Source organism: Dendropsophus ebraccatus, chromosome 10 (genome assembly GCF_027789765.1).
Source record: "Dendropsophus ebraccatus isolate aDenEbr1 chromosome 10, aDenEbr1.pat, whole genome shotgun sequence".
NCBI classification, from domain to species: domain Eukaryota; kingdom Metazoa; phylum Chordata; class Amphibia; order Anura; family Hylidae; genus Dendropsophus; species Dendropsophus ebraccatus.
In genome coordinates this window covers 10,349,512-10,493,690 of record NC_091463.1, presented here as the reverse complement: position 1 = coordinate 10,493,690, position 144,179 = coordinate 10,349,512, and the positions used below count along the sequence as shown (strand labels likewise).

Genomic DNA, 144,179 nt, shown 5'->3' with positions numbered 1-144,179 from the left:
CACAGTGGTGAGTTAGCGTAGGGACCAGGGGACCTGCACGTGGTTCATGGGGCAATATGGTTTGATAAAATTATATACCAACATTCTGGCGTTGGTTTTTAAATGTAGCCGGGCGGCAATAGTGTCAGTCATAGGTGTGAGGTGCAGCGCTCCTTTCTCTCCTTGTCCGGATATAACTACTATAATACTGCTCCTATATACAAGAATATAACTACTATAATACTGCTCCTATATACAAGAATATAACTACTATAATACTGCCCCTATATACAGGAATATAACTACTATATTACTGCTCCTATATACAAGAATATAACTACTATAATACTGTTCCTATATACAAGAATATTACTACTATAATACTGCCTCCTATATACAGGAATATAACTACTATAATACTGCTCCTATATACAAGAATATAACTACTATAATACTGCCCCTATATACAGGAATATAACTACTATAATACTGCTCCTATATACAAGAATATAACTACTATAATACTGTTCCTATATACAAGAATATTACTACTATAATACTGCCTCCTATATACAGGAATATAACTACTATAATACTGCTCATATATACAGGAATATAACTACTATAATACTGCTCCTATATACAAGAATATAACTACTATAATACTGCTCCTATATACAAGAATATAACTACTATAATACTGCTCCTATATACAGGAATATAACTACTATAATACTGCCTCCTATATATACAGGAATATAACTACTATAATACTGCTCCTATATACAGGGATATAACTACTATAATACACGAACTGGAGAGAATGGAACGGCTGCACATCCCATCTATGGCTGATACTAATGCCGCTAGGCCTATATTAAAAATCAACACCAGAGTGTCTGTATATGAATTGATCAAGCCATATTGCCCCGTGTACCACCGCGCAGGTCCTCTGGTCCACACGGGTCCCTACGCTAACTCCACACCGTGTCGGTCAGCGACCGCCAACCCCGCAAAGCGTGCACGTGCAGGGAAGGGAGGCCATGGAATGGCCCTGCAACCCCAATGTCACAGGACCAGACCCAAAAAGCCCCACCAAAACCCGGCCAGCACCACCGGCGGGGAAGGCTGCTACCAAACGACACAAGTATGGATATGGTATTACACTTACCATTGCTGCTCTCACAGAATGGGGAAGACATAGGGTCCAGACATGTGAGCACAGGCATATCCTGCTAATTTTGGTCATGTGGGTCTTATAAAGGAGTGCTAGCTGTTCAGAGAGGGAGAACTGTAAAACACGAACTGGAGAGAATGGAACGGCTGCACATCCCATCTATGGCTGATACTAATGCCGCTAGGCCTATATTAAAAATCAACACTCTGGTGGACATGCCTGTGCTCACATGGCCGGACCTTATGTCTTCCCCATTCTGTGAGAGCAGCAATGGTAAGTGTAATACCATATCCATACTTGTGTCGTTTGGGGGCAGCCTTCCCCGCCAGTGGTGCTGGCTGGGTTTTGGTGGGGCTTTTTGGGTCTGGTCCTGTGACATTGGAGTTGCAGGGCCGTTCCATGGCCTCCCTTCCCTGCATGTGCACGCTTTGCGGGGTTGGCGGTCGCTGACCGACACGGTGCGGAGTTAGCGTAGGGACCCGTGTGGACCAGAGGACCTGCGCGGTGGTACACGGGGCAATATGGCTTGATCAATTCATATACAGACACTCTGGTGTTGATTTTTAATATAGGCCTAGCGGCATTAGTATCAGCCATAGATGGGATGTGCAGCCGTTCCTTTCACTCCAGTTTCCATAACTACTATAATACTGCTCCTATATACAGGAATATAACTACTATAATGTATAAAATAGAAAATAAGTCCAAGCACTCACCGGATGAAGGGATTTCTTTGTGCGTTTATTCAAGACATCACAGAGAGTGCTTGGACTTATTTTCTATTTTATACACCGTACTGCCCTTGTCTCTGTTCGAGCACCGCGGCTACTTACCAGTGCAGTTTATTAGCCCTTAATCCGACTCCAGCGCACAGCTACTGATTGAGCAGTATTCAGACAGTGCCGGCACCTGTATCTTCCTGAAGCATAACTACTATAATACTGCTCCCTATATACAAGAATATAACTACTATAACACAAGCTACAAAGAGATGTCGGCACTATCGCATTCAGTGGTAAGCAATGCGTTCACAAATGTGTTATAAGTGTAGGAAGTGTCACTTATGGTGTCTCGGGTAACGGGATTGTTTAGACCCGATAGAGTTGCCTTTATGTGGTGCTCAGACAGGTATGCAGAGGTAAGTTAATCCAATATAATGCACAAGCCAAGTAGTGAAGCAGCAGAAAGATGACCCGTAGCACTCACCAGTCTTCAGGCAGTCTGTATCTTTATTTCAGGGTGACATCAAACAGGTTGGTGTGGGGCAGGGGGAGACAGATCCAGCAGATGCTGTGCCCTCGGGCCCGAGGGCACAGCATCTGCTGGATCTGTCTCCCCCTGCCCCACACCAACCTGTTTGATGTCACCCTGAAATAAAGATACGGACTGCCTGAAGACTGGTGAGTGCTACGGGTCATCTTTCTGCTGCTTCACTACTTGGCTTGTGCATTATATAACTACTATAATACTGCTCCTATATACAAGAATATAACTACTATAATACTGCTCCTTTATACAAGAATATAACTACTATAATACTGCTCCTATATACAAGAATATAACTACTATTAAACTGCCCCATATATACAAGAATATAACCAGGGGACCTGCACATGGTACACGGGGGTATTATGGTTTGATCAAATTATATTCCGACACCCTGACGTTTTTTAAAATAGGCCTAGCAGCACTAGTGTCAGCCATATGTGGGATGTGCGGCCGCTCCTCTGTCTCCATGTCGCGTTTTACAGTTCTCCCTTTTCTGAGCAGCTGGCACTCCCCCTTAAGACCCACGTGACCCAGATTGGCAGGATATACCTGTGCTCACATGTCAGTACCTTATATTTTTCCCATTCTGTTTGCAGCAGCGTTGGTGAGTGCAATACCACATTCATACTTGTGTTGTTTGGGGGCAGCCTTCCCCGCCGGTGGTGCCGGCCAGGTTTTGGGGAAGCACTTTGGGTTTGGTCCTGTGACATTGGGGTTGCAGGGCCATTCCATGGCCTCCCTTCCCTGCATGTGCACGCTTTGCGGGGGCGGCGGTCACTGACCGACACAGTGGTGAGTTAGCGTAGGGACCCGTGTGAACCAGGGGACCTACACGTGGTACACGAGGCTATTATGGATTGATCAAATTATATACCGACACCCTGACGGTTTTTAAAATAGGCCTAGCGGCACTAGTGTCGGCCATATGTGGGATGTGCGTCCGCTCCTCTCTCTCCATGTCGTGGATAACTACTATAATACTACTCCTATATGCAAGAATAGAACTACTATAATACTGCTCCTATATACAAGAATATAACTACAAGAATACTGCTCCTATAGACAAGAATATCACTACTATAATACTGCTCCCTATATACAGGGATATAACTGCTATAATAATGCTCCCTATATACAGGGATATAACTACTATAGCTCCTTTCTCTCCATGTCGTATTTTACTTTTCTCCCTTTTCTGAGCAGTTGGCACTCCTCCTTGTAAGACCCACAGGACCCAAATTAACGGGAAGCACCTGTGCACCATGTCAAGTACCTTCTATCTTTCCCAGTCTACCTGCAGGAGCTATGGTGAGTACAGTTTGGCGGTAGCTTTCTCTGCCGGTTGTGCCTGCTGGGTTATGGGGGGGCCCTTTGGGTTTGGTCCTGTGACATTGGGGTTGCAGGACCATTCTATGGCCTCCCTTCCCTGCTTGTGCATGCTTTGCGGGGTTGGCGGTCGCTGACCGACACAGTGTGGAGTGTAGGGACCTATGCGAACCAGGAGACCGGCACGTGGTACATGGGGCAATATGGTTTGATCAAATTGTATACCAACATCCTGGCGTTGGTTTTTAGATGTGGCCGAGTGGCATTAGTGTCAGCCATAGATGGGATGTGCAACAGCACCTTTCTCTCCTCATATTTCTCGTATTATAGTAGTTATATTCCTGTATATAGGGGTCAGTATTATAGTAGTTATATTCTTGTATATAGGAGCAGTATTATAGTAGTTATATTCTTGTATATAGGAGGCAGTATTATAGTAGTTATATTCCTGTATATAGGGGGCAGTATTATAGTAGTTATATTCCTGTATATAGGGGGCAGTATTATAGTAGTTATATTCCTGTATATAGGGGCAGTATTATAGTAGTTATATTCCTGTATATAGGGGGCAGTATTATAGTAGTTATATTCTTGTATATACAGTAGGAGCAGTATTATAGTAGTTATATTCTTGTATATAGGAGGCAGTATTATAGTAGTTATATTCCTGTATATAGGGGGCAGTATTATAGTAGTTATGGAACAGGGTAGAAAGAGAGAGGCGGTCACTCACCATTGATTGCCGAAAACATTCATTTATTCATCCGGGCATGAACAAAGCAGGGAAGGGGGAAGGTGGAGGAGCAGGTGCAATCAGACGAACGTTTTCACGCTATCGCGCTTCGTCAGGTCTGGCGTGATTATAGTAGTTATATTCTTGTATATACAGTAGGAGCAGTGTTATAGTAGTTATATTCTTGTATATAGGAGGCAGTATTATAGTAGTTATATTCCTGTATATAGGGGGCAGTATTATAGTAGTTATATTCTTGTATATACAGTAGGAGCAGTGTTATAGTAGTTATCTGTGTATAGGGTAGACAAAGACAGCACTCACCCTGTATCTTCAAACAGCTCACTTTATTCCATAGACCGCGGATAGCAGGGAGGGAGAGGTAAGGACGCGCACTGGGACGGCCGTTTCGGGGACACGCTTCCTTTGTCGACCAGGTAATGACATCATGTGAGAGGAGGTGTGCTCTATAAGCTACGAGGACAGGTGGTATCGACAGGAGATCGGCACAGCCATGGGCACGCCGGTCTCCTGTACTTATGCCAACCTGTTCCTCGCAAAGCTGGAACACGATGTTGTTTTTTCCACAGAAAATCCATATATTAAGTTCATTAGGTCATACCACCGTTTTGTAGATGACGTTTTTGTTGTTTGGCAGGGCACAGAGGCACAGTTTTCCAATTTCATTCATTTTCTTAATACACATAATCACGTCAATATGTTTTTCACATCTAAGTTCGGTGGCCATTCACTGGAATTCCTGGATGTTCAAGTAAATATCCGCAACAATGAGATTCATACCTCGGTGTACAGAAAACCTACCTCTTGTAACTCCCTTCTCCATTTCGGCAGCTCGCACCCTGCGCACGTCAAGAAAGCAATTCCATATGGTCAGATGCTGCGCCTGCACAGGGTGAATTCTACTGATGATTCTTTCAATAAACAGGCTGCCGAGATGGAGAAGAGATTTGCCGAAAGAGGATACCCTGATACCCTAGTTAGGGAAGCACGTCATAGGGCCAGTATACAAAACAGGAACACTCTTCTGTCATCCGCAGCTAAACACAAATCCCAAGATAGGAGATTCAATTTCATATTTCAGAACTCCCCTAACAATTCAGCAGTACAGGAGGCCATCAAAAAACACTGGCATCTTTTAGAGTCAGACCCCGACCTCAGAGAGATTGCAGAGAGGAAACCATGTATCTCCTATAGGAAAAACAAAACAATAGCTGATCACTTAAACACTCCCAGTCCACTAACTAAAAATACTGATTGGTTGTCTCGGACACTGCCTCAAGGCAACAGAAAATGTGGCCAATGCAAGTATTGTACCCAACTGTTAAATGTCTCCTTCATTCGCTTAGGAGGACATGAATGTATGATTAGGGATTTTATTACTTGCAAATCTTCATTTGTAGTATATGCATTAGTCTGCAGCTGTGGGGCGTTCTATGTGGGGAAAACAAAAAGACCACTGTGGGTAAGGTTTAAAGAGCATGCTTACTCTGTAAGGACAGGCAAAGGCGTCCCACGCCTTATAGAGCATATACGGACTGCCCATCAAGGCGATACAAGGAATCTGAAGTTCCTCGGACTGGAAAGAGTCAACTCTGTGCCAGAGGGAGTAGATAAACATCAAATACTTTTAAGAAAAGAGTCTCTCTGGATCTCCCGACTTAACGCTACTGGTCCGCTCGGCCTTAATGAGCGGAATGATCTCAGTGTATTTGTGTAAGAAGTTTTATATATGTTGACATTTTTTCTTTTTGATCACGTGCACGTTACCTGTATATAGAGCACACCTCCTCTCACATGATGTCATTACCTGGTCGACAAAGGGGGCGTGTTCCCGAAACGGCCGTCCCAGTGCGCGTCCTTACCTCTCCCTCCCTGCTATCCGCGGTCTATGGAATAAAGTGAGCTGTTTGAAGATACCGGGTGAGTGCTGTCTTTGTCTACCCTATACACAGTGTACTCCTGTTCTACCGTCTTGCACCCCCGGTGCTCAGCCGAACCTACCGCGGTGTATCCTGCATACTCATACCCGTGGGCCCATTGATACTGGATCATTGTCTGGCGGTGCGGGTCAGCTGTATCTTCCCCTCGCATTATAGTAGTTATATTCCTGTATATAGGGGGCAGTATTATAGTAGTTATATTCTTGTATATACAGTAGGAGCAGTATTATGGTAGTTATAACCCCTCTAAATAGACTCTTTATACTCGTGCTGATCTGAGCCTCTTGGTATCTCATGTCACTGCTTCTATAACCACAGTTGTACTTCCTGTTGCTGCCTTTGGGGCTCTGATTTTAAGACATTGTGAAACCCTTCACTGTTTTTTGAGTTCTATTCTGAACCATGGATGTACATTTATGTCTTTCCTCACTAGGGGAGGTCTGGGACCCACCTTCCCTAATTTTAGAGCCTCTGCTCAGGGATGAGTGTTTTCTCTTGGTATGTGGAGTCTATTCTTCACCCCCAGCAGTGACATTAGGAATAGGGAGGCTTAAGATGCTTTTATGACACGTCTGTTCTCCTTGCATGGCAAGCTATGGAAATCCTCCAAGAGTCTTGTGTTATAAAAGCCAACAGCTGAACCCAAGATAGATTCCTTGTGACCTTCATGGCTCCCAGCTGGGTAACGTCATGCTCCTTGTTTAGATCTCACTACTTTCCTGTGTGTTTTTGCTGCTTAGATCTATTGACTTCTTATTATTTACTTAATAAACTGTTCCTTGAATTGTTTCCATGGAATAAGTTTTACCTGAAGGACTTACCACCTGCTTCCATCAATGCCCTACCAGAAATGGAAACTCAAATAAGCTGTGTTGTGTTCTTGCTGTCACCCTAAGGATGGACAAGAACAAGGATTAAATGTCAGTAGAGGAGTCCCCCAGCACAACCAATCAGCTTGCAGCATGTATCCTCTTACATACTCTATATGAAGGAATGAGAGCTGAAATCTGATTGGTTGCAGTGGGATCACATGACCAATAATCCTAATGCCAGCAACATATTTATCCACTTATCACACCATTTTGGCCTCCTGACAAGATATAAATCTCACTATACATTTGACACCCATGATCCATTAAGTCTTCACTGTCAGCGTGGTGATCTCTTCTTGGCAGCGACTCTCTTCACTTCTCAGCAGATATTCTGGTGGCCGTAAGGACGTGCTAATACGACATCAGACCCGTCACATATAAAACCTGCTGGGGAAATTACACTGTGATGTAAAAGTGTGAAGATATCGTATTCATAAAGATTATCTGGTGCAAATCTCCCAAAGGTCAAAGTTGTTATGGAGGCCACCGAGGTAATAATTGTGTGTAGTGAAGTGTCAGGAGGGCACGCTCAGTACTACAGACATCTTGCACAAGGTGATAAATGTGTGTAGGGAAGTGTCAGAGGGCACACTCATCAGTACAGACCCTCTGCACAAGGTGATAAATGTGTGTAGGGAAGTGTCAGAGGGCACACTCATCAGTACAGACCCTCTGCACAAGGTGATAAATGTGTGTAGAGAAGTGTCAGAGGGCACGCTTGTGGTGTCCCACCACAGGTGTTTATTTTGTCATACCTGTCGCGAATGCCCTTTTACTCAAAGCCCTGTGATGATGAAGGTAGTTTTTTATTTTGCCACTAGATGTCAGTGTTTTCTATGTATGCTCTTATAGATTGCACAGCTGACGCTAACAAAGGATTACTGTCTCTTATGTATTATGTGCTTTTATTAACCAACGGAGATACTTCTCTTTTCTAGCCTATCCTTTCTCTTCTTTCCTTTGCACACGTTCCTCTCCACCACTCACAGGGTCCCTTACACACCCCTGTAGGAAGTAGTTACTTCATGGGAGGAAGTGTAGCATCAGTCAGTCAGTCTCACTCAGATTCTCGTGGGAGGAGGACACACAGAGCAGATGTTCCTGCTCTAGCCAAGCCAGGGCCTAGCTTTGCCAGGACCCCTGTCCGGGTCAGTCCAGTTGTGTTAGTGAATCTGAGACATGTGTATGTACCAGCCAGAGACACTCAGTTTTTTCAGCCTATCAACTATTTCTATTATGCAGTGCTAGACACTACAGAAGGAGGACAAGTCAGGGATTAACCCAGCCCACGCCGAGAATCCCTCTACAAAGTGCAGGGCAGTATCCTACAACATAGAGGAACTAGCCTGGATAGAACAAAGATACCAGAAGGTCTACGTATTCTATCTTGCAGTACAGGTGACACTGGGACACCCTCGCTCTTGGCTTCACCCAGGTAACCACGGCTGGGGCTTGTGTCACCCTATTAGGTAACTCGACACTGTAGAGCAGAAGGTGGTCAGACACAGTCTAAACACAGGCACAGGTAAAGTTCTCACTCTCAAGTCTCAAGTATTCTTCTCAAGTTCCGGCAGAGCACAATACTACTTTGGGTTGGGACTCCCTTGACAAACTTCTCTCCTCTACACTGTTCCACTCTAAACTCTCAGCTATACAAGCACCGCTACAACTGCCTCTATTGTATTAAGCACTTACAAGTATCTCCCCAACACAGATCCAAGTTAAGCACTTAAATTTGTACCAAGATTATATAATGTCAAAGTGTTTATATTTTTCAGAGACTGTACAGTAAAGCTGTTCTATTTATTTCACTGGGACTCAGTCATCCTTTTATCAGCACCAGCACCAGCACCTATACACATCCGCTACACACCTGTTCTATTTATTTTACTGGGACTCAGTCATCCTTTCATCAGCACCAGCACCTATACACATCCGCTACACACCTTGGGTCATTTTCTCCTTTCTGTGGGTGGCGGTACCGATAGTTCGGGTGGGTCATTTGCCACTCAGGACTACTGTGATAGGAGCTTGAGGGATCCAGCACAGCCTGGCAGGTCACCAACCCTTGGGGAACAGTACAGCCAGCCACCACATAAAAAAGCAGGTACCAACATCACATCTCTGTGCTGGACTAGCATTGGCATCATCCCTGGCTGAGCTGTACAAAACCGACCAACCACCACAGAAGTGGCGTCACCAGTAACACCTTAGCAAGTGACCGGTCAAGTGTCTGGAGGGCACACTCATCACTGCAGACCACAGCCCTCTGCGCAAGGCTATAAATGTGTGAAGTGAAGTGTTAGTAGGTCATGGTCATATCATTGTAGACCCTCAACCCTTTGCACAAGGTTATTAATGTGTGTAGTGAAGTGTCAGGAGGGCACACTCATATCACTGTAGACCTCTCAGTCCTCTGTACAATGTAATGAATGTGTGTAGTGGTGTCAGGAGGACACACTTATCACTACAGACCCTCAGTCCTCTGCACAAGGTGATGGGAGCCTATATGTAAGCAGTCATTGAGGCATGGTGAAACACAGCCGAGCTGGTAATTAACTTTTCATTTACTTTGTAATTGTTATAAAATGTATCCATCTGGAATCCTCCTTCAATAACATTTGTAGTTCTTGTCGTCCAGCTTACCTACAAAGAGAAATAATGTCACTTACATTGCCCGGGCCTGAGGAACGGTACAATCCTGTTTTTTCCAAGAATCGCTAAGGCTTGCACATTTCGGCTCCACAACTGACTGTATGTCGGGCTTACAGCAACCTTCTTTTTTTCATGGGTTCCCGATGTGTAATCTGGTGTGGGGCTGAAAACGTGATGTAAACCTAGCTTAAGACTTGCATTTGTACAAATTAATAAACTGAATAAATAACATTGCGAGTAATGCCAGGTTTGCCTGAGATCACCAGGATGTTGTACAGGGATTCTGGGAATAAGTTCTATTTACAGATGTGATGAAAGTAGAAATTTTTAGCTTAGATCCACAATGCTGTCTGGAAGAAAAGAACATCCCAACAGTGAACAGCCAAGTTACCGTCCTGTCCGCAATACAATACTTTAATAAAAATTTCACTGGACTTCTCCTTTAACACTGTGGCGCTCCTGTGCTGAAGAGGGCGCTGCACACAAGGCTCCCCGGAAACATGGATAAACTAAGATTTGCAGGGAGGAATGGTCATTAGTTAGTGAAGGTGATGGCTGCTAAAAATGGATCTACGTGTCATTCTTTTCAAGGATCCATTTACGTTTTCTCTCTGCACTGTAAACGTTTACTTGAAGGGGAACTCCAATGACCCCACAAAAAAAAAAAAGCTCAAAAAACATATAGATGCACTCACCGATCCCCCACCAACTGACCATTCCCGCTTGCCTACACTGCTCCTAGCCCCAAATTCAAGCTTTTACAAATGATCCCAGTTTTACATCATAAGAGAAACACATCGCTGATCTCAGGGAGACCAGCCAAATGACAACACCGCCGGCTGCTAGTGAAAGCGCTCAAAGCAGTGAAGTCCTAGGTGCATTGCCCCCTGGGAAACATGAATATGCAAAAGAAGAGCCTGTGGAGCCTCATCAAAGAGTCTCAAAACACAGGACTAGCCAGATATCCCTCCGGGAAGGACCCAGCCAAGGGGTGGCTCCTGTAAGGAAACCACCATATTAAGTGGCCCTATAAGTCAATGTAATGACAAGGGAAAAACCAAGGCCAGGTAATATCCACATACAGCTGTTTCGGGATGTTGCCCCTCATCAGTGTGGAGTAGGAGTAATAGGCTACTAAGCATTGCTCCCACCTAGCCAGAATCCTGCTCCACACTGATGAGGGGCAACACCCCGAAACAGCTGTATGTGGATGGTTACCTGGCCTTGGTTTTTCCCTTGTCATTATATTGACTTATAGGGCCACTAAATATGGTGGTTTCCTTACAGGAGCCACCCCTTGGCTGGGTCCTTCCCGGAGGGATATCTGGCTAGTCCTGTGTTTTGAGACTCTTTGATGAGGCTCCACAGGCTCTTCTATTGCAGTTTTACATCATAGCACGCAGCTGGGAAATGACAGAGTTGTAGTATCTGCCCACCACTAACTCAATCTGCTTCTCCTTTGCACTGTAAACACAGTATATATTGATCCTTCTGTCTATCTATTCATCTACATAGATAGATGAGAGAGAGCGATTAAACAACAGTGTTTCCTTTCCCCCATGCTACTGAGGCTGTTGCCTGGGTAGGTGATCACTGTGTGATGGGCGGGATTACAGATGAGGTGTTCCACGGTCCGCACAGAACACGGACATGGAATGCCTGTAACGGACTCTTCCGTTAGATGCTGAGAGTGGGGGAACTGTACTGATATGCGCTGCACTGTAATGACAGCGCCGCGTGGCTGATTCTTTACAGCGCAGCGCTTTAAGCATCTAATTACAGATGCCGCCCGGGCGGGGGGGAAAAGTCCGTTACAGGCCGTTGAGAATCTGTGTATTTTTCGTGCTATACACAGGGGACCAAGTTTGATACATGTCCACCAATGTGTTAATCCAGAGAACAATGACATTGTTTTATTAATGCAGAAATCGATGGAATTCTAAAGGGTTCACTTACATTTACAGGAAAGAAGTAACAAAATGTAAGGAAATAAAAAGGAAACATTTGTAACTGTAATAAGTAAAGAAATATATACTGCAAATGATATAAATCTGTACTGTACAGAGAGAGAGTATGCCCATATCCAATATAAGCCCTTCAGTATTAAAGGTGTTATTACATTGTGTGGGCTATGAGTGTTGTAGTGCAGACAGTATCCTCGGCCCAGCTGTGCTGTGGGGTCCTTTTATATTCATACAGCATTGGATGATTGCCGTCTCGTACAGCGCTGTGCCCGGGGAGTTCTGGGCCGGATATCATTTACTATGAACTATGTTCATTTGCTCCTGACAAGCGATCTGTGCCCTGCAGATAAGAGCAGAGATTGTTGCGTGATTGCTCCGGTCATCTCCCAGCGGGCGCCGTACACACCACTATATTTAGACGTGTCCCGCGGGCAGAAGAAATCAGATTTAAAACAAAGTTCCTGCTATTTCAATTGTTTTGCCCCCATGTGCTGGAAGTGCACAGTAGGCAGCCGGTGAGCCAGGCCCGAGCGCTGTAGATCAGTGCATCGATTCTGCTGACGTCAGTGTATAAAAATACATACAATGAGGCCTGAGCTTCATTACAGGAACATGGGGAGATAGCACGGCCGGCTTTATTTGCTTTTCCTGGATTTTATTGCTAGGGTGGAGAGGCTGTGCTGTAATATAACAGTGCTGTGCTACCTGTGGAGCTCCAGAACTACAGCCCCCACAAAGCTAGGAAAGGGAATGCTGGGAGTTGTAGTTTTGTTATAGAGTCCAGACCAATGTGTTGTAAGGTCAAGATAGTGTGTATATTAATACTGGGGTCATTCACTATTAACCCTTGAATTACAGGTTTATTTCTAAATGACCCTAGCTTTCTTGTGATATTGGAAACAAACCCATAACTGCCCAGAGGAGCAGATTAATGCCAGCAATGTGGAAAAGTCAGTCCTGACATTGCAACAGTGTCTTCCATAAATTATTGTTATATTATTATTATTTTTAACATTCCGCCACTTTGGACTTCTGATTGGGATAGGACAATATATAGCACCATCCTCCAGATAATGCAATGGTGAAAGGTTCTAAAATGTAGAAGGACAAGATAATATAATGTATAATGATCAGTGTGCAGTGCTGCAGTGTACAGCAGGACTCCTGAATGCCTGATCATCATCATCAGTGTGCAGTGCTGCAGTGTACAGCAGGACTCCTGAATGCCTGATCATCATCATCATCAGTGTGCAGTGCTGCAGTGTACAGCAGGACTCCTGAATGCCTGATCATCATCATCAGTAGTGTGCAGTGCTGCAGTGTACAGCAGGACTCCTGAATGCCTGATCATCATCATCAGTAGTGTGCAGTGCTGCAGTGTACAGCAGGACCCCTGAATGCCTGATCATTATCATCATCAGTGCTGCAGTGTACAGCAGGACTCCTGAATGCCTGATCATTATCATCATCAGTGCTGCAGTGTACAGCAGGACTCCTGAATGCCTGATCATCATCATCATCATCATCATCATCATCATCAGTGTGCAGTGCTGCAGTGTACAGCATGACTCCTGAATGCCTGATCATCATCATCATCAGTGTGCAGTGCTGCAGTGTACAGCATGACTCCTGAATGCCTGATCATCATCATCATCATCAGTGTGCAGTGCTGCAGTGTACAGCAGGACCCCTGAATGCCTCATCATCATCATCGTGCAGTGCTGCAGTGTACAGCAGGACCCCTGAATGCCTCATCATCATCATCATCATCATCATCAGTGTGCAGTGCTGCAGTGTACAGCAGGACTCCTGAATGCCTGATCATCATCATCATCATCATCAGTGTGCAGTGCTGCAGTGTACAGCAGGACCCCTGAATGCCTCATCATCATCATCATCATCATTGTGCAGTGCTGCAGTGTACAGCAGGACTCCTGAATGCCTGATCATCATCATCAGTGTGCAGTGCTGCAGTGTACAGCAGGACCCCTGAATGCCTCATCATCATCATCATCATCAGTGTGCAGTGCTGCAGTGTACAGCAGGACTCCTGAATGCCTGATCATCATCATCAGTGTGCAGTGCTGCAGTGTACAGCAGGACTCCTGAATGCCTGATCATTATCATCATCAGTGCTGCAGTGTACAGCAGGACTCCTGAATGCCTGATTATCATCATCATCATCATCAGTGTGCAGTGCTGCAGTGTACAGCATGACTCCTGAATGCCTGATCATCATCATCATCATCATCATCAGTGTGCAGTGCTGCAGTGTACAGCAGGACTCCTGAATGCCTGATCATTATCATCATCAGTGAGCAGTGCTGCGGTGTACAGCAGGACTTCTGAATGTCTGATCATCATAAGAGAGCAGTGCTGCAGTGTACAGAAGGACTCCTGGATGTCTGATCATCATTATTATTATTATTATTATCATCATCATCATCAATGGGTAGTGCTGCAGTGTACAGAAGGACTCCTGAATGCCTGATCATCATCATCATCATCATCATCATCATCTAGTGCTGCAGTGTACAGAAGGACTCCTGAATGCCTGATCATCATCAGTGAGCAGTGCTGCAATGTACAGCAGGACTCCTGAATGCCTGATCATCAGTGAGCAGTGCTCTAGTGTACAGCAGGACTCCTGAAACTTGTGTCCCCAATTGAGAGAGAAAAATAAGCTGCTGTACGATATCTCCAAAAAAAAAAACATAACAAGGCATAGAAATACAACAAGTCCAAGTGTCCTTCCCCTTACACATAAGATAGTTGGCTGGTCCCACAGAAATCCATGGGAACTTTAAAGTAAATCTGTTAGCACCCAGTGTGCTGTAGTTGGAAGTCTCCTAGTGAGCATGTTGCCTTTTGGTAATGTGTCTGTGGAATGGATTATGCACAAACTTGTGTCTCCTACTGTACTGAAGAGTCAATGAGAAGCTGTGCCTCAGCATTTGTGCTGCTCTCTAGTACACCTCAGCACTCCTTCCTCCTGCCTTTTCTTCATGCCCAGCATCCTTCTCGCTCAGCTGTCAGTCAGTATCTGCCAACAGAGCAATGATCTGCAATCAGAGATAGTTGAACCTCCTCGCCTGTGTTGCAGCTGTGGTTTAGGGGTAAATCCCCTGTCTAGAGACCAGAACCAGTTTTTTTTTCTTTGGTTGGATTCCTCAGATGGATATGAAATATATTTATTTTTTCTTTTTCTCATTATTGTATCATTTATAAAAGTGCAAAGATTTCCCAATCCAGTCTAAATTAGTTTATTTTTTTTAATACAATCATGAGAAAAATAAATAAATATTATAATAAATATTTATTTTTTATTTTTTCTCAGCATTGTATAAAAAGAAAAGAAATTTAAAAACTAATTTGGACCTGACTGGGAATTCTTTGCACATTTAAAAATTATACAACAATGAGAGAAAAATAAATAACTATATTTCATTTTCATCAGGGGAATTTAACAAAAAAAAAAAATGGTCTGGTCTCTAAACAAGTGATATACCCCTAGACCACAACTCTTACACAGGCTAGGAGGTTCATCTATATATGATTGCAGATCAGTCCTCTGTTGCCAGATACTGACTAATAGCTGAGCAAGCAGGAGGCCGGGCAGAATTGATTATTCATGAAGAAGAAGGAGGAGGAAGCAGTGGTGAGTGCTGCACAAACACTGAGCCACAGCTCCTCTTTGACTCTTCATTACAGTAGGAGACATGAGATTGTGCATAATCCACTCCACAGACAAATTGCCAAAAGGTACCATGGTCACTATGGGACTGCCAGCTACAGCACACTGTCAGCACCTCAGGTAGGGCTTAGGTGCTGACAGATTCCCTTTAAGGGTACGTTCACACGTACAGGATCTGTAGCAGATCTGCAGCAGATTTGGTGGTCCAGAGTTACTTAGCATTGAATCTGCAACTTCAAATCTGTGCCATCAAATCTGCTATATATTCTGTGTGTGAACTTCTGTGTGTGAACGCACCCTAAGGCTGGGTACACACTACGTATATTTGAGGCTGTATATTTCAGGCCTTATAGCAACCAAAACCAGGAGTGGATTGAAAACACAGAAAGGATCTGTTCACACAATGTTGTAATTGAGTGGATGGCCGCCATATAATGGCAAATATTTGCTGTTATTTTAAAACAACGGCTGTAATATTGAAATAATGGACGTTATTTACTGTTATATGGCGGCCATCCACTCAATTTCAACATTGTGTGAACATAGCCTTTCTGTGTTTTCAATCCACTCCTGGTTTTGGTTGCTATGAGGACCTGACTTGCGGACCAAATACTGCCTGAAATGTACGTAGTGTGAACATAGCCTAAGGGTGCGTTCACACGTACAGGATCCGCAGCAGATTTGATGGTGCAGATTTGATGCTGTGTTCAGTTATTTAGATGAAATCTGCTGCGGATCTGGTATGTGTGAACCTACCCCAAGGGTGCGTTCACACGTACAGGATCTGCAGCAGATTTGATGACGCAGATTTGAAGCTGCAGATTCAAAGCAAATCAATTCTGCGCCATCAAATCTGCTGCAGATCCTGTACGTGTGAACGCAGACTAAAGGATTTTTCTGGGATAAAGCGATCGATTGCCTATTCTCACTATAGCCAATCAATCACTGGGGTGTGAACAAAGATTGAGCTACAATTATATGGCGCTATCAATATACATGTGGTGCCCCCACTCACTGTGTAGTATGGGGTGAGGATAAGCATCATTCTGAGCCCTAAAATCCATAGACAAGTTATATCTACCCAAACGGGTACTCTTTGCTTCCCGCTCTATTCTTCATATATCACTCTCCTTATAAGAGGGTGCAGTCAGATAATAAAAAAGGACAATGATAGAGGAATGGCTCTGGATTCCCTATGGTTTCCCTGCTCTTTTATTAGAATGCTGCAGTGCACATACCAGTTTTATGGCAGGAAACATCTCTATATGCCTTTCCCCAGTAAATGTGTATATACCTTTTCATCCGCGGTACAGTAAATGATGTTTATCCATGATATTGTCCACATTAATTCAGGGTACGCAAGTTTTCATGCTGTTTATTATTTCAGGTCACTTAGAATCTCAAAATACAACTACTAGAAAGAGGAAAGAAGCAACATAAAGACTGTGAAAATATTTGGTTACATGATGTGACACATCCTACAACATGAAAGCGGGGAAATACCTAAAAATATCCCATCTTTGTACTTTAATCACATTGTCTATCGGCAGGAAACAGCAGCGAAAACACGAGATGACCTGGTAGGCGGAGGACGGCCGTGTACGGCTGGTAAGATCTGAGGAAGATGAAGACATGATCAGAGGAGGCCCGGATACACTACTAGTGAGGTTCAGCTTCTGTGCCCCTATAGTCAGTATGCAATGTCTCACTGTGTCAGTATTAAATCTGCCTGATTACAAGATTTTCTACTAGAGGCCTATAGATTCTGCACTGCCTATATACGGGATTTAGTCCGCCCTTCTCTCCCTCCAAAATCATCTGTTGGGGAAGAAGCAACTTAAAGGGGTATTCCAGCAAAAAAAAAAAAATCTTTCAAATAAACTGGTTTACTTATATTTAAATATCTCCAGTCTTCCAGTACTTATCAGCTGCTGTATATCCTGCATGAAGTTGTGTATTCTTTCCAGTTTGTCCATGTCAGGAACTGTCCAGAGCAGGAAAGGTTTTCTATGGGGATCTTCTACTGGTCTGGACAGTTCCAGACATGGACAGAAGTGGCAGCAGAGAGCACTGTGTGAGACTGGAAAAAGACACTACTTCCTGCAGGACATACAGCAGCTGATGAGTACTGGAAGACTGGGGATTTTTAAATAGAAGTAATTTACAAATCTATATAACTGATGTTTAATGCTGGGGGCTTTCTGATCTCAGTCTTCTCTTTGCGGAGTATCAGACAGTATATGGGATTTGTCAGAATATTCATATCAGGTTAGTGGACTCTTTCTATGAATAATAACACAATGAGAGCCAGGAGAGACAGAAATGGCTGCACATCGCACCCATGGCTGACACAAAAGCTTGTTCAGCTATATTAAAAACCAACATCAGAAGTTAGTATATAATTTGATCAAACCATATTGCCTCATGTACCTAACCAAACAACACTGTGCCGGTCAGCGAACACAAACCCCGCAAAGTGTGCGCAAGCAGGGAAGGGGGGCCACGGAATGGCCCTGCAGCCCCATTGTCACAGGACCAAACCCCAAGCCCCCCCCCAAATTACATACATATGGTAAGTACCCCCTTTTTTCTCCCATTCTACCTGCAGGAGCAATGGTGAGAGGTAACAGCTTGTTCACACTTGTGTTGCTTGGTGATAGCTTTTTCTGCTGGTGGTTTTGGGGGGCCCTAGGAGTTTGGTCCTGGGACAATGGGGTTGCAGGGCCATTCTATGGCCTCCCTTCCCTGCTTGCACTTCATTGGTGGATTTTTGCATCCGCTGACCGGCACAGTGATGTTTTTTGATAAGGGACTCATGTGTATCAGAAGACCTGCACGTGGTACATGAGGCAATATGGTTTGATCAAATTATATACTAACTTCTGATGTTGGTTTTTAATGTAGCTGAATAAGCTTTCGTGTCAACCATGGGTGCGATGTGCAGCCATTTCTGTCCTTTAGGCTTGTGCATATTTTATATCACAATGAGAATTATATGATTTGTGTCTAGTCTGACACCTAGTTCTTAACCTATGACCTCTAAGAAAACACGGATCACCCGGGCTGTCATGACGAAAGGTAATAAATTGTCTTCAGAGCCGCCAAAAGTGAGGAAAAGCTCATCACCCCCAGAATGAACTTTGCTCTGAGGTTGTCATACAAGACTCTGTGTTGTGATGACCCGCACCGGAGAGTCCTGTAAAGAAAAAACAGAATGTGACATCTGTCACAAAGCAAGAGACATCTACTCAGAAGAGCGACCCAGCAGCTGCCCTGGCAGACACACATGGCCGGCTGCAGCCTCTCAGTTTTACATGTGTATTTATGGATCCCTCTTCACTCGCAGAGAGTGTGAACACAGTCAGAGTATATGACAGGTCCCTACAGACAGTGTGAACACAGTCAGAGTACATGACAGGTCCCCACACAGAGAGCATGAACAGAGTCAGAGTACATGACAGGTCTCCACAGAGAGTGTGAACAGAGTCAGAGTATATGACAGGTCCCTACAGACAGTGTGAACACAGTCAGAGTACATGACAGGTCCCTACAGAGAGTGTGAACACAGTCAGAGTATATGACGGGTCCCTACAGACAGTGTGAACACAGTCAGAGTACATGACAGGTCCCCACACAGAGAGCATGAACACAGTCAGAGTACATGACAGGTCCCCACACAGAGAGCATGAACAGAGTCAGAGTACATGACAGGTCCCCACACAGAGAGCATGAACAGAGTCAGAGTACATGACAGGTCTCCACACAGAGTGTGAACACAGTCAGAGTACATGACAGGTCCCCACAGAGAGTGTTAATGAAGAGACAGGACTGAGCATGGACACGGAGTATCGAACTACATGCGTCTGTAAACGCAAAAATCACTGGTGGCCAGATGTTAGCTCGAAGTCAATGGAAGTTTATGTTTAAGTCTGGGGTTTTCTGCGCCGGGCGTAAAAATGTCCCCTCAGCGCCGACAGTACGGAGATTTATGTAGAGGCGCACTGCTTGTAGTGTGGGGGTTGTAGTGTCCTGTGTATTGTGGTGATGTTGGGTGTAGTTCTGTATGTATACAGCATCTTAGAATGATGCTGTCCCCTGGTTGTGTCATATGTATAGAGAATAATAGACTTGCTTTATGGTGATGTTGGGAGTTGTAGTGCTCTGTGCATATATTGCAGTACTTACCTCTGAAGGTCGGGCAGCCCTTGGGGTAGATCTGTATATTTTAGCAGTGTGCAATGCCAGGCGGTACCACTCTCAGTAATGACTTGTGCACCCTGTGATTTCCGCAGAACCAGACGGCTGGACTCTGGCAGAAGCTCCAGTTCTGTTCTTCATCCTGAAGATATTAAATTCTAATTAAGAGAAATGAATTACCTTGGCTGCAGGATCTGCTGTTTTCTTACCCATTACAGGTACCAGATGTTGCTCATCCTTCTTGGCTCCTTGAACATAGCCGTGAAGAGCGCCCCTGGTCTCTGCGCGAGTCTCCTGCTGGCTGGGAAACACGGCATAAATTTCACATGTGATTAATTTTAAGATGGTGTCTAATAAGAGGAGACGGGCTGAGAAGGAAGCAAAGTATTTTCCTTAATTCTCTGCCAGCCTTGCCAAGCCTAGAATAGAGGCCAGATGTCATTGGGGATGGTGGGTATCAGGTATCAGCCGAAGATTGTTTGCGTTCACTTAGTGTGAAAGCCGGGAGGGGAAGGAGCCCACAAGTTACAGATTGAATTTCAAGGAGATCTAAAACTGGGCATATCTGTCACGTCCAAGGACAAAGCCACTTCATAGGAAGTCTTCAGTTTCATGGCAAGAATTTCATTATAGCTCCTGTGTATACTATCATTATATGGAGCCATGATGCCAACAGGCTGAAAACATGGGGTCTAACCTCAGGATGACTACTGTCCAAGGAGGGATACAAGATACTTATGTGCTGGTGCGAGTAATGGCAGCTGAGTGCCAGATAAAGCCGACAAGTTCCACAGGAGGTGACATATCCAGTCAGTGATGATGATACTTGTAATGGAGTCGCTCTATGGACTCACAAATCCTGACAGAATGCAGTAGTATAGCACTGATATAGTATTGTTGGCAAAATAGAATTTACTATCTTATTACGGTACTGGTACTGTGACGTCTCCTTAATATTCACATCTACAGTAAGTGATCATATGTGGGATATGATGTTATTTGCATTCAGTAGCCGGTGTATTTTCAAATGTGCTGCCAACATAGGTCATCTAGGTGCCAGTCATACATAGGTGCTAGTTATACATCAGCATTTCATGGCACAGACTTATGTGTTGACAGTCATGGGCAGATACTGTGGATTCCCTGCAGTTAGGGTGAGTTCACACTAAGGAATAGGCAAGGAATTGAAGAGGAATCCTCTCTTAGGATATGTGCAAAGTAAGGAATCTGGGGGGATTACCTGCAGCTCACCCCCGCTTGTGGCTGCGCGCACCTCTGGCCGTGCCATAGACTCCATTCTATGGGACCGGCAGAGATGTACATGGCCGCGAGCGGGGGCGAGCTGCGGTGATCTGCCCGGATTACTTAGTGTGCACATATCCTAAATTTCTGCTTGAAATTCCTCCCGTAAAATATGACAGAGCAATGTCCCATTGTGTTCAATGGAATTTCTGCTCTGTTGTTCACACTGCAGAATTTCTGAGCAGAATTTTCTGCCGTAGATCCGCTTTCCGCCCAAAGAATTGACATGTAAGTAATAGCTGTTATATAGTAAGTATAGCTGTTATATAGCTGCCTTCAGGAGACTGGACCTGGATACAGTAAGTATAGCTGTTATATAGCAGCCTTCAGGAGACTGGACCTGGATACAGTAAGTATAGCTGTTATATAGCTGCCTTCAGGAGACTGGACCTGGATACAGTAAGTATAGCTGTTATATAGCTGCCTTCAGGAGACTGGACCTGGATACAGTAAGTATAGCTGCCTTCAGGAGACTGGACCTGGATACAGTAAGTATAGCTGTTATATAGCTTCCTTCAGGAGACTGGACCTGGATACAGTAAGTATAGCTGTTATATAGCAGCCTTCAGGAGACTGGACCTGGATACAGTAAGTATAGCTGTTATATAGCTGCCTTCAGGAGACTGGACCTGGATACAGTAAGTATAGCTGTTATATAGCTGCCTTCAGGAGACTGGACCTGGATACAGTAAGTATAGCTGTTATATAGCTGCCTTCAGGAGACTGGACCTGGATACAGTAAGTATAGCTGTTATATAGCAGCCTTCAGGAGACTGGGCCTGGATACAGTAAGTATAGCTGTTATATAGCTTCCTTCAGGAGACTGGACCTGGATACAGTAAGTATAGCTGTTATATAGCAGCCTTCAGGAGACTGGACCTGGATACAGTAAGTATAGCTGTTATATAGCTGCCTTCAGGAGACTGGACCTGGATACAGTAAGTATAGCTGTTATATAGCTGCCTTCAGGAGACTGGACCTGGATACAGTAAGTATAGCTGTTATATAGCTGCCTTCAGGAGACTGGACCTGGATACAGTAAGTATAGCTGTTATATAGCAGCCTTCAGGAGACTGGACCTGGATACAGTAAGCATAGCTGTTATATAGCTGCCTTCAGGAGACTGGACCTGGATACAGTAAGTATAGCTGCCTTCAGGAGACTGGACCTAGATACAGTAAGTATAGCTGTTATATAGCTGCCTTCAGGACACTGGACCTGGATACAGTAAGTATAGCTGTTATATAGCTGCCTTCAGGAGACTGGACCTGGATACAGTAAGTATAGCTGTTATATAGCTGCCTTCAGGAGACTGGACCTGGATACAGTAAGTATAGCTGTTATATAGCTGCCTTCAGGAGTCTGGACCTGGATACAGTAAATATAGCTGTTATATAGCAGCCTTCAAGAGACTGGACCTGGATACAGTAAGTATAGCTGCCTTCAGGAGACTGGAGCTGGATACAGTAAGTATAGCTGTTATATAGCTGCCTTCAGGAGACTGGACCTGGATACAGTAAGTATAGCCGTTATATAGCAGCCTTCAGGAGACTGGACCTGGATACAGTAAGTATAGCTGTTATATAGCAGCCTTCAGGAGACTGGACCTGGATACAGTAAGTATAGCTGTTATATAGCTGCCTTCAGGAGACTGGGCCTGGATACAGTAAGTATAGCTGTTATATAGCAGCCTTCAGGAGACTGGACCTGGATACAGTTAGTATAGCTGTTATATAGCTGCCTTCAGGAGACTGGACCTGGATACAGTAAGTATAGCTGTTATATAGCAGCCTTCAGGAGACTGGACCTGGATACAGTAAGTATAGCTGTTATATAGCTGCCTTCAGGAGACTGGGCCTGGATACAGTAAGTATAGCTGTTATATAGCAGCCTTCAGGAGACTGGACCTGGATACAGTAAGTATAGCTGTTATATAGCTGCCTTCTGGAGACTGGACCTGGATTTCTGGTAAGTTCGGCTTTGATTTACAGCATGATAATAATAAAAAAATATAGGGTATATAAAATATAGGTTTAGATTTTGAAAGTTGTAACAACAGGCACACTTTAAATTCTGCTCCTATTCTGCCAGAGCTGAATAGGGGAGGAATTTCAAACAGAAAACTTTCCTCTTCCATTCCTCGGCTATTCCTCAGTGTGAACGCACCAATATATCTGCTCCCGGTGTAAGGATTTCAGATCATTTACTGGGGCCAGTGTAAAGGTCCATTTACACAGAAAGATTATCTGCCAAAGATTTGAAGCCAAAACCAGAAACAGACTATAAACAAAGATCAGGTCATAAAGAAAAACCTGACATGTTTCCTGTTTTAAAATCCATTCCTGGCTTTGGCTTCAAATTTTTGGTAGATAATCTGTCAGATAATCTTTCTGTGTAAATGGACCCTAATGGTGTGTTTACACAGAGAGATTTATCTGACAGATTTTGGAAGCCAAAGCCAGGAATGGAGAAAGAGGAGAAATCTCTGACCCTTTCTCTGTTTATAGTCTGTTCCTGGCTTTGGCTTCAAAGATCTGTTAGATAAATCTGTCTGTGTAAACGCAGCATAACATTTGTATATGCATTAGGCTGGCACACCCTCTCTGTCCTTCCTCTCCACCCTCCTCATTATTAGGAATGATCCAGGAACATTTACTGCTGTTTGAGCTTTGCACAGGTGTATTAACGATCCAGCCCATGTTCATTATACACACAGGTGGGGAATAGGAAGCAATCTGCCTGGAGCTCCCCTCTTCAGCCAATCAGTGCTGCCGTGCATTGATTGGCTGAAGGGGAGCCGGGAATTTCAAACGGCTCCCATTCAGCCAATCAGTGCTGCCTTGCATTGATTGGCTGAAGAGATGAGCCGGGAATTTCAAACGGCTCCCCTTCAGCCAATCAGTGCTGAATAGGAGCACTGATTGGCTGAAGAGGAGCTGTTTGAAATTCCCGGCTCATCTCTTCAGCCAATCTGTGCACTGAAGAGGGGAGCCGGGGATCTCGAAGACCTGCTGCTCGGACCAGGTAACGTATGCTCTTGGCCGCGGCGGTGGGGGTGATCGGAGCGGCGGCGGGGGGGGCGATCGGAGCGATGGCGGGGGGGCGATCGGAGCGATGGCGGGGGGGCAATCGGAGCGGCGGGGGTGGCGATCGGAGCGGTGGGGGTGGCGATCGGAGCAGGGGTGGCTATCAGGGCGGCGGGGGTGGCGATCGGAGCGGCGGGGGTGGCGATCGGAGCGGCGGAGGGGTGTTGATCAGAGCGGCGGCAGGGGGTGGCGATCGAGCCGGCGCAGGGGGCTGCGGATGAGCAGGGGGGGGGGGGGGCGGGTGGCGTTCGAGGCTGCGAGCGGGGGATGGCGGGCGGCCGGACTATCGCGCAACGACTGTTTACACGGAACGATCAGCAAATTTTTTGCGATCGGCGAACGACGATTTATGAACATGTTAAAAGATCAAAATGAACGATTTTTCGATCGTTCGCCGCGTTTACACATACGATTATCGTTCGAATTCGATCGTTATCGCGAAAATTCGCCCGATAATCGCTCCGTGTAAACTTAGCTTAAGCCCCGGCCATTAGACACAACGCTGCAGGATTAAAAGTTGTTTTTATAACAATAACTGCATCACCTGCCGAACGGACCCCAGGACAGATCTTGGATTAAAAGCAGCTATCCGAAGGTACAAGTGGTTTGGGGGGGTCAGATTGTGGGTACAGAGTGGCTTTAATACTTAACTTACATTGTGCTGGAGCTAGAGGGAATCCTGGCCAGAGTGTATACCTAGCTAGCCGCTGCACAAAAACTGACATGTATTCATTGACTAGCGGCCGCAGAGAACCTGTTGGTTCAGACAATGGAGCATGTGGCTCCAGCCGCATGCTCTATTGTGTGCAGCGGTGAATTCGGATGCCTGCATCCGAATTCAGCAGAAAGGAAGCTTATCCTGCCGGTACTGCAGTATCGGCCGGGATGATCTCCAGTAACATCGGCCATTCTGTGATCCGGCTGGGTCACAGAACGGCTGATGTTATACATAATGTGCACATGGCCCAAATATGTAAAGAACTAAATAAGGTTCAAGAGGGCAGTGTTTTTAATTTAGAAAAACTTAGCACAAGAACAAGGGGACACTACTTAGTTGGGGGAAAGATCAGAAGCAACACATGAAAATATTACTTTACCGAAAGAGTAGTAGCTGCTTGGAACATACTTCCAGGGCAGCAGCTGTGGTTAGCAGTGGTAAGCACTGTAGCCTTGCAGCGTTGGGGTCTGAGGTTCAAATCCCACTAGGGACATCATCTGCAAGGAGTTTGTGTGGGGTTTCTCCAGATACTCCAGTTTTCCTCCACGCCCAAAAAACATACAGATCGTCTGATTTCGATTGTGAGCCCCAATGGGGCAGGCTACACAACGTATGTAACATGCTGCGGAATCAGTTGGCGCTATATAAATAAAGAATTATAGAGGTGGTTGGTAAATCTACAATAACTGAATGTAAACCTGCCTGGGATAAACATGTATCTATCCTAAGATAATAAGAGAGGAAATAAAATAAGGGCAGGCTAGATGGACCAGAGGTCTTTTTCTGCCGACAGTCTTATACGTTTCTAAGAAAACAACCCTTCATGGAGGGACGGATGACTCCCTGTCTTCCATGAACTCAGTCAGCTATCTCTGTACTTCTTGATGGCACTACAGCTTACAGCATCTGCTGGAAGTAAATCTGCACGTCTGTCACCCAGGGCAGCCATCCTTTTACTCACCGCTGACCTCTGTCTCTCACTTGACCCAGTTGTGGCTGTCAGACTCCTAACACTTTCTCTCTTACCGCTCGCTGTCTTTCCTCCGAATGATAGCTCTCTGATAGTGGCTCCTCTGCTCTCTGCCTCTATCTACAGTCCCTGCACACTCCTCAGTAGGTGCTCAGGCTTTGCAGTCCCCTATAGCACTTCTACCTGCTACTTTACCCTAAAACAAGAGGCTTCCTGTAGGGACAGGCTCCTACTACAGAGGCCTAGTTTTAGCTCATGTCTCCTGTGGCACAAAATTTAGCTGTACTGGATGTATCTTTTCCACTGCACCCACACTGCCTTTGTGTTGGTCTACACAAACTCCTTCCCCCATGTGGCTGCCATTATGCCTGGTACGCACTGGAGATGATCAGCATGGCAATACCAGCATCCACTCAGAAACTACACTCCCTCACTACATCCTTTGCCCCTTGCACAGTACCAGCAGAACCTAAAAGGACAATGACATTCTGCACTTTGTAAGAAGCTGTGCCACCCCCATGTGAATAATTAAAGGGGTTGTCCAGCGAAAATCTTTTTCTTTCAAATCAACTAGTGTCAGAAAGTTATATAGATTTGTAATTTACTTCTATTAAAAAATCTCAAGTGTTCCCATACTTATCAGCTGCTGTATGTCATGCAGGAAATGTTTTATTTTCAGTCTTAATGCTCTCTGCTGACATCTCTGGCCGAGACAGGAAGTCTGTTTCGGTTTTCTATGAATTCCCATAGAAAACCTCTGCTGCCCTGGACATTTCCTGTCTCGGTCAGTGATGTCAGCTGAGAGCACTGTGTCAGACTGAAAATAAAACAACATTTCCTGCAGGACATACAGCAGGTGATATGTAGGAAAAGACTTGAGATTTTTTTAATAGAAGTAAATTATAAATCTATATAACTTTCTGACATCAGTTTATTTGAAAGAAAACATTTTTCGCTGGACAACCCCGTTAATGTAAGGCTTTTCAGAGTAAAAACTGTCAGCACAGATATGCATATATGCATCCTACATTCTATTTGCACTTTATTTCAGTGTATGACTTGGTTATGTATCTTTATGTTATCCAATACCTTAGTATATAATTGTCTATTTATGTGTTTATTGGTTATTTTTGCTCAGATGATGGTTATAATATTATTTGTATGCAGCCCCCTGTAGGTTATATACCCAATATTATTTTGTCTTAGGTTAACCGTGGATTTGTTGTTCCTCATTGGGAGGTTTTAAGTGTTTTAATCATGTTTCTTGGTGTTTTTCCTTTCTTTGTCTTTTGATATTTATTATAATAAAATTATCTTTCTAGTTATTCAGTATTATTTTGTGCAGTGCACTCTATTTTTGTGTCTTGTCTTCTCTTATGAATAATTGGTTGTGTCCATTGGACATAGTGGCACCCCATTATGAGATTGGTTATATATACAGGTTGAGCCCCCTAAAACTATCGTAGCCATCCGGCCCCTACTTGTCACTCTTCTTCCTACCTAACACGGACTTGTCTCAGCAGTGAGGGCCTGCTCAGCCAACCAGTGTTCCCTCCAAGCTTCAGCCACTGCTGAGCGTAATGGCAAGTGAGCTGAGCAATGTTCAAGCAAAGTTGGCAAGTCAAAAACCTAACACAGGAACGTCGGTACCTTAGTCTAATGTAAGATAGCAAATTAACTCTACTGGAACAGTCAGTGTACATTCACATGAATATTGGTTACAGATGTGATGCAATAGTTAGAAATTTAGATATATTGGTTTAAACAGCATCAGATCAGTGCAGTTACATCCAGTGACTTATGTGGGGCGTGTTCTCTGATCAGTCGCTCATTTTTCCTATCCAAACAGGCCGGATTGTCTTGAAGACTTCTCCTGGCCACAAATCCTCCAGAATCTGTGAGAGAAACATTTCAGGTTCCTTGCTCCAGCACATATAGTAGTTAAGCCCCTTTGTGCCCCTGTATAGTTTTAAGGCCCCGTCTAGGATGCCCTTAGGATTGTAGTTAACCCCTCCCCCATCTAGGATTTCCCTACTAATGTATATAACCTATGTCCCCTCATGGATTCCCCCAGTATAACTCTCCCCTCTCCCTCTTGGATTCTCCCAGTATAACTCTTCCCCTCCCCCTTGGATGCTTCGAGTATAACTCTCCCCCTCCCCCTTGGATGCCCCCAATATAACTACCCCCCCCCCCTCCTCCTTGGATGCCCCCATTATAACTCATCTCTTCCCCTTGGTTGCCACCAGTATAACTCTCCCCCCTCCCTCATGGATGCCCCCAGTATAACTCTCCCCCCTTCCTCATGGATGCCCCCAGTATAGCTCCCCCCTTCCCCTTTGATGTATATTAAACGACCCCCCCCCCCCCCCCCATGCAAAGTCTAAGTTTAAAAAAACTATGTTCCAATGCTGCTCAGCCTCATTCTCCTGTAGTCTATGCGGCTTGCAGGTCTTCTACAGGCGGCGTGTGATGAAATGATGTCATCACGCACGACCCGCAGGAGAGGAGGTGCGCCGTTCTTCTGTACAGGAGCAGGGAGTCCCTGCTTCTGGACGCACATTACGTAGTAAGCTACGAAATGTACATACAGGAGCAGGGATTTCCCTCCTCCTGTACTGTAGTGAGTGGCAATGCGTACATAGTATGCATTGCCACTTACTTAAGAAAGTTTTGAGCTGCTGAGCGGGCGGTCGGCGGCAGTGAACAGTGACCCCTCTCAGCTGCGCGCACCGCGCAGCTTAAAGGGGTCACTGTAGCCAACCACTGCAGCAGTGACATATTATCCTTAAGCACTTTCATATTGCAGTGTATTATGTCTCTGGCAGAGTTTAGTAGGAGTACACTAAGGGTACAACCTCTACTAGACAACATTTAAAGGGCTTAAGTGGCTGAGATCTGAGTTATCTCCAGCAGAATGCTGTCTAGTTACAGTTAGCAGCTGCTGTTCAGAGTAAATGAAGATTACCACAAAATTACAACTGGAAAATGGTAAAAAATTATAATAACCAGAAAACCTGGTAACAACAATCTGAGAGGTCACGGTACAGAAGCAGCCATGTAATAACTTTCCGCTAATGTACGGCTTATGGCTTTATGTACAGCCCATAACAGAAAGGACATAGTGCAATCCAATAAAATAGACCTACGACAATTTCACGCTACACGCACTTCATCAGGCTCAACATTAGCCTGTTGAAGTGCATGTAGCATGAAACAGTTGTAGCTCTATTTCATTGGATTGCTCTATGTCCTGTCTGCTACGTTACCTGAAATAAAAATGTCTATTCCAAGTGGATGAGCGCCACTGCTGTTATCTATGTGCTACAAGTATTTATATGTTTATGGCTGAGCACCGCTTATTGGACTGTGAGCTGTACTGGCCCAGGGGCAGAGTCCTCGGCTGAAAAATAGACTGGAGTGCCCTACAAGTGTTCTTCAGTTGATGTTTTATATATTATTATGCTGCAGATTTGTCCCAATACATGGCTGAATTTGGGATAGCCTTTCCCATTCCATGGACATACATCTTTTTAAAGGGAACTGGACCCAGTACCTTATAGCTGCCTCCCACAGCTCTCCGACGCTGTGCCGACAGTCTCCAGTGGAGTGGCAGTTAAAAAAACACTCTTAAATTGTCATTCCTGGCACCCCATAATAAGGCATTGGGGAGGAGCCACAGCAGCAAAGAGTCACGCTGTCTCCGCCCTTTTCCCAGCCACTAACTTGATTGGCAGTCTGAGCGCTGGGAATTTAAAGGGGTTGGCCACTTTATAGTAAAACAGTCCAGTGTACAGTATTAGTGAGTGAAAGGTGTGAGGTACAGCGCTCCTTTCTCTCCTTGTCTGTATTTTACGTTTCTCTCTTTTCTGAGTGTTTGCACTCTTCCTGGAAGACCCACATGACCGCAGTCAGCAGAAGGCACCTATGCACACATGACTAGTACCTCCTATCTTTCCCATTCTACCTGCAGGAGCAACGGTGAGTGACAAGACCATGCTCACACTTGTGTTGCTTGGTGGCAGCTTTCTCCACCGGCAGTGCCTGCTGGGTTTTGGGGATTGATCCTGTGACATTGGGGTTGCAGGGCCGTTCTATGGCTTCCCTTCCCTGTTTTTGCTTGCTTTGCAAGGTTAGCGGTCGCTGACTGACACAGTGGTGAGTTAGTGTAGGGATTCATGTGAACCAGGGGACCTGCACGTGGTACATGAGGCAATATGGTTTGATCAAATTATATACCAACATCCTGGCGTTGGCTTTTAAATGTAGCCGAGAGGCATTAGTGTCAGCCATAGGTTTGAGGTGCAGCGCTACTTTCTCACCTTGTCAGTATTAGTAAGTGTACTGTATATACCGACAGCAGCTCCCTGTGTACCCCATAGAGCTGCCCTTGTGTACCTCCAGGCTGTGCTGCCCTGCTCTGTGGTGAGTGTAAGATGGCCGACATGGAGGAGCATGTGACCATGCTCTGCCGCCAGTGTCCTCCATAGACATATACAGGCTCAGTGGTGGACACTGAGAGGCGGAGCATGGTCACATGCTCCTCCATGTTGGCCATCTTAAAGGACAACTCCGACCAAAACAATTTTTTTATATTTTATTACTTATGGAAAGTTAGGCAAATTTCAAATGTACATTAATTATGGGAAATGCACATATAGGGCTATTTCCCCTAATTTAGTAGATCAGGGAGATTTCAGATTCTCTAAAAAAAAAAAGTGACGTCACCAAAGTATTCCATAAATGTAATCAATCAGTACATCACAGGCAACTACCGAACGCCCGCCGCCGCTTTGGACTACACTCAACTACTACTCTCATCCCCTGGCTCATAGCATGAGCAGGTGATGGAAGGTAGTAGCTGGGTTATATGGCTGAGATTGCCGCCGCCGATGCTGCCGCACAGGGGAGCCGCTCATCACTGTGCAGCAGCTATCATCCCCCTCCGCTCCCCCCTCCTGCTTCTTCCGGGTTTCGGGCAAACTTTACACTATCTGATGGCTGACTCCCCACCCGGCCGCCGCTCTCCGATCACACGTGCCGACGGCCGGGCAGGGAGTCAGCCATCAGATAGTGTAAAGTTTGCCCGGTCGGTAGGTAGCGGCGGGCGGCGGCGGTTCGGCGGGCTTACTGTGATGTACTGTTTGATTACATTTATGAAATACTTTGGGGAGCAAGAACACTTGCTCCTCAAAGTATTTCATAAATGTATTCAATCAAAAACACTGTATATTACATTTACATACACATCCATTGTAATTACAATGGAGTGTCCAGCAGGGGCGCACTATATATAGAAGGCAATGGTACTCATTGACTTCTATATATAGTGAGCCCCTGCTGGACACTCCATTGGAATTACACCCCCGATTTGTGACGTCACGGTTTTTTAGAGAATCTGAAGTCTTCCTGATCTACTAAATTAAGGGAAATTTCCCATAATTAATTTGTCTAACTTTCCATAAGTAATAACATATTAAAAAATAGTTTGGCCGGACTTCTCCTTTAAGGACAGACTCACCACAGAGCAGGGCACCATAGCCTGGAGGAGGGGAGTCTGATATTAGCTGTATAAGGTACACAAGGAGCTGCTGTTGGTATATACAGTGACTACACTTACTAATACTGTACACTGAACTATTTTACTGTAAAGTTGCCAACCCCTTTAATGCAAAGGCCTGCTCTAAGAAGAGTGCAGCGTGACTACATGCTACTGCAGCTTGGCCCCAATGACTAGTTACTGGGTGTCGGGAGCGACAGTTAAGGCATGTTTTTTTAAATTACCACCCTACCGGAGACTGTCGGACACATTGTTGGAGAGCTGCATCTATAAGGTACTGGGGTCAGTTCACACTCCATCAGGAAGCGGACCAGTTCCTTTAAAGCGAATGTACCATAAGGTACATTTGCTTTAAGTGTAGCATATCAATAGAACGGCGCCGGCACGGGGAAACTGGTTCTGCAGTCCTTTTTTTTGAATCGTGCTGTCGGTTTCCACACACAGTGCCAGTCTATTACTGGGCACCGGCCGGGACTAAAGCACTGGAGGTGGACCGACCTGCCCGAGTGGGAGGAAACCCCTGCCCCCTCCGTGATGCGAGTCCATTGATTCTAATGGAGCCATGTCAAAGAGTGGTTTCCTGCCAATAGGGCGGGCCGGTCCGCCTCCAGTGCTTTAGCGCTGGGTGGTGCCTGGTAATAGACCGACACTGTGCGTGGGAACCGTTGCCGCGGTTCAAAAAAAGGATCGCGGCGCCGTTCTATTGACATGCTACACTTAAAGTGAATGTACCTGATAGTACATTCGCTTTAACTATGTGCAAAATTTTTTTTCCTTCATAAAGCAGCTAATCTTATATTATCTATAGAAGCGAGTCAATATAGATGTTTTTTTTAGATAACTCCATGTAGACAGACAGTACTTGTAATTTTGATATTTGTGTATCTCCTTGAGATGTCCCATGAAAGGCTTCAACCATATCTGACAGCACTCTTCTAAGAACGTGACTGAGCTATCCCAAATGTTTTGTAAGTGGTTGCATCGTCTTAGAAAGTCAAGTTATATTTAGCAATTAAACAAAAGTAAAATGACATTCCATTTAAATCCTAATGCACCGCCTCAACTTGCACTTGCCATACATAGCAGAACAGCTGGCTGGTCCTCACCCACACATGGATATAAAAGAGGGCTGGCTGGCTCCATGCAGGGCAAGGTGGTCTTCCTCTAGGTAAGTTCTACTGTGGATAACCCTGCTGACTTCTTTTTATTAATTATGTTTTATTTTTGCATGATTTTTTTTATTTCTGCTGCTAACCCCAGTAGGTCAATTTCTCTTCTTGCAAAGTGGAAACAAGTACAGGTCTTTCCTATGCTTTATTAGCAGATCCCAATATTAATCGCATCAATCTACCTATTACCTATACTTACAGAACTAGTTTTTTTTTCTAACCAATAAAAAACTTGATTGCAAAAATTGTTGGCCAGGCTCAGTTTCTTTCTGCATAGACCACTATCTATTGTTGGATGCTGTATATGGAGCTTCCATGTAGCGGGTATTGAGGATACCATTCCCTCATTTATGAGAAAAGAGGAAGATTACATCCTCGCACTGAGATTTTTTGTTAGTAAATCATTGTGTGCAGCAGCTGGTGTCCCCCAATACACATTTCGGTGGACGTCCTAGCATTGCATTGGGTGATTTATGGGTTTGTTTGGAGGAATTGAGCATTCAGCTCAGTATTCTTCAGTTTGTGGCTATCCAGCTGTTGCTGTCTGATTTGGGGACCTCTTATTTGGACGGTGCCTTCTTTATGTCTGATATCTTGGGACCTGTTGAGAATTTCGCTTAGGCTAGGGTGACACTACTACCAGGGCTCTATTTTGGGAGCTCTGTTGCAAGCTCCATTTATTTTGTGGGATCTGAGTGAACATAAAATACTGCAAGCAATAATTTTTTGGTCTGCTCAAATCCTGCAAAATAAACAGACACCAAAAAGAAACCCAACAGACACCATTGCAGTTAATGGGATCTCTCGCCTATTCCTCTGCCTTTGTGTCTGTTCTTAAACGACCATCCAGCTCCATTCTGTGGTGTCAAAATAAAAGGATAGAGTCATCAGAAAATGACTTATTGTATAAATTATGTTTTTATGTTAAACATATTTTTTAAGAATTTTTTTCTCATTTTCCATTTTACTATCTATATTATAAAATAATCCTGATATCTTGCAGTTTTCATTCTGACCACTGGGGCTAAAATTAAGCTGAGACTTCCTGTTGTGTCTGTTTTGATAAGAGGAGGCTGCTGTAAAGTGACCTGTATAGCATTACAGCATCATGTGACACCAGTAGAGGAGACAATAGCAGCTCCCTGTGGAATGACCTCTACTAAGGTTACAGAGAGCACTCAGTGATGTTTTACATTCATCTCAAGGGGACAGAGTCTGACTATTGTCTATGTCCATGAGTCTTGCTGTAAAGCATGTTACTTAATGCTGTTAAGGACAGCCCAGGCAGCATGGCAGCCCCCATAACAATGTACAAATAAGTAAAAGAGCAAGGTTTAGTATCTGACTTCTTTAACTCTGATACAGATCCCTTTAAAAGTATGTATGCATTTGGAAGTTCGTAAGAGACCAAATGCATTAGGGCTCTTGGAAAACAACACATCCTGCTTTGTTATGGGTCCTGCCCTTGAGACCTGCATGTGTGGCCTACATTCACTGCAGCATTTACACTCCAGACCAGGAAGGCGGCAACATGGCTGCCACTTTCCTGTGCAGAAGTGAGGACATCTTGTTAAAAACTTCTTTTTTTTTTTACCTCTTTGTAGACAATAACCAGAAAAAACTCACGTTATCTGTTTCTTACTTCTCTTTTGTCTATTTCAGCCGGGCTTGAAATTTTATTGTTTGAAGATCACCGGAGAAAAAGGTTAGAAAGCAGCTTGTGTGAATTCTTCTCATTCATTTGGTTTTGCCGCTAGGAAGTAGGGATGGGACCTATGGGATATAGATAATAAATCTGATGAGCAGAATCATAACAAAATCTGAGCAAGCTCACACCTCTCTAGCATTCTTGAGTTGATAAGTCATTTTATAAATTCTTATTTTGGATGCTATGTCTAAAATACGGCCTTCTTTTGGTATCAAAATGACGGCCTTTCGAAAAGATGGCTTCAAAATGACGTTATGTAAATATTACCTTAAAGTGGGTGACCAAAATGAGAGTCGTATCTTGTTGCTTCTGGGCCCCAATGCAAAATCTGTAACACGTGCCTGTGTCTACCATGCACCACAGAGACCCTTCAGTTATGCCACTCTTTCTATGTATAATTTTCCTATATTAAATAACATAAGGTAACAAATATTGATTTTACATTTGGTATAAGCCAGAGCTTGTATAAGGGTGGGTTACATTATAATATATTATACAGCAGGATGAGATGTGCACAATCTGTAACTAATTAACATAACAGCTGATTTTGAGCTTAGGAGTCCAGTGGGCGGAGTGATTTACCATTAAAGGAGAAGTCCAGTGATTTATAAAATCCAGCAGGGACAGGTGCGAAATGGATTACGTATTAACTTACCTCTTTCCATGCCTACGGTGAGCAGTGGGACTGGCCACAGGACCCCCGCCTGGCTCCGGAATCTCTGGCGATGAGATGTTGCGACCCGGCTGATGGCCTGGCTGCTCAGCCAGTCAGTAACTGGGGCGAGACGCCGCTTCAGTCACTAACTGGTTGAGCGGCCAATTCATCAGCCGGGACAGGCCTTTTCCCCCTAGTCGTAATGTCATCACAATTTGGGGGAAAATGCTTTCTGGCAAAGGATCCCGGGCTGCTCCCGCCGCTCACTGATGGCAAGGGGAGAGGTAAGTTTGTACTTGTAATCAGTTTCTCCCCTGCCTCTGCTGCCTGCCAGATTTAACAGCCTTTAACAGCCTTCTCCTTTAACAGCCTTCCCTGTATGAGCATGCCTTTAGAGATGGCGGATACAGAGAAGGACCACCTGATGGACTCCTCAACCCAGAATGAGCACAAATAACTCAGTATATATAACAAGATGGTGGCAGATCAGCTTGCATGTTTAATCTGATGTGATGCTGATAAAGTCCTCTGCTCCATTATCTTACATTTCTTATCACTTATTCTGTCAGAAAAATGGCACCTTCCACTATAAGGCAATGTTCACACATGGTATAACACTGGCCGTTCTGTTACCTTGCTGAGTCACAGAATGGCCGGTATTACTGAAGATCATACCGGCCGGATTATCTTAATTTCTGGTGAATTGGGATGCAGGCGCACCCGTGTGCGCCCGCATCCCAAATAACCACTGCACACAATGGAACGTGCGTCCGGAGACGCATGCTCCATTGTATAAAATGACATGTTATGTGCGGCCGCTATTCAATGTCAGTTTTTCATGCGGCCGGATGGAATACTGTGTGTATAAGCTCCAGACGGGATTCCATTCATTCCAATACAAGATATGTTTAGCATAAATCATTGCAACAACAGCCATGATTTATGCTAAACATACGTTATGGCCTAAAGAGATTTTCTCATCTTCTATACCTGTCTGTAAATATCTTTTGAAATGGACACAATTCTTATTCATTCCCTTTGTCTTTTATTTATTTATTTTTTTTTTAATAAAGAGCAACCATGAGTAGCGATGCAGAAATGGCGGTCTTTGGGGAGGCCGCCCCCTATCTGCGGAAATCTGAAAAAGAAAGATTAGAAGCTCAAAACAAGCCATTTGATGCCAAGAATTCATGCTTTGTGCATGATGACAAAGAACTGTATGTGAAGGGGTTAATCGTTTCACGTGAAAGTGGCAAAGTCACAGTAGACAGAGAAGATGGAAAAGTAAGTTGTTAAGATGTATTACTTTTCTAGTTATCAGGAGTCCCGGAAAAGCGGCTGCTGAATGACATCTCTTCTTCTTTCAGTCTGTAACAGTTAAGGAAGACCTAGTCAACCCTCAGAACCCTCCCAAGTTTGATAAAATTGAAGACATGGCGATGCTGACCCATCTGAATGAGGCGTCTGTGCTGTATAACCTCAAGGAGCGTTACGCAGCCTGGATGATTTATGTAAGTAAAGCAGACTTTACTGGAAGAAAAAATGGCCCAAATGCTACTGACTTACGGTATGTTCACACTGAGCAAATAAGGCGGAATTCCGCAGTACTCAGTGTCCCACTGTAAGTGAATAAAAGGGTGCGCGCTCCTCCGCTGCCGCCGCTCTCCGCTCAGAAGGGCGACATGTCATTTCTTTGAGCTGAGAGCGGCGGCTGAAGAGGAGCGCGCGCTCTTCCATTGGGATAATATGACACACTGAGGCAGGCGTAATTCCGCGGCGGGAAAAAATAAAATTGACTGCAGCATTATGGGGTTAGAGTTTAACCCGACACCAGACCTCAGTCTCACAAAGGTCTAATATAGTAATAGCACTATGATTTACTATTATGTCATGGTGACTGCATGGTAATTGCCACTGTGCTCATTCCTTCAATGATTGCAAGAGAGGGTGATTGATAAAACCTAAAAGTTATAAAATAGTTTTTCCATGTGGAGCAACTGTAGGATGGGCCTCAGAGTCTGTTCCATGGGTGGGCCCTAGAATCTATTTCATAGGTGGGCCCTAGAATCTATTCCATAGGTGGGCCCTAGAATCTATTCCATAGGTGGGCCCTAGAATCTATTCCATAGGTGGGCCCTAGAATCTATTCCATAGGTGGGCTCTAGAATCTATGATTGATGAATGACAACCACCTATCCCCTCACCCCAGTCCGAGGTCCAGGGAGGGGGGTTGCTATTGATCTCTGCTGAACTTAATGAGTGGGGGGGCTTGGGCTGTGCTATTGATTGCTGCTGACTGGGGTGGCACAGTGTGTGTATTATAACATAAAGTGATGTTGCTTAGCCTTTTTTACCTCAGGATACCCCTACCAAATGCAAAAAAAAGTCATTCAGTCACTCACAGGTAACTTCTTCTTTGATCTGAGGCATAACTTTCCTTTTCTTCTCCATGTGGCCCTGACCTCCATTATGATTTCTTCCAGCTACAATCCCTTAAGAACCATCTTTTCATCTCTTCCTGCAACTTCCTTCACTTTTCCCCACATAATAGTCCCAAATAGTAGTAATTTTATGTCATGTGCAGTAAAGTGAGTAATAATGACCCCTGCTGTGCCCTCCATATAGTTATAATGCTCCCTGCTGTGCCCTTCATATGGTAATGTCTCCTGTTGTGTCCCTCCATATAGTAATAATGCCTCCTGCTGCACCCTCCATAAAGTTATATTGCCCCCTGCCCTGCTGTGCCCCCAAAGAAACTATTCCCTGTCCTGCTGTGCTTATATAGTAACTGCCACCTGCCCTCTGCCCCCATAGTTTTAATACCCACTCCCCTGCTGTGCCCCCATAGTAATAATGGGCCCGTCCCTGCTTTGCTCCCAATGTATCGGTTGCCTAGAATCTATTCCATGGGTGGGCCCTAAAATTTATTCCATGGGTGGGCTCTAGAATCTATCCCACAGGTGAGCCCTCAGCACCCTAGTCCAACACTGAGTTCAAGTAGATGAAGGGCAGGAAAGTAGTTTGCACTTTTGAATATCTTGTGTATTGAATGCCACAGATTAACTGTACATCAATACATATTACAGACCTACTCCGGCCTTTTCTGCGTTACTGTCAATCCCTACAAGTGGCTGCCAGTGTATAACCCTGAAGTTGTTGCCGGCTACAGAGGAAAGAAGCGTATGGAAGCCCCACCACACATCTTCTCCATCTCTGATAACGCCTATCAGTTCATGTTAACAGGTAATGTTGCATTGTCCACATGCTAATTGAACCATTACTTTCTTCATGATAAGGCCTCATGCACACATCAATTTTTACTGGGAGGAAATTCTCATCAGGAATTGCTTTGGTCCCCTTCACATGTCAGGAAGTTCTGTCTGGATTTTTTATCAGGAAATCCAGATAGATTTCCTGATCCATAGGATTCTTTTGAGCATGGCCACCCTTCAGGAACCCATCAAAAACCTATGGGGGTATCCAGAATCACGCATGCACTGCATGCTATCCCAGGCCAGCGCCAGCATCCGGGCAAGTCCCACCAGGTGCTGACGCTGGCCCTTTAAGTGTACGTGTTCCTAATCAAAACTGTATACACTTATTGCAGCACTGTGTTTGAAAGGGTCGGGAGCCATTGGCCTGGCAAAGACTCTTTTATCTAGGGACAATATTATGCTTTCGGCCACAAGAGGCCACTCCCCACCACCGCCAGCACCAATAGCTTTGTGGAAGATGAGTGACCTCACTTGTGAGCCAAGCAAAGCCAGAAGACAGAGGGAGAAACTGGAAAACATGGTTTTCTTTTCTCCTTTATTTTAATTGTCAAGAAACACTGATGTCTTCCTGAAGCCCCCTGAAAGGCTTTCCTCAGCGTAAAAAATGATTACGGATGTGGGGTCATGAGGCTTCAGGAAACCATCAGTATTTTGTGATCACAGAGCTGCATTTAACTGTATGAGCTCCTAGTGAAGAACACATACAGTTGAAGGGCCAGGCGCAGCACCTGGCGATACTTCCTCAGGTGCTAGAGTATATTCAGGGTGCCTAGACCTCTATTGGGGCATCCATGCCGAAACTCCGGGTGAAAATAGGATAGGATCTATAATTTCCTGAAAAATCATGAAGGGTGTCTGTGCCTAAGACAAATCTATAGGTCCAGATGTATCCAGAAATCCGGCTAAATTTACTAAAAGTGTACATGAGGCCTAAATGAGCGGTTAGAAAGAATTTATAGAAAAAACAGTAGTACACGTACACATATAGATAGAACTGACAGTAGTAAAGGAACACATATAGATAGAACTGACAGTAGTAAAGGAACACATATAGATGCCTCCACATATGATTAATGTGTCTTTTTTCCTCCATTTCAGACCGTGAAAACCAGTCCATCCTGATCACGTATGTTATACTGTGTGCTAGATTAGACAGTCATTAAAGTATAAACATCTCAGTGCCTAAACCTTTGCTTCCAAGGGAGGGAGGGAAAGATATATAAACCACCCAAGAGGTGTCTGCAAGGGAAAGATGGCTTATTCCCCTCTCCCTATTGAGAAATCATGCATGCTAAACCAAACTGTGTGTGCATGTCTATAGGGAAGTTGTGAGGAATTGTCAAGTCTATAAGTATTTGTCGACACTTATTGAAGATGTATGGCCACCTTAAAGGCATGGGAGCAGCCAAACTGCTTATTTAATCTCATTTACTTTTTTGGCCTGAAATCTAACCTTTGTGGGCAAACTCAATGCCTATATTTACATGCACTAACCAGAGACCTGTATGTTCCTCCGTAGTGGAGAATCTGGTGCTGGAAAGACTGTCAACACCAAGCGTGTCATCCAGTACTTTGCAACCATTGCAGCTATTGGTGATTCAGGAAAGAAGAAGGAGATGAGCAACAAACTGCAGGTAAACAATGAAAAATGGAGAAGTGTTATAACAATACAGAAGCCTGTCTATTGTTTGTGATAACCTCCTCACATGGTGATAAGATTGTAAACACGTTATTGTAGGGAACACTGGAAGATCAAATCATCCAGACCAACCCTCTGCTAGAAGCCTTTGGCAATGCCAAAACTGTGAGGAATGACAACTCCTCTCGCTTTGTAAGTATTAAAAATCTTACTAGTTTCATCCACAATTTACAACAGCGTGCATTCTAATGAAAGTGCCGTATCACAATCCTTAGGGTAAATTTATCAGAATCCATTTCGGAACAACAGGAAAACTCTCATCTGCTGATATTGAGGCCTGTGAGTCTTAGACTTTATTTCACTCTCGGTATTTGTCTTCTTCCCGTCAATGACCTGTCTTATTTCTCATCCACAGATCTGCTGGAAAAGTCCAGAGTAACATTCCAGCTTTCAGCGGAGAGGAGCTACCACATCTTCTACCAGATCCTGACAAACAAGAGACCAGAAGTTGTTGGTGAGTTAAAGCCATATTACATGGCTGGATAGAAAGTGCCAATCTGCAAGATCAGCGTTCGCTTACTGAGCCAATTAGACGTCTCAACAGACTTTCAGCTGTATATGTACAGTGGTAGCATACAAAAATACAAAAATGGATGTCAGCTCACCTGTCCTAGTCCCGGACCTTTTATTGAATGTGGAGGGGGTGCACGGATCCCGGGTAGCCGGCCCGCTAACTCAAAGAGCTTCCAAAGAAAAAAAGTGAATGGATCCAGCACTTCCAAAAGAAAAATAAATCCATCCACTTTTTTTCTATGTACAGTGGTACCTTGGTTTAAGAGTTCACAGTTTTTAAAAATTGTGACTTGGTTTAAGAGCATTGCTTTGGTTTAAGAGCTCCCTGTACTGGGTGGGAGCACAAGTGGAGGAGGGGCATGGTCTGCATAGCGGGGTCTACAGCACTGTACTCTGACCCAGGAAGTCTCTCTAACCTTCCAAATCATAGCAGATCCACTTCAGGCTGGGGCTCATATCAGGGGACAGGACTGTGGAGGTATATACTGTGCCCACATCTGCCCTGCTCATTACGTCATACTCCCTGCAGTCTCTGTCAGTCCTGATTGGTCCATGATGAACACACCCTCTTCCCCATTGCTGTCATGTGACCACACAGATCTCTGGCAGCAGCTCTGCTCCTCTATTCTAGCCTGTTCTACTACACTACTGCATTATGGGGATCCTCAGTCCCATCCTGTATCTACAAACTGCTGCTGTGTTATCAGGGTTATGCACTTACTATACATTATACACCACATGCTGATTGCTATACTGTACAGTAACTTATATATCACATATCCAGCTGCTGCTGTGTTATCAGGGTTATACAGTTACTATACATTATACACCACATGCTGCTATACTGTACAGTAACTTATATATCACATATCCAGCTGCTGTGTTATCAGGGTTATATAGTTACTATACATTATACACCACATGCTGCTATACTGTACAGTAACTTATATATCACATATCCAGCTGCTGTGTTATCAGGGTTATACAGTTACTATACATTATATACCACATGCTGATTGATATACTGTACAGTAACTTATATATCACATATCCAGCTGCTGTGTTATCAGGGTTATACAGTTACTATACATTATACTCCACATGCTGCTATACTGTACAGTAACTTATATATCACATATCCAGCTGCTGCTGTGTTATCAGGGTTATACAGTTACTATACATCATACACCACATGCTGATTTCTATACTGTACAGTAACTTATATATCACATATCCAGCTGCTGTGTTATCAGGGTTATACAGTTACTATACATTATACACCACATGCTGCTATACTGTATAGTAACTTATATATCACATATCCAGCTGCTGTGTTATCAAGGTTATACAGTTACTATACATGATATACCACATGCTGATTGCTATACTGTACAGTAACTTATATATCACATATCCAGCTGCTGCTGTGTTATCAGGGTTATACAGTTACTATACATTATACACCACATGCTGCTATACTGTACAGTAACTTATATATCACATATCCAGCTGCTGTGTTATCAGGGTTATACAGTTACTATACATTATACACCACATGCTGCTATACTGTACAGTAACTTATATATCACATATCCAGCTGCTGTGTTATCAGGGTTATACAGTTACTATACATTATATACCACATGCTGATTGATATACTGTACAGTAACTTATAATATGATATGATATATTTAGCTGTTTATAAATGTTTGTTTCATTTGTCGTACCTGTTATTCAGAATATAAAATCATTATTTTTGGGGTGTGGAACCAATTGTTTGCATTTCAATGATTTCTTATGGGAAAAATTTGCTTTGGTTAAAGAGTGGATTTGGGTTACAAGCACAGTCCCAGAATGAATTATGCTCGTAATCCAAGGCACCACTGTATATTGTTAGCAATGTCCATACAGCCTTTGCCTTAAGTGTAAAATAATAAACGTTATAGATACCTCTCCATGCTCCCGGTGTTCTTCTAGCTTATGCCCATTCCCCACAGCTGGAACTACTGGAACTTCTGAGCCAGACTCTGAAGCGACGGGATGCTCAGCCAATCACTGGCCATGGCACTGTCCCATCTCGCCCAGTGATTAGCTGATCGCCCTGTCACTTCAGAGACGGGTCTAGAAGTGTCAGAAGTGGCTGCAGGTAGAGGGCAGAAGCAAGAAGAACACTGGGGCGCATGGAGAGGTAACATTTATTATTTATTTTTTACAAATCCTTAAGCAGTCATCGGCGCAGCGCTATTACACATGGCGTTGCGCAGTCGGTGGCCAATGATTTTTAGACAGGATGAAACAACACAATTAGCTGTTCGGTCTCATCGACTGATTATTGTCTTTAGTACATGAAGCGATAATCTGCTAAATCGGCCTTATTCGGCAGATTATTGTCCATGTAGTAGGGCCCTTAGTGTAGATATATTTGGAGGTTGATAGTGACATGTACTGTAGACTTTTAACAAACTATTTTTCTGGTTCCTAGAAATGCTTCTTCTTACTACAAACCCATATGACTACCCATTTATCAGCCAAGGTGAAATTTCTGTGAAGAGTATTGATGATGAAGAGGAGCTGATGGCCACAGACGTAAGTCATATTCTGAAAATCTTTTTGTATTACTAAACGGGCAGTAATCTAAATTATCTATTGAGATCTAAGCAAATATTGATACATATACATATGCAGAGTGCCATCGATATCCTTGGCTTCACACCAGATGAAAAGAATGGCATCTACAAGATGACCGGAGCAGTCATGCACCATGGTAACATGAAATTCAAGCAAAAACAAAGAGAAGAGCAGGCGGAACCTGAAGGCACTGAAGGTAAGCTAACATTTTCCTTATATCTACACATTTATCCTCCTTAGTATGTATGTCACAATTGCATGCTAGTTGACTGCTTGCCCAGAGAATGATTGACCTTGTCTTTATTTTGTAGTTGCTGATAAAATTGGCTACTTGACGGGTCTGAACTCTGCCGATCTTCTGAAGGCTTTGTGCTACCCAAGAGTCAAAGTCGGCAATGAATATGTCACCAAGGGACAAACTGTTCAACAGGTAAAAATATAAAATAAAATCTGTATTCCATAGTGGGAAAATAACAATACCTAAAAAGAAAACTGCATGTTTTCCCCACAGGTCTACAATGCCATTGGTGCCCTCAGCAAGTCGGTTTATGAGAAGCTTTTCTTCTGGATGGTTTCCCGTATCAACCAACAGCTGGACACTAAACAACCAAGACAATACTTCATTGGTGTGCTGGATATTGCTGGATTTGAAATCTTTGATGTAAGCAAAAGTGTAACTAGATATGATCGCTGCTGGTCTGTTTTCTACATATTACTTTATAAACTGTCATCCTCGATTATTCTAGTTCAACAGTCTGGAGCAGCTCTGCATCAACTTCACCAATGAGAAGCTGCAGCAGTTCTTCAACCATCACATGTTTGTCCTGGAACAAGAAGAGTACAAGAAAGAAGGGATCGATTGGGAGTTCATTGACTTTGGTATGGATCTGGCTGCTTGCATTGAGCTTATTGAGAAGGTTGGTACTAGTTCTTTTACTTCTCAGAAACATAAGAAACCTGAGGTTTATGACTGATAACCTGTCACTTTCTGCTAATAGCCCATGGGAATCTTCTCAATCCTGGAGGAAGAGTGTATGTTCCCCAAGGCTACTGACACTTCCTTCAAGAACAAGCTCTACGACCAGCATCTTGGCAAGTGCAAGAACTTTGAGAAGCCCAAGCCTGCTAAAGGAAAGGCGGAAGCTCACTTCTCCTTGGTGCATTATGCTGGGACTGTGGATTACAACATCTCTGGCTGGCTGGACAAGAACAAGGATCCACTGAATGAGACTGTTGTTGGCCTCTACCAGAAATCTTCACTGAAACTCCTATCCTTCCTCTACTCCAGCTATGCGGGATCGGATGGTAAGTATTATACAGAAAATGTGTTCAAATTGGTTAGATTTTGAATTTGGCATATTTTTGAACTTTCTCTTTAGCCGACTACCTGACAGATATACAGTGAATGGTTAGAAGTAGTAATACTATAAGGCGGTTAGGTAGCATTAAAAACAACGCTGTAAGGCTGGTGACTTAGCCAAAATTTGAAAATTGTAAAAACTGTGATGCTTTGATTCCATATGGTGCCCTAATTTGTTTTAGATTATTTGACTGTCCAAATAAAAAAAGACTTGTGTGTGATTTTAAGAATTAAAGGTGTAGTGTGGCGTTTAAAAATTATTCACTAAATAACACACGTTATACAACTTTGTAATGTGTGTTGTGTAAGTGAATGGCCCCCTTCCCGTGTCCCCCCACCCCCTGAAGTGTGGTGCAGTATACTCACCAGATTACTGTCGACCCCGGCCGCCATCTTGGGTCGAATGACGTCATCTTCAGGAGGCCGGCTGGACCGCTCCAGCGTTATCAGCTGCTCAACCCAATCGCGGCTGAGCAGCTGATGATGCGGCAGAGGGGGGCTGGCATGAGGGACAGCTGGAGCGGTCCAGCCGGCCTCCCGAAGATGACGTTGTTTGACCCAAGATGGCGGCCGGGGTCGACAGTAATGTGGTGAGTATACTGCACCACACTTCCAGGGGTGGGGGGACACGGGAAGGGGGCCATTCACTTACATAACACACATTACAAAGTTGTATAACTTTGTAATGTGTGTTAGTTAGTGAATAATTTTTAAACGCCGCACTGCCCCTTTAAGTAAATAAAGTAAAGAAAAAAAGATTTAAAGAGGTTACTTAATATTTCACATTTTTCTCAGCTTCTGAAGCTGGTGGAAAGGGAGGAAAGAAAAAGAAGGGCTCTTCTTTCCAGACCGTCTCTGCGCTGTTCAGAGTAAGAATGCTAGGTTTTCTTTAGATCTCACAATATTTGATTGCTTCATCTAACTATATGTTTAAATATGATGTTTATTTCAACCCAACAGGAAAATCTGAACAAGCTTATGACTAACCTGAGGAGCACTCACCCTCACTTTGTGCGTTGTCTGATTCCGAATGAGACCAAGACTCCAGGTAAAACCATCACTAACATCTATACAACAAGAAATAAGATTAAGGCTAGAATTTTTTTAATCATACTTTTCTCATGTAGGTATCATGGAGAATCATCTGATCATCCACCAGCTGAGATGTAATGGTGTGTTAGAGGGCATCAGAATCTGCAGAAAGGGTTTCCCCAGCAGGATCCTGTATGGTGACTTCAAACAACGGTAAACTAAATTAAAAAGACAAAGGGGGGAAATATATATATAAATATATATATATTGTTTTAAATGGCTTCTTTAATTTAGTTACAAGATACTCAACGCCAGCGCTATTCCAGATGGACAATTTATTGACAGCAAAAAGGCATCTGAGAAGCTCCTGGGCTCAATTGATATCGATCACACACAGTACAAGTTCGGACACACAAAGGTAGGTGTGTGTGACTATTATAAATTGCACAATAAAAAACTGATGAGCATGCAAAATATCAACTGTGAATGTCCTCCCCCTCAGGTATTCTTCAAAGCTGGTCTTCTGGGTGTACTGGAAGAAATGAGAGATGAAAAACTGGCCCAACTGATCACTGCAACCCAGGCTCTTTGTAGAGGTTTCTTGATGAGAATTGAGTTCAAGAAGATGGTAGAAAGAAGGTAATAATAATACAGTACATTTTAGACAGAACACAAAGGGTCAGATGTAATATTAGACAGTATGAAACTAGAGGCATAAAACTTATCACAGTATGACATGCAGTTTAAGAGATTTGTTGTGTCTTGCTAGACACCTCTTTGTTACCTTAGGTCATGTTTCCAAACCTTTGCTTAAATATTGCACTTTTAAGCAACAATTCTTTATAAATAAAGATGAGCGAACCTCGAGCATGCTCGAGTCCATCTGAACCCGATCGTTCAGCATTTGTTTAGCGGTGGCTGCTAAACTTGGATAAAGCGCTAAGGTTGTCTGAAAAGATGGTTACAGCCAATGACTATATCCATGTTTTCCACATAGCCTTAGGGCTTTATGCAACTTTAGCAGCCCCCGATAAACAAATGCCGAACAATCGGGTTCGGATGGACTCGAGCATGCTCGAGGTTCGCTCATCTCTATTTATAAACTCTCTTCAAGACTGTTTAGATACAAAAAGTTTATAGAATACCAAGTCGAATTTAGCTTTGTATATCTGTTCTATCGTGCACTAGTTGAAGGTAAATAGAATTTATTGCTTTTTCTCTCTCCCAGAGATGCCATATTTGTCATCCAGTACAATGTCCGCTCATTCATGAATGTCAAGCACTGGCCATGGATGAAGCTGTACTTTAAGATCAAACCTCTTCTGAAGAGTGCTGAGACTGAAAAGGAGATGGCTAACATGAAGGAAGAGTTTGAGAAAACCAAGGAAGCTCTAGCTAAGTCAGAAGCAAGAAGGAAAGAACTGGAAGAGAAAATGGTTGTTTTCCTGCAAGAGAAGAATGACTTGATGCTACAAGTGCAATCCGTAAGATAGAACACTGGACAAGATAAAAATAACTTTATAACATTACCAATTCAAGTGTTAATTCATTTCACTTTTACATTAAGGAAGGAGAAAGCTTGGCCGATGCAGAAGAGAGATGCGAAGGTCTCATAAAGAACAAAATACAACTAGAAGCCAAGATTAAAGAAATCAATGAACGGCTGGAAGATGAGGAGGAAAGCAACGCTGAGCTGACTGCCAAGAAAAGGAAACTGGAGGATGAGTGCTCCGAGCTCAAGAAAGACATTGATGACTTGGAGCTTACCTTGGCCAAAGTCGAGAAAGAAAAGCATGCAACTGAAAACAAGGTAATATATTTACTAGACTTGTTATTTAATTTCAATAAGTACAATTTCACAATTATTATATTATTATTATTGATTCTCTATGCTTAGGTTAAAAACCTTACTGAAGAGTTGGCTGCACTGGATGAGAACATTGCCAAGATCACCAAAGAGAAGAAAGCTCTCCAGGAGGCTCACCAGCAAACCCTGGATGACCTGCAGGCTGAAGAGGACAAAGTCAATTCTTTGTCTAAAGCTAAAGTTAAGCTGGAGCAACAAGTAGATGATGTGAGTCTATACTGTAACCTCTTAGAAATCAACAAGCAATGTATGAAGATTTCTACAGTAATGTGCAATTATTTATTATTTTATTTTATTTAATTTAGCTGGAAGGATCCTTGGAACAAGAAAAGAAACTTCGTCTTGACCTTGAAAGAGCAAAGAGGAAGCTTGAAGGTGATCTGAAGTTATCTCAAGAAACTGTGATGGATCTAGAAAATGAGAAACAGCAAGCTGAGGAAAAAATAAAGAAGTTAGTGTTCTTCTGTATTGTTTTATGAAGCTGCCCTATCTTTACAATGTGTAATTGTGCTATTTCTTAAATATAGGAAGGACTTTGAGATAAGCCAGCTACAAGGAAAGATAGAAGATGAGCAGTCCCTGGCATCTCAGCTGCAGAAAAAGATCAAGGAGCTGCAGGTATTCATAGGCAGAGGATGGATACAGTGAGGATTTAGTAATAATGAAGTGGAAAAACATTATACGTTTTCCTTTCATTCAATGATATCGCTACTAATGACATAGCAAATTCTGTTTATCAATTTACATATCATTTGATTTCTAGGCTCGTATTGAAGAAGTGGAAGAGGAAATTGAAGCTGAGCGTGCTGCTCGCGCAAAAGTTGAAAAACAAAGGTCTGACCTCTCTAGAGAACTTGAGGAGATCAGTGAAAGGCTTGAAGAGGCCGGAGGAGCAACTTCAGTTCAGATTGAGTTGAACAAGAAACGTGAGGCAGAGTTCCAGAAGTTGAGACGTGACCTGGAAGAGTCCACCATTCAGCATGAAGCCACCTCCGCTGCCCTGCGCAAGAAGCACGCCGACAGTGTTGCCGAACTTGGAGAACAGATTGATAATCTACAGAGAGTTAAACAGAAGCTGGAGAAAGAGAAGAGCGAGCTGAAGATGGAAATTGATGACCTTGCCAGCAACATGGAGAATGTCTCCAAATCAAAGGTTTGAGAGTTACCATGTGAAATATAAAATATCAGTCTTTGAAAATTTAACCATGTTCATACATTAATATTTTATCTTTTAGGCCAACCTTGAAAAGGTGAGCCGGGTTCTAGAGGACCAGCTCAGTGAAATTAAGTCAAAAGATGATGAGCACCAGCGTCTTATCAATGACCTCACAGCTCAAAGAGCACGTTTGCAGACTGAAAATGGTGCGTATGTTTATCTAGAAGTCTATTTTTATATATTAAACACCTATAAAATAAAGTGTTATAATACTGGACTGGCTAATCCTGCTATGAGATATCACAATGAAAGTTAAACTGCAAATAATATTGGATTCTCTAGGTGAACTATCCCGTCAAATTGAAGAAAAAGATTCCTTGGTTTCTCAGCTGACCAGAGGGAAGCAGGCTTTCACTCAGCAGACTGAAGAACTAAAGAGGCAGCTGGAGGAGGAAATCAAGGTAGTACAAACCGTGCAAGCATTAAAAAAAAATAGCATTGACATAAGTTGTTATAATTACATGAAGGACGATTCAACATGATGAGCTGGTTACTTTCAGGCCAAGAATGCCCTGGCCCATGCTCTGCAATCAGCTCGCCATGACTCTGACTTACTCCGTGAGCAATATGAGGAGGAGCAAGAGGCAAAGGCTGAGCTTCAAAGAGCTCTATCCAAGGCCAATGGTGAAGTTGCCCAATGGAGAACAAAATATGAAACTGATGCTATTCAGCGCACAGAAGAACTGGAAGATGCCAAGTATGATTGTATTAGAGCTTATATAATATAATATAATATAATAGTTTACCTCTACGGTAACTCACCTGTCCACTATTTACTTACAGGAAGAAGCTTGCCCAACGTCTCCAGGATGCTGAGGAACAAGTAGAGGCTGTAAACTCCAAATGTGGTTCCCTGGAGAAGACCAAGCAGAGGCTGCAGGCTGAAGTTGAGGACCTGATGGTTGATGTTGAGAGGGCAAATAGTGCAGCGGCTGCTCTGGATAAGAAGCAGAGAAACTTTGATAAGGTCCAACAAGATATTGCAAGACATATTTAAACATAAAAGTTTTCTTATTTTTATTTTATAGTTTGGTTAACATAAATGGTTACTCTCCAGGTTCTAGCAGAATGGAAACAGAAGTATGAAGAGGGTCAGGCTGAACTGGAGGGGACTCAAAAGGAAGCCCGTTCACTGAGCACAGAGATCTTCAAGATGAAGAACGCATATGAGGAAGCTTTGGACCAACTTGAAACACTAAGACGGGAAAACAAGAACTTACAACGTGAGAATCAAAGACAATTCTTCTTTATGTTATACATTTAAAGACATATTTAAATTTTTTAAGCACATAATTATTTTATACAGAGGAGATCTCAGATCTAACAGAACAGATTGGAGAGACTGGAAAAACTGTGCATGAACTGGAGAAAGCCAAAAAAGTAGTGGAACAGGAGAAGAGCGATCTGCAGGCCGCCTTAGAAGAGGCTGAGGTATGGTGGCATTTTATCAACTATACAAAAGCCATCATATACCCTAGGTAGCCTTTGACCACTGTCTTTTTCTTTATTAGGGAACTCTGGAACATGAAGAATCAAAGATTCTTCGCATCCAGCTTGAGCTGAACCAGGTGAAATCTGAGGTAGACAGAAAAATTGCAGAGAAAGATGAGGAGATTGAACAGTTAAAGAGGAACAGCCAGAGAATAATTGACACCATGCAGAGCACATTAGACTCTGAGATCAGGAGCAGGAACGATGCTCTGAGGTTGAAGAAGAAGATGGAAGGAGACCTGAATGAGCTGGAGATTCAGCTGAGCCATGCCAATCGCCAAGCAGCGGAGGCACAGAAACAGCTCAGAAATGTGCAAACACAACTGAAGGTAATGCCATAGGCTTCAATAAGATGATACATAACTGTCATGTGCACCTTTTTTTGGTCAAAGACTTTTTTGGCAATGTTAGGAAACCAAAGATACCTTTCTTATATGAAAACTTTTTTTGACTTTAAGGATGCCCAACTCCAGCTTGATGATGCCCTCAGAAGCCAGGAAGACCTAAAGGAACAAGTGGCTGTCGTAGAACGCAGGAATAACCTGCAACAGGCGGAGATTGAGGAAATCCGATCTGCTCTGGAACAGACAGAAAGGTCCCGTAAGGTGGCAGAGCAGGAACTTCTGGATGCAAGTGAACGCTTACAGCTTCTTCACACCCAGGTTACTTCCTCTATCAGGGTGATGTTCCTTATCAGAAGTATATAGGGTGGAAATGGATGACCCGAAAATGTATTCTTTCCCTTAGAACACAAGCCTTATCAACACCAAGAAGAAGTTAGAGACTGATGCCAGTCAGCTGCAGAGTGAAGTGGAGGAAGCAGTCCAAGAAGCCAGAAATGCAGAGGAAAAGGCCAAGAAGGCAATCACTGATGTAAGTATCATGTTCTCTCTCTGTACAATTTATAGTTAATATTATAGTAAAGCTGTAAATTGGTGAATAATTTATAAATGTATGTGTTCCCAAGGCTGCCATGATGGCAGAGGAGCTGAAGAAGGAGCAGGACACCAGCGCCCACTTAGAGAGAATGAAGAAGAACCTCGAACAGACAGTGAAGGACCTTCAGTACCGTCTGGATGAGGCAGAACAACTGGCACTAAAAGGAGGCAAGAAACAGCTCCAGAAACTGGAGGCCAGGGTCAGTGCCAATATATGTTAAGCAAAAAACATCTTACTAACCCTATGCAATATTATAACTGTATTACTACTTGTTGCTCTTTCACAATAGTTTTCATTACTGGCTTCTATTTAAGTGCATGCAGTAACCATGAGAATTTCCCCTCCTTAGGTGCGAGAGCTAGAGAATGAGCTGGATGCTGAACAGAAACGTGCGTCTGAGTCCATCAAGGGCATTCGTAAATATGAGAGACGTGTCAAGGAGTTAACCTACCAGGTACAGTCTCCAAGCTACATGGAACTATTCAGAACTGACAAAACAATGGGTCTCTTACAGTGAAAGAAACTGCATCCATTTTTTTTTTTATCAGAGTGAAGAAGACAGGAAAAATGTCTTGAGACTTCAGGACCTGGTGGACAAGCTGCAGATGAAGGTCAAGGCTTACAAGAGGCAGGCTGAGGAATCTGTAAGTTGATCAGATGAAGGGTATTATTTGCACATTGTCTACATTCCATTATATATAACCTTACACACACATGCTACTAAAGATTTCCTTTTTTATAAGTTAGGATCTTAATTTAGAGTTGTCTTCTTAAGACAAGTACAGTATTGTCACACTTACAGCAGGTTAGAGACTGAATATTAAAGGAGAAGTCCGGGGTCCATCCCTGGACTTCTCCTTTAACTTTGTAGATCTACCTTTAATCACAGACATTAACACCTTACTCTCAATATCACTATTTGCTCTTTTGATGTGAAGGAGGAGCAGGCCAATGCCCATCTGTCCCGATTTAGAAAAGTCCAGCATGAGTTGGAGGAAGCAGAGGAAAGAGCTGACATTGCAGAATCCCAAGTGAACAAACTCAGAGCCAAGAGCCGCGACATTGGTGGCAAGGTACAGTTCTCTCTCTCTCTGACTGTGTATAAATATAATATATGATTCACACATCTGTTATGTAACTATACTAAACCAAAACTGACTCTGTGTCCTTTACAGAAGGGAGAAAGCGAGTGATGTCACCTTGAGCCGGAAGCCTTTGGAGGAGAAGGGCACAATGCAGTTTTCTTCCTTAGCGCACTTGTAATGTTGAATGTAAAATATTGTCTGTTATGTAGAATGTACAAATAAAACGCAATCTTAGGATCTGTCTGTGTAAATCATTGGTGAAATACACCACCCATCATTATCTATAATACCGGCTGCTGTTGAACTACAAGAGATTTCTAAGTGCTTCGAAACTAAAAGATATAGAGAAGACAAGAGGTTACTGAATCAGTAATACTGTAGGGAACATCGCTTTCCACTTTGTCTCTATTGTCACATGAATAAAGATAGTCCCTGTCATTTGAAAAAACTTTTGACATGTAAGAGCTCTTTTATGCAGGTTAGTACAAGATACAGACACTATGGCTGACTGCATTAGTTCTATTACAGGACAGCCATTAAGGCTGATTGGGTTAAAAACCTATTATATCTGCATAGTCTGTATGTTAAGGAGAACAAATAAAAAAGTCTGTTTTAAAGTAATTTATAAAAGACATCTCTCATGGCAGTAACCTGGAATATAGTATGAAAATTGACCCAGATGTATTAAAACTTTCTGTGTGCAAACGTGGAGTAGACAGTCTGCGAATGCGCCAGATTTATCACTGTGGTGATACTTAAAGTGTACACCAACTATTAGTTTGCGTCAGAATTGTGAGCCAGACTTTTTGGTACACAGCCGCACGCCTTAGGCCACGTCTCTTTTATACTAAGATCACTCCCCCTTTTGGGACCCAGTGGATAAAGATCTCTAAAGTGTCTGAATCACATAATAAAAGTGGAGCAAACTCCTGTGTGTTACGGTAATTCTGGCACAGATGCATTAGTACATCTGGGTCATTGCTGCTGTGCACCACTAACCTATAGGCCTAACAGTCTGTACACATTTTAATTTCCATTTTTCTATGTTACCTCCTACCAGCCATCTAGGTTTACTCTTTTAATTTATCATTTAACAAAGTTATGGCTGGTCCCAGAATACAGCGCCACAGGAGTCGAATCCATTACACTTCCTAAGTTTTTATCCCAGAAGTAGCGTAGCTCTATGTAATGTCTTCTACACAAGCAGCTGCATAACCTGCCAGAAATATTTCACAATTACTGACAGGCACGGGGCCCTTTGCACTTCATCTTTAGCCACTTGAGAAGAAGATTATTTGCCCGGCTGTACACACATATGGCATAGTGAAGTCTGTCAGGATCTCCTGTTGCACCAGCCAAATAGCAACGTACAGCTGTCACCACAGACTAATCGTGTATCTGCAGAGAGGGGACGCTGTGCTACCGCACATCCCACACACAGAATACAGCTATTTATAAGCCGTCATCTCAGTGATACTAAGTAATGAAGCTTATTCTGAGAAGCTCTGGAAGGCTCCTTTTACATAGTGTTTATTGGCTACATCCGATGGATAAATGTGGGTGTGGAATAAATGCATTCACACTTGTACTATCATGTGCTCCTAGGTGTCTATGAGCCATATGCTTGACATGTTCTTTAGAGATGAGCGAATCTCAAACATGCTCGAGTTCATCCAATTTGAGCCTGCAGCATTTCATTACCGATGGCTGCAGAAGTTGGATGCAGCCCTAGTGAGTTCTGTAAAGTATGCATACAGCTTATGGCTATGTTCACACAGTGTAATACCACACCCGCTGTATTACGTGTTCCTTCGGGCCAATATTGCCAATTATTAGCTGTAGCAACATTATTTTCCACCCATAGAATCTGCTGGCCATATGGGTGTGAATGAAAACAGATATGTTTATTATTTTGTACGGCCCCAGTAAACAACGGCCATAGTTAATGCACTGAGTACACAACAATGGCTGTTGTTCTATTAAAATCAATAAAACACAATAAATTTTGAAAACCTACGGTCATTGTTTGCAATGACCACACTAGGGCTATAATTTTCCGAATTCATTACACTGTGTGAACATAGCCTATTTGTATCCATGTTTTTTAGGCAGCCTAAGGGCTGTATGCAACTCCTTCAGCCCACCCTAACCAAGTGCCACACGCTCAAGTTGGATGAACCTGAGCATGCTTCAGATTCGCTCATCTTTAAAATGTAACTACCATCTAAAAAAACGTCTGACCTGTCAAAACTGTAATCGGTCAGGGTCCAGCTGGGGTATATCAGCAGGATTCTCAGCAGCCAGACCCCAACCGATATACACTTCTGACATGTTGCTATGTCAGAAGTTTTTTTTTAAATGGTAGTTACACTTTCATGTTCCTCTCTGGTTGTTGTAGATTAACCTGCTACACTAATCAATACAGCAAAAAAAGTAGATGCTACACTTATACATTTCTAATTCGAAGTTAATCAGACATGTGGGACTGTACATACACTGCATCAGACATGCATATATGTTTAGCAACATAATGTGGATGGGACCCTGTACAAATCCAACATTGGGGGAATAACTACAGCTTTCTGCAGGGTTTTGCACCACAACAGTTTTTAGCACATAAGCGGTTCTACTCGTAATCACTCTAAGGCTATCTTCACACAACAGGAAAATGACGTCCATCTTTCATGAACATTATTTGCGGCAATCATTACCAATTAGATGGATGTCTAGAAAGATGACCGTCATTTTCCCATTGTGGGAACATTGCCTAAAACAACTTGAACAACAATTTCGGCCCAGAAGTTTACAGTGCACCAAACTGATAGCAGCGTGCGCCACCTACTAAGTTAGGCTGCCGGCAATAGCTAATAACCCAAGCAGACGTTATAAAAAATTTCATTGATTCCCCCCTTTGTGTTCCTTCTATTAAAAATTCTCTTATAGCAGAAACTTTTAGGGTATGTTCACACATACTTAGTGCGCTGCAGATTTTAGCTATTCATTTATATTTATGATTAAATCCGCAGCGGACTAAATGTTTGTGAATGTATCCTCACAATGTCCAATTTCCTATTGTATACTTATACAGTACACACCTCAACATATCTGCATGCATATACTATAAAGGAGGACGTCCACATAAAAATGGATGTTCATGAATAAATAGCGGTTATGCTAAATGACTGGATTACACCAATAAACAGATAATCTCATGATTCACAACTACAATACTCTTAGATCACACAAAATAAAACTATTCTTAACTAGAATCATGGAGAGAAAAAAAAAATCTTGATATTATTGTTACATACTTGTTATGGTTCCCCTGCTCTTCCTCCATATGTGACCAGTACTGATGGTCATACATACTCAGCAGCTCGGCCCATCTGGATCCTCCTGAACACAGATGTTTCAGCTATCGAGAAACCACAACTCCCAGCATGCCTTCGGGTGCAGACTGGAAAACCACAGTGCATTACTAAATATCTGATTATTTTCAGGGCCAGTCACAATAAAAAATTCAACAGACATTATTAAAAATTAAATACATAAAAACACAAAACAGACGGGAGAGATTTTAACCCCAATATAACTCACAAATGCCATAGAGAATAATACCAGGACCGCTCACTGCGATAGTGGTAAACTAACAGCGACAAGCTATCCTTGTAAAGAAGGCGGCCATACAAGTTCATTAGAAAACCCTGACAAAATTCAAGGACCCTCCCGCTGTAACCCTAGACTTAAGATGAAAGATGCCTTACATTTCCATAGAGAAAAAACAGCAGAAGGAACTGCGTCCTTCGTCAACAGCTGACAAGACACACGCCATCTGCTCATCTTCAGTGAAAGCGCCACCTCTACAAGTGCTGAATTCCATGCTTATTCTCCTACTAGAAGGCTATGTTCACACAGTATATTTTTCCTGACGGGAAGTATAGGCTGAAAAATACACTGCTGTATATCTGAGGGGAGCCTTGGGTTTCTGCAGCATATCTCGACTCAGTTCCTTCAGTTTGTGTACAAGATTTATTAAATCGAATCTACTTCCCTGGTACTATAATGCTGCTACGTATGACTCTAGGGTATTCACACAGCAGTATTTTGGTCACTATTTTGTATGAGCATTCATAAGTCTAAATCAGGAGTGGAACAGAGAATAGTATAATAGAAAGATTTACACAGTGTTTTGGACCCACTCATGGCTTTGGCTTTTGATACTGATGAAATACTGTGGCACAACGTTCAGTTTTGACACTGCGGACACAATGTGGATTCACTTCGCTTCATCTACATTTGGTTTAATTTACAATATCTGTGCTGTAAACTGCTGTTTTGCAACAAAACTCCACTATACTGCTGAGTAAAATGTTTGCAGATGAAGATAACCACCCTGGCTTCCTTATCAGCACAGAACTTCCCCATTTTGAAAACCCATCCTGGGCCCAATTTTACATGAGTGTAATATGGACGCACTTCATCATCCATATAACAGTCACACTTTCTGGCCCTAGACCTGATCACTAAAACTGGCAGCACTGGGATGAAAGCTGCTACTATACATCTGTATTCTTGGGCTAAGCTGCTGCTGGTGTAGGAGAATCTATGGACAGGCGGGAAGGGGGGTCTTGGTGAAGGGCAGGGTATAAAGGTGACTTGGTGATGGGAAGGGCATACGTTGATTTGGTAAGCAGCAGTGGAAAGAGGTGACATGGGTATGGGCAGGGTATAAAAGGACTTGGTGGGGGGCAGGGTATACAGGTGACTTGGAGAAGGGCAGCGTATAGGGTGATTTGGGGAAGGGCAGGCTATAGAGGTGACTTGAGGAAATGCAGGGTATAGAGGTGACTTAGAGAAGGGCAAGGTATAAGGTGATTTGGGGAAGGGCACAGGACAGAGGTGACTTGGAGAAGGGCAGGGTATAAGAGGATTTAGTGAAGGGTATGGTATATAGGTGACTTGGAGAAGGGCAGTGTATAAGGTGATTTGGTTAGGGGCAGTGCGATGCCCTGACCCGTGGGGGTCACTTCGCAGTGCAGGTGTTGTGAGCGGGCAGGAACCGGGGCAGCTACAGGGTATAGGCTTGTCACAGTACAGGGCCTGAGGGTGGCACAGCTGAGGGACCGGTCTGCGGATACTGCGGTAGAATTGCTACTGGGCATGCGATTCTTCGCTGTACCTAGTCAGGGCACCAGTAAACGGACAACAATGCCAGGGTTCAGTAACAGCGGTGGTTACACTTTTATTGTAACTGAGGTTATCAGGATGCAACCGGGTATATAGCAGACTTGTAAAGACAGAGCTAAGGTGGTGCTGCATAGGCTGAGGTGAAACGTGCCGGATGATGGGAGTAGTAATGAGAGAAGAATAGAGATGCTGGGTGGACTTAGAGTACTTGCGGTATGAATCTTGACTTGTTGAGGAGATGAATAACAGGAACAACACCCAGATGAGAGGATACTCCAGGCACTTGAGCAGACGGACAGCCAGGATCTGTTACAGCAGAGCACCAGGTCCACTCTTCTGAAGGTGAAGAGAGACACAAACACACAACTTGTCTCCTGAAGGTGGAGGACAAGACTGAGGTAGAACAGGAAGTCACATGGTACTCCTGGTCAAAGCTCGACAGCCATTGGAGGAACCATGGTTACAGGACATGGTCACGTGATCCTCAGCCTTTGCATACCACTGCACTGAGTTAAACACATATACAATATACATGAACCTGAGAGTAATAGGGACTACATAGTCACAGTTGCAGTGCAAATAGTTTCCAGAACAGGCATGGCTGTAATAGCAAAAGTGAACTGACAGTGAGAAACAGACAGCGTGTTCTGGGACACTGCAGCAGAGTATAGAGGTGACTTGGTGAAGAGCAGTGTATAGAGGTGACTTGGTGAAGGACAGGTTATAAGGTGACTTTGTGATGGGCAGGGTATAAGGTGACTTGGGGAAGGGTATAGGGGTGAACCTAGGTCAGTGATGGGCCACCTTTTGAGCTTGGTGCGTCCAAATTCGCCAGAAAAAGAGCATAACTTGGGTGGTCTGTCACTTCAAGAAAAAAAAAAAACATACTTATAGTTTAAATAACAAAAATGTATAATTGTAATATTTAACTGTATTTAATAACCTAAAAACTTACCTGCTTAGTGACTTCTTTGTTCATCTGTCAGTTGGTTTCTTTTGTTAGTTTTAATATTATAACATAATGTGGGGTGCAGTGAATGAAGATGAGTTAGGGGGAGGGGGAATTCTTTAACTAACCTATTAGTGATTCTTTTTTTTTTTTTTTTGTGCTGAATTTCATTGGCTAAATCTTCAGTTGAAGGTTGGTATTTTATACACTTCAAGCCCAAACAAGCACTACTAACTGCATCTTTCAATATGTTTCTTTTGTTGGTTTTGATATTATTTAATGCTGAGAAAAAGGTCCCACAAAAGTGCATAAAGGGAAAAATTAATTGCCATTGCTATATTTTTCAGGGTGCTAAAAGTGTCTGGTTATCAGTTTCAGGCACTTCAGATTTCCTGTTTGTAGTGGCAGTCCTCTTTATTCTCCAAACGGCACCTTTCCAGATTTTGACCTCAAATCGACAAACACCTGAGTCCAGATGCTGTCTTCAAATTATGCAAGATCTCCAAATCATCAATTTGCATCCATTGGAACCAATTTAATTTCAAACTACTGTAGACTATTCCATCAGGATATTTAATTATTTTTATGGTCTGTTTTAGGCTTCTAAATTGATTTAATCAATGAACTAGTCAAGTCAAAAACATACTTTATATGCAAGGGTTCCATTTCATTTTGTACAGCTGCACTGGCCTTCTCAAAATACTTTGTTTCTCGAAAATGCTTATAAGTTTTAGTTTCTATATCTCACTTTTTAAATTTGAAGTTTACTTTCAAAAGCTTTTATGTATCCAAACATAACATCAAAACTTTTGCCAAAACCTTGTAACTTTAAGTTTAGTTCATTAGTATAAACAGAGAGATCTGTAAAACAAATATCAGGGTGCTGACCCACTTATCATCATTGAGCATCATTGAGGAAAGTTTCCCCATCTTCAAGAAATACCACCACGGGTGTTGCTATTGGTTACACCCTACGCAAAAGCGATCGCTCCTGGTAAAAGCAGTGGTGAAACGCGTTGGGGTGTGGAGTGGAGGAGTCAGGACATTCTGACTGGGTGAGTGTATTGATCCCTATATATCTTTCTGATGGTTATTTGAGGGGAACACTAACCCTGTAGTGTGGCAATTGGATATATGGTTTACTGTGCATAGGGATATAGTGAGCACATGCATGGTTGCATCCTAACAGGGATGCGACACACATATCCATGACTGGGACTTTTTGTGCAATACTTGTGTGCTGCTATATGTACTTTTTATGGATGTAATATACAGTAGTTGTGATATATTTTTCAGCTTGTGCAATAAACATCTGCTGCTACCTAGGGTTTAGTGCAATATACAATTACTAATACTAATTCAGCTAGTGCAATATGCAGAGACTGCCATATGTAATGTGTATACTGGTATAATCAATTTGGTTTTTTTGTGAAACATGATAGAATTTTTGTGATCAATTGTGTATTATTTTTTGTCCTGACCCCTCCTATTTTTTAACTTGTCTGTGTGTATATGTTTTTTATGGGATTACAGGTTGTTGTGCTTTAATAAAAATTAATTTGGATTTATAAAAGATTTTTTCTGTTGATTATTTATGGGGTTAGTATAGGTATATAAGTTGAGGTTGACCCTATATATATTTTCTTTGATTTGAACCAAGGTTGGATGCTCTAATATAGATTATATAACTTTAAGTTTAGTTCATTAGTATAAACAGAGAGATCTGTAAAACAAATATCAGGGTGTTGACCCACTTATCATCACTGAGCTGAGGAACGTTTCCTAGATCCCCATCTTCAAGAAATACCACCACGGGTGTTGCTATTGGTTACACCCTTCGCAAAAGCCTGAACTTTTGGTAAGTGGTAATGTAGTAGTATTAAAGTTTCGCCACAAGATGTCGCTATTGTAAGTATATGTGCTTAGTTGCTGCACAGCTGTAGGATTGAAAGGCTTATTGCTTGTTTATATGTCACATGGATCTGTGGACCAATGAAAGTACTTTCTTCTTCTATCCTATCATCTCTTTTATTTACTTCTTCTATATGCACTCTTCACCCATTCACAGCACACCTTACAGGGGCTGTAGATAGGAAGTCACGTGGGTAGAAGATGTGTAGAGGTTCTTTGATGTTGGACTTTGCAGAGGAAGGCCACCAGCTAGAGCGCTCCCTACAGTGGTTCATTTGGGCCCTTGTCCCCAGTCTCAGTGTGCAGTCTACGCTAAGAATCAGGCACATGAAGCTAACAGTTTCTCTTCAAGTAACTCCACTCAGCACTATGCAGTGTTAAACCCTTCACTAGAAAGGACAAGTCAAAGATCATTTTAACCCACGCTGTGGGCAACCGGTGGACAGCAGTGCAGGACAGTATCCACAAAAACAAAGCTAGGAACTGATCCGGATAGAGCAAAGTTGCTAGAAGCCTATGAACTCTATCTTGCAGCGCGGGTGTCAGCAGGGAACCCTCAGCATTCCGCTCATCCCAGGTAACAGAGTCTAGGGCTTATGTCACCTACTAGGACGGGTCTGCCGACACTGGTAGGGCAATAGGTGGTTCATTCCAACAAGAGTCGATGCACGGGCACAAGTATTCTCTCTCAAGTCTTCTTCTATTTCTACCTCCAACATCCCGGCAGAACACAGTACTACTTGGGTTGGAACTCTCACAACATCCTCCTCTCTGCTCCTCTTATTCTTCTTTGTATCTCTCAGTGCACAACCCAGTCGGCATGACGGTGCTACCTTCTATACTCTAATTACAGATCTGGATCCTTAACTATCAAGTGTCTTATCAAGTGTAAAGTATTCTGGCAATGCAAAGCTGTATGTTCTGCTGCTTACAAGTATCTTCAGAGTAAACAGATTTTATTTATGATAAAGAGACTCTGTGATTCCTCATCCTGCACCAACACAGCACACAAACACTCATTGGGACATTTCCCCTTTTTGTGGGTAGCAGTACCAATAGTCCGGGTGGGTCTCTACTCCACTCCGGACCACCGTGACAGTACCGTGACAGCAGGTCACTGTCCACAGGGGAACAAGGTGTAACCGGCCCTTTAAAATAAAAGCAGGTGTGCCCAACCGGCACTGGGGTCACGACATAACATCATAGGGTCCAGCTACATCTCGGCCAACCACCATAGAACTAGTGGCACACCTTACCATTTGACAACTGACCGTCCATTTTGCTTCCACACCGAAGGTGAGAGTCCAAACCTATGTAGTACTGTGCTCTGCCGGGATGTTGGATAATGAGGTAGAATACTTAGAAGAACAACAACTCTGCCCGTGTATTGACTTTTGATTAGTCTTCACACTACCTTATGCCCACTAGGCTCGGCTGAACCTTCCTAGGGGGTGACACAGGCCCCAGACCTTGTTACCTGGGATGAGCGGAATGATGAGGGTTCCCTGCTGACACCCGCACTGCGAGATGGAGTTCATAGGCTACTGCAACATTGCTCCATCTAGACCAGTTCCTAGCTCTTTTGCTTTAGTGGATACTGTCCTGCACTGTAACTTCTCCTTGTCCACGGTTTGGGTTGAGGTTGTCTCTGGCTGGTCCTCTCCTAAGAAGCTTTAACACTGCAGAGTGCTTTGTAGCGTTACTAGTGAGAAAGTTGTTAGAGGTGTCCTGTCTTGCATCCTTCCCATATGGGGTGCTAGCTAAGACTGCGCTTGGTAGGGGACCTGGTAGGGGACCTGGAAGAGGGCCAGGGCCCAGATAGGAACACTGTGGAGAGCTATATAGCTTGCGTCCTTCTTCCACAATGCCCAACACGAAAGACTCCTGCACTTCCTCTACCAATGTCACTTACTTCCCTAGTGTAACTAACGTGCGTTGTGAGTGGGTGAAGAGAGCAACAGAAGAAATAAGAGGAGAGGTGATAGGAGAGAAGAAAACAAGAATCCTACTGGTCTACAGGTTCTGGTGACACATAAGGAAACAGTAACCCTTTATATCCTTCAGATGTGCAGCTTTCACATATACAATAAAGTGACATCTAGTGACGAAACTTTAGTACTACTTTCATCACCACAACAGTACAATTACAAGTACAGACTTTTGCGAAGGGTGTATACAACTGCAACACCCGTGGTAGAATACCACATAACTTATCTAAGTAATGATGGTCAATTAGAAATCCCCGACACCCCAGGACAGTAGATTGGATGATAGTTGCGGTGGTTATGTGGTTGCTCATATTGGCAATCACAGGGCCTCCAGAGATGCGTCCCCTGTGGCTGTTGATTTGGCCTACAGACTTCCGGAACAGAGTGTCTACACTAAACCACAGCAAATGTTTTATCCTTGTCATCAAAAATGGCCACGTGTGTCAGAGCTGACACGTGTGCCATAGGTCTGCCATCACGGACCTAGGTAGTACAAAGCGAATTGAGGAAGGGCAAGGGACACATGGTTAAGCTAAAGTATGACAGGGACAAGATCGATAAAGCTAGTATGAAGAGTTGAAAAGTAGAATAGTATGCCATTAGAAAAATGGAGTAAAGAAAGGGGTAAGGTGGAGAACAACAGGATAAAGTACAGGGTAATTTACTAGACTGGTAGAACAAATAATGCACCCCCTAACCCATGGACCATTAGTGCTCTCTGTATCACTTCTATTTGGGTATGGACTTACAGAACTGTAATATTCCAATAATTAAAGGGCACACATTCCTGCCTTGCCAGGAACTGGCAATCAATGCTAGACCACTGAGTTTTTTTTTTCTTCATAATATGGACATAATTGTGCGTAATTGAGTTAAAGGGGTTGTCTGGGGAAGATATGTTTATTTTTTTTAGAAATACCCACATACTTATCTGTCCTGATCCCCTGCTGCTGTGATGATGCCCAGTCATCTCCACTTCTTTCTGATTCCGACAGAAACAGAGCTGCCTGCTTAGCCAAATACTGGCCTGTAATGACTGGAGATGTGAATCTACTGAACCACTGCTAGTGATAGTGTAAGGAACACCAGGGAGCAAAGTCTAAGCGGCCTGCTGGTCTTCACCAGAGGTGGGTGCAGTGGTGGCCTGGAGCATGGCTCACAGCCTTGTAATAGCCAAAGCAGATTATATCACTTCTGGTCTCAATCCTGAATCTGATTGGTGATGTCTGCAGTAAACCCCATCCCCCTATTTTGGTGGAAGTTTTTGCATATATTGTTGCTTCTGTTGATGGTGCGTTTACACAGACAGATTTTTCTGACAGATCTTTAAAGCCAAAATCTGGAACAGACTCTAAAAAGGGATCAGGTCATAAAGGAAAGATTGGGATCTATCCTCTTTTCAAATCCATTCCTGGCTTTGGCTTTCAAAATCTGTCAGATAAATCTTTCTATGTAAAAACACCCTATGGTTTCTCTATGAACAATCTGCCAGGTGTGCCTACCCTGGTGTAATTAGGTATGCAAGGGACTGAGTGTTCTGCCCCCCTTTGCATCCGTATTGTTTCCACCTTATTTGATTGCTTCTGTATGCTTTCCTTTAGGATGGATAGATGGCAAAAGCAGACATCAATGGGCAAGAGAAGAAGGAAGGAAAGGCACAGGCAGTGCCTTAGCTGCAAGCAGCCTCTCTCGGATAATGATTTTCCAGATATCTTACAGGACTGTGCTGCTTCTGCTGGAGGTGAAGATTTCCATTCAGAGGCCTTTGAATTCTTTGGATGATTCAAGTCCCAGCTGTCTCAAGGCTTCTTGGAGGTAAGGAATCATCATAAGTCAGAGAATGCTGCTGCTCGTAGCTAAGCACGCTTCCCTCTGTGTTCTGATGGCCTTCTAAATTCTGACTTTGAGCCTTCCTCCACTGGAGAATCCCCAGATAGAGTGTAGCCTGATGAAGAAGTGGTTTAAGATTAGAGATGAGTGAACCTGGAGCATGCTGGAGTCCATCCGAACCCAAACTTTCGGCATTTGATTAGCGGTGGCTGCTGAAGTTGGATAAAGCCCTAAGGCTATGTGGAAAACATGGACATAGTCATTGGCTGTATCCATGTTTTCCAGACAACCTTAGAGCTTTATCCAACTTCAGCAGCCCCCGCCAATCAAATGCCGATTGTTCGGGTTCGGATGGACCCGAACCCGAACCCGGTTCGCTCATCTCTATTTAAGATGGAGTCCATCCGTTACGTCATTGTAGTCCTGAAATAAGTGGATTACATGGCAGCCTTGGATCCCAAGGATGCCTACCTCCATGTTTCGATTCTCCAAGCTCATTGGAGGTTCCTGAGGGTTTTTAGTTGCCAGTAAAAGTCAGATAGCAAATTACCAGGTCACCTGTCTTCTATTTGGCCTCTATTCAGCACCTCGTTGTCCTAGCAACTCATTTAAGGCTTCAAATAGTGTATGTCATGCTGTATCTAGACGACTGGCTCATCTCAAGCACCATCTCAGAGACACTGATGCATGGCAAGCATGGGAAATGCTGGATAAGCATGACTATCTTCAATTTACAGAAGTCTTACCCCTCTGCTTCCAGGATTTGCAGGTTCTTCAGCTTCAACATCAACTCCATCTCTATGAATCCCAAATTTTACCTTCAACGCAGGCCGTATGGAACATTTTTTAGCCCGCAGGAGGAGCTTTACACAGAAAGCTAAGCATTTCCGGATGCTTCTTCCTCCTACTTCAAAAAGAAGTCAGTATCTGGATGAGGTAAAGGCTCAAGTTTCTGATGCCTTGACGCAGACACCTTTTGAACCACTGTCATCAGCAGACTAGTGATGAGCAAATACTGTTCGATCGAATAGATATTTGATCGAATAGTAAGGTATTCGATCTATCGAATATTATCGAATAGTTCGCAGAATATTCGAGAAATATTCTATAAGAGTTCAAATCCCCCAGCTTCCGTTTTTTACCTCCTAGTGGTCGAGTAGATGTTTTTCAATAATCGAATACTTGTTCCCATTGACTTTAATGGGATCGAATATGCGATCGAATATTCGGGAGATATTCGTACGAATATCGAATATTCGAATATTTCCCTATTCGCTCATCACTACAGCAGACATTAAAGTTATATTGTGCAAGACTTTTAGTTATTACTTTGGCTAAAAGGGTAGGAGACATACAAGCCTTCTCTGCTAAAAAGCCTTTCCTTAGAATTCTTAAAGATTGCCTAGTTCTCAGCATGAGACCCTCCTACCAAAAGTGGCATCTGTATCCAATGTTAATCAGAACATCTTCCTCCCATAAGATCCATAAGATGAGACTCATGCCAAACTTCACACCCTTGATGTCAAACGAGCTGTTCTTTGATACTTGTGAAAAAAACTCAGGACTTAAGAGTTTGGGACTCTTTGTTTCTGCAGTGTCTGGGCCCAAGAAAGCAAAGCCAGCCTCGAAAGTTACCTTGTTGAGGTGATTTAAGAATACCATTAACCAGTGCTACACGTCTGAAAGTCTTTCTCCTCCTGAAAACATTAGGGCCCACTCAACCAGATAAACTTCCACGTCCTGCAGCAGACACGCTCTGGAATTGGCGTCTTCATAGGTCCCCAAACCTGTGGTACCTAGGGCCCACTAGGGGAACCTGGATCCTGGAGGTGATCCTGGAGGCCACCAGAGAAGAAACCAGTAGGGAATGGCATGTTGACCCAGTCCTATCCTAAATTCATCTATATCTGTGTCAATGGCTCCCTTGCAAAATACAAGCTTTTAGAAATGTCTGTACCAGCATATCCTGAAGTCTGCAGTAAAACGGTAAATCATGACCAATACACTGCCCTTACCACCACATAGGGAAATACATTATACACAGACCAGTATTTCCCCAATACAATTCCCCAGACTCATATAGAGGTAAATACCAATTCTACACAGGTCCTATCCACCATATAAGAAATGACACTTCCAGTCACTTGAAGTGACACTTCCCTGATTGGTGTCAGTCACTTTTACTTATTTTTTTCCATCTGGCCAAGGCTATCATAAAGACTTCTCCCGGCCTCAACACGTAAACATGTGACAAAAGGGTTTACCAGAGAAACATTTTGGCCTTCTGCCCCATCTTTACCTCTGTATAAATTCACTTCTGCATCATCCTTACCTCTGTATAAACTCTCAATTAGTAATGCTCCACACTGTAATAATGTAGTATTTAGGCCCACTCTATGCCCTTACATAGCAGTAAGGAATCCCATCTGTGCCCTCATGTAGTAGATAAGCCCCTTTTGTGCCTCCACATAGAACATAGACCCATATGTGCCCCATATATTAGTCAGACCCCTCTGTACCCTCCATATATTAGTTATGTCTCTTTGTCTCCATATAGTAGTTAGCCCACTCTGAGTCCCTCATATAGTAGTCAGGACTTTTTGCATTCCCATATAATATCTATGCCCTTCTGTGCACCTATATCGTAGTTAGGCTTCACTGGCCTCCATATAGTATAGGTGTCTATAGTTGTTAGACCCCTATGTATTCCTAATATACTAGTCAGGCCTCCATGTGCTCCCATATAGTAGTTAGGACCTTTTGTTTAGCCATATATTATAGATGCTCTCTGTACCCCCACACAGTAGTTAGGTCCCTCCTGTGTCTCCATATAGTAGTAAGGCCCCTCTGTGCCCATATACTGTAGCTATTTATTTCAACCGAAGCTCTCAACCACAATACCCCTCTTTTCTTAGTTTCTCTTTTTGCCGTCTTTGATAAAGCCAGCAAGGACTGGCAAAACATGTTAGCAGTTGTAGGCAAGGAAATATTTTAAATACTTCACTGAGATCCAAATCTAGAGATAGTCTGCAGCTAACTCTTTAGTACAAATGGACAAATAAGAGATGAGATAGACAGAAAGGCAGCAGAGGACAAATAGTTTTACCGCTAGCTGATACTAATTGCGTCTGAGCAATGTAGTGTTGTACAAAAGCAACTTAAAAAGCATGTTTAAATGGCGATATGCCAAATGATACACAGAAGTTGATGTTAGAATGGCATCCAGTCAGGGGGACACAGCCACTCAGGGTAGTGATAAGCTAGTGTGCCTAACCTGTAATATACCATACCAGTGGAATCCAGGCAACGGCTTAATGGGCAATTTCTTAACAGTTGCTATTGAAGTGTCATAGTGTCAGAGGACACAGCCATTTTGAGCAGATATTGGATAAGTGTTCCCTATGGAAGCAAGGTTGGTGGACACTGATAACTGTTTAACTGGCAACTACCTCAAGTCTAAACAGAACAGTACATAAAGTCACAATTTACTTTTAATTAAAGAACCAAATAGAAGTTACATTTTATACAAAAAAAAACACTGGGGAAAAAGGGGTATTGAGGTTGAGAGCCTCCATTGAAATTAATATTTTATTATACCTAATAGATATAGGCAGAGATCTCAGATCACACCCATGTAGTAGTTAGGCCCCTTCTGTGCATCCATATAGTAGATAGGCCTCTTTGTGCAGGTAGGCCACCCCAATAGGTAGTATAACTCATATAGCTCTCTGCATAGCTATGTTCTCTGGTAGATAGGCAACTTCCTTTTAGGTAATCCCAACACAGTATGTCAGATCCCCATGTTTGCATGTCCCTGTAGGTAATCTCCCTGGTAGTTACCCCCCACCCCAGTAGGCATCCCTCATAGATAATACCCCTGGTAGTTATCCCCCTCAGTAGACAGTATCCTATAATATAGGCATCTCCATGTTGGGCTCTGTCAATTACCTTAAAGAAGCAGTTTACAAAAAATCATTATTGCCCCCCCACTCCCGGTAGGCCCTGGCACGTATATACTCACTGCAGCTGATCGGTGTCCCGCGGCGCAGCTTCATTGTGGTCCCGCATCGCTGTTCAAATCCTGCGCGCACTCACTTCAGCCTCTGCTGAGACTCCTCTTCTGTCTCCTGTGATTGAACGCCGGAACTCACACACTTTAATGCATTCTCTATGGAAGTGCGTGACTTCCGGCGTTCAATCACAGGACACAGAAGAGGAGTCACTGCAGAGGCTGAAGTGAGCGCGCCCCGGATTTGACCGTGGGACCGGAACGAAGCCGCGCCACGGGACACAATCAGCTGTGGTGAGTATATTTGCCAGCGCCTACCAGGGGGGGGGGCAATAATAATTTTTGTGAACTGCTTCTTTAAGTCCTGTCCTGAACTCAATGGAACATCTCTGGAGAGGCTTGAAAAGATTGTTACCTATGGTCCCCATCCAACATGACAGAGCTTAAAAGGATCTTCAGAGAAAAATAAATTAGTAATAATTTCTATATTCACTGTATATAATATATGGAGGGGCACTATATTCTCAAATAATTGGTTCTAGGCAAGAAAAGTTCTGTTCTTTAACACATAATGTAACACACAGTATTGACACAGTCTAGTCTATGGGTGCCAGAGTAAAGATCAGAACAGTACAGAGCTTTAATATGAGCATATGCACAGTGACCAATGGCTGCACAATTTTCTGAGAAAAAATAATGTTTTATCCGAAAAATTACTACCACATGCAGACTTGGTGTTATCTACATGCAATATCAGATTATCTGCCTTACTTGGACAAATACAAACCATTCAGGCCAATAATTGTTTAGTGTAATAGCTCATGTTGAAAGGCCATGATCAGTAGATCAGTAGACATGCACAATGTTGGCCGATTGTGGTCTTTTAACTTGTTAAAAAATCACCATGTGTGCAATGACAGTCTACGCAGTGACAGTCTATGGCGTCACGCTCAGCGCAATGGGAACTGCGGCAGCAGACTGACACTGACTCCGATGGGCCTCCCCTCCCTTTGCTCCCGGATTGCTGTCTGTGTGTGTAATAGCCCAGGCAGTGGGCAGGAAAGGAGGGGTAAGTGAGCGCTGAGCTTACAGGTCATCGCTCTCTTCTCCCAGCACACTGGGCCATGTAACACAGCCTTCATAAGCTTTCACTCATGCTTACTACTACTTGTGCTTAGTATTTCAACTGCACACAAATAAGACTACTATATGGCTACTGGTTATCACTAACCCCATAAATCAGTAAATAGAGAAAACAATGAAAATCTGGTGTTGCAGGTGCTGCAAATTGCCTCTAAACTGTCCGGGTCTGGTCCTCCTGATGAGCGCCTGGAGTTAAATGCAGAGCTCTGATTGACAGGGTCAAGAGCCATTGGCTCCCCACCCTACCAATCAGTTTTGTGACTTCAGGCAGCATACTGCATCCGGCCACAAGAGCCGCTCCCTCCCACAGTGCTCCGGTGCACGAATGATGTCACTCATACGCTCAGAATGGGTAGAGGAAGGAGCCACTGGACATCTGCTGCAGCTAGGTGAGATTTTTTTTTAAATAGAGGAAGGGGTAAATTTACAGGGGATTGCTCACATGGGGGGTTACTTACATGGGTATGCCTACATAGGGAGAGGGGGTTCATTTACATGGGGATGCCTGCATGGGGTGAAGGGGCTAACAGGGGGGTGCCTACATGGGGGGGGGGGGGGTACCTACCAAGTGAAATGCCTACATGGTTTGTGTGTAGGTGATGACTATATAGAAGGTTGAAGTAACTACCAGGGGAGATGACTACATGGGAGGGAAGGGGTCTAATTGCAAGGGGAGATGCCTATATTGCAGGGAGGGGGGGGCTAATTACAAGGGGAGAAGCCTATGGTAGGAGCTACGGTATGGCAGATGACTACATAAAGGGAAGAGGCTAACTACCAGAGTAGATTATCCACGGGATGGACGGGAAGGGTGGGGGCAGTTCTAACTACCAGTGGGAATTACTTACAGGGGATGCTACCTACCATGGAGACTACCTATGGAGGAATTACCTACATGGGGGGGAGTTACATGCGTAAGGAGGCCTAAATACTATGAACAGAGAGGGGCCTGACTACTATACAGGGGCACAGAAGGGTCTAACTACTATATGGATACAGAGGGGACTAACAACTATATGAGGGCACACACGGCCAATACAAATGTGGAGGTTGATGATGGTGCATGAATAAGCAGCCTGAAAAGTCTGGAAAAAGCCTGAAAAGATTGGTAAAAGCGAGCAGCTCCGATTGGAGAAGCCTCTGTGATTCATTCAAAAAAGACGCCCCCTGTGAGTCATTGGCTGTAACTGCACCATAATCACATATGGTCTGCAGAGCCTGTGTGGCGTTCAGACCTACTGTTATATGGTTATATACACACACGCGCATTATTCATATCCATGTAACATAACTTTAGGACTACACTTGATGGCTTTTTCTATGGGACCCAGTTTTTTCTAGTTACGCCCTTGCTAAATTTCATTGGTAGGTAAGAACATTTACTGCTGATAATCTACTTCTAAAAGGGCCAGTAATCAGCCAAAGAATTTAAAATCTCTCCTTCATTAACTGATCGTATCTAACCATTTATATAATCATTAGTAGGTTGCACAACCTCCTGTTCACACAACAGTAATAAGAACAAAATGTAAATGCTTTATATAATTGCAGTAATAAATCATTTCATTGCCTAATGGTGCGTTTACACAGAGAGATTGATCTGACCGATTTTTTTAAGCCAAAGCCAGGAATGGATTTGAGAAGAGGAGAAATCTCAGTTTTTCTTTTATGACCTGTTCCCTGTTTATAGTCTGGTCCTGGCTTTGGCTTCAAAAATCTGTTAGATAAATCTTGCTGCATACCCTGATGAAGTGAATAGGCCACACAATAAATTGTGAAGGCTCTGGAAAAAAGTGCAGATCTTGCTGATCAGCCCTTGTCATTGTGGCAACCTTGGGCCACATACACACATGTATGCACACGTTAGGAATTTCAATGAATGCAATAAAGAAAGGCTGGACATGAATAATTAATTACTGCAATAAAATGATGCAGTAACGCAATGCAAATGCACGTGTGAACACAGCCTTAAAGGGCTCTAAGAAATAAGTAGTTAAAGGAGTTGTCGGAGCTATCCACAGGATAGAGAATAAATGGAGGGGTGTGCCCCTCGGCTCCTTTCAAAACAAAGTAAGGGTGCTGTTCTACAGATTGACCCAAAATCTCATACATAGGGGATTTTGAGGTTTTGCAAACAAGTAAAACAAGTGTGAACAGTGAGTGAAAGACGGGTGCTGGAAGCTCGTAGACACAATGCATAGCCAATGACCACATAGATGGATAGATGAATAATATATACTCTTAATACTTACCACTGCGTCTGCTGTGCTTCATATTAAGACCAGGCACAATCTAGAGAGAGGAGAGAATAGTGTAAGGGTTCTACCAAAGAATTGGAAAATGCGCAGGCTGAGAATAATTCTAGGATATAGTTTCATAATCTTCCCACAGAATTCCAAGGGTCTCAGTTTAAGGATCAATAGGAAGGTCCCTTTCATGAAATCTTGTCAACCTTAATGTAAATTGCTTTATATTTCCTTGGCTCAGGTTTCTTCCACATCTTAATATATGTCTAATGCAGGAGTTTAGGAAAGTCTGTGTCCTTCGCCGTGCTATGTTAGGAAACTCAATAATAACTTAATCCTGAACTAGACCGGGCAACATTATGCTTGGCATGTGTTGGAAATTGGTGGTATAAAAATGACATACAAGTGGAGGGGGGAGGGGGCGTAGTTACCGCCATTGGACCCTCTCAGAGGTCATTATTGTAATCGGATAGCAATAATTATGTTCAATAGCCTTATAGATAGGCATGTGCATGGTAAAGACTGACATAGACACAAAGATACCCCCAATCAACACTTTCTGATGTGTCATTGACACATGTCAGAAGATGTTCTCAATGGAGAGCTACATGGCCAGGACCCCATAACTGATGGACGAAGGGGCTGCAGGACACCCGCAGTGAAAAAAACGACCCATTTACAGTAGGGCTCGGTATAAGGTGGAAATTAGTTGGAGTCATCCTTCTTTTATTGCTGTAACATTGGGACTTGTCTAAGACAATCGTGTCCTTCAGCGCCTCTCATGGAATTTACTGCAGGTTGCTGGGTGAGGAACAAGTGGTATTAATAGTGCGGCGGTGGACTAACTCTGTCCTTTAAAAATTGCATCTGACATCTTTGAAGATAGTCATATGTGAGCAGGAGTCTACTGAGAATAGCAGCACCCACCATGATTCCATCAGAGACATCCAGAGAGTGAACAGTGTGGGTTTAAGCCATTAATATCAGTAAAGCTGAATGTTAGGCTATGTCATGTGAGCTGTAGCGTATGGGAGGTTGGAGGACTTTTATTGCTCCTTATATTTTATGCTCATCATTTGTAGCACATGGAATGGTATACTTCCACTTCTTACTAAAGTGAGCAATGATTTAGGGATGTCATTGCTTCACATTACACCGATTAATCCAAAAAAGTTCTCCAGGTTCTAAAATCCTGAAATAAGAAAGCAAAGTTATACACTTTGAATAGCCAATTTCTTTTCCAATCCTCTGTAAGGACCTGATGAGGTTTCTGGGGTACGGTCACCCATTTGAGTCCTCTGTCTTATTAAAGCAGAGTTATATTGAGCAGAGCTGCTGTACCGCGTCACTGCCACCGACTATAGTCAGTCAAGACACCAATAAAGTGTTCTAATAAAATGAACTACAAAGTGTTCAGTGCACTCAGATGTACAGTATACTAGTATGCCTGACTGCAAGAGGTCATATAACAGCAAATGTCACAACAACAGTTGCATCCTATTAAAGCTGAAAAATGCAGCATGAGTATATGACCAGATTTCCTGACATACAGCCATCGAATCATAAGTAACAATCATCGTTCTGTGTAAGGGCGGGTTCAGACTACATAATTCCCGTGGATAAAATCCGGCGGATTCCGTTGCTCATACGCGCTCACGGCCGCGTGCCTTTCCGCCAGCTCTATAGACATCATTCTATGGGCTGGCTGGTTCCGCTATCCACCAAAAGAATTGACGTGTCAATTGCTGAATCCGCCCGTGCATAGAATGGTGTCTATGGCACGGGCGGAGAGGCGCACGGCCGTGAGTGTGTACAGGCAACGCAATCCGCCGGATTTTATCCGCACAAATTCCATAGTCTGAACCTGCCCTAGTAGGGTGAACGATTTAAGATAGTTCTTAATAGCGGTTGTTTAAGATCATCTATCTATAATCACCGAAAAATCGTCCCGTGTAATATGGCCCATACCCTCAATAAGTTTTGACACAATATTATCCAGCATTCGGGACATCAGGCAGAATCTAATGATCATGCTCAGTTACATCACAAAGATGCTGAAGCTGCAACATGAAAGATTAGATTCTGCTATTGCAAGCCTATAAGACACATAGAGCTCACATAGGCTGGATAGTTCTGCTTTTCCATCATCTTTGCAAGGTTATGTTCCTACTTGGGGAACATATCGGGGAAGGCGGACAACTTGCAAAATAGACGGCCGCTAATAATGATCATGATCCTTTAGCTAGACAGCCGCGTTTGCCCAATTAGTTCGCAGAGTTGAAACATTGCCCAACTGTGATTTTTCATTTTGATTTTAATCCTGGTTTGTAACACTTAGGCTATGTTTCCACAATGTAAAACCAGGTGAGATAATGGCCATTGTTGCAAAATAACAACCATTATTGATTGTCCTGATTGTAACAATGGCCATTATTTGCCCTTATTTTTACATTGTGGGAACATAGCCTAAGGGTCCTATTATCGTGCGAAAAATTATTAAATCGTTCGAATTTAAACGATAATCGTTCTGTGTAATTGCAGGCAACGCTCGAGAAATCATTTGTATGTTGATCGTTTATTTAGATCTGAACCTAAAATTATCGTTAATCGTTCGCTAATCGTTCGCTGTAATTCCACGTTCGTTCGCTCAAGTTCCGCGTTTTTTCAATAATCGTTTAGTGTTATAGCACATTGTCCATTGTTTTTCTGGGATCAGAAGGAATAAACGATCATAGTAACGATCGCAATAACGATCATAGTAACGATCATAACTAACGATTATCGCTCTGTGTAATATGGTGAACGATTTCAGGTTAACGATAAACAATCTCGTTTGCAATCGTTTATCGTTAGTCATTAATCGTTAAAAATCGCTTAGTGTAATAGGACCCTTAGGCTGTATTCCCATGAGGACAAAACTGGGACATTGCACCAATATTATGGCCACAAGATCCAGCACAACTGCAGGTTTAATAGAACAAACCAACATTTCAGCCTTGGGCTATGTTTTCAAAAAAGGGCCGTTGTTGGACTGAAAATTGCATTGATTTCAATGCACAATGGACGGAAATAATTGAAATGTCAACTATTTCCACGGCTGTAGCAAACAACACAACAATACTTTGTGTGAACAATGACTGTTGTTTGCATTGACTTTAATGCAACACATTTTTCTATGACAAGGACGTCCTTTGTTATAATTGTTTTAAACGACTATTCTTGTCATTAAAAATACGTTGTGGTAAATTACATTCATTACAATCATCGCTGTTGGTACATTATTTCAAGTTTAGGTTCGAGATGGCCGCTTTTAACACTGATTTCGGTGTGGCTTTTTTAAAGTTCTATTCAATGTTATATAAATAACTGTGAAAAAATGGTAAAAAAAAAATCTACGCGTTAACAACGTAACATAACAGTCGCTGTTAAATGATAGCTGCAAATTAACAACCCAAAATTAATTTAACGGCCGCTGTGAACAACGGCCGTTATTCAGTGCATTGTAAGAACCAACAACCATTGTTTCCATAGACTTCAATGGAAATTATTGAAGGCTGAAAACAACAGCTGTTATTGTAAATTAAAATAGCGGCCATTATTTAAAATATATATATATATATATATATATATATATATATATATATATATATATATGTGTGAACATAGCCTTAAAGTGATTTTTAATAAATGGCAATTGTGCCACACTGTGCACAATAGTCATTTCTTTATATACTATATATATATATATATATATATATATATATATATATATATATATATATATAGTATATCGAACTTGGTATGGTAATCCTGCTCAGGATCAACACAGTTGTGTCATCCATGACACATAGTGATCTCAGTGGTAACCAAAGAAACTATAGCGGCACTCACGGGCTATCGTTCACAGATACTTTATTCAGGCATAAGAGAAGGGCATATACGTGCGTTCCACAGACATAGATTTTTTAAAATATACATCAGTTTGGAATTCAGTGCCAGAATATGTTTTCGAGCCCCCATTCTCCCTCTTCTCCACCATGTATAACTTTATTAGCATTATAGTGCCATAGAATGCATAGCTATATGAAGCATGGAGAGCAGGGCGCTTGGAAACATTATGGCACCAAATTCAAAACTGATATATTAAGAAAAATTACTGCCAAAAAAATGTACCACAACTAGAGGGACACTTTTTATTTTGCAGCGAGTGAACATAACTTTAAGCATAATTATTTTCAGCTAACATACCTGCAATTTTTTCAGAATAGCAGAATAAACTAGGTTTCCAGACACATATTGTTCTGCAAAGGAGAACACAAAGGCGACACAATAGAAGCCAATGATTCGGTATGACATGATGGTGATACGTGGGATCACTTAGCAGAAAGTAATAAGATAGATTAAGTGCAATAAACCTTCTGGTCCCTTCTCTGAGCTAGTGCTAAGACTTTTATCATCGCCAGGATGCTTTCCATCAAAGGATAACACAAAAGGACAGATTGATGACTTGGAAATGTCCAGTTATTTTTACTTGAGAAGAATTGACAGTGTTGGATTTCTATTAACTGTTATGGGGATGGGGCCATTCCTTACCAGGAGAGTGGTAAAGCTATATAAACCCTTCAGCTGCCTCCTTACTAGTCACCTCTTGGTAAGTTCTGGCTCCTGTGCTCACTGACTCCACACTGGAATACAGGCTGCTCTCCATTTACTTCTATAACTTGTCCTTGTTTCTATTTCTTTAAAGGGCCCGAGATTTTTTTTTTCATCGAGAGCATCACTAGAAGGTAAGTTATTGTATTAACAAGTAGAATGTGTGTAACAAATTTCACATAAAGAGAAATGCATTAAACATTATAGAAATATCCTCCGCATATTTGGCGAAATAATATTAATTACAATATTCTATATTACAACCATTTATCATGGGAGTGCGACCAACAACAGATCATTACTGTTAAAATTTATTGCAGCATAGGTGGGGCTATATGTAGGAATCCAACACCCACACCTGACAGCCTATAGTGCTCTAACACCATTTTAATTGACTTTAATAAGTTGTATTGAAGTCTATGGAATAACGGATGTCATTAGCACACAATGTATAAAATTACGGATGTTGTCTGTGTAAGTAATGTTCATGACAATTATGTTCGGACGCCTTTTGCAAGCAACGGACATTATATTTTTGTTGTTTACACACAGTTCTTTTTTCCTCCTTTCACCATCTTTACTATTAAATTCAATGGACTTGAAGACACACCCAAATGGCAAGACTTGGACCACACATAAATATATGTTTCAGCTTGATGCTATAGGATCCATTAGCTTGTGTGATAGTCTGTCAGAATAATAGTGAGGCATAACTGGTATTTTTTATGTTTCATTCAGAACGCCTCAGCCATGGGGGATGGTGAAATGGCCGTTTTTGGGGAAGCCGCACCCTTCCTGCGGAAATCAGAAAAAGAAAGATTGGAGGCTCAGAACAAACCCTTTGATGCCAAGAACACTTGCTTTGTGGATGATGCCAAGGAGCTCTATGTGAAAGGTTTGATCACCGCTCGTGACAGCGGTAAAGTGACTGTGAAGACCGAGGATGGAAACGTAAAAACATTTTTTTTTATTTTATTTTAATTACTAATAAAGATTATCTTAGAGCAAAAGTAAAAATCAGTTTTAGGTAGATGTATGGTGAATCTTTTCTTACACTAGTACAATAATTTTTTCTTAAAAAATTATAAAATTGGGAAGAGGAGAGGGAAAAAAATAGTCAACTATTGATATATAGCAAAAATTATGTTACTCACTTTCAATAAACCTCCAAATAAACTGACGTCTCCTTCCCTCCAGGATGTAACTGTTAAAGACAGCCAGGTTTACCCGCAGAACCCTCCCAAGTTTGATAAAATTGAAGACATGGCGATGATGACCCATCTGAATGAGGCGTCTGTGCTGTATAACCTCAAAGAGCGTTACGCAGCCTGGATGATTTATGTAAGTTTTGTTTTTTCTCTAAAAACTGAAATATAGGAAAAAAAAACCTGAAAAACACCAAACATGTTGTTAGTATTGCAATGTATCAGCTAAATATGGAGTTCTTCATTGAATAGTTTACAATATATAGTAAAAATCATATTCAGCACAATGACTTTATCGTGTAATTCCAGACTTATTCCGGCCTTTTCTGCGTCACTGTAAACCCCTACAAGTGGCTGCCGGTGTATAACCCTGAAGTTGTTGCCGGATACAGAGGAAAGAAGCGTATGGAAGCCCCGCCACACATCTTCTCCATCTCTGATAACGCCTATCAGTTCATGTTAACAGGTCATTTTCATTTCCCACTTTATATTTGTTCACTTTTACAACTTTTATCTACAAAGTTACCTATAGTTTCCTTTCTTCGCTAATTTCAGACCGTGAGAACCAGTCTGTTCTGATCACGTAAGTATAAGATTGATAATATTCCAATCCAAATATTCTTATACTAGTTGCAATGTATGGCTATGTTCACACATAGTATTTCTGTCAGTCTTTTTTCAATCAAAATCAGAAGTGGAACGGACAGGGCAAAATTATAATGGAAAGATTTACACGGCTTCTGTGTTTTCAATCCATTCCTGGTTTTGGTTGAAAAAATACTGACCAAAAGACTGATGGAAATACTGAGTGTGAAGATAGCCTTTCACTGACATTTCTCTGTTGTAACCAGTGGAGAATCTGGTGCTGGAAAGACTGTGAACACCAAGCGTGTCATCCAGTACTTTGCAACAATTGCAACTATTGGGGACTCAGGAAAGAAGAAGGAGCTGAGCAACAGCTTGCAGGTGAATACCTATGTTGTGTCTTTCTATTGTGTATCTTGTGCTTAACTATACAAGTGGTAAAAATAATCAGTGATAAAATACAACTCACATATTCCTTCATATTATTAGGGAACACTTGAAGATCAAATCATTCAGGCTAACCCTCTGCTGGAAGCCTTTGGCAATGCCAAAACGTTGAGGAATGACAACTCCTCTCGTTTTGTAAGTATCATAAATCGTAATAGTTTTTTTCCCCCACAATTTACCATAGTAATGTGTATCCTAATAAAAGTGCCATGTCACAATCCTTAGGGTAAATTCATCAGAATCCATTTCGGAACTACAGGAAAACTGTCATCCGCTGATATTGAGACCTGTGAGTGTTAAACTTCTTTTTTTCTTTTGGTATTTGTCTTCTTCCCATCAATGACCTGTCATATTGCTCATCCACAGATCTGCTGGAAAAGTCCAGAGTAACATTCCAGCTTTCAGCGGAGAGGAGCTACCACATCTTCTACCAGATCCTGACAAACAAGAAACCAGAACTCATTGGTAACTTTGTTCTTTGCTTATAATCAATGATCAGCAGAGCAGAGAGTTGTGTTATAGTTGTATAATTAACATCTGACATCTAGTAGTATCAATTCATGGATAAGGAAGTTGCTCAATATTCTTTCCTTCCCTAGAAATGCTTCTCCTTACTACAAATCCGTATGACTTCCCCTTTATCAGCCAAGGAGAAATTTCTGTGAAGAGTATTGATGATGAGGAGGAGCTGATGGCCACAGACGTAAGACAAATATCACATATGTTTCCTTAAACTCTTCTTATATATATTGAAGCTGTGACCATCTAACATGTGTATATATACATATACATGAGCAGACTGCCATCGACATCCTGGGCTTCTCACCAGATGAAAAGATGGGCATCTACAAGATGACCGGAGCAGTCATGCACCATGGTAACATGAAATTCAAGCAAAAGCAAAGAGAGGAGCAGGCGGAACCTGAAGGCACTGAAGGTGCAGAAAGTAATATTATACGTGGATCCTTTTGACTAATACCTTCTGTGAATATAAACGTATATTACTCCTTTTTTAGTTGCTGATAAAATTGGCTACTTGATGGGTCTGAACTCTGCCGATCTCCTGAAGGCTTTGTGCTACCCAAGAGTCAAAGTCGGCAATGAATTTGTCACCAAGGGACAAACCGTTCAACAGGTAAAAAGTGTTAGAGACCAACATAAAAAAAATCCAACAATATAATGAGTGGCATTGGATTTAGGATATAATTCTGGTTCTGTTTTTTAGGTTTATAACTCCATTGGTGCCCTCAGCAAGTCAGTCTTTGAGAAGCTTTTCTTGTGGATGGTCACCCGTATTAACCAACAGCTGGACACTAAGCAACCGAGACAATTCTTCATCGGTGTGCTGGATATTGCTGGTTTTGAGATCTTTGACGTAAGCAAAATTATAGAATCAACTGTGTCTTTTTGACCCAATATACAAGTTTCCGATCGCTGATTCATGTCTTCTTCTCTAGTACAACAGTCTGGAACAGCTCTGTATTAACTTCACCAATGAGAAGCTGCAGCAGTTCTTCAACCATCACATGTTTGTCCTGGAACAAGAAGAGTACAAGAAAGAAGGGATCGATTGGGAGTTCATTGACTTTGGTATGGATCTGGCTGCTTGCATTGAGCTTATTGAGAAGGTTGGTACTAGCTTGCGCAGTGTATTGCTCATGAACATAAGAAACCTAAGATTTATTACTGATAACCTGTCACTTTCTGCTAATAGCCCATGGGAATTTTCTCAATCCTGGAGGAAGAGTGTATGTTCCCCAAGGCTACTGACACTTCCTTCAAGAACAAGCTTTATGACCAGCATCTTGGCAAGTGCAAGAACTTTGAGAAGCCCAAGCCTGCTAAGGGAAAGGCAGAAGCTCACTTCTCCTTGGTGCATTATGCTGGGACTGTGGATTACAACATCTCTGGCTGGCTGGACAAGAACAAGGATCCACTGAATGAGACTGTCGTTGGCCTCTACCAGAAATCTTCAGTGAAACTCCTATCCTTCCTCTACTCCAGCTATTCTGGATCTGATGGTAAGTACACATCAGATAAAGATGTTCTTTACAGTGGTTGTGTATTTTATGAAGCTTTCTTGAATGTAAGAATGTCAATTAATGGGCACAGTCACAGTCATGCAATATGACGATGTTATAACCTATGTTACAACAGTGATTGTACCTCATAATATTTTGTCCTCTATGTATACTTATTATGTTTGAAAAGGGCAAAAGAAAAAAATACTATTTTTTTTTAAACAAACATTATAGCTCCTGATGCTGGAGGAAAAGGTGGAGGGAAAAAGAAGAAGGGGTCATCCTTCCAGACTGTGTCTGCTCTCTTCAGAGTGAGTTCTACCTTTGTGTAAATAATATACCATGATACTAATTTACACCAATTATTTGAAAAATCATACATCTCCTAACATGCATGACACTACCTCTAAGGAACCAAGTAACAAGTAATATTTTTCTCATTTCATAGGAAAATCTGAACAAGCTTATGACTAACCTGAGGAGCACTCATCCTCACTTTGTACGATGTTTAATTCCCAATGAGACAAAGACTCCAGGTAAATCACTGACAATAAATTTATCGTGATTTACGCTAGCAGATGTAAATCATGATAAATCAGGTGAAGAAGGGGACCACTCATCCTCTCCACCTTCCTACGCTCCCTGCTAGCCAATCAGGCAAGAAGGTTGCCAGCCTGCAAAAAATCTGCACCTTTTTGCAGACGAACACTGGGCATAACCCTGATAAGTCCCCCCCGTGGACACGTCTCAGGCATTGTTTTGTTTAAAAATTATTTATGTGGCTCCTTCTGCAGGTATCATGGACAATCATCTGATCATCCACCAGCTGAGATGTAATGGTGTGTTGGAGGGTATCAGAATCTGCCGGAAGGGATTCCCAAGCAGGATCCTCTATGCTGACTTCAAACAACGGTAAATACTAAGCCATGTCCAAAAGTTACCTCCTCCTTGTGAAAAAGGCAATCTCATGTGGTAATTTTTGTCCTACAATGATACTGGATGATCACCACATGTAATGTTTCTATAACCTAAGATGAACAGTGTAATCATAGAGGGGTGCTCTTTATGACCATTGAAAAAAGCTGATCACTGACATAAATGAACAGCCATTTAATAGTTGGTTATGTTGAATATGTCCAAGTGGCATAATGGAGAAGGGATATCCAGGTGGTACAACACCTTTAAATATACCCCAAAAACCAATCCATTGCAATATCTGGCACTCATCTCTTTTGTGATGAAACTAACAATTGTATTTATCCATTGGTCTTCTCAGTTACAAGATTCTCAATGCCAGTGCAATCCCAGATGGACAATTTATTGACAGCAAGAAGGCCTCTGAGAAACTCCTTGGCTCTATTGATGTGGATCATACCCAGTACAGATTTGGACACACTAAGGTAAAGAAATACATTTAGTTACAAAGATCTAATGAACTTTACATTTCCTGTGGATGGGAGATTATAAGGTTTATGTTCCTACAGGTGTTCTTCAAAGCCGGTCTCCTGGGTACTCTGGAAGAAATGAGAGATGAAAAGTTGGCACAACTCATCACTCGTACTCAGGCTTTGTGCAGAGGATACCTAATGAGGGTGGAATACAAGAAAATGGTGGAGAGACGGTATTTATTGTTAAAACATAGATTTCTTACGTATTACGTACGATTTATTACGTATGAAAAGAAAATTGGAAAACAATTTATTTCATTCATCATATCTTTTCTTATAGGGAAGCAATCTTTATCATCCAATACAATGTCAGGTCATTCATGAATGTCAAGCATTGGCCATGGATGAAGCTGTACTTTAAGATCAAACCTCTTCTGAAGAGTGCTGAGACTGAAAAGGAGATGGCCAACATGAAGGAAGAGTTTGAGAAAACCAAGGAGGCCCTAGCTAAGTCAGAAGCAAGAAGGAAAGAACTGGAAGAGAAAATGGTTGTTTTCCTTCAAGAGAAGAATGACTTGATGCTACAAGTGCAATCTGTAAGATAAAACACTGGACAAGATAAAAATTACCTTATACAATTTGTAATGTAAATAATGTAATTGCTTTATTTTTTACATTAAGGAAGGAGAAAGCTTAGCGGATGCAGAAGAGAGATGTGAAGGTCTCATAAAGAACAAAATACAACTGGAAGCTAAAATCAAGGAACTAACAGAAAGACTTGAAGATGAGGAGGAAAGCAATGCTGAGCTGACGGCCAAGAAGAGGAAACTGGAGGATGAGTGTTCCGAGCTGAAGAAAGACATCGATGACTTGGAGCTTACCTTGGCCAAAGTTGAGAAAGAAAAGCATGCAACTGAAAACAAGGTAACACATTAAGTCTAATTGTAATTTACTAGACTTATCACACAATGTCATTTAATTGCAATAAGTACTATGTCAAACAATTATTGATACTCTATGCTTAGGTTAAAAACCTTACTGAAGAGTTGGCTGCGTTGGATGAGAACATTTCCAAGATCACCAAAGAGAAGAAAGCTCTCCAGGAGGCTCACCAGCAAACTCTGGATGACCTGCAGGCTGAAGAGGACAAAGTCAGCTCTCTGACCAAGGCCAAAACAAAACTGGAACAACAAGTGGATGATGTGAGTGACCTAAAATCTGTAAAATTTAATATCATGGACTTTGTAAACATTGTAATAATTATGTATTTTATTAGCTGGAAGGATCCTTGGAACAAGAGAAGAAGCTGCGTCTTGACCTTGAAAGAGCCAAGAGAAAGCTTGAAGGTGATCTGAAGTTATCTCAAGAAACTGTTATGGATCTCGAAAATGAGAAACAACAAGTTGAAGAAAAACTTAAAAAGTTAGTACAGTTCTACCTGTTCATCCTTACTAGGAAATGTCTTTTATAATGAATTTATTGGTAAATATCTAATTTATGACTACAGGAAGGACTTTGAGATAAGCCAGCTACAAGGAAAGATTGAAGATGAGCAGTCCCTGGGATCTCAGCTGCAAAAAAAGATCAAGGAGCTGCAGGTATGGGAATGTAATAGGAGGGCATTACAATGGCTCCCAGAAATCTGTCAGGCTGTATGTAAATAATTTATGGTTTCTTGCTAGGCTCGTATTGAAGAAGTGGAAGAAGAGATAGAAGCTGAGCGTGCTGCTCGAGCCAAGGTTGAGAAACAAAGGTCCGACCTCTCTAGAGAACTTGAGGAGATCAGTGAAAGGCTTGAAGAAGCCGGAGGAGCAACCTCAGCTCAGATTGAGTTAAACAAGAAACGTGAGGCAGAGTTCCAGAAGCTGAGACGTGACCTGGAAGAGTCCACCCTTCAGCATGAAGCCACCTCCGCTGCCCTGCGCAAGAAGCACGCCGACAGTGTTGCCGAACTTGGAGAACAGATTGATAATCTTCAGAGAGTTAAACAGAAGCTGGAGAAAGAGAAGAGCGAGCTGAAGATGGAAATTGATGACCTTGCCAGCAACATGGAGAATGTCTCCAAATCAAAGGTTCAAGACTCAATCTTTAGAAACAAAGCAATTTTCTATCTCAGCAACACAAACTGATTTATGCTAATGTTGTCTTTAATATTTAAAGGCCAACCTTGAGAAAGTGAGCCGTGTTCTAGAGGATCAGCTTAGTGAAATTAAGGCGAAAGATGATGAACACCAGCGACTTATCAATGACCTCACAGCCCAAAGAGCACGTTTCCAGACAGAAAATGGTGCGTATAAGCCAAACTGTTAAAAACACGTCTAGATCAGAAACTTCATTAAAATCTTTTTTCCCTTTCATTTGCTTTTTTCCTAGTCAAAAGTGTCTGGTTTGTCATCTGGTTGTACTATTCTTGTCCTATTTCACATTAGGTGAACTATCCCGTCAAGTGGAGGAAAAAGAAGCTCTCATTTCTCAACTGACCAGAGGAAAACAAGGATTCACACAGCAGGTGGAGGAACTAAAGAGACAGCTAGAGGAGGAAACCAAGGTACAGATAATAAACATTTGGATATTTCATAAACAGTCTAGTAAATCTAATTGTCTCATTCTACAAATCTACACTAGCTTGAAATCTAATTTTATTTATGTATATATTTGTATACAAATGTATATTTATGTCTTTTAAATTATAATACATATTGAAGTTGGCTTCACGCACAGTATTTGGACAATATTTGGGTTTGATTTTAGTCCTTATTTTGGTCAGTATTTTAGCCAGAAAGAAAAATTGACTAGCACACTGTGTGTGAACTCAGCCAAAGAAATAGAAATGAACACATACTTAACATTAATAGGCTAAGAACGCTCTGGCCCATGCTCTGCAATCAGCTCGCCATGACGCTGACTTACTTCGTGAACAATATGAGGAGGAACAAGAGGCAAAGGCCGAGCTCCAAAGATCTCTGTCCAAGGCCAATGGTGAAGTTGCCCAATGGAGAAACAAATATGAAACTGATGCTATACAGCGCACAGAGGAACTGGAAGATGCAAAGTATGATTATATATAGTAGCTAAAATTAATAACATAACAGGTGTGCATCTAGCATAACCTTCACCTTCCTGCTATTCACTTACAGAAAGAAGCTTGTACAACGTCTCCAAGATGCTGAGGAACAAGTAGAGGCTGTAAACTCCAAATGTGCCTCCCTGGAGAAGACCAAGCAGAGGCTGCAGGCGGAAGTTGAGGATCTAATGATTGATGTTGAGAGGGCAAATAGTGCAGCAGCTGCTCTTGATAAGAAGCAGAGGAACTTTGATAAGGTAAGGCATACATATAAAGTTACCATGTAAAACAAACAATATTAGTTTGCTTTGGCATAAAATTATATCATGCCTAAATGGTCTTCGTGTAGGTCCTTGTTGAATGGAAGCAGAAGTATGAAGAGGGCCAGGCTGAGTTGGAAGCATCTCAGAAAGAAGCCAGGGGTCTGAGCACAGAGATTTTCAAGCTAAAGAATGCCTATGAGGAGGCTTTGGAACAAATTGAGACCTTGAAACGTGAAAACAAGAACTTACAGCGTAAGCCCTTAACACTAAATATAAGACAGTGATGTCAGCTAGATGTGGATCCCACCTCCTGGACCTGTATCTAAGTTAAAATTTGAGGTGCCACAGCCTGCTTTGTCCATGGAAAGAATGAATGGTGAGGTTGCTGCATACGTGGCTCTCTCACTTCACTTCTATGGAAATAACAGAAACAGAAATCTTTTTACATATTCCTATATGATTCAACATTTTAGTTCTAGCTATGTCTGTGCCAGTAGTGATGAAACGAACATTTGCCCGTTTAATTTCAGAGGAGATTTCAGATCTGACTGAACAGATTGGAGAATCAGGCAAATCCATCAATGAGCTGGAGAAATCTAGAAAACAAGTGGAACAGGAGAAAGGAGATCTGCAAGCTGCATTGGAGGAAGCTGAGGTGCAAATACAGTACATGTGATTTTAATATGCTCAAGAGATCAGAAATGTTATGGCTATGGAGAAAAATTTTATGGTTATGTTATTTCCTTATAGGGTTCTCTGGAACATGAAGAAGCAAAGATCCTCCGTGTCCAGCTTGAGCTGAACCAGGTGAAATCTGAGGTAGACAGAAAAATTGCAGAGAAAGATGAGGAGATCGAACAATTGAAGAGAAACAGCCAGAGAGTTATTGACACCATGCAGAGCACATTAGACTCTGAGATCAGGAGCAGGAACGATGCTCTGAGGCTGAAGAAGAAGATGGAGGGAGACCTGAATGAGCTGGAGATTCAGCTGAGCCATGCCAATCGCCAAGCAGCTGAGGCACAGAAACAGCTCAGAAATGTGCAAACACAACTGAAGGTAATGCCAGAGAGATGATACATCACTGCTATGTGCACCTTTTTCTGGTCAAAGAAACTTTTTGGCAACAATGGGAAATGAAAGACACTTTTCTCATACTGAATCGTCCTATCTCTTTGACTTTAAGGATGCCCAGCTCCAGCTTGATGATGCCCTCAGGAGCCAGGAAGATCTTAAGGAACAAGTGGCTGTTGTAGAACGCAGGAATAACCTGCAACAGGCTGAGATTGAGGAGATCCGATCTGCTCTGGAACAGACAGAAAGGTCCCGTAAGATGGCAGAGCAGGAACTTCTGGATGCAAGTGAACGCCTGCAGCTTCTTCACTCCCAGGTAAGGCCTTCTTCTAGGATTTTGTTTCTGAGTTAAATATAACATTAAAAGTGAAAAACTATAAGATGTATACTACTTTCTCTTAGAACACAAGCCTTATCAACACCAAGAAAAAGCTAGAGACTGATGCCAGTCAGCTACAGAATGAAGTTGAGGAAGCAGTCCAAGAAGCAAGAAATGCAGAAGAAAAGGCCAAGAAGGCAATAACTGATGTATGTATTAAGTATTCTATGCATATATCTGGCAATGTATCCAATATTGCAAACACTGATACTCTGATCTAAAATTTCTTTGCTTATAGGCAGCACTTATGGCAGAAGAACTGAAGAAAGAGCAGGACACCAGCGCCCACTTAGAAAGAATGAAGAAGAACCTTGAACAGACAGTGAAGGACCTTCAGCACCGTCTGGATGAGGCAGAACAGTTGGCAATGAAAGGCGGCAAGAAACAGCTCCAGAAACTGGAGGCCAGGGTAAGTGTCCGATAAGTGCCTTCAGCTTCACAAAACTTGAAATGCAAAATGTTTTAAATACTGACTGTTTCCATAGGTCCGTGAATTAGAGAATGAGCTGGAGAATGAACAGAAGCGTGGCACCGAAGCCATTAAAGGAGTCCGCAAATATGAAAGAAGAGTGAAGGAACTTACTTACCAGGTAATGTGAACTTGAGGTTGTATGCAATTTAGCTAGTATTTTTGCCTGTTGTAATCTAAATCCTTATTTTCTGTAGACTGAGGAGGACAAGAAAAATGTCATGAGACTTCAAGATCTGGTAGACAAGCTGCAGATGAAGGTCAAAGCTTATAAGAGACAGGCTGAGGAATCTGTAAGTTGGGAAAATCAAGGAATAAAGTGATCATCCAAACTCCTTAGTGAATTACCATGACAAACATTTATATTAACATAGTTGTAATGAATCACTTGTCTTTTTAAATTCTTCCAGGAGGAACAAGCCAATGCCCATCTGTCACGATTCAGAAAGGTTCAGCATGAGCTTGAGGAAGCAGAGGAAAGAGCTGACATTGCAGAGTCCCAAGTCAATAAACTCAGAGCAAAGAGCCGTGACATTGGTGGCAAGGTACAGGATAATGTTATTTAAACCATTACAGGGAGTGTTGTCAAACTGCTGAACTTTATAAAATCTACTACTTATAAAATCTTGGCCTTTTCTTTGTCTTTTCAGAAAGAAAGTGAGGAATAAAGATGCATCCACAAAAGAGGATACTGAAATTTGCAAAATGTAAATTTCATTCTTATCTTAGAGCCACCCACCCCCTAGAATTTCCCTGTATCAATAAACCATTTCTAGCTTTTGACTAATGTGTTTTTGTATTTCTTTATTTTATTATTTTATCTCCTTGCAGTGGTTCAGGACATGTAGAACACAATTCCCATCATGTCTGGATAGTGGAAGCTTTTGCTTCGGCTGTCCAAGCATGATGGGTATAGTAGTTTTGCAACAGGTGGAGGGCCAAAGGGTTCCCATCCCTGGTCTAAATGGCAGATTAGAGAAAATAGATGTGGGTTTAAAAAGGGAGTACATCTTAAGGCCATGTTCTCACTACGTAAGTTCCGTAGTAATCACGGATGTTGTTACAATGGCGGTGATTACTACGGAACTTACGTAGTGGTACCTTCTAAGGAATCCCGGTAGGAGTGAATACACATAGGGGAACATGTATGAAAAGACGAATATGACTTTTTTTGGCGCAGATGGGGCAGATTGGCGTTAAAATATTCTCAATGGGTATTTTTGTGAATATTTTGTTCGCATCTGCCCCATCTGCACCACCTTAGCCAGTGGGGTGGAGTGGGGGGTGCGGCAGCACGCAGAGGGGGCGCGGCCTCTGCGTGCCCCGCATTTATCATTTTACCGGTGGAAAAATGACACTGAAACCTACATCAGCTCTGAGCTGGCGTAGGTTTAAAAATCTTTGCACGGACGGGCTCCGTGCGATCAGGATTTATGTAGAGGCAATGCGCCTCTACTTAAATCCCCTGAGCTCCGGGACATTTGTAAGCCCGGGGTAAAAAAACGTCCGACTTCATAAATGTCCCCCAGAGTATACACTCCAGCCAGGATCCCTAGCGGCGCCGCAAGAAACTGACATGTCAGTTTTCTGCGGCCACCATTCACTGAAAAGCGGCTGCACTTTACTGTGTGCACGGAAGGACACACCACCGTGGCATGGGTCACGGAACAGACTGTGTCATTCGAGTGGGAACATGGCCTAACACAATTTCTCTCAAGAATGTTTTGCTGCATCACATACACAATCTCTTGCAACATTATTTACCAATAAAAAATATTTTTTTTTCTTTTTGATAATTAATTGTACCAATCTTACATTTCAATTTTCATACTTTCTAGAATTATCAAATGCACATTTTTTAAATATATATATAGTTTCATTGGAAGTTCTAAAATAAAGGTAATTTTGGAGTCCGCCATGACTAAACAAGGTGTTATGGACTTCCGGTTCCGGCGCGGCTATGTGAGCAGGGGAGAATCGGAGCTCCCGCCCGGTCCCAGCCTGTACCTCTCCACAACTGTCCACAGGACGACAGACCGCACGCCCGCTAGCCCCAGGGAGCCCCCGGGAGTCATTATGGACAAATTCGTCCAGAAAGGGGCCCCGAAAAAGTCTGGCACGGCGTCGGCAGTACATACCCCTGAGCCGCAGCACGCCGGATCCAAGATGGCGCCCGCAACAGGAGAGGGAGGAGGGGACGCAGCTGACATTGAGACAAGCTCAGCACAGCCACAGCAGCAGCAGCAGCACCAGGTTAGGCAGCGTGAAGCGCACAACTCCTAGCCTCCAGCCATGCAGCCCATAACCACTGCTCCCCCATCATCCACACCAGATGGGGCAGCATTTGATTACAAGCAGATGGCTGCTGAAATGATGAAACTAATGTCCCCTGCAAAAATCAGTGGAACAGACTATCAGATCCACATTACAACAGATCCAGTCTGAGCTTAAAGATCATACCACACAAATCACCTCATTAGAATCCAGAGTATCCTTTCTAGAAGACGAAAATAAGGAGACTCAGGACCGCTTGCAGCTAGTGGAAGATGAGTTATCCAGAGTTAATGACAAACTTGAGGATTTGGAAAATCGGTCGCGGCGCAACAACTTGCGACTGGTAGGGGTGAGCGAGAGGGTCCTATCATCTGAATTACAGACTTTTTGCGAAAAAGACCTACCTAAGGCACTGGGGCTGCAACATCTCTGTAGAGTAGAGAAAGCGCACAGTTTGGGCCCCCCACCTGACACACGTAGCCAATCAGAGTCATCCAATCTCCCTCAGAGACCGCGCCAAGTTATTTTCAAGCTTCTTGATTATAATGACAAACTTGAACTTTTGCAGGCATTTTGCAAACGCAAAGAGCCGCTTACATTCCACCACGCAAAAATTCTGTTTTTCGAGGATTTCTCTGCGGAAGTTACCAAAAAAAGACAGGCCTTCAGCTCTATTTGTTCCTCTACAAGGCTAACAGACGTTTTCAGTTGCAGTACCCAGCCATTCTGCGGATTTTTCACAGTGATGGCTCCTATTCGTCATACACTTCACCCGAATCTGCAGCTGAGGAACTGAACCTGCCAAGGACCCAATCGCAGTCCGAACCCACCAGTAGTCGCCATGGAGGGAGGAATCGTTCCTCATCACCAATGGAAGCAAGACACAGCTCCCCCGCCCACCGTACTAGATCTTCGCAGGGGAAACGAAGGCGACGACGTTCCTCTGGTCGATTCGCTGATGGAGCTCGATCTCCCACACCGGATTGAAAACTGGACTATCTCCTCATTGGGACACGTAACGTAGACGTTGGCCAGGCGACTGCAGCGCAGCTGGTCATTATGAGCAAAGTATCTCTGTGCTCCTGATCTTAATGAGGAACACAGACGGGAAAGGTTATAGACCCAACCTGACAGGGCACTGTTAATGTTACGTTATAAGTTCTGCTACTACCTTTGATTGCAGGTTATTCCCCCTCTCCTTTATTACATTCTGAGATGTATAACGATATTGTAAGGTGCGATTACCTACTTTTTCCTTAACCCAGAGTTATTTGTTTTGATACATGATAGCACAGGCTTCTGTCACACCATAAGGGTACAAACCCACTTGACGTATTTGCTGCGTGAATCAGTGTTGAAAATAAGCAGGCAAAACGCAGGTTGGCTTTATACAATTGTTCTGTGTTAAAATACGCAATCGCGTATTTTTGATGCATGAAGCTACATGCGTTTTTCACACAGGTTGTTAACAACTGATGCTTTGCTAACAACAAGCTTCATGCTTCAAAAATACGCAATTGCGTATTTTAACGCAGAACAATCATATAAAGCCAACCTGCGTTTTGCCTGCTTATTTTTAAGACTGATTCACGCAGCAAATACGTCAAGTGGGTTTGTACCCTAATAGTTATACATTCATAGGGACTGAGATTTTCTATAGGTTATTATCCCAATTCACTACTAGTGGGCCTTGCATCCTGATCTGCCCGGCGGGGCTGGGGAGGGGGCTCCGATGCATTACGTAGTCGAAAAAAGGAGGTCCTCTACCCACAAGATGAGAGTGAGAGTTAGGTCATTTCCACACTTGTTATGGGTTATTGTTTGGTACCCCGATTTATCGGGATTCAATTGTTTATTGTTTTCTTTTGTTCTCATGTTCGTTTTATGGCACACTATTAAACTACTACAGCATGTGATTTCATTGTATATATCTGATGTATGCTCAGGGAAACAGAACCGATTCATAACAACCACTCTAGACTCACTGATTACTCACTTACTTGCCTGTGGCTCTTTTCCCGTCTTAAATTATTTTCATGGCAGATACCATTAAAATAATTTGGTGGAATGTTAAGGGGCTTCGTTCGCCACAGAAACGGATTAAATTACTCCGCCACTTAAAGAAAATGCATCCTGACGTTGTATTGCTTCAGGAAACGCACCTAGTAGCATCTGATTTTTTCAGGCTTAAAAAGTTCTGGGCCGGTTCTGTTTTTGGCTCCTCAGCGGTAGAAAACAAAGCAGGAGTAGTCATGCTCATACTCAGATCATTGTCGCACTCTGTCCTAGGTCATACTACAGATGACAAGGGTAGATTCTCCCATTTGTTGCTGGAATATAATGGAGTATCCTATAGCATTTACAATCTCTATGCTCCGAATGGTGAGAACAAACCCTACTTCGAGGATGTCATTACTAAATTGCAAGTGGATCCTACACCACACATCATTTTGGGGGGAGACCTAAACACAGTTCCAGATCCCACCATAAATAGGAAAAGCATTTCCTCAGTAGCTCCATAGTTACGAGCAAGAGATAAAGTTTTATCATTACTGATGGAAACGAGAGGCTTGCAAGATAGCTGGCGAACATTACACCCGGACGGCCATGATTTCACACACTTTTCACACGTACACCACTCCTGGTCAAGAATAGATCTTTTGCTCCTGAGTCCGCATTTGGCCGGTCTATTGATAGATGCCCAGATAAAAGACTTAATAATTTCTGACCATGCCCCTATCACCGTTGAATTCCAGACATCATCCCCAAAACTCCAAGACTTTGTCTGGAGGTTTCCCGGCTATTTCGCGCGGAAGGAATCGCTCCAAGAACTTCTGCAGGGATGGTGGGTGGAATTCAATCACCACAATAGTGAGCATAGAAATAATCCCACCCTTTACTGGGAAACGGCAAAGGTGGTCCTGCGGGGTCGCCTCATGGCACATCATAGTGCCATAAAAAAGAAGATTCACCTAGCGTATCAGACAGCTAGTAACACACTAAAAGATGCTTACTCCCAGTTCTTGAGCTCTCCCACTCCTGACCATAGGGAGGAATGGCAAAGAGCCCGAGCAGCCTTTGAGCTATGGATAGAAAAACGTGAACAGATGTTCAGGGGCACAATTTGACAATGATCTGTTCAGACAGGGCAATAAGGCTGTCAGACTACTAGCTAGTCTCGCCAAGGGTCGTTTCACCACCTCACACATAAGGACCCTTAAAGATGACAGCGGGGTTTCTCACACACAGCCCCATGCCATTAATGATCAGTTGAGCCAGTTCTATACCTCTCTATATAGTTCTAGCCCAGTAGATCAATCTGAGGGGATAGGATTCTTGCGGTCCTTGTCTCTTCCTACAGCGACAACAGAACAGCTTGAACTCCTTAACTCAGAGGTGACGGAGGAGGAAGTAGCATTGGTCATTAAGGGACTTCATAATGGCAAGTCACCCGGACCGGATGGATACCCAGGGGAATTCTATAAAATTCTAGTTTAGCAACTCTCTTTACCCCTATCCAACTATTTTAATTTTATCCTTAGTACGGGCAATATATCTCAAACAGCCAAATTAGCTTTCATAAAAGTGTTGCCTAAGCCTGGTAAAGATTTGACAAATCCTGGATCGTACCGCCCCATCTCCCTCATAAACCAGGACCTTAAAATTATTTCTAAAATCATGGCCAACAGATTATCATCCTTCTTACCAGACCTCATAGGGTCGCATCAAGTGGGATTCATACGCAACAGAGCCGCAGTTACCAATATCCGCAAAGTATTGTTGGTCTTAGATAGGGTGCAGCACCGACGCCAGCCAGGAGAACAGCCAGCGCTACTAACACTAGACGCAGAAAAGGCGTTTGATAATGTAAGGTGGGATTGGCTGGAGTCGGTGCTGGACAAATTTGGGATTAAGGCCCCTTTTAGAATTTTTTTGTCAGAGATTTATGGGCCAGAGTCCATACTCCAGGTGTTTTGTCTCCCCCCCTAAAATTGGCAAAGGGTACTAGACAAGGATGCCCCCTATCGCCACTCCTCTTTGACTTGGCGATAGAACCGTTGGCCCGACACTTAGTTGACTCCAATTTATATGAAGGTATATGGATAGGTTCCCAGTCAGTGAAAGCGGCGATGTTTGCTGACGACATCCTTTTATTCTTACATAACCCAGCTGACAGTATTACTAAGATAGTGGACTTTTTGCACTTTTATGGAAGCTTTTCGGGCTATAAAATAAATGTATCAAAAAGCGAAATTCTCCCCTTGGGCACATCCACACCACGATGGGCCTCTGTTCTCACCCCCATGGGTATTCATCTGGCTTCCTTTTTTATCACATACTTGGGCATCAAAATAGGTAAAACCCCTGACACATTATACTCTCTTAACTATAACCCTATTATCACGAATATAACCACAGAATTACATAATTGGGCTACTCTGCCACTAACTTTCATAGGCCGCTGTCATCTAATTAAGATGATTAGCTTCCCTCGTCTGTTATATCCTCTTCAAACGCTCCCTATTCTAGTAAAACATAAAGACATACAAAAATTACATACAGCTTTCACAACTTTTATATGGCGAGGGAAGCGCCCAAGAATCTCCCTACAGAAATTAATGTTAAGCAAACTCGAGGGGGGTGTAAACTTCCCCAGCATACGTGGATACAATATAGCATGCATATTTAGACATGTCCTGGACTGGCTCCATGGTTCCTCTTACCATTCCAATCTAGGGTTGGAGAGAGACTTGGCGCACCCATGGGACCTGCGATGTTTGCTACATACTACATATGCTAAGCTCCCTAAAGAGATCAAGAGCTCGACCTTACTCCGAGACACCATAGTGTCTTGGAAGGAGGTCAGAAAAGCACACGGGTTACCATTTACTCTTTCCAAACATATATGCCCTTATCCAGACATCCTGAACTTTTCCAAGGTTTGCCAGCACCATGGCTTGCTCATTGGGCAGGGCTTGGATTACACGGAGTGGGAGACCTCATCGATAGGGAACGCCACCAGTGGTATATGCCACACGATATAATGAATAAATATCACCTACCCCCTTTCCACGCTCTTTATGTAAACCAACTACATGCCTTTTGCTCCACCAGATTGACCAACTTGACCAGAGAGGCCCCTAGCAATTCATTTGACGATCTTGTTTCCACTGGTTCTAGCAAAAGCTCTATCTCTTTTCTTTATATAGCACTCAGGAAACACGTCTTGAAACAGGACAAAATTACCCTGTTCAAACCTTGGTTACAATGGACTCAGGATCAAAATATAACCGAGGTTATTCTGTCAGGTTGGAAGAGAGTCCGGAGCTGTGTAATAAATAAACGCTGGAGGGAAACATACTTCAGACTGGCCCATTGTGCCATCTATGGTTTCAACATTCTCCCTACTCCAACCTTCCCTGACAGAATTACCTCTTGCCCCAAATGCCAGACCCCTTTAACTAATCTGTGGCACGGGGTATGGACCTGTCCGTATACTGCGCGGTATTGGCAAGCGGTGGCTACCTATATAAACACACACTGGAAAGTTAATTTGAACTTGACCCCTCAGACAATACTGTTCCATCAGCTACGGCCCCCGGAAAGTGAGGAAGAGTCGCGCATGCCTCCACAGCTAGTCAGTGTAGTTCTATTGGTAGCGCTTAGATGCCTTCTATTTAATTGGTTGTCCTCCTCTCCCCCGGATCTTACAATGGTAGTAGTGCAATTAAAAATATTCTTTGGGGTCGACAGGTTGGATGCTGAACGTCACAAAAACAAAGCGACCAAAAAATTTTTTCAAAAATGGAAGACTTTTATTGTAACACACTACAACACACAAGAAATAGCTGACATTATGCGGCCCTTCCTGATGACAGAGTGGTATTGCAAGGCGGATTTGGCTCATTCCCTGGGACGGTTGAAAGTGACATAATCCACCTTATAACATACATTGTCTCTGTCATAGAGATTCCCGAGTATAGTATTATGTTATTACCACAGTTAGAAAAGGACAGAAGGGGATGAGCATCATCTGACTGGATTAAACCTTTGATAGATATATTTATATGATACTACTGTGATTTGTTAAACTGTGCTGTAGTAGATTCCTTCTGTTTCCTTTTGGTTAGGCTGTGATCATTTTGACATTTTGACTTTTCTTTACTTTTCCTTTTTGTATTATTGCGTTGGAAAATCAAATAAAGTATATTAAAAAAAAAACAAGGTGTTATCATCATTACTTTCTACTTTAAATTTAGTTTTCCCCCTAGTCACGGCATGAGACATCTCTGCTCAATGTAACCCCCTTGCTTATAAAGGGCCATGTTACACGGCCCAATCAGCAATGTATACAATATGCTAGATCAGTGCTCATTTACTGAGCCCAGGGCCGGACTGGGACTTAAAATCAGCCTCAGACCCCAGCAGCCCACACACCATATCATGGATAGCCGTGTAAAATACGAGCTGTAGCAAATTCTGCTTCATTTTGCCGTGTCCCCACTACTCCCTTAAACATGTGAACCCCACCATCAGCACCTAAAAATAATGATATAACATAATCTGCTGTGGATTTGATGCAGCATATTTATGCATTCATTTCAACTGATTAAATCAGAAGCATCAAATCTGCATTGGATTAGGTATGAACGTTCCCTTAAAGGGAACCTGTGGGGTCTATACCAGGTACACAGCTGTAGATCCCAGCGTACAGATCAGGGACTGGACCTTTAGTCCAGTGTAAACCTCTATAATCATTCTTTCCATTACCAGCTGAAGTGTCACAGAGGTGGAGCCACAGCAGCACCTTCTGCCCCGCCCCTTCCTGCTCTGACTGATGGACATATAGGGTGGTGCTGCTGCGGCTGCTGTTGTGAAACTTTAGTTGGAAATGATAACGACAATTATATAAGTTTACACTGGACTAAAGTTCCTGTCAGTGATATCTCCCTCACACCTGTCTGCTGAGATCTACAGCCCTAGACCTAGATTCCCTTTAAAGGAGAAAAACATGGCCACCTTTTTCCAGAAACAGCGCCACACTCTTCTTCAGTTTGTGTGAGGTATTGCAGCTCAGTTTCATTGAAGTGAATGAAGCCAAGTTGTAATAACCATACACAGTCTGAGGACAGGGTGGTGCTGTTTTTGGAGAAAAGTTACTATATTTTTAAAATCCCTTTTATCCTGACTATGTCTGCACATCATATAATGGCGGTATAAGTAGTAAGGTTTTATTTATTAAAACGTGTCTGGTTGTAATCTCATGTGTAATCAAAGCTACATAATAAGCTGGTAGATAGACATTTCCTACTGGATATCTATCTATCTATTTATCTATCGTATATGTAGGGCCCCAGGACAAATTTTAGGATATATAATGGTAATATAGGTAAGAATTTTCTGTGCATGATAAAACTGTCATAGTTAATAACACCAGGAAGCAAATATTATCACCACACTATACACGTTACTGCCATACTCTTACCAAGCAAACCCACCAATATTGCCAATACTACCAGTATATAAGTAACAAATAATATCACCACACCATGAGCACGGCCATTACCACCACATAATGACTAATACCGCTTTACTGTGACTGAATACAATTCACTATATAAAACACTAATATTACCAATAATACGAGTAATACCATCACACCATGCCCACTACCCGCAGCATACGGTGACTGGATAATACCACTATACTGGCACCAAATAACAGCCACTATAAAGACCAACATTCTCCCAGAACAGTGACCATAGAACACAGGTGTCACACTCCGTCCCTCCAGCTGTTACAAAACTACAGATCCCATCATGCCTGGACAGCTAAAGCATGATGGGAATTGTAGTTTTGCAACACCTGGAGGGACGGGTTTGACACCCCTGATACTGAGGTAGATCCCAGCTGTATAAAGGTTCTGAAGACCTTATAAGGGTCTATTTAAACAGAAAGATTATCTGCCAAAGATTTGAAGCCAAAGCCAGAAACAGACATCAGGTCATAAAGGAAAGCCTGAGATTTTTCCTCTTTTTAAGTCCATTCCTGGCTTTGGCTTCAAATCTTTGGCAAATAATCTGTCAGATAATCTTTCTGTGTAAACGGACCTTTAGTGATATAGTGCAATTACATCCTGTCACTCACAGTAGGCGTCTTCTCTTCATGAAGAGACGTCCACTTTTCCTTTTCTTCTCCATCTATCTCCGGCCATCATGAGGGCTTCTCTGGCCAGGACTCCTCTCCACGGGATCTGCCAGACAGACATTTTAGGCTTCTTGCTCCAGCAACATCCTCATCTATACATCCCTCCATATAGAATAACCCCCCCCCCCTGCTGTACATCCCCCATATAGAATACCCCCCCCTGCTGTACATCCCCCATATAGAATAGCCCCCCTGCATCCCCGCATTTAGAATAGCCCCCCTGTGCATTCCCCCATATAGAATAGCCCCCTGCATCCCCTCATATTGAATAGCCCCCCCTCCTGTACATCCCCCCATATAAAATAGCATACCCTGTACATTCCACCATATAGAATAGCCCCCCCTGCATCCCCCATAAAGAATAGCCCCCCCCTGCATCCCGCCATATAGAATAGCCCCCCCCTGCATCCCGCCATATAGAATAGCCCCCCCTGCATCCCCCATAAAGAATAGCCCCCCCCTGCATCCCGCCATATAGAATAGCCCCCCCTGCATCCCCTCATATAGAATAGCCCCCTCCTGTACACCCCCCCATATAAAATAGCACCCCCTGTACATTCCCCCATATAGAATAGCCCCCTGCATCCCCCATATAGAATAGCCCCCCCTGCATCACGCCATATAGAATAGCCCCCCCTGCATCCCCCTATATAGAATAGTCCCCCTGAATCCCTAATATAGAATAGCCCCCCTGCATCCCCCCAATATAGAATAGCCCCCTGCATCCTCCTCCCATATAGAATAGCCCCCTGCATCCTCCTCCCATATAGAATAGCCCCCTGCATCCTCCTCCCATATAGAATAGCCCCCCTGCATCCCCCCAATATAGAACAGCCCCCTGCATCCCCCTCCTATATAGAATAGCCCCCTGCATCCCCCTCCTATATAAAATAGCCCCCTGCATCCCCCTCCTATATAAAATAGCCCCCTGCATCCCCCTCCTACATAAAATAGCCCCCTGCATCCCCCTCCTACATAAAATAGCCCCCTGCATCCCCCTCCTACATAAAATAGCCCCCTGCATCCCCCCTCCCATATAAAATAGCCCCCTGCATCCCCCTCCTATATAAAATAGCCCCCTGCATCCCCCTCCTATATAGAATAGCCCCCTGCATCCCCCTCCCATAAAGAATAGCCCCCTGCATCCCCCTCCCATAAAGAATAGCCCCCTGCATCCCCCTCCCATAAAGAATAGCCCCCTGCATCCCCCTCCTATATAGAATAGCCCCCTGCATCCCCCTCCCATATAGAATAGCCCCCTGCATCCCCCTCCCATATAGAATAGGCCCCCCTGCATCCCCCCAATATAGAATAGCCCCCTGCATCCCCCCAATATAGAATAGCCCCCTGCATCCCCCTCCCATATAGAATAGCCCCCTGCATCCCCCTCCCATATAGAATAGCCCCCCCCCCTGCATCCCCCTCCCATATAGAATAGCCCCCCTGCATCCCCCATATAGAATAGCCCCCTGCATCCCCCCATATAGAATAGCCCCCCCTGCACCCCCCCATATAGAATAGCCCCCTGCATCCCCCTCCCATATAGAATAACCCCCCTGCACCCCCCCATATAGAATAGCCCCCCTGCACCCCCCATATAGAATAGCCCCCCTGCATCCCCCTCCTATATAGAATAGCCCCCCTGCATCCCCCTCCTATATAGAATAGCCCCCCCCTGAATCCCCCCATATAGAAAATCCCCCCTGCATCCCCCTCCTATATAGAATAGCCCCCCCTGCATCCCCCTCCTATATAGAATAGCCCCCTGCATCCCCCTCCTATATAGAATAGCCCCCCCTGCATCCCCCCATATAGAATAGCCCCCCCTGCATCCCCCTCCCATATAGAATAGCCCCTCGGCTGGATCTTCGGTCCACGGCAGCTCCTCTCCTCTCTCTTCTCCAGGTCCTCAGCGGCGCGTCAGGGAAGTGACGTCACCGCTGGGGGCCTGGTGGAGGTGGCTGCAGACGTGCCTGTGCGCGGCACGTCTGCGGCCCTCGGCACTTGGGGGGGGGGGGATCAGGCGGGGCGGAGACACGCCACTGCAGCCCCCTCCCGCAACCACAGCCCGCTCACCTCGAACCGGCTGGCCCGCTCCTGACGTGCTCCTGCAATCAACGAGGGGCCGATGCGGCCGGCCGCATCGGCCCCACATTGATTGGATTGGAGGAGCACGTCAGGAGAGGGGCGCAGCGGTAATTTTTTAATTTATTATTTTTCTATTGTGCGGCCCCCGGGCTGGTAATCTGGCCAGCCCAGCGGGCATTTGCCCGCCTTGCCAGATTACCAGTCCGGGCCTGACTGAGCCTATAACATGGCTTAAATATCGTGCAGGATGGCACATCAATGCGAGCTGTGGCAAGATGGATGGCTGTGTCTTTCAGCGTAGTGTCCAGAGGCTGTAGGCGCTACCAGGAGACAGGCCTGTACACCAGGAGGAAGCCATAGGAGGGCAACAACCCAGCAGCAGGACCGCTGCCTCCGCCTTTGTGCAAGGAGGAACAAGCATCGCCAAAAGTCTGCAAAATGACCTCCAGCAGCCACAAATGTGTATGTGTCTTCACAAACGGTTAGAAACCAACTTCATGAGGATGGTATGAGGGCCAATGTCCACAGATGGGGGGGGTTGTACCCACAACCGAACACCATGCAGGACGCTTGGCATTTGCCAGAAAACACCAGGATTGGTAAATTAGCCACTGGTGCCCCGTGCTCTTCACAGGTTCACACTGAGCGCATGTGGACTGTGGAGAGTGATCTGCTGCTTGCAACATCCTTCAGCATGACTGGTTTTGCAGTGGGTCAGTAAAGGTGTGGGGTGTCATTCCTTTGGGGGGCCGCACAGCCCTCCATGTGCTCGCCAGAGGTAGCCTGACTGCCATTAGGCACCGAGATGAGATCTTCAGAGCCCTTGTGAGACCATATGCTGGTGTGGTTTGCCCTGGGTTCTTCCTAATGCAGGCAGGGCCGTTTTAATACATTGGTGGGCCCAGTGCACAGCCCTTAAGAGTGCCCCCCCCCCTTCCCTTTCGGCACATGGTATAATTTACTGAATTTGCCCCCACACTGTATTAAGAGCCCCAATACATACAGTAGTTACCTTATAACACTATTTCCACCATACAGTGACACCATGACCCCTATCACTACAGACCCTATAACAGAGTGCAGTTACATCCAGTGACTCACAGGGGGAGATCAGAGTCTGTCACCTTTTCTTTTTCTCTCCATCCAGCCTGGGCCACCTTGAAGTCTTCTCCTGGCTGTGAATCTTCTCTCCAGAATCTGCCAGACAAATATTTTAGGCTCCAACACATACAGTAGTTAGGTCCCCTGTACCCCTATATAGTAGTTACACCCCTCCGTACCCCTAGATAATTACACCCCTCTGGCCTCCATAGTTTTAAGGTGTCCCTGTAGTATATAGACCCTTGTGTGCTCCTCCAGTTATATACAGCCCTCCTGTGTGCCCCCCCATTAGTATATAGACCCTCCGTGTGCTCCCCCAGTAGTATATAGCCCCCTGTGTGCTCTCCCCAGTAGTATATAGACCCCCGTGTGCTACCCCAGTAGATTATAGCCCCCCTGTGCGCTATCCCCAGTAGTATATAGCCCCCCCTGTGCACTCCCCAGTAGTATATAGCCCCTTGTGCGCTCCCCAGTAGTCTACAGCCCCTCTGTGCGCTCCCCCAGAAGTATATAGCCCCCTGTGTGCTCTCCCCAGTAGTATATAGCCCCCCTGTCCGCTCTCCCCAGTAGTATATAGCCCCCCTGTGCGCTTGCCCCAGTAGTATATAGCCCCCCTGTGTACTATCCCCAGTAGTATATAGCCCCCCATGCACTCCCCAGTAGTATAAAGCCCCCCTGTGCACTCCCCAGTAGTAAATAGCCCCTCTGTGCGCTCCCCCAGAAGTATATAGCCCCCTGTGCTCTCCCCAATAGTATACAGCCCCCCTGTGCTCTCCCCAACAGTATATAGCCCCCTGTGCTCACCACAACAGTATATATAGCCCCCCTGTGCTCTCCCCCAATAGTACATAGCCCCCCTGTGCTCTCCCCAACAGTATATAGCCCCCCTGTGCTCTCCCCAACAGTATATAGCCCCCTTGTGCTCTCCCCAATAGTATACAGCCCCCCTGTGCTCTCCCCAACAGTATATAGCCCCCTGTGCTCATCTCAACAGTATATATAGCCCCCCTGTGCTCTCCCCCAATAGTACATAGCCCCCCTGTGCTCTCCCCAACAGTATATAGCCCCCCTGTGCTCTCCCCAACAGTATATAGCCCCCCTGTGCTCTCCCCAACAGTATATAGCCCCCCTGTGCTCTCCCCAGCAGTATACAGCCCCCCTGTGCTCTCCTCAACAGTATATAGCCCCCCCAGTGCTCTCCCCAACAGTATATAGCCCCCCTGTGCTATCCCCAACAGTATATAGCCCCCATGTGCTCTCCCCAACAGTATATATAGCCCCCATGTGCTCTCCCCAACAGTATATAGCCCCCCCCTGTGCTCTCCCCAACAGTATATAGCCCCCCTGTGCTATCCCCAACAGTATATAGCCCCCATGTGCTCTCCCCAACAGTATATAGCCCCCATGTGCTCTCCCCAACAGTATATAGCCCCCATGTGCTCTCCCCAACAGTATATAGCCCCCCCCTGTGCTCTCCCCAATAGTATATAGCCCCCATGTGCTCTCCCCAACAGTATATAACCCCCCCTGTGCTCTCCCCAATAGTATATAGCCCCCCCTGTGCTCTCCCCAATAGTATATAGCCCCCATGTGCTCTCCCCAACAGTATATAACCCCCCCTGTGCTCTCCCCAACAGTATATAACCCCCCTGTGCTCTTCCCAACAGTATATAGCCCCCTGTGCTCTCCCCAACAGTATATAGCCCCCCTGTGCTCTCCCCAGCAGTATACAGCCCCCCCCCTGTGCTCTCCTCAACAGTATATAGCCCCCCTGTGCTCTCCCCAACAGTATATAGCCCCCCTGTGCTATCCCCAACAGTATATAGCCACCCCCCCGTTCGCTCCCGCTCCCCCTCACATATAACATAAAAAAAAATTCAGTTATACTCACCCGGGTCCACGTGTTCCTCTTCTCTTCCCTCTTTTGGCCGCACTTCCTGCAGTCACAAGATGCTGCACTCCCCTTACCCTCGCGCCGACGCTCCAGTAACATCGGGCACTGGAGGGAGAGTGCGGCCTCTTGTGACCGCAGGAAGTGCGGCCACAAGAGTGACTGACAGGGATGGAGCCAATGGCGCTCTCTCTCTGTCAGTACCGCTGCTCCTGCAGAAGCGCAGCGGCGGACGGGGGGGCCCTGCAGGGGGCGCCATGGATGGGTAAGTAGATTACCCATCCATGGCGCTCCACCCTAACAGGTTGGTGGCCGGAGCCCTGTGCGACCGCATTGGTCGCACATAGCAACGCCCGGCCTGCTCGGGGGGGCCCCTTTAACCAGTGGGCCCGGTGCACGTGCACCATGTGCCCTCTGGTTAAAGCGGCCCTGAATGCAGGACAATGCTAGATCTCATGTGGCTGGAGGCAAGATGAAGGCATTGAAGCTACGGACCGGCCGCCTGTTCCCCAGACCTGAATCCCACTAAGCACATCTGGTCTCGCTCCATCCACCAATGTCACATTGTGGCACAGACTGTCCAGAAGTTGGCGGATGCTTTAGTCCAGGTCTGGGAGGAGATCCCTCAGGAGACCATCGGCCACCTCATCACAAGCATGCCCGGGCGTTATAGGGAGGTCATACAGACACGTGGAGGCCACACACAATACTCAGCCTCATTTTGACTTGTTTTAAGGACATTAAATCAAAGTTGGATCAGCCTGGAGTGTGTTTTTCCACTTTTGTGTGTGACTACAAATCCAGGCCTCCTTTGGTTAATAAGTGTGATTTCCATTGATTATTTTTGTGCGATTTTGTTGTCAGCACATTCAAGTTTGTACAGAAGTATTCAATGAAAAGATTTCAATTATTTAGATCTAGGATGTTTTATTTGAGTGTTCCCTTTATTTATTTTTCTTAAACAGAGTATATTGTTAGTGATGCCCATGCAGTCCTTGTCTTTAGTGTAAAATAATAAAGTATATACATACCTGTCCATGCTCCCTGGGTCTTCTGCCCGCTCCCTGGTATCACTGGCCGCTGCACTGTTACATCTCGACCAGTGACTGACCAAACGCCCTGTCACTTCAGAGACTGGGCAGAAGCATCGGGTAATCAAGTATACACTTGATTTTTAGTCAGGACCAAAAGACACGATCAGCTGATTATTACATGGTCTGCGGAATTGCTCCATGTAATTGGGCCCTAAGGTCTAGGGTCATTGTTACACAGTACAAATCTGCACAGTATTACATAGAAAAGAATAAAAAATATTTCAAGACTTATGGTAAGTCAAGAATAAATCTCCATGTTTATCTTCCTGAGCCAGCCTGCATGCAAGCGACACATAAAAAGTCCCTCTGTCCTCTACTGTAGAGGACTCAACGACATGCAATCCCAGTCATAACTTCTCTCTACAAAATGTTTGCCTGTGGTGCTGGGAAAAGGATCCATGGTGATCAGCTGACGGCTCTTGTGGCTGCTTTTTAAAAAGGTTTGTTTTTTAAAACAGTGCTTCTCAATTCCAGTCCTCAGGCATCACCAACAGGTCATGTTTTGAGGATATCTCATACAAAAAACACATGTGATAATACCTGATGCCCTGAGTATAATTATATCACCTGTGAAATGCTAAGGAGATCCTTAAAACATGACCTGTTGGTGAGGCCTGAGGACTGGAAGTGAGAAGCACTGGTCTAAAAGACAGCTACTTTAAATGCAAAGTGTTAGTAAACCATGAGAAAGTGTGTGTAATGATAAGTGGGTGTGGACCCTGTGTGCCATCAAACTGCCATCAGATCTTGAGGATATTGGCTAAGTGGTCCCCTAAATTTCACCTTTCAACCCTTATACTGGAATTTGTTCACAATTACAAGTAATTGTTGCTAAATTAGGTTCTATATGTTATTGAATTATAGGTCATACTTTATTTTTCTGGCTGCATTATCATGTGTATATCAGAGTTTGGCATCTAGGTGACGCTTAGAAACAGGCAGGATGACAGCGTGCGAGCCTAGAGAGGTAAGTATACATTTATTATTTTTTATACACTTTTATCAGTCGTCGGACACACATCACTATCAAATGTAGCAATGTGTGGTTGGCGGCCGATGATTTTTAAACCTGCTGAAAGACAACGATCGGCCAATGATCGGCTCCCAGCTGATTGTTGTCTTTATTACATGGGGCGTTATCTGCCTGAATCAGGCTGATTCGGCAGATAATCGCTTTGTGTAATAAATGTTTATTATAGATGATATAACAAGAAAGGAAGCAATTCCCTCCAGATTAAAGGGGTTATTTAGGACTAGCAAAACATGGCTGCTTTCTTCCAAAAACAGTGGCACTTCTGTATTCAAATTGTGTGTGGTATTACAACTCCATTCATGTAAAAAAAAATGAGCTGCAATACCAAACTAGAACTTAGGAGAACAGTGGCGCTGTTTCTGTAAGCAGGTAGTAGAAATGAGGAAACATTTCATAAAATTTGATTAGGCCGACTCGCAAAATGTCAATTTTGAAACAAAACAGTTACAAAATAACAGCTACAATAGCGGGACTATTGTACATTATATTTGCCGGGGCCTCATCAGTGATAATACTGGAATAGGACAGAGTGTGCACAATGCTACAGGATTTCAGGAATGTCCACGTCACGACCCGGCTGATGGACTGGCCACTCAACCAGCTGGGGCAGGACGTTGCTCCAGTCGCTGATTGGCTTAGCGGACAGTCCATCAGCTGAGTTGGCTGATGATCACGACTCGGGGAAAATGATCTGCAGCTGCTCACCGTGGGCAAGGAGAGAGGGAAGTGCATACTTGAAATCCCCCCCCCCCCCCCCCCCCCCGCAGGATGCCGGCTTTTAATCAGTGTATACTTTTCTTTACTTTTTTTTTTTTTTTGCTAAATCACATTTTTCGCAAAGTTTGGAATAATACTGGTTCGGATGACTTGGTTTGGTTATGTCTATAAGGCATCAAACAAAAAAGTGCAAACCTATGCATGTGAACAGTGAACTAAACCAGACCAGAAAAAAGAAACATGCATATAACCAGGTTGCACATAAAAAAATGGGGTGTATAGGGATTAAGTACCAGGGTGTTCTATCCCCATACACCCCATATTTTCTTGCCACATGTTGTAGGATCTGGTTAATTTGTGTGTTTGACTACAGGTCTCACAGATACAGCATTGCAGTACCTGCCATGGCTTTCCAAACGTTGTGGTCACTGTTAGCATTAACAGCATTAACAGCATTATTCATTCATCACTTTTTTTTTTGCTTTTACTAAAGACCAAAAAGCCCTATTGTTAGAGCCTAGACAGTTTTTTGCGTATGTGAGACAACTAGTGGCCACATTTATAGCATTGTATTTTATATAGAAAACAGGCAAACAAAATTAGGAAAATTGCAAAGATGTATTATATCATCTCCCTTGCTGGCTGAAACATCGCTGCTGAACACAAAGGAAATAAACGGCAGTTCTGGGGGGGTTGGGGATGGTGTTAGCTTTTTTACTGGTTCTCCTGGAGTTCTACAATGTTTTTATGTTTTACATGTGAATCCTGTACATGGTATAAGGAGACAATTTCTGAAGGTATTTGGAGAATTCACTCTTATTCACAGGATTTCATCAATCTTGCCCCATTATGCAGCCATCTAAAGTCTTGTCCCTTCAATTGCTGTCTCCTCCATGCTGTCCCTGCACAGATCTGGTCTATAACATGGCAGTGTGTCGAGGGGCAGGTGACCTTTACATTACTCTGCCGCAACTATAGAATTACACTGCACGCTACATATAGATAAGAAATAGAAAAATAGAAATAAAGGATAGATGGAAAATACATAGGATATACAATAGATAGGAGATAGATAGATAGGAGATAGATAGATAGATAGATAGATAGATAGATAGATAGATAGATAGATAGATAGATAGATAGGAGATAGATAGATAGGAAATAGATAGATAGATAGATAGATAGATAGATAGATAGATAGATAGGAGATAGATAGATAGATAGATAGATAGATAGATAGATAGATAGAAGATAGATAGATAGATAGATAGATAGATAGAAGATAGATAGATAGAAGATAGATAGATAGATAGATAGATAGATAGATAGATAGATAGATAGATAGATAGAAGATGTGTATCTCAAGACTTGATGGAGTTAAAACGTCACATATTTTGGCTCTATGACTAAAGACCACTGTTTAAATTAATCTATTTTGGAGTGTTGTGATGATTCCTGTTTGATACTGAGAGAAAGGTACTTTGAATCAACTCCTTAACCTGCTGGCACCCAGCTCACTGATAAAGTGAAGCAAAAAGGACTGTGGTTTATTCCATAAAATGTCAAACAGGGTGCCTAGATAGATAAATAGATAGGAGATAGATAGATAGATAGATAGATAGATAGATAGATAGGAGATAGATAGATAGGAGATAGATAGATAGATAGATAGATAGATAGATAGATAGATAGGAGATAGATAGATAGATAGGAGATAGATAGATAGATAGATAGATAGATAGGAGATAGATAGATAGATAGATAGATAGATAGATAGATAGATAGATAGATAGGAGATAGATAGATAGATAGATAGATAGATAGATAGATAGATAGGAGATAGGAGATAGATAGGAGATAGATAGATAGGAGATAGATAGATAGATAGATAGATAGATAGATAGATAGATAGATAGATAGATAGATAGGAGATAGATAGATAGATAGGAGATAGATAGGAGATAGATAGATAGATAGATAGGAGATAGATAGATAGATAGATAGATAGATAGATAGATAGATAGGAGATAGATAGATAGATAGATAGATAGATAGATAGATAGATAGATAGATAGGAGATAGATAGATAGATAGGAGATAGATAGAAGATAGATAGATAGGTAGATAGATAGATAGATAGATAGATAGATAGATAGATAGATAGATAGAAGATAGATAGATAGATAGATAGATACTATTTCCTGAGCCCAGACACATTTTTCACAGGAAAAAAAAATAACAGCTGTGGTATGTGTAATATTCCATATGCTTCTAGCTGAGTGATTAGGTTAATTAGGACCCGTCTCCCACCATAGATAACTGTGACAGATACATCAGTGCCCCTAATTGTTCAGTTATTTTTACTGAAAGTGTTGGGTTTCTATGTACGCTTATGGGGATGGAGTGATTCCTTACCAGGAGATAAGTAATGCTGAGTGAGCAGAAAGTCTTCTATATAAACCCTCCAGCCCTCTACTTACTAGTCACCACTGGGTAAGTTCTGGCTTCTGTGCTCACTGACTGGAATACAGGCTGCTCTTCAATCACTTCTATAACTTGTCCTTATTTCCATTTCCTCAAAGGGGTACAGAAGATCTTTTTCATCAAGAACATCATTAACAGGTTAGTATATGAACTAAACAGCAAAATAACATATAATGATGTAATGCGATACATAGATACTCTATTATGTATATCTTCATGAAGTCAAAATTAACTAACTGCACACAATACAAAATTTCAACATTGACTTAAAGGGGTACTCTGGTGAAATTTTTCTCCTTTCAAATAAAGTTGTGTAAGAAAGTTATATAGATTTGTAATTTACTTCTATTTAAAAATCTCCAGTCTTCCAGTAATTATCAGCTGCTGTATGTTCTGCAGAAAGTGGTGTATTGTTTTCAGTCTGACAAAGTGCTCTTTGCTGCCACCTCTGTCCATGTCAGGAACTGCCCAGAGCAGGAGAGGTTTTCTATGGGGATTTGCTGCTGCTCTGGACAGTTCCTGACATGGACAGAGGTGGCAGCAGAGAGCACTGTGTCAGAATGGAGAGAATACGCCACTTCCTGCAGGACACATAGCAGCTGATAAGTACTGGAAGACTAGAAATTTTTAAATAGAAGTAAAATTACAAATCTATACAACTTTCTGAAACCAGTTCATTTATAAGATGAAGATTTTCGCCGGAGTACCCTATTAACTGAAACCCACAAAGATAAATGGCGCTACACAAAAAACTCTCCCTCACTCGTCAAAAAAAAGGTTGTGCAGTATATCTGTAAATACAGAATACAATACATTATTCCTTATAGAATAACACCTACAATAAATGCATGACTGTAATTCTGGCAGCATTGTATAGAAATTGGCCACTGCATGCAGGCATGGATTCAATCACATGGGCCTCTCACTCTGCATACAGACTTATCAAAACTTAAGATACAGAAAAATATTTTTAAAAATTGAACAAGAGAATATATATTTTAAACAGTATATGTCTATCTTTTATACAGAACACCTCAGCCATGGGGGATGGTGAAATGGCCGTTTTCGGGCCCGCAGCGCCTTTCCTGCGGAAATCAGAAAAAGAAAGATTGGAGGCTCAGAACAAACCATTTGATGCCAAGAACACTTGCTTTGTAGATGATCCCAAGGAGCTCTATGTAAAAGGTCTGATTACCGCCCGTGACGGCGGTAAGGTGACTGTGAAGACCGATGATGGAAAGGTAAAAAATACAATGATTCATTTATTGTATGAAAGTTTACTACTATTATAGATTATCTCCTGGTAAAAAAAAGTCAGTTAAGGAGATATGGTATTCTTACACTGGGTTTTATTAAGTTGGAAATGATGGTGTGGTGACCAAGTCTATTCCCAAGAATATCCTTTACTGTACCGAGAAACTGGCCCTCTATTGAGTTGATAGAGAACTGTATATATATATATCATAAAATATGTAACTTACTTTGAATCTTCAACTAAACTGACGTCTCTTTCTCTCCAGGAGGTAACTGTTAAAGACAGCCAGGTTTACCCGCAGAACCCTCCCAAGTTTGATAAAATTGAAGACATGGCGATGATGACCCATCTGAATGAGGCGTCTGTGCTGTATAACCTCAAAGAGCGTTACGCAGCCTGGATGATTTACGTAAGTCTTGTTTTTTCTTTAATAACTGAAAAAATAACAAAAAAATAAAAAAAAACACCAACCATGTTAGTACTGCAATTAATCAGCTAAATAATTGAGTTCTTAATTAAATAGTTTACAATATAAAGTAAAAATCATATTTAGCACAATGACTTTACCGTGTAATTCCAGACTTACTCCGGTCTTTTCTGCGTCACTGTAAACCCCTACAAGTGGCTGCCGGTGTATAACCCTGAAGTTGTTGCCGGATACAGAGGAAAGAAGCGTATGGAAGCCCCGCCACACATCTTCTCCATCTCTGATAACGCCTATCAGTTCATGTTAACAGGTCATTTTCATTTCCCTCTTTATATTTGTTCACTTTTACAACTTTTATCTACAAAGTTACTTATAGTTTCCTTCCTTTGCCAATTTCAGACCGTGAGAACCAGTCTATTCTGATCACGTAAGTATAAGATTGATAATATTCCAATCCAAATATTCTTATACTAGTTGCAATGTATGGCTATGTTCACACATAGTATTTCTGTTAGTCTTTTTTCAACCAAAATCAGAAGTGGAACAGACAGGGCAAAATTATAATGGAAAGATTTACACGGCTTCTGAGTTTTCAATCCATTCCTGGTTTTGGTTGAAAAAATACTGACCAAAAGACTGATGGAAATACTGAGTGTGAAGATAGCCTTTCACTGACATTTCTCTGTTGTAACCAGTGGAGAATCTGGTGCTGGAAAGACTGTGAACACCAAGCGTGTCATCCAGTACTTTGCAACAATTGCAGCTATTGGGGACTCAGGAAAGAAGAAGGAGCTGAGCAACAGCTTGCAGGTGAATACCTATGTTGTGTCTACAGTACTTTATACAGAAGTGTACTTGACTATACAGACTAAACCCCAAGAATTGCTGATCAGAAGATAGCCTGTAACACAACCTGGCTCACATATTCCTTTATACTATCAGGGAACACTTGAAGATCAAATCATTCAGGCTAACCCTCTGCTGGAGGCCTTTGGCAATGCCAAAACTGTGAGAAATGACAACTCCTCCCGTTTTGTAAGTATCATAAATCTTACTAGTTTTTTTCACACAATCACAATGCACAGATTCAGTTATGAACCTATGCCTAATACACCACAAAGTCTAAAGCTGAATCACAGAAATAGGTGTATACTGTATGTACAAAAACTTAACTTTTAATCATAAATACTAAAGTATACCTCACAAACAAGACCAACATACCTATGTAGCCACCTGTTTGGATGAACTACCACTACCAGCTACATCCGGTGCTTCAACTGTTTGTCACTAGTCTAATCTTTATCAGTCAGTGTCATGGGTAAATTGTCAACACCGGTTTGATTTGTCAGGGTAGGAAAGCGTTTATGAAGTAGGGATCACCTCACCCGGTTACACCCTATCCAGCAGATGTGTGTGGTCTACCCCTGCTCGGACAGGGTGAAGCAGCGCATTCCCCCTAAAAAGGGCGACCCCTACCCTGATCTTACCTTGGTACCGACCCTGTTAAGCCCTTAACAATAACACAGGTCCCTTACCCTCTGATGCGTTTCCTCCAGGTTGCCGAAATCCTTAGGGAAGTAAGATCCAATTGGGAATAGGTTACAAGAGAGCCGCTGCTGCAGTGCAGAAAGCTGTGGTGCACTCTGTGCTGTCTCGCACTAAGGTGGTGTCTGGGAGCAGTGGCTGCACCAGAGTGGTCCTAACTGTGGGGTATACTTTTTTAAGCATTTATAATTAAAAGTTAAGTTTAAAGTACATATACACCTATTTCTGTGATTTAGTTTTTTTCAATTTACCATAGTAATGTGTATTCTAATAAAAGTGCCGTATCACAATCTTTAGGGTAAATTCATCAGAATCCACTTCGGAACCACAGGAAAACTCTCATCTGCTGATATTGAGACCTGTGAGTGTTAGACTTCTTTTTTTCTTTTGGTATTTGTCTTCTTCCCATCAATGACCTGTCATATTGCTCATCCACAGATCTGCTGGAAAAGTCCAGAGTAACATTCCAGCTTTCAGCTGAAAGGAGCTACCACATCTTCTACCAGATCCTGACAAACAAGAGACCAGAACTCCTTGGTAAGTTGGTTCTTCTCTTATGTTCAATGATTAGCGAAGCAGACACTTGTGTTATAGTTGTATAATTTATGCCTGCCATCGACTAGTATCAATCACTAGATAAGAAAGTTGCTTATAATTCTTTTGCTCCCTAGAAATGCTTCTCCTTACTACAAACCCATATGACTACCCCTTTATCAGCCAAGGAGAAATTTCTGTGAAGAGTATTGATGATGAAGAGGAGCTGATGGCCACAGATGTGAGACAAATATTAGATACATTTCTTTATTCTCTTCTCATATTGTTAAGCTCTGAGCATATAATGACCTGTGTTTATATGTATTATATATGTGCAGACTGCCATTGACATCCTGGGATTCACACCAGATGAAAAGAATGGCATCTACAAGATGACCGGAGCAGTCATGCACCATGGTAACATGAAATTCAAGCAAAAGCAAAGAGAGGAGCAGGCTGAACCTGATGGAACAGAAGGTACAAAAATAATATTATATGTGGATCCTTTCGACTGTTACTTTCTGTGTATATAAACTTATATAACTGCTCTCTTAGTTGCTGATAAAATCGCATACCTGATGGGTCTGAACTCTGCCGATCTCCTGAAGGCTTTGTGCTACCCAAGAGTCAAAGTCGGCAATGAATTTGTCACCAAGGGACAAACTGTTCAACAGGTAAAGAGTGTTAGAGACCAACATAAAAAAATCCAACAATATAATGAGTGGCGGTTTTACTTAAGCAATAAATGTACCGTTTTTTAGGTTTATAATGCCATTGGTGCCCTCAGCAAGTCAGTCTTTGAGAAGCTTTTCTTGTGGATGGTCACCCGTATCAACCAACAGCTGGACACTAAGCAACCAAGACAATACTTCATCGGTGTGCTGGATATTGCTGGTTTTGAGATCTTTGATGTAAGCAAAATTATAGAGTCAATGGTGTCTTTTTTTACCCAATATACAAGTTTCCAATCTCTGATTCATGTCTTCTTCTCTAGTACAACAGTCTGGAACAGCTCTGTATTAACTTCACCAATGAGAAGCTGCAGCAGTTCTTCAACCATCACATGTTTGTCCTGGAACAAGAAGAGTACAAGAAAGAAGGGATCGATTGGGAGTTCATTGACTTTGGTATGGATCTGGCTGCTTGCATTGAGCTTATTGAGAAGGTTGGTACTAGCTTACTCAGTGTATTGCTCACAAACATAAGAAACCTAAGATTTATGACTGATAACCTGTCACTTTATGCTGGTAGCCCATGGGAATCTTCTCAATCCTGGAGGAAGAGTGCATGTTCCCCAAGGCTACTGACACATCCTTCAAGAACAAGCTCTACGACCAGCATCTTGGCAAGTGCAAGAACTTTGAGAAGCCCAAGCCTGGTAAAGGAAAGGCAGAAGCTCATTTCTCCTTAGTGCATTATGCTGGCACTGTGGATTACAACATCTCTGGCTGGCTGGACAAGAACAAGGATCCACTGAATGAGACTGTTGTTGGTCTCTTCCAGAAATCACCAGTGAAACTCCTATCCTTCCTCTACTCCAGCTATTCTGGATCTGATGGTAAGTGCATATCGAATAAAAATGTTTTTTTTACAGTGGTTGTGTATTTTATAAAGTTTTCTTCAAAGTTAAAATGTAATTTATAGCTCCCGATGCTGGAAAAGGTGGTGGAAAGAAGAAGAAAGGGTCATCCTTCCAGACTGTCTCAGCTCTCTTCAGAGTGAGTTCTTCCCATGTGTCAACAATAATACTATGCTGCTTAAATACACCAGTTATTTGTAATATCATACATGTCTCCTAAAATGTATGAAGATACCTCTGTGGAGCCAAGTAACAATGACATTTTCTAAATTCATAGGAAAATCTGAACAAGCTGATGACTAACCTGAGGAGCACTCATCCCCACTTTGTCCGTTGTCTGATTCCCAATGAGTCCAAGACACCAGGTAAATCACTGCCACTAAATGCCCCATGATTCTTTTCACACCTCACATGTTTTGTTAATAATCATACATATATGACTTCCTCTGCAGGTATCATGGAGAATCATCTGATCATCCATCAGCTAAGATGTAATGGTGTGCTGGAGGGTATCAGAATCTGCCGTAAGGGATTCCCCAGCAGAATCCTCTATGGTGACTTCAAACAGCGGTAAATATTTATAATTTTACTTATAATCATGTAGTTACCTGTCCCTTATGCAAAGGTAATACCATGTGGGCAATCTCCTTTTGTGACTGCCCAGCAATCATATGATCACCGCAAGTAATGTTTCTGTAACCTAAGTGATACCAAGGGATGCTCTTTTTGGCCAGTGAAGGCAAGTGGGACTATTGAGAAGATATGTTCAGGGGGTACAGCCCCTTTAAGTATTCTCTGGAACCCTATCTGTTACAATACCTGGAACTTAGCTCTTTTTTGCTATAACCAACAACTTTATTCATCCATTTACTCTCAGTTACAAGGTCCTCAATGCCAGTGCAATCCCCGATGGACAATTTATTGACAGCAAGAAGGCCTCAGAGAAACTCCTTGGCTCTATTGATGTGGATCATACCCAGTACAGATTCGGACACACTAAGGTAAAGAAATACATTTAGTTACAAAGATTTAATGCACCTTATATGCCCCTTGGATTGGAGATAATTAGGTTTATGTTCCTACAGGTGTTCTTCAAAGCCGGTCTCCTGGGTACTCTGGAAGAAATGAGAGACGAAAAGTTGGCACAACTCATCACTCGTACTCAGGCTTTGTGCAGAGGATTTCTAATGAGGGTTGAATTCAAGAAAATGATGGAGAGACGGTATTTATTGTTAAAACTAAGATTTCAATTTAAAATGCCTGAAAACATTGGGAAAACAATTTAGCTAATCCAACATGTTTTTTCTTATAGGGAAGCACTCTTTGTCATTCAGTACAATATCAGGTCATTCATGAATGTCAAGCACTGGCCATGGATGAAGCTGTACTTTAAGATCAAACCTCTTTTGAAGAGTGCTGAGACTGAAAAGGAGATGGCCAACATGAAGGAAGAGTTTGAGAAAACCAAGGAGGCTCTAGCAAAATCAGAAGCAAGGAGGAAAGAACTGGAAGAGAAAATGTCTGTTTTCATTCAAGAGAAGAATGACTTGATGCTACAAGTGCAATCTGTAAGATAAAACACTGGACAAGCTAATAAAAACTAAAGGACATTTTTAATGCAAGTCTTGTAATTGCTTTAATTTTACACACAGGAAGGAGAAAGCTTGGCCGATGCAGAAGAGAGATGTGAAGGTCTCATAAAGAACAAAATACAACTGGAAGCCAAGATTAAAGAAATCAACGAACGGCTGGAAGATGAGGAGGAAAGCAACGCTGAGCTGACAGCCAAGAAAAGGAAACTGGAAGATGAGTGCTCCGAGCTCAAGAAAGACATCGATGACTTGGAGCTTACTTTGGCCAAAGTCGAGAAAGAAAAGCATGCAACTGAAAACAAGGTAATATATTTACTAGACTTCCTAAGCAATGATATTTAATTACAATAAGTACAGTACAATGTCACACAATTATTGATACTCTATGCTTAGGTTAAAAACCTTACTGAAGAGATGGCTACATTGGATGAGAACATTGCCAAGATCAGCAAGGAGAAGAAAGCTCTCCAGGAGGCTCACCAGCAAACTCTGGATGACCTGCAGGCTGAGGAGGACAAAGTCAGCTCTCTGAGCAAGGCCAAAACAAAACTGGAGCAACAAGTGGATGATGTGAGTTTTCTTTCTTGCAATGTGGGAAATGTACAATAATGGATCTAATATACATGACAATAATTATGTATCTCATTAGCTGGAAGGATCCTTGGAACAAGAGAAAAAACTTCGTCTTGATCTTGAAAGAGCTAAGAGAAAGCTTGAAGGTGATCTAAAATTGTCTCAAGAAACAGTTATGGATCTTGAGAATGAGAAACAGCAAGCTGAAGAAAAACTTAAAAAGTTAGTATATCTGTACCTGTTTATCTTTAAAATGAAATGTCTTTAGAGATTAGTTTACCAACACATATTTAATCTATGAATTCAGGAAGGACTTTGAGATAAGCCAGCTACAAGCAAAGATAGAAGATGAGCAGTCCCTGGGATCTCAGCTGCAGAAAAAGATCAAGGAGCTGCAGGTATAGGAATAGGAATGTAATGGTGGGGCATTAATACAGTTCCCAAAAATCTGTCAGACTATAGATAAATAATTTATGGTTTCATTTCTAGGCTCGTATTGAAGAATTGGAAGAGGAAATTGAAGCTGAGCGTGCTGCTCGAGCCAAGGTTGAAAAACAAAGGTCTGACCTCTCAAGAGAACTTGAGGAGATCAGTGAAAGACTTGAAGAAGCCGGAGGAGCCACCTCAGCTCAGATTGAGTTGAACAAGAAACGTGAGGCAGAGTTCCAGAAGTTAAGACGTGACCTGGAAGAGGCCACCCTTCAACATGAAGCCACCTCTGCTGCCCTGCGCAAGAAACATGCCGACAGTGTTGCTGAACTTGGAGAACAGATTGATAATCTCCAGAGAGTTAAACAGAAGCTGGAGAAAGAGAAGAGCGAGCTGAAGATGGAAACTGATGACCTTGCCAGTAACTTGGAGAATGTCTCCAAATCAAAGGTAGATCGAACATTAGCGAAATAGTATTTTTTTTATGTCAACAACATAAACTGTTTTCTATGTTATGCTAATATTGTTTTATCTGTACAGGCCAACCTTGAAAAAGTGAGCCGTGTTCTAGAAGATCAGCTCAGCGAAATTAAGACAAAAGATGATGAGCAAAAGCGAATTATTAATGATCTTTCAACTCAAAGAGCACGTTTTCAGACAGAAAATGGTGCGTGTAATCCTTGACATAGGAAAAATGTACCTCGGAAAGTTCATAAATAGATTTTCTGGTTTGGTTTGCTTTGGTGTTTTTAAGAAAAGTCTCTAATGTGTCCTGTGGTTGTGCTATTGCTGTGTTATTTCATATTAGGTGAACTATCCCGTCAACTAGAGGAAAAAGAATCTCTGATTTCTCAACTGACCAGAGGAAAACAAGGATTCACACAGCAGGTGGAGGAACTCAAGAGGCAGCTGGAGGAGGAAACCAAGGTACGTAAAATAAGCATGTGCATATTTCATGTACACTAAACTGAATCTAAGTGTCTAATTTAGGTTTAAATTTATTTCAGCTTTAAGCACCAAGACTAAATTTGTATTTAGTTTTATAATGTATACAAATGTAGATTATATGAATATAAATAACTTGTATTTCACACTATAACACTGATATTTTAAGTAAAAATGAATGCATCCTTCACATCCAATAGGCCAAAAATGCTCTGGCCCATGCTCTGCAATCAGCTCGCCATGACTCTGACTTACTTCGTGAACAATATGAGGAGGAACAAGAGGCAAAGGCTGAGCTCCAAAGATCTCTGTCCAAGGCTAATGGTGAAGTTGCCCAGTGGAGAACCAAATATGAAACAGATGCCATTCAGCGCACAGAAGAACTGGAAGAGGCCAAGTATGATAATATAAGATAGTTCATATGAAAAACACAATAGGTGTGTATAAAAGGTAACACATTATCCAACTATTTACCTATAGGAAGAAGCTTGCCCAGCGTCTCCAGGATGCTGAGGAGCAGGTAGAGGCTGTAAACTCCAAATGTGCCTCCCTGGAAAAGACCAAACAGAGGCTGCAGGCTGAAGTTGAGGACCTGATGGTCGATGTTGAGAGGGCAAATAGCGCAGCAGCTGCTCTTGACAAGAAGCAGAGAAACTTTGATAAGGTAGAATTTACATATAAAGTTACCATGGAAAAGAAGCCACAGTAGTTCACTTTGGTCTACATGGAGATTATAATTAAATGGTTACCTTTCCACAGGTCCTTATTGAATGGAAACAGAAGTATGAAGAGGGTCAGGCTGAGTTGGAAGCATCTCAGAAAGAAGCCCGGAGTGTGAGCACAGAGATATTCAAGCTAAAGAATGCCTATGAGGAGGCTTTGGAACAAGTTGAGACTCTGAAACGAGAAAACAAGAACTTGCAGCGTAAGTACTTTACACTGGTGTGTATTAAATTCTATATTTTTTCTGGAAGTCTCCATCCTGTTTTACTGAAGTACTTTAGACTGAATATAAGTAATTACTATAAAATGTGGGTCTCAACTTCTGGGCCTGCACATAGGAGGAAAGCAGGGATCCCTTAAAATGTCTGGTGTGACAGACATAGGCCATCACATTCAGGGGAGAATGAATGGAGAGGCGGCTACACATGTGCGTGGCTCTCTCCCTTCACTTATAAAGGAGCAACAGAAACAACAGGATAATATAGTCATTATTGTCCCCAACACACACAATTTAGTTATAATTATTATGTATTCTTATATAAACAAACCATCAGATTCTTATTAGCTATATCTATGACAATAATGATGGAATAAACATTTGCCTGTTTTATTTTAGAGGAGATTTCAGATCTGACTGAACAGATTGGAGAATCAGGCAAGTCCATCAATGAGCTGGAGAAATCTAGAAAACAAGTGGAACAGGAGAAAGCAGATCTGCAAGCTGCACTGGAGGAAGCTGAGGTATGAAAACTTGTTAGAAAATTAAAGAGCTTTAAATATGTTCAGTAGATCAGTAAAACACTAAAAAGCTTGTTCTGTCCCTACAGGGTTCTCTGGAACACGAAGAAGCAAAGATCCTTCGTGTCCAGCTTGAGCTGAACCAGGTGAAATCCGAGGTAGACAGGAAAATTGCAGAGAAAGATGAGGAGATCGAACAATTGAAGAGAAACAGCCAGAGAGTTATTGACACCATGCAGAGCACATTAGACTCTGAGATCAGGAGCAGGAACGATGCTCTGAGGCTGAAGAAGAAGATGGAAGGAGACCTGAATGAGCTGGAGATTCAGCTGAGCCATGCCAATCGCCAAGCAGCTGAGGCACAGAAACAGCTCAGAAATGTGCAAACACAACTGAAGGTAATGCCAGAGGCTCCAAAGAGATGATGCATCATGGCGCACCTTTTGCTGTAAAAATAAATAAATAAATAAATTCTAACAATGGGAAACCAAAAATAGTTTTCTTATATTAAATCTATCTCATTGACTTTAAGGATGCCCAGCTCCAGCTTGATGATGCCCTCAGGAGCCAGGAAGATCTTAAGGAACAAGTGGCTGTTGTAGAACGCAGGAATAACCTGCAACAGGCTGAGATTGAGGAGATCCGATCTGCTCTGGAACAGACAGAAAGGTCCCGTAAGATGGCAGAGCAGGAACTTCTGGATGCAAGTGAACGCCTTCAGCTTCTTCACTCCCAGGTAAGGCCTTCTTCTAGGATGTTGTTCCTTGGTTAAATATAACAATAAAAGTGAAAAATTATAAGGCGTATACTACTACTTTCTCTTAGAACACAAGCCTTATCAACACCAAGAAGAAGTTAGAGAATGATGCCAGTCAGCTACAGAATGAAGTTGAGGAAGCAGTCCAAGAATCCAGAAATGCAGAAGAAAAGGCCAAGAAGGCAATCACTGATGTATGTATTAAGTATTCCATACATATATCTGGCAATATATTCCATATAAGAAGCACTGATTTCTGAGATTTTTTTGCTGATAGGCTGCACTTATGGCAGAAGAACTGAAGAAGGAGCAGGACACCAGCGCCCACTTAGAAAGAATGAAGAAGAACCTTGAACAGACAGTGAAAGACCTTCAGCACCGTCTGGATGAGGCAGAACAGTTGGCACTGAAAGGCGGCAAAAAACAGCTCCAGAAACTGGAATCCAGGGTAAGGCTTAGATAAGTGCCTTCAGCTTCATAAAACATAAAATGCAACATTTTTTAAAATTCTGACTGTTTCCATAGGTCCGTGAATTAGAAAATGAGCTGGAGAATGAACAGAAGCGTGGCACCGAAGCCATTAAAGGAGTCCGCAAATATGAAAGAAGAGTAAAGGAACTTACTTACCAGGTAAAGTGTTCTCTAGGTTGGATGTGATTTATTAGGCATTATTTGATTGCTTCTAACAATATAAATGCTTATACTTTGTAGACTGAGGAAGACAGGAAAAATGTCTTGAGACTTCAGGATCTGGTAGACAAGCTGCAGATGAAGGTCAAAGCTTACAAGAGACAGGCTGAGGAATCTGTAAGTTGGAAAATATCTTTGAATAAAGTGATAATCCAAGGTCCTTAGTAAATTGCAGTGCATCATATGTATTTTATTTTTGATTGTCAAATTATTTCCAGGAGGAACAGGCCAATTCCCATCTCTCCCGCTTTAGAAAGGTCCAGCATGAGTTGGAGGAAGCAGAGGAAAGAGCTGATATTGCAGAATCCCAAGTAAACAAACTCAGAGCAAAGAGCCGCGACATTAGTGGCAAGGTACAGGATAATGTATAAATTGTTACAGCAAATGTTTTTCAATTGATGATCTACAGCATTATAAAATCTTGGTCTCTTCTTGTCTTTTCAGAAAGAAAGTGAGGAATGAAGGCTTATCCACAAGAGAGGATACTAAAATTTGCAAAATGTAAATTTAGTTCTTTTCTTAGTCCCCCACCCCATAAAATCCCCCTGTATCAATAAACCATTTCTAGCTTTGACAAAGTGTTTGCTGTTCATTCATTTTCAGTTGAGTGTTACTCTACACAATTTGGACTTACACAAAAAGACAGAAACAGGCACTCTTAGTGTGATATCCTCAGGATATCTGTGTACCCCTAGGACACTTAACTGGGTTTTGCTAAGAGAGGCAGAACACTCACAACTGCATATAAGTGATCTCCTTGGGTTGAATCTTCATTATGTTTTCCTTATTTTGATCATTGTACCAAACTTGCTTAAATTTTCTAATTATTTTTTTTTTTTTACATCAAATACTTTTCCCCTATCATAAATATTTTTTTCAGCCCCAGTAAATATGCTGTTTCGTTTTATATCCTATAACTATTCTTAGTGAATCCTGTCGGGAAAAGGGGACAGGGCCTAATATAAGACCGGCGTACTTGTAGGCTGGTCTTTATAAATCCTCCCCAATAAGTGATGTACAGGGCTCAGCCTCCCCCATTCCTGTGCAATATCCTCTGCACAGGTCACAGAACATGCAAATAAACCATCAATTTAAAATGGTTCTGGGCCAATTTCTATAAAGCCCATGACGTTAAAAAGAAAGACCACAATCTCAAAGAAACAATTATTGCCACTGATGAATCTGGAAAGAGTAATGAGGTCACCTGAAAAATGTTGTGGTTCCCCATTCTACAGAGAAAAGTATTGTTAACAAATGAGCCTTCCAAACAAATTTTCCAGAACTGGGTATTTTCTTTATAATGTAATACCTAAGGGCACACATGAGCCAGGGCAATGGTTGCTTCTGTGTGCTGGTAACTTCAGGTTTTCTTTTTCAAGTGTGTAGAACCTAAAACATAAATACAATCAAAACACTTATTTTTCCCAGGTTTTTAACTGATAGAAGAAAATCTAATTTGTTTTTAAGCTGATGATTACCAAATAATGGCTACATCGAGTCTTATAAATAGAAACATAGTATTACAGGAGACTGGCTAAGTCAGTAAACATATACCTATAGGCTATAGACCTGAATCTGAATTCCAAGGTCAACAACAATGAAAGTTTTGCCGCTCTGAAGCCAAGATTATTAGGAGGTGTGTTGTGGAATAATAAAAGCAAAAATGTATATGCTTTTCAGGGGTTCAAAATAATTAAAAACACTCAGAATAGTGTAACATAGTGAAAGAAGCAATGTTGACCTTAACAATCCCTACTGCCCCCTTTTCCGATGCTTGCTAGGTTGCCCAATGGCCTCTCTACATTTTGGTCCTCTGGATATAGATACGTGACTACTACAGTCAATAACTATTTAAAAGTTATTTATTACTTGTCCCCTATCCAAAGGGGAGCGTCCTGGTATTCTCTAGCCACTGTCCAAGTCCAAGTCTAGGTTCCACATGCCAGAACAGGATGAAGGGTAAAGACCTACAGGGCACTTCAGTTGAGAAGCACAGCCACTCGCACACACACCTTTAAATCATGGACCCCGCTGCTTAGGCTAAGACAACTGTTCAAGAGCTGCTATGGGAAATTAAGGGCAAGAGCAAGTAGAAGAGATGATCTTAGACAGAGAAAGAATCTCATCAAAATGCTCTACGCCAGTAACACTGACACTCACATCGCTACCTCTGCCTTTCTGGACTCAGCTGATGGCCCATCCTGATGTTCCTCCTGTCTGCCCAAAATCCTGTCCTGGCTCCTGGTGCCAGACAGCCTACCAGTATTGCCAGTGCAGTACTTACTGTTTGCAGAGACACTGCCACCACATCGTCCATAGGACTGTACCATAGACCTGCTGCCAGGAACCACGTCCCCACATGGATGGTTTATCCACTCTCTCTCCCTGAGACCCAGCTGATGTCGGAATACATTAAAGGAAACTTGGAGGGGTGGTTTATCAGGAAGTCCTCATACCCTAATGGGGACAGATTCTTCTTCGTTCAGAAGAAGACCGGTACCCTTCGACCTTACAAACAAGGGATTGAATATGATTAAAAATGAGCAAAACGAACCTCCTGAAGCGAGATTTCTTACAAACTGTGCAAAATGTTTGGTTCACAACCGAACCAAATGTTTTGAAAAGTTTGTAACAAGTTTGTAAAGATGGTGGCCACACATGTTGCAGTACAGTACTGTGAAAAAGCAGGTGCAAGGGACTATCTATTATTAGGCCAATCGGTTGCACGCCACCCCCCTGCAACGTCACATTTCTTCCTTGAGTATATATACAAGAGCACCCCATCAGCCTGCCATTCAGCTTGTGTACTGTGAACAAAACACAGACACATACAGTATTCAGAGAGAGAAAGAGAAAAGGGAGAAAAAAGGGAGTAACAGGGAGAAAAAAAAGAGAGAGGCAAGGTTAGAGGGGTTTATTAGGTATAAGGGAGAGATAGGGAGACAAAGTAGCAGTGGAATCTGTATAGCTGGGAAATTCCCTAATCCAAAAGATCACTGGCACTACAAGTCTCAGCATATAGTTAGTGGCTTTCTAGCGACACTCTCCTCTATCACACGGTGTAGACGGTGCTCAGCTGTCAGCAAGTCCATATGATCCACATAAAAGAAATAATCTTCTTACATCTTCTTTCCATGTCTGGCAGTATAACACTTGGTATTGTACATCAATGATCCACTGCTGTTGGTTTAACCCTTAAATGACGGGGCCAATTTCAAGTTTAGCATTTTCGTTTTTTCCTCCTTGTGCTTAAAAGGCCATAGCACTTGCATTTTTTCACCTAGAAACCCATATGAGCCTTCTTTTTTTGCGCCACTAATTGTACTTGGCAATGACAGGCTGAATTTTTTCATAAAGGACACTGTGAAACCAGAAAAAAATTCAATGTGTGGTGAAATTGAAAAAAAAAAACGCATTTCTTTTATTTGGGGTTTCTTCGTTTTTACGCCGCTCGCCCTGGGGTAAAACTGACTTGTTATATATGTTCCTCAAGTCGTTACGATTACAACGATATGTAACATGTATAACTTTTATTGATGGCCTGTAAAAAATTCAAACCATTGTTAACAAATATATGTTCCTTAAAATCGCTCCATTCCCAGGCTTATAGCGCTTTTATTCTTTGGTCTATGTGTCTGTGTCAGGTGTCATTTTTTGCGCCATGATGTGTTTTTTCTATCGGTACCTTGATTGCGCATATGCAACTTTTTGATCGCTTTTTATTAAAATTTTTCTGGATTTGATGCAACCAAAAGTGCGCAATTTTGCACTTTTTTTTACGCTTACGCCATTTACCGTGCGAGATCAGGAATATGATAAATTAATATTTTGGGCGATTACGCACGCGGCGATAACAAACATGTTTATTTATTTATATTTATTTATAACATGGGAAAAGGGGGGTGATTCAAACTTTTATTAGGGGAGGGGGCTTTTTATTTATAACAACACTTTTTTTTACTTTTACACTTATAATAGAAGCCCCCCTGGGGTTAGGTTTATTCCCAATGGGGTTAGGGTTATTCCCCCTGGGGGACTTCTAGTATAAGCACTCTGATGTCTCATTGAGATCTATCCTGTATACTAATACAGGATAGATCGATGAGATAGGCACTTTGATTGCTTTCGGCTGCTGCAGCCAAAAGCGATCGAGTGCCGAGCCGGGATCAGCGCCATTACGGCGCTGAGCCCGGCAGGAGTAGGATGTGTGGATCGATCCACCCCACTAGACACCAGTGATGGCTGCATTCAAGTAATCGAATGCAGCTGTCAACTTTGACAGCTGCATCCGATTACTTTATTAGCGGACACAGCGATCGGACCGCGCCTGCTAATAGCTGCGGTCCCGGGCTACATGTTGCACCTGGGATCGTGGCGGTTCAGAGCATAAGGGTTAATTTAACCCTGTAAATCCCCTGCCAGGTTACATCTTTAGCCCTTTATTAAATCCTTTATTAAAGCAGTAACATGTTTTTGCTGTCCGTTTAATGGGGGGAAAAAAGATGAAAGAACGGATACATTTGTGTGCATCCAATTGGATCTGTTTGGATCCTGCACCACCCTGATGTCTCCAGACAGTTCTTTGTGGAGTATGATGCCTCCTCTGTTGGTGCACGAGCAATTCTTCAGCAGAAGGGGAGAATGGTGATCTGTGAATTCTTTTCTAAGCTCTTTTCCCCAGCCTAGAGTAATAGAGAATTGGTGGCTATTAAGCTCGGCCTGGAAAAGTGGTGCCAGTCGCAAAGTAAAGACATGTCCTTGCCTGGACACTCTGGAGTCTGGAAGATGCTTGACCTGGTCACCTAGCAATAATTGTGGCCTACCATGGCCAAGAATGTACAGGACTAAGTGGCAGCATATATCAGCTGTGCCCGGAACAAGGTCCAGGTCTGGAGGGCATTCTGCTCTCTGCTAAGGGTCAACTTTAACTACTATCTTGAGCTACCATCCCTAGACCAACAGGCTACATTCCCAGAAGGCTTCTGAGAAAATTTGAATGAGAGTCCCCAGTTATATGTTTCATCCCAAGTTGTCAGTGTCAGTAGTTTTCGGGTGTGGTTCTTTGGTTGTGGTGAACACCAATATCCTGATTTGCTAACCATAATTGGGCTCCAGTGCAGTCATTAATGGACAAAGATCAATGGTATTGCAAACAACTGTTTAGTGACAGCAGACCTAAAGCATGACAAAAGTTTCAAAAGAACTATCAGAATCTGCAAGGTTTTCTTACTTTTATCTTCCAAAAGAGTTTTGTTTGGGTTTTCTAGAAAGTATGCAAGATACATACAGTGATGGACACCATTATTGGCACTGCTTTTCTTAGAGAATGTTTAATATCTTCACAGATAAGGATAGGTTCACGCTGCATTTTTCAGTCCATTTAACAGATTTGTTTTTAAATGGTTACTTTTATCATACAGAAAAACGTGGTCAACCACATTTTTGTGAATGTTAAAAAAAAGTATCCATTTCAATAATTTTTGGATTTTTTTTTATAATGAAAGTCAATAGGAAACCAAATCCAAACACAGTAGCATCCATTTTTACGTTCGTTTTTATCATTAAAATGGATACTGAAAAATCGCAGTATGAACCCAGCCTTAATGGAAATGAACCAAAGTCATATCTTCAGGATGTTTTAATTAATGGTCCAAAGTAATAAAACAATAAAATATTGTTTTTCAACTTGCATGTTGTAATTTCAAAGAAGAATGAACAGCACGTGGCGCAACAAACGCTTAGTTTCACACCCTTTGGCATTAATTAAAAAAAAAACTCAAATATTTATTGTATTCTTGCACTTTTCATCTGGTATTATCTGCCATTCTTCCTTTACAGTTTGTGTAAGCTCTTTTCCCAAGGCTCTTTTTTCTCAATCGCAGATTCCAGCTCACCACAAGGATTTTTAATTGGCTTGAGGTTGGGGCTAATTTCTGGCCATTTTAAAACAGTCCATTTTTTTTTTTTTTCAACCATTCCTGTGTATTTTTGGGTGTGTGCTTTGGGTCATTGTCTTGCTGGAGGACCCGTGATCTTTGACTCAACCAAGTTTTATTACACAGTAGGACATTTTGCTCTCTTGCTAATCTCTTGCTATTTCTCAGATTTTCCGATTCCTGTACTATGGTCAAGGATACAGCAAAGCAACCCCAAGGCATTATGGATCCTCCACCATGCCCAACTGTTGGTAGGGTTTTCTTTTCCTTATAAGCTTCATCGCATCGTCTATAAACAAACTGTTGATTTGCATTGACAAAAAGCTTGTTTTTTTGTCTCATTTGTCAACAGAAAAGATTTTCCGAGACCGATTGTGGTTTGTCAAGGTACTCTATGGCAAAGATCAGTTGTTCTTTTTTATGTCTTTTCTTCAGCAATGGTTTCTTCCATGCCATCTCCCATATATTCTCCTCTTTCCTCCACGTCCAGGGAGGTTCTTGATGGTTCCATGCAGACTATTGAAACTGGAATACCAAGGTCTTTGGAGATGGCCTTATGCCCTTTGGAAGTCTTGTGTTTGCTAATAGTAGCAGTTCTGATATCCTCACACAGCTCATTTCTCATTTGTACAGGACCTAACATGTGGCTTTTTTAACCTCCTCATGACCCAGCCCAAAATGACCTAAATGACCACGCCAATTTTCATTTTTGCGTTTTAATTTTTTCCTCCTCCCCTTCTAAGAGCTCTAGCACTTTCATTTTTCTATCTACTGAGCCATGTAAGGGCTTGTTGTTTTTTTCAGGAACAAGTGTACTTTGTAATGGCCCTGTTCAATCTACCTTAACATGTATGACGGAACTCCCAACATTAGCCTCCTCAGGAGCATGCCCAGGCACTGTAGGGAGGTCTTATAGGCACATGGAGGCCACACACACTACTGAGCCTCATTTCCTTGTCCTGAGGCATTTCCACTGACATTGGCCTATAATTTGATTTTCCACTTTAATTTTAAGTACTCTAAATCCTGCATGGAATATTAATTTGGATTTACATTGATAATTTTTATGTTTTATTGTATCTTATTATGTAATTTACAAGTAAGATTTAAATAATCCTTGACATAAGTGTTACATTGCAATCACGTAAAATGTAGTCTTTGGCTCTTTCAGGAGTTCTGTACCGCGGCTTTTGTCAGAAGAGAACCACCTACCTAAAGGATGTTTATGGAGGATCCTGCTGCGATTGCCAAGTGAGAGATATCATTTAAGTGAACTACTTTCTTTTTCTTTACTGGATAGATAAGGCATAGATAGATAGCTAGATAGATAGAGAGAGAGAGAGAGAGAGAGAGAGAGAAAGAGGGAAGATAGATGCCAATATGAGATAGATATAGTGATATATGGATAGATAATAAATATAAGATAGATAGATAGATAGATAGATAGATAGATCATAGATATTAGAGATAGAGAGAGCAAGAGAGAGAGGGGGGATAGATGCTAATATGAGACAGATGATATATATATAGATAATAATAAATATAAGATAGATAGATAGATAGATAGATAGATAGATAGATATAAACCTGTAGGCTATTTATCTGAGCTCATACACTTTTCCATAGTGAAAAAGCCAGCTGCACTATCTGTAATAGACCACATGCCTCTAGAGCAATTAATAAAATCATCACCCGTCTCCCACCATAGATAACCTTGGAGGGCACATCAATGCCATCCAATTTTTCAGTTATTTTTAATAAAAGTATTGAGTTTCTATGGACAGTTATGGGGATGGAGTGATTCCTTACCAGGAGATCAGTAATGTTGAGAGAACAGAAGGTTCTCTATATAAACCCTCCAGCCATCTTCTTACCAATCATCTCTAGGTAAGTTATGACTTCTGTGCTCTCTGACTCTGGACTGGAATACAGGCTGCTGTCTATTCAATTCTCTAACTTCAGCTTATTTTGATAGGGCCAGAGCTTTACCTTCTTTCCATAGGGCCAGAGAAGATCTTTTTCATCAAGAGCATCACTGACAGGTTTGTATCCGTGTTGACAAAGCGTAAAAACACATAATAATATAATGCATGGGTAATAATATAATGCCTATCTTGTAGAAGAATTGTTATAGACGTACACAGATACACATATGTATGCCTTTAGATGTTAAACCACACAGTAACTGTACAACTAACATAGTGGGTCACATTCATTTAAAAAATAAATTTAAAAAAATGAAAACAAGATGGTGCTACATAAAGACTGCTCACCTTTTCAGCAGATACCACCTACTGCAAATCATTTTCAGAAGAAGTTTCTTCTACTGCAGCTACAAAACATAAAATACACATTTGCTATACTCAGTGATGGAGGAATCCCCCTTACTCTGTATTAGCTGTGGTATATATTACCATGAATAATGTACTCCCCATTATAAATGATTCTAAAAAATGAATGCCACCTTAGAGTCATATGACCTGTAATAAATTGCACTGGGACAGCTGTTATATGGTCAAGGAACTTCTTGATATATCCTTATAGTTTATAGTGGCAGAGACTTTATTCCATACATAATAAGATATCTAATATAAACCTAGTTTGCTAAGGCAAATAATGAACCGCAGAGCATTTAGAAGCAAAAAAAAACTTCTTAGAACATTTTCCTAAAACCCCTTACCAGCAACACGTACTGTAAATATGCATGAATACCTATGACTTTATACAACAATGTGAATGTACCATCAGACTCTACACACAGATCAGACAATGTCCAGGATGCAGAAAAATATTCATATAGAGGGGGGAAAAAAACTTTCTTAGAACAATATATTTTAACTTTTATACAGAACACCTCAGCCATGGGGGATAGTGAAATGTCCATTTTCGGGGCAGCTGCGCCTTTTCTGCGGAAAACAGAAAAAGAGAGATTAGAGGCTCAGAACAAACCATTTGATGCCAAGAACAGTTGTTTTGTGGATGATGCCAAGGAGCTCTATGTGAAAGGTCTGATCACCGCCCGTGAAACCGGGAAAGCGACTGTGAAGACCGATGATGGAAGGGTAAAAAAATGTATTTATTCTATAAGGGTGCGTTCACACCTACAGGATCTGCAGCAGATTTGATGCTGTGTTCAGTTATTTAAAGGAAATCTGCTGCAGAAAATCAGCTGCAGATCCTGTAGGTGTGAACGCAACATAAAGAAAAGTTTTGTAAAAGATATCTGTGAAACACATAAAAGCCAGTTCTTATGGCCAATCTACTTACATTAAACTTTAGTCTGGATAAACTGGATACATAGCAAAAATAAGTATCGTAACTCAGACTAAACCAAACGTCTTGCTCTCTCCAGAATGTAACTGTTAAAGACAGCCAGGTTTACCCTCAGAACCCTCCCAAGTTTGATAAAATTGAAGACATGGCGATGCTGACCCATCTGAATGAGGCGTCTGTGCTGTATAACCTCAAAGAGCGTTACGCAGCCTGGATGATTTATGTAAGTCTTGATTTGCAAAAGAGAAAGATAAGGTAAACTATCAACACCGTCAGAAAGTATGAACTTTTCTGTGTAATTCCAGACTTATTCCGGCCTTTTCTGCGTCACTGTAAACCCCTACAAGTGGCTGCCGGTGTATAACCCTGAAGTTGTTGAAGGCTACAGAGGAAAGAAGCGCCAAGAAGCCCCACCACACATCTTTTCCATCTCTGATAATGCCTATCAGTTCATGTTAAAAGGTCATTTTCATCTTCCACTATACATTACCAACTTTCTAGAGTTTAATTTGAATCTACTCATTTACTATCTTTGCAAATTTCAGACCGTGAGAACCAGTCTGTTCTGATCACGTAAGTAAAAAGTTAATAATATTTAAACATAAATGTTCTTATACCTGCTTTTACTAACTCCTCCCCTTTGTAACTAGTGGAGAATCTGGTGCTGGAAAGACTGTGAACACCAAGCGTGTCATCCAGTACTTTGCAACAATTGCAGCTGCTGGGGATACAGGAAAGAAGAAGGAGTCAGCCAACAAATTGCAGGTTAGCACCTACGTTCTGTATACATCTGTACTGTATACAAACAGAACATATACACCCAAAGAGTGGTGATCAAAAGATATTCAGAGATAAAACAAGCCTCACATATTCCCTCATATGATCAGGGAACACTGGAAGATCAAATCATCCAGGCTAACCCTCTGCTAGAGGCCTTCGGCAATGCCAAAACTGTGAGGAATGACAACTCTTCTCGTTTTGTAAGTATTAAAAATCTTACTAGTTTTTTTTCCACAATTTACCATAGTAATGTGTATCCTAATAAAAGTGCCATGTCACAATCCTTAGGGTAAATTCATTAGAATCCACTTTGGAACTACAGGAAAACTGTCTTCCGCTGATATTGAGACCTGTGAGTTTTAGTTTAAACTTTTGGTTCTTTGGTATGTATTTGCTTCTCATCATTAATCTGTAATATTACTCATCCACAGATCTGCTAGAAAAGTCCAGAGTAACATTCCAACTTTCGGCGGAGAGGAGCTACCACATCTTCTACCAGATCCTGACAAACAAGAGGTCGGATGTTGTTGGTGAGTTCTTTTCCTATGTTCAATTAGAGAGCTAGTCATAGAGATTTATGTATGATATCTAATAGCATTAATCTTTGGATAATAAATTGCAAATATTCTTTTCTTTTCTAGAAATGCTTCTCCTTACTACAAACCCATATGACTACCCCTTCATCAGCCAAGGTGAAATTTCTGTGAAGAGTATTGATGATGAAGAGGAGCTGATGGCCACAGACGTGAGTCATATTCAAAGAATCTTCTTGTATTATCAGAAGTGCTATAATCCATATTATTCAGGGGTGGCAAACTCAGGCCCTCCAGCTGTTGCAAAACTACAATTCCCATCATGCCTGGACAGCCAAAGCATTAGCTACAATGTCTAGTGCGCCTGTGTCGTCTTTACCAGCGTTTGTGATCTGTCATTTGTGTGGTGTAAGCACTGTAATTGGTACAGGCTCCACTTTGCAGCTCTTTCACAGCACTTGCGTCACTCAAATGACAAATCCTGAACGCTGGAGAAGACAGCGCAGGCACACTAGACATGGTAGCCTAGAACAAGAAGCTTGGCCGTGTCAGGGGCCTGTGCTGCAGTATTACAGCCAGGGCTGAATAAAAGAAAAACAGCCAGGAGGTGGAACTGAAGACGAGAGGGTGCAAGGAAGAGAGGCGTTGCAGGCCTAGGGCACAGACGACCTAGGCCACGCCTCATTGACAAACCCCAAACCCCGGCACCAGGCGGATTGTGAGTCACACAACTGTGAAGGATTTATTGTCAGCAATCGAATGGTACCAATGGTTTGGGGAAAAGGGGGATGGGTTGGTGAATACAGACACTCTTTAAGGCCTAAGGATATATTCACACTTACATATACATTGACAGAGTGCCATCGACATCCTGGGTTTTACACCAGATGAAAAGAATGGCATCTACAAGATGACCGGAGCAGTCATGCACCATGGTAACATGAAATTTAAGCAAAAGCAAAGAGAAGAGCAGGCGGAACCTGAAGGCACTGAAGGTGAGCTAACATTTTTCCTTCTATCTACAAATTTATCTTCCTTAATATGTATGATACAATATGTCACAATTGCCTGCTAGCTGACAGCTGCACTTTCTAAGGAAATAAAAATCTTTGAGAGGAATTAATAATCAGCAGTCTATGTGCCACTATGCTTATTCTGATAAGCACATGTGTAGCCTTTACCCTATTCATTAAAAGTTAAATCTAGCGAGATGAATTCGCATGTATTTACTGCTCTGCTTGTATGCCTGTTCGGAAATCTTTAAAGTAAGACTACTCTGAGCTTCTGTAGATTTACACAAAAAAGTAAAAGTCACACATAATAAGTCGCACACGTTTTTAACTTGGAAGATCAACCAGTTGCATTGTACAAAAATGTGTGACTTTTTCACACAGGCAAAACCATTGATGATTTCTCCCCTTTGTCTTTATTTTGTAGTTGCTGATAAAATTGCATACTTAATGGGTCTGAACTCTGCCGATCTTCTGAAGTCTTTGTGCTACCCAAGAGTCAAAGTTGGCAATGAATATGTCACCAAGGGACAAACCGTTCAACAGGTAAAAATATAAAGTAAACTTTTTTATACTTGGCAAGTTTTTTCTAAATTTTTTATTACAGTGGAAATTTTACTTTTATGCAAGCAGATATATAATTTGTATGATGTCACAACAGCGGAAGTGTAGTAGTTAGAAAACACAAGAAAATTTACAACTGAGTGATATTTATATTTAAATAAGTGAATGGAAGGCTAGGGCTATCAAACAACTACAACTCCTAACATGCTCTGATATGTTTGTTATTATGGGAGTAGTAGTTATGCTAAGCTTTACATTCGTGGTTATGGTACATTCCTGGGAATAAGACTGCTGGTTTAATTTTTATAGACTGTAATTTGCTTAAATGTGCTAGGCAACTAATACGTAGTTATATGCTAATAAAATGATATGGGAGTGATATATAATCTGTACCATGTGTGCTGCAGTTACTATGGATGTACAGGTCACATCTACAGTCTGTCTCATACATATGTGGGGTGTTATGTTCAGTTGGGGTCGGTAATAATGTTTACATGACAATAGCACATGGCGCTTGTACTTTACTTGTAATTTGATGCTTGTACTTTACTTGTAATTTGATGCTATGATCTAAACCCCTCACTATATATTGAATTAGTCCTAATGTACATTGTTTTGGTGGGACTACGGTAATGTGACATTGTAAAGTTCTCTTTAAAAAAAAAATGTATGTAACATATGTGATAAATAAAGATTCATTTGCTTTGGAAACTTAGCATGTTTGTTTTTGTATGGCTATACCCACAGAGTTTAGCAGATCCGCAGATAAGGTGAGCAGAGGAATAGGGGCTCATTGCTGCCAAAGAAAAAGATTGATAAAATACAAAAGTGGTCTAGGGAGGATCCCAGACACTGCCCAAGCAAGCCTGCGAGTATTTTTTTTTACGGCACTTGATGCCAGGTACGGTTGAAGAACTTACCTATTTTTATTCCACAGGTCTACAATGCCATTGGTGCCCTCAGCAAGTCAATTTATGAGAAGCTTTTTTTGTGGATGGTCACTCGTATCAACCAACAGCTGGACACTAAGCTGCCAAGGCAACATTTTATCGGTGTGCTGGATATTGCTGGATTTGAGATCTTTGATGTAAGTGAAAATGTATCTAGATACAATCACTGCTGGGTTTTCTGCATATTTTATCTTCTATTTTTCTTCCCTGTTAACTATTTTAGTACAACAGTCTGGAGCAGCTCTGCATCAACTTCACCAATGAGAAGCTGCAGCAGTTCTTCAACCATCACATGTTTGTCCTGGAACAAGAAGAGTACAAGAAAGAAGGGATCGATTGGGAGTTCATTGACTTTGGTATGGATCTGGCTGCTTGCATTGAGCTTATTGAGAAGGTTGGTACTAGTTTTTTTTACTTCTCAGAAAGATAAGAAACCTGAGGTTTATGACTGATAACCTGTCACTTTCTGCTGGTAGCCCATGGGAATCTTCTCAATCCTGGAGGAAGAGTGCATGTTCCCCAAGGCTACTGACACATCCTTCAAGAACAAGCTCTACGACCAGCATCTTGGCAAGTGCAAGAACTTTGAGAAACCCAAGCCTGGTAAAGGAAAGGCAGAAGCTCACTTCTCCTTGGTGCATTATGCTGGGACTGTGGATTACAACATCTCTGGCTGGCTGGACAAGAACAAGGATCCACTGAACGAGACTGTTGTTGGCCTCTACCAGAAATCACCAGTGAAACTCCTATCCTTCCTTTACTCCAGCTATGCGGGATCGGATGGTTAGTGCACAGTATTACACAGACAATGTAACCATCATTTTTCCATAATTATTGCAGAAGTTGGTAAATATTTCCACATTTTTATCTCAGCTGCTGAAGGTGGTGGAAAAGGAGGAAAGAAAAGGAAGGGCTCTTCTTTTCAAACCGTCTCTGCGCTGTTCAGAGTAAGAATGCTAGGTTTTCTCTAGATCTCAAAACATTTGATTGCTTCATCTATCTAAATGTTTATATATGGTGCATATATAAAACCACAGGAAAATCTGAACAAGCTTATGACTAACCTGAGGAGCACTCACCCTCACTTTGTACGTTGTCTGATTCCCAATGAGACCAAGACTCCAGGTAAGATCACGGACATTACTCAAATACTGTGTTTACCATTTTTGTAGTAATGATTTATATGGCTTCCCCTGCAGGTATCATGGAGAATCATCTGATCATCCACCAGCTGAGATGTAATGGTGTGTTAGAGGGCATCAGAATCTGCAGAAAGGGATTCCCCAGCAGGATCCTTTATGGTGACTTCAAACAACGGTAAATACTTGAAAATATCCACTAGTTACTTATACATTGTAAAAGGCTTATCCCGTTGACTATCTCCACTTACTATGTACCTGCCCACCAACCAACTTTAAGCTTTATTAAATGGTGAACATTGGAATGAATGACCAACCATGTAATAATAGGTTAGTTAAGTATGTCTGCAGTCATTATATCCTTGTGCTGAAGGTCTTGTCTGTGGATAAGCAGGGGTTTTACCTATCAATATGGCTGAAATAGTGGAGCAACAGCAGAATGTGGTGGTGAGGTGGTGGTGGTGATCAACCTCCCGCTGGTGAGATCAACATATGATTTGGTGTCTTCTGCCTATGTGAGCACCAAGGACAACCATCCCTACCTGAAGTCTGAGTGTGAAAAAAGTCACTTCTGTGGCTATGACCAGTGCCATGCCAATCCTACAGGAACTTAAGCCTCAAATTGCCATCGCTAATAACATTGCCTGCAATGGATTGGATCACATTGAAGAGAAGCTGCCCATTCTTTATCAGCCCTCTGAAAAGGTTGTGGCTAATGCCTCAGAAGCAGTAGCTGGTGCCCAGAATGCTGTGATTTAGAGTATTACAGGTGTAGTTGGTAGAACAAAGGGAGCTGTGCAGGATAGTGTGGAGATGACTAGGGCTGTTGTGAATGGCAGCATTAACACTGTTCTGAGAAGCAGTGTAGTGAAGAGCATGAGCAACCATGTGGACACTGCACTAACAAAATCTGAGACTCTTTTGGAGCAATACTTGCCTCCCACTGATGAAGAATTGGCTAAGGAATAGAGATGATCGAACCTCAAGCATGCTCGAGTTCATCCGACCCAAGCACTCGACATTTGATTAGCGTTGGCTGCTGAAGTTGGATTAAGCTCTAAGGTTGTCTGGAAAACATGGATACAGCCAATGACTATATCCATGTTTTCCACATAGCCTTAGGGCTTTATCCAACTTCAGCAGCCCCCGCTAATCAAATGGCGAACGCTCCGGTTTGGATGAACTTGAGCATGCTTGAGGTTCACTCATCTCTACTAAGGAAGCATCTACAACAAAAGGCTTTAACTTGTCCAAAGATAAAGCCAGCTATTATGTTCACCTGGGATCCCTCTCTACTAAGGCCCGCAAACATGCTTATCAACAAGCTTTGACCTGGATGAAGGATGCAAAGAGCAGAAGTCAGGAAGCCATCGCTCAGCTAAAGACCACAGTTGACCTGATTGGGTATGCAAGAAAAAACATGAATGGTGCAAACCAGAAAATCCATTGTGGTGAAACTGAATGTGAGCAAATTGAATCCCGTACTTTTGCCCGAAATCTCACTCAGCAACTGCAAACTATAAGTATGTCTGCAGTGATGGTAGGCAGGATAATAAGGGGGATGTCCAGGTGGTACAACCCCTTTCTGTATCCTCTGGAACCCAATCTGTTACAATATCTGGAACCCATGCCCAAACTAACAGATTTATTTATCCATTGGTCTTCTCAGTTACAAGATCCTCAATGCCAGTGCAATCCCTGATGGACAATTTATTGACAGCAAGAAGGCCTCTGAGAAACTCCTTGGCTCTATTGATGTGGATCATACCCAGTACAGGTTTGGACACACCAAGGTAAAGAAATACTTTTTGTTATTACACAAAACTAATGCACTTTACATGTGTTTTGGAATGGAAATTATTAGGTTTATATTCTTTCAGGTTTTCTTCAAAGCCGGTCTCCTGGGTACTCTGGAAGAAATGAGAGATGATAAGCTGACACAACTCATCACTCGTACTCAGGCGATGTGCAGAGGATACCTAATGAGGGTTGAATTTAAGAAAATGATGGAAAGAAGGTTTTTACTGTTATAACCTTGATTTCAATATATAGTAGGAAAAAACTGTTAGAAATTTCATACGTTTTTTTTTTGTTTTTTTAATAGGGAAGCAATCTTTGTCATCCAGTACAATGTACGTTCATTTATGAGTGTGAAGCACTGGCCGTGGATGAAGCTGTACTTTAAGATCAAACCTCTTCTGAAGAGTGCTGAGACTGAGAAGGAAATGGCCAACATGAAGGAAGACTTTGAGAAAACCAAGGAAGCCCTTTCTAAGTCAGAAGCAAGGAGAAAAGAACTGGAAGAGAAAATGTCTGTTTTCCTGCAAGAAAAGAATGACTTATTGCTGCAAGTGCAATCCGTAAGATAAAACACTGGGCAAGCGAATAAAAACTATAGGACATTAATGCAAGTCATGTTAATTCTTTATTTTGTATGTTAAGGAAGGAGAAAGCTTGGCGGATGCAGAAGAGAGATGTGAAGGTCTCATAAAGAACAAAATACAACTGGAAGCCAAAATTAAGGAACTCACAGAAAGACTTGAAGATGAGGAGGAAAGCAATGCGGAGCTGACTGCCAAGAAAAGGAAACTGGAGGATGAGTGCTCTGAGCTGAAGAAAGACATTGATGACTTGGAGCTTACCTTGGCCAAAGTCGAGAAAGAAAAACATGCCACTGAAAACAAGGTAATATATTTAGTAGGCTTTACCAGGCAACATAATTTTATTACAAGAAGTACAATGTCAAACAATTATTGATCCTGTATCAATAGGTTAAAAACCTTACTGAAGAATTGTCTGCACTGGATGAGAACATTGCCAAGATCGCCAAGGAAAAGAAAGCTCTCCAGGAGGCTCACCAGCAAACCCTGGATGACCTGCAGGCTGAGGAGGACAAAGTCAGCTCTCTGACTAAGGCCAAAAGTAAACTGGAACAACAAGTGGATGATGTGAGTGTCCTTAATATTATAATGTAAAAGTAATATTATGGATCTCATACACATCGTAATAATTAGGTATCTTATTAGCTGGAAGGATCCTTGGAACAAGAGAAGAAACTCCGTCTTGATCTTGAAAGAGCTAAGAGAAAACTTGAAGGTGATCTGAAGTTATCTCAAGAAACAACGATGGATCTTGAAAATGAAAAACAGCAAACTGAAGAAAAACTTAAGAAGTTAGTACATTTGTACCTGTTCATTTTTACCAGGAAATGTCTTTTATGATGAATTTATTGACAAATATTTAATGTATGAATTCAGGAAGGACTTTGAGATAAGCCAGCTACAAGGAAAGATTGAAGATGAGCAGTCCCTGGCATCTCAGCTGCAGAAAAAGATCAAGGAGCTGCAGGTATAATAATGTAATTGGAGGGTAATAAAATGGCTCTCCAAAATCTTTGAGACTGTATGCATAATTTATGGTTTTATACTAGGCTCATATTGAAGAAGTGGAAGAGGAAATCGAAGCTGAGCGTGCTGCTCGAGCCAAGGCTGAAAAACAAAGGTCCGACCTCTCTCGAGAACTTGAGGAGATCAGTGAAAGACTTGAAGAAGCTGGAGGAGCAACTTCAGCTCAGACTGAGTTGAACAAGAAACGTGAGGCAGAGTTCCAGAAACTGAGACGTGATCTTGAAGAGGCCACCCTTCAGCATGAAGCCACCTCCGCTGCCCTGCGCAAAAAGCATGCCGATAGTGCTGCTGAATTTGGAGAACAGATTGATAATCTCCAAAGAGTTAAACAGAAGCTGGAGAAAGAGAAGAGCGAGCTGAAGATGGAACTTGATGACCTTGCCAGCAACATGGACAATGTCTCCAAATCAAAGGTTCAAGATTCAATCTTAAGAGGCCCAGATTTATGCAGAACAGGCATAGATTTTTGCGACACTCTCAGGCTAGCCGGATTGACTAAGAGCCTTAGTAAATCCGACACAGTGCATGGGAGTAGTGATTTTTATTAGTACTTGTAGTATTAGTATTTAGGCCAAAGTATTTTTATATGTCAACAATATAAACTAATTTATTGTAATATTATGTTTTATACATACAGGCCAACCTTGAAAAAGTGAGCCGTATGCTAGAGGATCAGCTCAGCGAAATTAAGGCAAAAGAAGATGAACACCAGCGTATTATCAATGACCTCACAGCTCAAAGAGCACGTTTCCAGACAGAAAATGGTGTGTATGAGCCTCTAATTATTAATAATATGAAGTTCATAGACTTGTAGAATTTTTCCTTTGGTTTGCTTTGTTGTTCTTAGGAAAAAGTCTCCGATCTACTCTACTGTTAGGATAAGATAAGAAACTCTTTTAATAGTCCCACCATGGGGAAATTCAGTGTGTTACAGCAGCATAGATATTACACATACAAAAAGCTAAAAAGATAAAGTGATCGCATTACGAATTAAAGTAGACAAAGAGAAGAAAAAGGTAAACTTTTCGCACTTTGGGTGAATTAAACGGTCACTGATAATACTGCCCAGTGCTATCACGGTCTCGTGCATAGGATGGGAGTCATTCTACAGTATGGAGCTGACCACTGACAAAATCCTTCGCTCCCCCACCACCTGCACCAGTTCCAGGGGGCTTCCAAGCACAGAGCTGGCCCTTCTGATCAGCTTGTCCAGTTTGTACTATTGCTGTGCTATTTCATATTAGGTGAACTATCCCGTCAACTAGAGGAAAGAGAGACTCTGATTTCTCATCTGACCAGAGGAAAACAAGGATTCACGCAGCAGGTGGAGGAACTCAAGAGGCAGCTGGAGGATGAAACCAAGGTACAGATAATAATACAGTACTAAGTCTAAACAGATTTCAGTTCTTAATCACCAAATGTAACTTTCATGCAGGCATTTAGATAACATGTAAAATAGATAACCTGTATGTGAATAACTTATTTTTAAGTATTTCAAACTATAAGCTACAAAATGAAATCTGCGGCAAATACATTTTGTGTGAATACATACCCTAAATCAATAGGCCAAGAGTGCCCTGGCCCATGCTCTGCAATCAGCTCGCCATGACTCTGACTTACTCCGTGAGCAATATGAGGAGGAACAAGAGGCAAAGGCTGAGCTCCAAAGAGCTCTGTCCAAGGCCAATGGTGAAGTTGCCCAATGGAGAACCAGATATGAAACTGATGCCATTCAGCGAACAGAAGAACTGGAAGAGGCCAAGTATGATTATATGATAGTATAGTTCATATAGATAGTACAATAGCTGTGCTTCTTGAGTAAATCACCTGTTAACTATTTACTTACAGGAAGAAGCTTGCCCAGCGTCTCCAGGAAGCTGAAGAACAAGTAGAGGCTGTAAATGCAAAATGTGCCTCCCTGGAGAAGACCAAGCAGAGGCTGCAGGGTGAAGTTGAGGACCTGATGATTGATGTTGAGAGGGCAAATAGTGCAGCAGCTGCTCTGGATAAGAAGCAGAGAAACTTTGATAAGGTAAGATCTGTATATAAAGTTATAATGAAAAACCAACAACCTTACTTAAGTTCAGTTAGGTTAAGTTAAGGTTAGTTAGGTTAGTTAAGTCATACATATGAGAATGTGGGTTTCGTGAGTTAATGGTTGTGTTTGTGTAGGTCCTTGTTGAATGGAAACAGAAGTATGAAGAGTGTCAGGCTGAGTTGGAAGCCTCTCAGAAAGAAGCCCGTGGTCTAAGTACAGAGATGTTCAAGCTTAAGAATGCCTATGAGGAGTCTTTGGAACAGGTTGAGACCTTAAAACGTGAAAACAAGAACTTGCAGCGTAAGAACTTTACATTTTTCCAAATAAGATTCAGTCTTATTAACCATTGCACACACTTTTGGGTTTCTATTGGCTGTGGTCAATGCCTGTACTGATAGAATAAACATTTGCCTGTTTTATTGCAGAGGAGATTTCAGACCTGAGTGAACAGATTGGAGAATCAAACAAGTCCATCAATGAGCTGGAGAAATCTAGAAAGCAAGTGGAACAGGAGAAGGCAGACCTGCAAGCTGCACTGGAGGAAGCTGAGGTGCTAAGACATATCACAAATAACATTTAACTATGTTTAAGGCTGTTTTCACATAGGCAAAAAAACTCAAGGATTTTGATTTATAAACATCCAAATGCCAATATCTATCAAAATCAACATTTTACTGAAAAAAATCATTTAACTTTAATGGAGGACCTGGTACCACGTGGGAAAATAAGTGAAGTTTTTCACACAGTCCTATTTTGAAGCTACCACTGATATCAATAGGGAGCTTCTTGACACTTGAACACTGCAGTTCTGAGATTACTGCAGCACAATAGCTAGGAATAAGTGAGAAGAGCCATGGTCTGGGAACTTTAATGTGCAAAAAAGTTAGTGGAGCCTCAGTTATGAGTCTCAAAACACAGGACTTGCCAGATAACCCTCCAGGGAAGGAACTAGCAAAGGGATGGCTCCTGTAAAAAGACCACCAAATCCACTATATTAAGCGGCCCCTTCAGTCAATATCCAACTCAGTTACGAGTCTGATGATATGACAAGGGAAATACCAAAGCCAAGTATTCCTCCACAGACAGCTGTTTTAGGGTGTTGCCCCTCATCAGTGTTGAGTAGGATTCTGGCTAGGTGGGAGCAATGCTAATAGACCAGTCAGGCAAACAGATCACTGATCTCAGGGAGACCAGCCAAAGAAAACACCGTCCGCTATCAGCATGGTCTGCAAACTGGGGAACAGCATGGAGGCTTTTAGTAAGGCTCGGATGATAAAGCAGGGGAGAAATAACTGAACGACTTTCAAACTACAGGGTGCAGGAACAGCAGTATAGAGGTAAAGCTTAACTGAAAACAAAAATAAAAGTCAGCACCAAAACCTGCACAGCGGATTGTACACTGATTCTGAAGTGGTATTTTCAAAGTGATTTGTGACTATGTGACAAGGTCTAGATCTGAAACACACTAAAAAAGCATGTTATGTTCCTAAAGGCATCTCTGGAACATGAAGAGGGAAAGATCCTCCGTATCCAGCTTGAGCTGAACCAAGTAAAATCTGAGGTAGACAGAAAAGTTGCAGAGAAAGAAGAGGAGATTGACCAGATTAAGAGGAATAGCCAGAGAGCTATGGAAACCATGCAGAGTACATTAGACTCTGAGATCAGGAGCAGGAACGATGCTCTGAGGCTAAAGAAGAAAATGGAAGGAGACCTGAATGAGATGGAGATTCAGCTGAGCCATGCCAATCGCCAAGCAGCTGAGGCACAGAAACAGCTCAGAAATGTGCAAACACAAGTGAAGGTAATGCCATAGGCTTCAATAAGATGATACATCACTGCTGTGTGCGCCTTTTTCTGGTCAAATAAACTTTTTATCAACAGTGGGAAATGAGAGATATTTAACATATTATACTAAATATTCATTTTTTCACTTTGTTTAACTTACAGGATACCCAGCTCCAGCTTGATGATGCCCTCAGGAGCCAAGAAGACCTAAAAGAACAAGTGGCTGTCGCAGAACGCAGGAATAACCTGCAACAGGCTGAGATTGAGGAGATCCGATCTGCTCTGGAACAGACAGAAAGGTCCCGTAAGGTGGCAGAGCAGGAACTTCTGGATGCAAGTGAACGCCTTCAGCTTCTTCACACCCAGGTTACTTCTTCTAAGATGATGCTTTTAGGGGAAATATAAAATGTAGAGATGAATGTCTATAGGATCTATTCTTCTTTCCCTCAGAACACAAGCCTTATCAACACCAAGAAAAAATTGCAGACTGATGCCAGTCAGCTACAGAGTGAAGTGGAGGAAGCAGTCCATGAAGCCAGAAATGCAGAAGAAAAGGCCAAGAAGGCAATCACTGATGTACGTATTTCATGTTCTGTAAATATGTAGACCAGTGTATGTAATCTTAGAAGTTCTGATATTTATGTTTCCAAATCTGTCTATAGGCTGCACTAATGGCCGAGGAGTTGAAGAAAGAGCAGGACACCAGCGCCCACTTAGAAAGAATGAAGAAGAACCTTGAACAGACAGTGAAGGACCTTCAGCACCGTCTGGATGAGGCAGAACAACTGGCACTGAGGGGTGGCAAGAAACAGCTCCAGAAACTAGAGGCCAGGGTAAGGCTTGCATGCTATACTGTATGTCTATGTAATTCAGATATGTCACTGTCATTATAAAAAACTTTTGACATGTCTGAGTGTTCAGACCCTCACCGATCGTGAGAACAAACCAGGGAGAAGTAGACGCGCAACATGGTCCTCTCCCAGCTCTGTGTCGTAAAGCAAGTCAAACTCATTATAATGTAAGTCTATGAGGCCGTCTCTTTTCTCTGACACAGAGCAGGGAACGAACTGTGCTGAATCAAAGGATCCATTGGTGCTGTTGGACTTTATCTTTTCTCAAGTTAAATATCTCTCTGACATGTCTTAGGTTTTTTTTATAACACCAGTGACATTAAAAAAAAAAAAAAAGAGGAAAGAAACTTTGCAAAAAAAAAAAAAATGTCACTTAACACAGGTCCGTGAATTAGAAAATGAGCTAGAAAATGAACAGAAGCGTGGTGCCGAATCCATTAAAGGAGTACGCAAATATGAAAGAAGAGTGAAGGAACTTACATACCAGGTAAAGTGTTATGTTGTATGTGATCCAAATGATAAAAGTGTTAACCAGGTCATCTGCAGTGCATTGATGAGATGCACAAAAATACCCAAGGCTGAGTCCAGTAACTTGAAAAATAATACTTTGTACTTTATATACAACCTGCAGTAGAAGAAGACAAACAAAAAAAACTGGATCATAAGCATATAAACGTGCTACTTTATTGGATAATATCTAAGATTAGTAGGGAGAACAACAGGACAAATATATCTATTTAATTTTGGGACCTTTGCTGACTAAGGGCTGTATGCAGCCTGGAACGCGATACATGTGCCTGTCCTGTTGTTTTCTGTACTGATCTTAAAATAAAGAAAATAGTAGTACATTTTCAAGCCTATGACCCTTGACTTTTTGTTTTTATTGCAGGTTGTAGGTGATGTTTCTAAGAATTATTTGATTGCTTATAATTATAATAATGTTTTGTAGACTGAGGAGGATCGGAAGAATGTCTTGAGACTTCAGGACCTGGTAGACAAGCTGCAACTGAAAGTCAAAGCTTACAAGAGACAGGCTGAAGAATCTGTAAGCTGCAATTAAGACATTAAGAATTTTTGCTCATGAAAACTGTGCATATACATAAGCTTCCATTGTGACCAGTCTTTTAAACCTCTTCCAGGAGGAACAGGCAAATGTCCATCTGTCCCGCTACAGAAAGGTTCAGAATGAGTTGACAGAAGTTGAGGAAAGAGCTGACATTGCAGAGTCCCAAGTGAATAAATTCAGAGCAAAGAGCCGTGAGATTGGTGGGAAGGTAAAGGACACTGCAATTATTTCAATAAATGAAGTATAGAAATAAAGAAAAAATAATATATTAATATAATTAGGAAAACTAAACAATTGCGCACTAAATAAGCGTATGCTAAACCTATAGATAGACTGTTTTAATGGGTTTTTTTTGCCTTTGCAGAAAGACAGTGAAGAATGAGAACCCCATCAATGGGAGATATTAGGAATTTGCAAAATGTAAATTTCTTTTCTCTTTAAAATTGCTTGAAATTTCCTTTACGTTGATGAATAAACTATTTCTCACTGATGGCAAATGTGTCTGTCATGTTTAAATACATAAAGGAATTTCCTATTCATTTGGGTGTAATGTTCATGTGATAGTTTTCATTTAAATACATCTAAGGATAGCACAATAGGTTGAGGCACCATTCCTTAATCTTTATTCAACAATAGAATATCCAGTCCAATACTTAAAAGATTTCACCCCAATATATGAAAATGTTTTCTGCCCTTACCTCAAGTGCTATTGTAATTTTTTATCAACCCAGGTATTACTATGAAAGCACGTAGGATATATTCCTTCCCCATTTGGAAGACATCACTATCAAAGATGAAAGCACGTAGGATATATTCCTTCCCCATTTGGAAGACATCACTATCAAAGATGAAAGCACGTAGGATATATTCCTTCCCCATTTGGAAGACATCACTATCAAAGAAAGGAATGCTTAGGAAATTATAATTTGTTGAAAAAGAATTTAATATTTTTGTCCTATATTCTTTATTTTCTATCCTAAAGCATAGAGGAGCAGACCAGAGGAGTTAGCCCACTTTTTCACCTCCACAGCTTGGAGTTGCAGCTTACACCCATATCCCCTGGCACATCCCCCACCTTTAAACACTGTCCTGGTCTTTAGACCTGGACCACAGCAATGGCTTTATTTGTCAGAGGCTCCACAATACCTAAAACTGTAAAAGTGTAATAAGTGCCTGATCTTTTTCCTATGCAAATTATTTTAGGGCCATTTATAGAGACATTAAAAACAAAAACATAGGCCCAAAAACTGTCTAAACAC

General features: G+C 42.3%; 4 protein-coding genes, 2 long non-coding RNA genes and 1 pseudogene across 7 annotated transcripts; 5 read left to right on the top strand and 2 right to left on the bottom strand.

Moving 5' to 3' along the window:
* Window positions 1-34,298: 34,298 nt before the first annotated feature.
* On the top strand, window positions 34,299-52,329 carry LOC138766169 (myosin-1B-like). The gene is made up of 40 exons (XM_069943557.1): window positions 34,299-34,337; window positions 36,069-36,279; window positions 36,363-36,506; window positions 38,082-38,238; window positions 39,369-39,396; window positions 39,790-39,904; window positions 40,009-40,101; window positions 40,185-40,248; window positions 40,325-40,423; window positions 42,965-43,068; window positions 43,168-43,306; window positions 43,422-43,540; window positions 43,622-43,771; window positions 43,857-44,027; window positions 44,109-44,415; window positions 45,266-45,339; window positions 45,431-45,518; window positions 45,598-45,715; window positions 45,797-45,920; window positions 46,005-46,141; window positions 46,731-46,986; window positions 47,070-47,312; window positions 47,400-47,576; window positions 47,675-47,820; window positions 47,897-47,987; window positions 48,133-48,522; window positions 48,605-48,731; window positions 48,868-48,986; window positions 49,086-49,282; window positions 49,369-49,552; window positions 49,643-49,808; window positions 49,892-50,016; window positions 50,097-50,405; window positions 50,535-50,738; window positions 50,824-50,949; window positions 51,044-51,214; window positions 51,365-51,469; window positions 51,564-51,659; window positions 51,954-52,088; window positions 52,191-52,329. Exons 2-40 carry the CDS (start codon window positions 36,076-36,078, stop codon window positions 52,206-52,208), a joined length of 5,820 nt encoding a protein of 1,939 aa, XP_069799658.1. The 5' UTR covers window positions 34,299-34,337; window positions 36,069-36,075; the 3' UTR covers window positions 52,209-52,329.
* A 3,095-nt stretch (window positions 52,330-55,424) lies between these two features.
* Window positions 55,425-77,377, bottom strand: LOC138766180 (uncharacterized). The gene is made up of 4 exons (XR_011358698.1): window positions 77,171-77,377; window positions 76,009-76,143; window positions 71,370-71,409; window positions 55,425-55,557 (listed from the first exon to the last, which is right to left on the bottom strand). It is a non-coding gene; the product is annotated as an uncharacterized lncRNA (long non-coding RNA).
* Window positions 76,119-87,662, top strand: LOC138766177 (myosin-4-like). The gene is made up of 40 exons (XM_069943566.1): window positions 76,119-76,150; window positions 76,755-76,967; window positions 77,214-77,357; window positions 77,531-77,687; window positions 77,777-77,804; window positions 78,073-78,187; window positions 78,296-78,388; window positions 78,479-78,542; window positions 78,620-78,718; window positions 78,853-78,956; window positions 79,052-79,190; window positions 79,270-79,388; window positions 79,479-79,628; window positions 79,711-79,881; window positions 79,968-80,274; window positions 80,509-80,585; window positions 80,723-80,810; window positions 81,069-81,186; window positions 81,551-81,674; window positions 81,759-81,895; window positions 82,003-82,258; window positions 82,344-82,586; window positions 82,688-82,864; window positions 82,939-83,084; window positions 83,170-83,260; window positions 83,345-83,734; window positions 83,823-83,949; window positions 84,092-84,210; window positions 84,518-84,714; window positions 84,800-84,983; window positions 85,076-85,241; window positions 85,520-85,644; window positions 85,740-86,048; window positions 86,176-86,379; window positions 86,466-86,591; window positions 86,681-86,851; window positions 86,928-87,032; window positions 87,109-87,204; window positions 87,322-87,456; window positions 87,562-87,662. Exons 2-40 carry the CDS (start codon window positions 76,767-76,769, stop codon window positions 87,577-87,579), a joined length of 5,820 nt encoding a protein of 1,939 aa, XP_069799667.1. The 5' UTR covers window positions 76,119-76,150; window positions 76,755-76,766; the 3' UTR covers window positions 87,580-87,662.
* Window positions 87,663-106,088: 18,426 nt separating this feature from the next.
* On the bottom strand, window positions 106,089-127,849 carry LOC138766179 (uncharacterized). Of its 2 annotated transcripts, none has more exons than XR_011358696.1 (7): window positions 127,798-127,849; window positions 120,898-120,977; window positions 114,180-114,256; window positions 112,138-112,634; window positions 109,283-109,490; window positions 107,798-107,952; window positions 106,089-106,309 (listed from the first exon to the last, which is right to left on the bottom strand). It is a non-coding gene; the product is annotated as an uncharacterized lncRNA (long non-coding RNA). The 2 variants fall into 2 exon arrangements; XR_011358697.1 differs by having other exon boundaries at window positions 112,314-112,634.
* On the top strand, window positions 107,898-120,127 carry LOC138766172 (myosin-4-like). The gene is made up of 40 exons (XM_069943559.1): window positions 107,898-107,939; window positions 108,830-109,042; window positions 109,322-109,465; window positions 109,637-109,793; window positions 109,883-109,910; window positions 110,179-110,293; window positions 110,426-110,518; window positions 111,326-111,389; window positions 111,467-111,565; window positions 111,700-111,803; window positions 111,901-112,039; window positions 112,118-112,236; window positions 112,324-112,473; window positions 112,557-112,727; window positions 112,814-113,120; window positions 113,207-113,280; window positions 113,419-113,506; window positions 113,594-113,711; window positions 114,019-114,142; window positions 114,227-114,363; window positions 114,454-114,709; window positions 114,794-115,036; window positions 115,127-115,303; window positions 115,383-115,528; window positions 115,614-115,704; window positions 115,796-116,185; window positions 116,276-116,402; window positions 116,544-116,662; window positions 116,881-117,077; window positions 117,161-117,344; window positions 117,440-117,605; window positions 118,020-118,144; window positions 118,231-118,539; window positions 118,674-118,877; window positions 118,967-119,092; window positions 119,176-119,346; window positions 119,424-119,528; window positions 119,610-119,705; window positions 119,807-119,941; window positions 120,033-120,127. Exons 2-40 carry the CDS (start codon window positions 108,842-108,844, stop codon window positions 120,048-120,050), a joined length of 5,817 nt encoding a protein of 1,938 aa, XP_069799660.1. The 5' UTR covers window positions 107,898-107,939; window positions 108,830-108,841; the 3' UTR covers window positions 120,051-120,127.
* On the top strand, window positions 127,416-143,410 carry LOC138766171 (myosin-4-like). Its single transcript, XM_069943558.1, has 40 exons — window positions 127,416-127,566; window positions 128,374-128,586; window positions 128,877-129,020; window positions 129,103-129,259; window positions 129,343-129,370; window positions 129,448-129,562; window positions 129,685-129,777; window positions 129,866-129,929; window positions 130,009-130,107; window positions 130,219-130,322; window positions 130,967-131,105; window positions 131,548-131,666; window positions 132,622-132,771; window positions 132,858-133,028; window positions 133,111-133,417; window positions 133,508-133,581; window positions 133,672-133,759; window positions 133,834-133,951; window positions 135,443-135,566; window positions 135,654-135,790; window positions 135,878-136,133; window positions 136,216-136,458; window positions 136,545-136,721; window positions 136,800-136,945; window positions 137,031-137,121; window positions 137,204-137,593; window positions 137,818-137,944; window positions 138,425-138,543; window positions 138,746-138,942; window positions 139,029-139,212; window positions 139,353-139,518; window positions 139,644-139,768; window positions 140,711-141,019; window positions 141,166-141,369; window positions 141,454-141,579; window positions 141,666-141,836; window positions 142,237-142,341; window positions 142,804-142,899; window positions 142,994-143,128; window positions 143,285-143,410. Exons 2-40 carry the CDS (start codon window positions 128,386-128,388, stop codon window positions 143,300-143,302), a joined length of 5,817 nt encoding a protein of 1,938 aa, XP_069799659.1. The 5' UTR covers window positions 127,416-127,566; window positions 128,374-128,385; the 3' UTR covers window positions 143,303-143,410.
* Window positions 134,185-135,413, top strand: LOC138765773 (perilipin-2-like; annotated as a pseudogene).
* Window positions 143,411-144,179: the final 769 nt, after the last annotated feature.

Coding starts and splice junctions, on each gene's coding strand:
- LOC138766169 (XM_069943557.1), top strand. CDS start 36,076: ATGAGTAGCGATGCAGAAATGGCGGTCTTTGGGGAGGCCGCCCCCTAT. Junction 46,142..46,730: donor AAGAAGATGGTAGAAAGAAG/GTAATAATAATA, acceptor TCTCTCTCCCAG/AGATGCCATATTTGTCATCC. Junction 46,987..47,069: donor TGATGCTACAAGTGCAATCC/GTAAGATAGAAC, acceptor TTTTACATTAAG/GAAGGAGAAAGCTTGGCCGA.
- LOC138766177 (XM_069943566.1), top strand. CDS start 76,767: ATGGGGGATGGTGAAATGGCCGTTTTTGGGGAAGCCGCACCCTTCCTG. Junction 81,896..82,002: donor AAGAAAATGGTGGAGAGACG/GTATTTATTGTT, acceptor CTTTTCTTATAG/GGAAGCAATCTTTATCATCC. Junction 83,085..83,169: donor GTTGAAGAAAAACTTAAAAA/GTTAGTACAGTT, acceptor TTATGACTACAG/GAAGGACTTTGAGATAAGCC.
- LOC138766172 (XM_069943559.1), top strand. CDS start 108,842: ATGGGGGATGGTGAAATGGCCGTTTTCGGGCCCGCAGCGCCTTTCCTG. Junction 109,043..109,321: donor TGAAGACCGATGATGGAAAG/GTAAAAAATACA, acceptor CTTTCTCTCCAG/GAGGTAACTGTTAAAGACAG. Junction 109,911..110,178: donor AACCAGTCTATTCTGATCAC/GTAAGTATAAGA, acceptor TGTTGTAACCAG/TGGAGAATCTGGTGCTGGAA.
- LOC138766171 (XM_069943558.1), top strand. CDS start 128,386: ATGGGGGATAGTGAAATGTCCATTTTCGGGGCAGCTGCGCCTTTTCTG. Junction 135,791..135,877: donor AAGAAAATGATGGAAAGAAG/GTTTTTACTGTT, acceptor TTTTTTTAATAG/GGAAGCAATCTTTGTCATCC. Junction 136,459..136,544: donor AACATGCCACTGAAAACAAG/GTAATATATTTA, acceptor CTGTATCAATAG/GTTAAAAACCTTACTGAAGA.